Here is a 144,179-nt window from a genome sequence, read left to right as displayed (position 1 = left end):
GTGAGTTCTTGTCAAAATTTCCTTCCCGGGGGTTCCTTCTAATTCAAGATCTAAAAATTTAATTTTAACCGGGTTAGATTGTGGGTGAACTTTAGATTGAAGTCATTTATCTGAATATAGGTCATGAACTCTATTTAATTATTGAAAATTTTTAAAATGTGCTATTATTGTATTTTCCCAAAAGGGCAATAGAGAAAAACAACAATATCTCAGGAATGCCTGTGTTTATATATTTTGTGTGTTATGGGTATTAATTTTATACTATGCGAACTTGTACATATATACATTTATTGAGTTGTCTCTCTGTGACGATTAATGAAACAATATCTGCTATATGCCATTTAGGAATGTTTAAGTGTTCAAATTTCCTTCCATCTATGACAACATCAGGAGAAATAGCTATATGTGTATATATATATATATATAGATATATATATCACTTTCCTTTTTTAAAGATGGCCGATCCTCTACTTCCGGTCATTTGGACGAATTGAGAGATATAATCCATCATGGAAATAGGCGTTTATAAACTTGTAATGTATAATAATGGTCTATTAAACTAATATTGCCGATTAACAAAAAACCTCCAGTATAGAACATACTTTTTCCTTCTGAATGTAATTGCACACCGGTGGAACGCATCTAGAATCTATGTGTATTCCACTGATGCATTACTCTTCTGGAAGAACCATGCGCTATAGCATAGCGACATGAATTCAACCCGGCATCTATATTGTGGCCGCCCATCCGGATATGGTGTGCGTTCCATAGCCAGGAAGCACATCATATTCCGGAAGTAATATGCGCCTCACCGAATGCCAGAATTATTAAATCCGGTTCATCAATTAAACACTTATACATTTTTATGTCATTTATAATGCTCGTTTTTATGTTTGTTATCTATATTGTGAATTGCCTTCTCCTGCTCATACGCCTCTTATAAGCCTTAGGGGATTTTTTTTAATGCAATTTGCCTTAATTGTACACCAAATGGAGGAAGAAGAACACCATGCGTTGCTAAGTGGATAAGTGTAATTGCCTTGCTGAATAAAATGTACGCTGGACACACCGTAGGATTATAAATTTATAAAAGGTAACATGTAAAGATACAATTAAATAAAACAAAACAAATACATATATTGCACTTATAGCAAATGAGTAACAATTAAAATAAAGCACGTTGAATACTACTACATGGATTTAAATACATTTATCCAGTGTGTGATCACTGTTAAACGTGGGTATTGATATAGGAATTTGCCAAGCAGTTTGGGGGCACAAGTGTGCAGGGGTTATCAAACAGCTTTGTATTGCTGAAAAGCGGTTAGTTCAAATATCAAATGCTGTTACACCCGGCCAAATAAGCATGTAAAAAGTCAATGCAAATAGGTCCGTGGGCCCGTCAGTGCAGATGAATACAGCGCGATATAAGAGGTTTTTGGATTATCTCACCCTTTGGAGTTGGTTGTTGAGTTCTGGGTAACAGGATGTATGGGGGCTCAACCCCGTCCAATTGATGGTGCAGAGTCATGGTTTGGTGCACCCAGGATGGTGGAGCAGCGTTCAGCAGTCACTTTCTAGCTTCATCAATTCGGTGCTCATTATGCCCAACTAGCATGCATACCCTAGCGTAGGGAAATCCATCCCGTTTTAGTGCTGTGCAATGCGATCCGATGCAATATTTCATTGTATGTCCACCCATGCTATGAGATATGATGGGTGCTTCATTTTGAAAGCACCCATGGCATTTTTTCGTGTTTTTATTGCACACCCCCACTATCCACACCACCCCGAAGCGTGGCGAGCGGACGCGGAGCGCGTCCTCCTGACCTTTTCATACCCCCACTATCCATGTTGGCGTGGAGTTGAGTTTATATAGTGTAGCAAGTGCAGCGAGCCACCGAGCCCGAAACATGGCGAACGCAGCAGAATACATGTAAAGTAAACCGCGTCCCCTCACTGGGCTTGCCACACTTTATAAAATCAACTCCACGCCGACGTGGATAATGGGGGTAAGAAAAGGTTGGGAGGACGTTCCGTTGCACTCGCCACGCTTCGGGGTGGCGTGAATAGTGGGGGTGTGCAAAAAAAAAAGCAAAAAAATGGCACGGGTGTTTTCAAAATGAAGCACCCATCATATCTCATAGCATGGGTGGCCATACAATGAAATATTGCATTGCATCAGATCGCACGGTGTGTATGGTGCCGTGCGATCCCATGCGATATTTCATTGTATAAGCACCCTTGGGCACTTAATATTAACTAAAGGGACATCTCATCGCATCATAGCATGGGTGGCCATACAATGAAATATTGCATCGGATCGCACGCCGGGTATGGTGTAGTGCGATTCTATGCGATATTTCATTGTATTAGCACTCTTGTGCACTTAATATTAACTAAAGGGACATCGCATCGGATATCACGGCACCATACACGGCATGCGATCCTATGCAATGCGATTTCAGTATAGAGAATAGACCAGTACGCTAAGAGCGTACTGGACGCTGTGCTAGGACACAAGTACCCTATGTTTTTTTCAAACGGGGTGCCATATATATGTTGTTCCTCCTACGCTCTCATATGAAGATTTGCATATGCGGGGGCAAATTTGGTGCCCATGCCCGTTCCTTGTTGTTGGAGGAAAAATTCCCTGTTGAACTCGAAAAAATTGTGATCCAGTATATATTTAATGCTGTCAGGAAGGAAATCTCTGGCCCACTTTTCTCAGGGTCACTTCTCAGGGTGTTTTCAACTGGTTCAAGGCCTTTCTTATGAGGGATTGAAGAGTAGAGTCCTTGAACATCAGTAACTGGAGGACCAGAACAACAGTAACTGGAGGACCAGATTTTGCCTTTTAAACTCTGTAAGACTGATGTACTGTCTTTTAGATGAGACCGATTCTGCAGGACATATGGTTGTAATTTAAGGTCTAAGAATTGGGAAAGATTTGAAGTCAGGGAGTTTATTCCTGCTATTATGGGGAGTCCAGGGGGGTGTGATTGATCTTTATGCACTTTTGGTATATGGTAAAATATTGGTAAAACAGGAAATTTGACCATCATGTAACCTTGCAGATAACGCCTTTTTGTAGGCCATTGGTTAATAAATTTTCCAATTCAAATTGGAATTCTTCTGTGGGGTTGTTTTGTAGTTTAAAATAAGTTTTTTCCTCATTCAGAATTTTGTTTGGCTCTGTCAAATAACTTTCTTTGTCTTGCAAGACCACTGCTCCTACTTTATCTACAGTCCTTATTATGGTGGTTTCATCTTTTTTTTCGAGGTTTCTATTGCTTTGTTTTCTTGTGCATTAAGGTTTTTCAGAGTATGTTTGCTGGGTTTAATTTTTCTGAAATCCTCTCGGACTGCTTCATAAAAGATGTCCAGGTGGGTTCCCCTAGATTCCACTGGATAAAAGTGTAAAGGCAATGACACTGTTGGTTTATAATCATTGTCCTTACTGTTATTGGTCTGATTTTTCAAAAAATGTTGTTGAACTGTAAGATTTCTAATGTATTTGTTTAGATCAATAAACAAGTCAAAGTCACGCTTCCCCTGGATTATTGCACACCAATTAGAACTATGGTGATTTTCTTGTTGTTTTTTTTTCTCCTTCTCCTCCCTCTTTCTTGACCTGTGCAGATTCATGATGTATGCCCTTTTTTAAATTAACTGTGATGTTTTATTCAAAATTCAACTGTGATGCTTTATTTGTATGTATATGATGTAAGCTCTGTTCTTCTAAAGTAATTATGACTTATTTACAATATTGTATCATAATTTGCAGTTGAACCGTCATTTCTTTGCCCCTGATGAAGTCATGTGAATGATGAAACACGTTGGGCCTTCTGCTTTGTTCGAATGATGTGTGTCGTCAAATTGCTCAAAAGGACGCTACACTGACACATTATGAAGATGTATATGTGATTCTTGTATACTTCTGGTTTGCCCTAATGGTGATTTTTATGTGATTTTATAACAGTTTTATGTACTAAATATTTGTTTTGACTGTAATGACTTGACTCGTAGTGCCCTCTGAAACTTTATTTTATATATATATTCCACTTAGTGCTGTTATACATTACCCCTGAAGACTCTGACCAGGATGGAAATCCAAAGCTGGAGGATTTTACACACCCTGTTGGTAAGGGGCGACCGCTCTTACATAGTTACATAGTAGGTAAGGTTGAAAAAAGACGCGTCCATCTAGTTCAACCTATTTATGCTGTATATTATGTTACTATATTTTAAAGACAGATTATGTTACTTATTTATAACCCTGGATATTTTTAGCTAATAAGTGTTTGTCCAACCTTATTTTGAACGCATTTATTGAGGTGGCCGACACCACATCACTGGGAAGAGAGTTCCAGAGTTTGACTGCTCTAACCGTAAAGAAATTTTTTTCTGCCAGCTGAACTAAATCTTTTTTTCGGTACTGTTTACCTAGAACGGCGCCCACGATTTTGATCTTAGGCATCGCAAGGTAAAAAATCGCGTCGGTCGCATCGCATGCGTCCAAAAAATCGCATGCGATGCGACCGACGCGAGTACCGCGATTTTACATAGGGAACAATGTTAAATGGCCCAATTGACCCGATTTTACATAGGGAACAATGTTAAATGGCCCACAGACCCCAAATAGCCACCCTGAAGTGTGGAATGGCCCCCCAATTGTTAACGCCACCCCACAAACAATGTCAACCCGAAGCATGGCGAGCGCAGCGATCCCGGGAGGTGCGGCGGTACGCGTCCTCCGACCTTTTCATACCCTCACTATCCACGCGGCGTGGAGTTGAGAATAGAAAGTGTGGCGAGCGCAGCGAGCCACTGAGCCCGAAGCGTGGTGAGCGCAGCGAGCCCCGCGAGGGGACGCGGATACCTTCACAGGTATCCGCGTCCCCTCGCGGGCTTCACAGGTATCCGCGTCCCCTCGCGGGGCTCGCCACGCTTCGGGCTCGGTGGCTCGCTGCGCTCGCCACACTTTCTATTCTCAACTCCACGCCGACGTGGATAGTGGGGGTATGAAAAGGTCGGAGGACGCGTACCGCCGCCGCTCGCCACGCTTCGGGTTGACGTTGATCGTGGGGTGGCGTTAACAATTGGGGGGGCCATTTCACACTTCAGGGTGGCTATTTGGGGTCTGTGGGCCATTTAACATTGTTCCCTATGTAAAATCGTGGTAATCGCGTCGGTCGCATCGCATGCAATTTTTTGGGCCGCATGCGAAGCGACTGACGCGATTTACATTTTAACATGCATTTATATGTAAGATCACGGGCATCGCATCGGTCGCATCGCATGCCATTATAATGGCATGCGATGTGCAAGCGATGGGCGCCGTTCTAGGTAAACAGTACCCTTTTTTCTTCTAATCTATACTCGTGCCCGCGCGTCCTAGTATCCATTCTAGTAGAAAAAAGGGTGTTTGACAGTTCCTTATATTGGCCCCTGATATATTTGTACATGTTGAGCATGTCCCCCCTTAGGCGTCTCTTTTCTAATGTAAATAGTCCCAAATTGCTTAATCTCTCCTCATAGCTTAAATTCTCCATTCCCCTAATAAGCTTTGTGGCTCTTCTTTGTATATTTTTCTAATTCAATGATGCTCTAGAACAGTGGTTCTCAAACTGTGGGTCCTGACCCCAAAGTGGGTCCCGACCTGCTCAGCATGGGGTAGCGACTCCATGTTGCTGACCATCAGGCTGATGACTTTTCTGGAAAATCTGTTGAATTGTCTGTTATTTTAGACTCCTCCAATCGTTTTGAGCCTCTACAATGCTACTGCGCCATGTACGTCCTGTCTGCTGACTATACATGTGATGTGATAACCTTCTGCAGTAACTTGCTGGGGTCCTGTAATTATATTCATTGTCTGATGGGGTCCCAAAGCAAAATAGTTTGAGGTCCCCTGCTCTAGAAGGCAGGTTCATGTAGTCTGGTATAGGAGTAGTGGAGTGTGCAGAGTCCCAGATGTTTGGGGATCATAAGCAGGGGATCCAATTCCCAGAGGTGTAGAAGGTGCTATGAGCTGGGATGCAGATTAAATAGTGTCCTCAGATTGTGTCCATTAAGTGATCCTGCCGCATGTCATTATGCTGTACACGACTTTATCAACGGTTTTTGCTTTTTGACAATTGATATATTGGGAACTGACTATTTCTTAAATTAGCAGCTTTTTTGACAACACACCACTGATAAGCGCCTGATATGTTACCTTGGTATTTTGCTTCATGCTATATTGGGGTATGGATTATTAGGTCACCAGCTTTATGGTCAACAAGCATTATGTCGACATGCATTTAGGTCGACATGAGTTAAATTCAATATGCTGGAAGGTCAACAGGGTCATTAGGTCGACATGGGTAAGGTCGACAGGGTCATTTTTTCCCCTGGTATGTCAACAGAATCAACATAAAAATTCAATTGTAGCACCGCGTCCCCTCGCATTTGTCCTTGTGCATGGTTTTAAAGCATGTGCCCTAATTTGTGGCATACTGGGCTGACTATTTGGAACATGCACTGCACACAACCTAATTGAGGGTGTTGGGGTCTAAATAAGATATACAATTAAACATTGGGATTAATTCCTTTAATAGCAGAAAGTGCAATATTGTTATTGTAAGGATAATGCACATTGCATAGATACATGTGACAGGCCGGTCCTGCATTGCTTGGGTTTTACTTCATGGATAGAATGATATTTATTATCAATCACGTATGATTAATCGAGCTTCATTATTCATTGCGAATGCAGAATTATTGCTGGTTTTGTTCTAAGCTGCTACATTCCTAAAGTATTTCCTAACCACATGAAACGTAAAACTTGTAGGTTGTTTAAATCTTCTGTTATTTGACCACCCATTTGATTATGACAAGCATTGGATGATTAAAAGACAGTGAAACTCAGTCTTACATGTAGTAATAAACATTTACCATGTATGAACTGTGTATACAGTTCTCTCGGAAATATGTATATACTGTATATGGAAAATAGAACTACTTACACTGCTCTGTTTATTTCACTGTAATTACATTTTCACATTCAAGTTCTTTGCGTTTTAATCATTGTAAAACTCTTATTTTTTGCTGAAATGTAAGTACTGTAATTTTGCAGCATGAGTATAGGGGTTCTGCAAACCTTATCATATGGCTGGTATAACCAGCAGATGAACGGATTTCCTGGCGATGTTGCGGGAGCGTGCAGCAGCGCTAACCTCTCATCGCAGGGGGGTACACAGTGAGCGGCTTTGAGCTGAAACCTGCTGTTTTGAGCGACTTTCAGCTCAAAGTCGCCCAGTGTGTATGGGCCATTGTGTAGCAAGTTGGCCACCCCTCGGATTTAGATCTATATGATGCGGAGATGCAATCATCTATTCATTGGGCTCTAAAGGCCCACACACACTAGAAGATTTTCATTTCAAAAGACTTTGCCAAAATCTGTGATAGATATATCTATCACCAAAGTAGTGCGTACACACTGAGCTATTTTCCCCAAAGAGCAAGAGATTTTCAGGAGGCGAAAGACATTGCTGAAAATCTTTCAATATAAAACGCTATTTATATAATGGGCTGGGTTTGATTTCCAAGGGTCCCGTATATATATATTTCTGGCAGCGCCGGTGCAAGGCACCTAAGTGCCGCAGGCAGAAGACGCCCCACCGCCCTCCCGCTCCATAGGGGGGGTGCGGCCGCCAGCGAGTCGCTCTACGGGGTGGGGTGTGTGCGACAACGCCGCTCTGGCAGCGTGGCACGGCACATGGTCCACCGGTGGGGGGTTCGGGCGCTGGAGCAAGTCAGTGGTGGTGCGGTGTGGCTTAACTGGCATTAGGGGGAATGTGGTGCGGGTGCCACTCACCTTGCTCCACACCGCTGATCTGCTCCCAAGTACCACCCTCCATTGGCCTACGCCCATAGACAAATACCTAAAGCTGCCTATTGATGGAGCCGGCCCTGTTTGCTTATTATATTTATATGCCCACTGCCACCAATGTATATTTAAATGCAAACTGCCCCCATATATGATGACGTTGACAGCAGTGTCACTGGGCTTCAATGGCAGTACCACTGGACTGTAATGCCAGAACCAATGGACTTTAGTGGCAGAACCATAGGACTGGATTTATGCAGCAGTATCACTGGACTGGATTTTAGCTGCAGCACCACTGGACTGAACTTATGCAGCAGTATTGGACTGGACTTTAATGGCAGTACCACTGTACTGGACCTCTGCAGCAGTAAGACTGGACTGGACCATAACTGCAGCAGTATCATTCAGAATCAGCACAAATGGACACCAGCACACCAATGGACACAGGACACCAGCAGCAGTAGGCAGCACAGGACACCATCAGCAGCACTAGCACTAGGCAGCACAGGACTGGATCATATAGCATGTTGCCACCCCCACAGATCCCCACAGACCACCACAGAGCACCACAGACCGCCATAGCCCCGTCGACCCACTACCTTCTTCAATGCCAGAGTGAAGATGGTGGCACCAGTGTGGGATTTATATAGAGTCCGGATCTTGTAAGATCCGATGGCGGGATGAATATGTTTTGGTGTGGACAGCGCTCTGAGTCTGGTGGGAGTCCCCGGACAGTGTTCAGGTCTTTACTTGGATCGGGGGTGTTTGGCTGTGCTCAGATTCTCAAATCCAAACCCGCTCATCCCTAATAATAATGTGGTGTTTGTTTTTATTTTTTGAAGAACCTCTATGGGACAGAAACTGTCCACCAACTCCAACTGAGGACCCCATCTTGAACCAGGTGGGGTGTTATGGTAAACTTGTTAAATATTATAACCTTGAAATTATAAAGAAAAGGGCTGCAGGCCTCCATAACTTATTAAAAGAAAAAAAAAATATATATATATATGTGCAGACTATCATAAATCTATCTAGAAAACATACAAAATTAATGGAGAGGTATATGACTCCAACGCCTCTTATATAGGAATAGCCATCGACCATTGATGATTATAATTCATCGATAGTTTATGGCAGATGTTGACTAGTTATGACATCAATGGGGGAGAACCAGATGGTTTCCCATCATCGATGTCAAGCTTCAAAGAATAGTTTTGTTTTGCTTTTTTTCCCCAATGGGCCGGGACAAGGAGTGTAGCTCTGCCCCGACACTTATGAAGCCCCACCCCCGTATTTTGATTGGCCCACAGGCTAATCAAGCAAAGAAAATGGATGACCGACGATATGTAAAAACATTTATGGTCATCCATTGCATAGTTATACACAATTGATGGCCAGCTGCACTTTTAGCATCGATGGCAAAGGCAACGATTGCCATCTCTACTCTTATATGACCTTTGTCTAATTGAAGGGACATATTTAGGGTCACTAATACCAGCATTCCCTCTAAATTTTAACAATTCCCTCCAACAATCACCCATCAGGGTGAGTTTGGCCCCTCATTAAATAATCATTGGCTTGTTTAGGATCTGTAAAGAAAACAGGTCTCCGGGTCACTTTCGGTGGGGATAACGAGTATACCACACACATCAAGGCCATAGGGAGAAAATTAACCAATAGGTATCAGAGGTATGAAAGACTATATAGGCACAAGGGAGTTCTACATGGATTGGGAAGCCATGACATCTTTGTAAATCCTGGAGTCCCGGAAGACTAGCCAGCGAGTCCAAGTATCCCTGAACTGGGTGTGTCTATCGTCCACTGAAGACAGGATATCTTCCATATCCATATAGAAGGGTATTATGAGGGGGCACTGCCACCAAATATGGAGTGGGTTGCCAGGGGCCCCACATCGCCAACAAACATTGGGAACTCCTGTGCCCATCTTGGAGAGGGTAAATATGTTCTTAAATCCTTGTTTGGGCACCAGCATGCCCCAGCATTCCTGATACTTCTGGGTTCACTCTTTGCCTTGTGTCCTTTAGCATCTGCCAATAGAGTATGCACAATGGGATTTTAGAGTCTCAATGTACCCATCTACTCATGCACTGTCATTAGGTGCTAGAACCCGTTGTGTGCTCCTATGCTAAGGATTACTGTGTATAGTCTGGGCATGACCTTTTTTTTTTTGTAAAACAATTTTTATTGTATTTCCAGAAAAAATAGAAAATTTGTATATATACTGTTGTACATCATGCATTGTCAGATCTATAATAAACAGATATCTTCAGAAACCCGGAATTCGGGTGTGTGATTTCTTTAACTCTCGACCTGGTAATGTACATAAAAGGTTATGACACATGCCAGTTAACATAGCTAGTCACATAATAATACAAGTGTAACACAGTCCCTAATGTAAATCAATCACATTGAGTAAACAATGAATAGGGTAGTGGACATCGTTGCCGATATAATAGCGGGCGTCCCGAGCAACCGCAGTACAACTTATACATACAAAATGTAACGGGGATAGGAGAGAGGGGGAAGAAAGGAGAGGGTGGGGGGAGTTGTAGACAAAGACAACAACACACTACTACAAGGAGAACCAGACAGATCACTTGCATCCACACACCACCAGGATGGTGTGGCGAAGCAAATAATCCCATGCCGCCCTGGGCTATTTGACATCTGAGGAACCACGTAGTGTTCTCAAACACCTTATTAATCCTAGATTGCAGGTCCGTATCCAAACTGGTTATAAATGGGTGCCACTTCTTATAAAATCTAGCTGCATCTTTCTCAGCAGTAGGAAACAGGGCCTGCCTTTCATAAAAGAGAACATCCAATAAAGCAGATCTAAGTTCCTGGATCGACGGAGTCTGTCTATGTATCCAATGCAGCAATATACATTTTTTGGCCACTTTTTACACTGTGAGTATAGGGACAATAGATTTTTTATAAGGGCCGAGGTCCCTGTCCTTAAAATAAAGGAACAAGCATGCCACTGGGTTTCCCACCAGAGTCAATCGAAAAAGATTATTAATATAGGATACAACCTTATTCCAGTAAATTCTAATCTTAACACATTCCCAGAAGTTATGTATATATTTTGCATTCATCATCGAGCATTTATAGCAGACGCTCAGATCCTCAGGCACGAAGTGCGATCTTTGTGCGGGTGCGATAAATGATCTATTTAGGAACTTGAGGTGAGTCTCCTGTAGTGTCGCAGAGTGCAAATTTCAATGAGCTTTCCAGCTTTTTATACACCTGTGACAATGGTGAAAATTCAAGAAGATCATAAATCCATTTCAAATGTAAAACCGTATAGCAGGCTTCTAATTTGGACACTATCAATAAGCTGTACAGATAGCGGACACGATAACCTAACACACAAGAGGGTGATAGCAGTGACTGAATCGGATCTGGCTCATCTAGGTTGGACATTGGACAAGGAGCAGCCTGGGCAAAGTGACGTGCTTGTAAGAAAATGAAGAATTGTGAGTTTGGAAGTTGGAATTTCTGCGCTAGTTAGGAAAATATACATATTGTTCCACCAGGATCAAATACGTCCCGTATGCACGCAATACCTTTGTGTTTCCATTCAAGGAAGATAGCGTTATTTAAACCAGGTGTAAATTGGGGGTTACCCCATAGGGACTCATCGTATGTAATTTATGTAAAGTCTTATTAATGGCTTGCCAGGCTTTGTAGGTGTCATGAAATAAAATATTAGATTTAATGTGTGGGGGTAGTAAACGATTGGGCGTGTGGAGCAGGGCAGCTGGAGAATAAGGATGGAACAGGCCTATTTCCAAAGACAAATTAGTGTATACAGATTTCTGCAGGAACCAATCTGTCACATATCTGAAATGCGTTGCCTGGGCGAAGGCTATTAAGTCCGAAAGTCCAAAGCCTATAGGTATTCGGGGTTTCTTCCCATTCCAGATATAAATTTCAGAAACAATGTTGTGTAGTCAGCTACATCACGCCGAGTGAGCTGCAAAGGGAGCATTTGAAGTAGGTACCCTATTATTGGAAACAATATATTTTTAATAACAGCTATCCGACCAGAAAGGGATAAAGGGAGTGTCTGCCAATGTTCCAGGGATCTTGTTATTGATGCTTTAATCTGTCCAAAATTAGTATATAATCTGGACAATCGAGGGGGAATCATTATCCCAAGATATTTGATGGGTTTGCGACATATTGTAAATCTGGACAGGGCAGGAGTGTCAGTGATCAATTGGCTATCAGTATATAGTGGGAATAATCTGGATTTGTCAAAATTAACTTTAAATCCCGAGAAGGATCCAAATTGGTCAATAAGGTTAATCATTTCTGGGATAAAGGTGTTGGGTTTAGAAAAAAAAGAGTAGCATGTCATCAGCGAACATACTCAGTTTAAGTTCTATGGAGCTGAGACGTATGCCTGTGTATAAATTAGAGATGTGGAGGGCTATCTCCAGAGGTTCAAGTGCAAGCGTGAATAATAAGGGGGACAGGGGCAACCCTGCCTAGTACCCCTCTCAATGTTAACCGGTTTTCACATGTTAGACAATATTTGAGAAGAAGAAGCTGAGTAAAGCTGGCGCAATGTTTGAATGAATGCCTCCGGAATCCCAAATCTTTCTATAGTATGGAATAAATGCTCCCATGTCACCAAATCAAAGGCCTTTTCAGCATCAAGCGACAGGATCAAATGAGAATCTGAGGAGCCGGTGGACTCCATCCACTGCATCACTGCCAAAACCTTTCTTAGATTAGTAGTAGAGTGTTTCCCCATGATAAACCCCGTCTTGTCTTTATTAATCAATGACGATAGCAATAGCTTTAAACGATCTGCCAGGATCTTTGTAAATAATCTATAGTCTGTGTTTAACAGAGATATAGGGCGATAAGATCCTGACAAAGTAGGTTCTCTATCAGGCTTAGCGATGGCCCCGGTGATTTCCCTGTCTTTAAATGGCCAAAATTAATTAAAATGTCTTCCTCTGTAATGGGAGAAAGTAGAGTCTGGGCCGATTCAGAAGGGAGGGTCGGAAGGGATATTCGACTCCAAAAGAAGGACATATTCTGTGCATCTATCGGCGCAGAACTGTAGAGTCCTGCATAGAAAGAGTGCAAGGTCTCAGAGATCTGTGCACCTGATGATGTATCATCAGGTTTTTCAATTGTTTAATCACTGTTGGGGAAAATTGTCTTCGTAGTAGATTCGAAAGAAGCTTACTGGAAAGATTACCAAAGCGATGAAACCTAGCTTTTTGAGCAAAGGTCAATCTAGCCTCAAGTTTGGTATGGAGGCTATCAATATTGTCTTTTGTTGTTTATATCTAAGGTAATTTGTCGGAGTTGGGGATTGTTTAAAAGCTTTGTAAGATGCTGTTAGCTGTACTCCAGCATATTTCTAAACGAGACCGAGGACAGCTTATAGTAAGGGAATCTCCACTGTTGAACCAGGCCCCTGTCAGAGGCCGAGATCAAGATATAGTCAATCCGTGACAGCATGTCATGTGCCGCAGACAGGCAAGTAAAATTGCGCTCTATTGGATGGCAACATCTCCATACATCAACTAGCTGTAATTGATCCATTATGTAGGGAATACCAAGACGGAGTGGTCTGCGCCGAATTCCTGGGCCAGGACTGCGGTCCAATACATTTGACACTGTGGCATTGAAATCGCCTGCCAGTACGAGGCGTTCATGCATATGAGGATATAATTTAGTGATAATGTCACAAAAAAAGGGTTGGGGGGTCCGTATTAGGGGCGTATACATTGCAAAGTACTAAAGGAGAGTTTCTAATAGTCGCCTTCACTATTACAAATCTGCCCTCAGGGTCTGACTGAATATGATGTACCTGTGTCTCAACGTTCCGCCTCACTAGTATTACAACTCCACAGGCTCTGGAATTAAAAGGGGATGAGGCCAAAACAGACCAACCTAGTGTATTTAGTTTTAAGATTTCAGAATGCACTAGATGTGACTCCTGTATAAAAAGAATATCCATGTGCAGCCTAGATAAGTAAATAAGGATTTTCTTACGCTTTGCGGGGGAGTGGAATCCACCGACATTCAGTGTACCAATCCGTAGTCTATCCATAATTGTCCTCCCAGGGTTGGGTCAGTGCTGAGATTATATACACAAAGGCTTCACCTGTGATTGCAGTAGTAGAGGGTCGAGAGTCAAACATAACATAGCATAAAAGGGGAGACAAGACAAGAAAGATATAGGGGAAAAATTGAGGGAAAAAGAGAACAATAACCAGAACACTAACCAGTAGTGTTCCCGTACATGTAATAAAACTAGGCATAACTTCCAGTATATAGCAGGTGAAAAAAGGATCACCCCATAACTGTCCTGGCTAGATTAAGCATAAACATAGAACAAGCAGTCTAATCAGAAAGACTGAGCTAAACTATTTAAGGATCAATATCATCATAAGGACCAGCGATGTTTCAATGTAGTCCAGGATTTTGTGAAAATAGGGGCGGCGAAGAGGCCTCAGCCGTCTCCTCCTTTTATAAATTGTTCTGCGTCGGCCACAGTGCTAAAATCTTTCAACGAAGTGCCAGTGAATAACCACAGCCTTGCCGGGAACAACAAAGCAAATTTCCTGTTCTGTTCTGCCAAGGTAGAACACAGCGGTGTAAACTCCTTCCGGGCACGGACCATTTCTGCGGAGTAGTCCTGGAAAATGAATAGTTTGGCCTCATTCCAGCAGATGTCACGGTGGTGTCTAGATGCCGACCAAAGTACGTCTTTGTGAACAAAGTTCAGACAGCGGAAGATAACGGCCCGGGGCCTAGCAGATGATGAGTCACGCAGGGGCCCAATCCTATGGGCACATTTCACTACAAGGCCAGCACATTGGTCCTGCACACTTAAAATATCTGGGAGTGTGTCCTGCAAGAAAGCAGAAAGGGCAGGACCAGAGGCGTAACTAGAACGTTATGGGCCCCATAGCAAAAATTTTGAAAGGGCCCCCCACACACACACACACAAAAAATTGTCACTAGAGAGAGACAGTGTGAGGGTGCAAAGGAGAGACAGAGAGTGAGAGACAAAGTAAGGGAGAGGCAGGGAGTCAGAGAGGGTGTGAGGGAGAGACAGGGAGTGAGAGCGGGCGTGATGGAGAGGCAGTGAGGGAGAGGCAGGGTGTGAGGGAGAGGCAGGAGGGAGTGAGGAGTGAGGAAAAAACAGAGAAAGTATGTGAGGAAGAGGCAGAGTGTGAGAGAGGATGTGAGGGAGAGACAGGTGGCGAGAGAGGGTGTGAGTAGTAAGAGACAGGGAGTGAGAGAGGGTATGAGAGTGAGGATGGTGGGGAGATGAAAGGGACGGGATGAGATAAAAAGATGCAAAACATGGGGGGGGGAATAGATGAAAGAGACAAGAGGGGGGATGAGAAATGGGGTTGGGAGGCAACGAGGGGGTTAGTCTGGGGAGGTGGGGTGGAGAACAGAAGCTTAAAAAGGCTCACTTTTCTCATCATAAAATCCCTCCTTTACCCCCCCCTCCCCCCGCCCCAGTACAAGCAGCCTGGGTACATCTGGCAGGAGCAGATCTCCCACTCACCAGCAGTCAAGGCTGCGTTTCTGTCTCCAGGGCAGAGGTTGCGCCGGGCTCTGCATTGTAGTGGCAACGTCGCTGGGGTCTCCAGGGAAGAGGCCGCGCTGGGCTCTTCATGGCAGTGGCGCCGTGGTCTCCAGGGCAGAGGCCACGCCGTGCTCTTCATGGCAGTGGCGCCGGGATCTCCAGGGCAGCAGTGGGCTCTCCAGGGCAGCGGCGGGCTCTGCGGAGCAGCGGCAGAGACGGCGCTGGGGCACTCCAGGGCAGAGGCTGCACAGGGTATTTTACCATATGCTAGGTCTCCTAGGCGGTGCTGAATCTTATATGCACTGGCTCTCCAATGCACGGCACAGGCAGTTGTATGTCTTGCGTGATGCCTGGTTTCCTGCTCCCATCACCACTGAATGCATTGGAGACACAAGACACCGGTGCAGCCACTGCTGGCAGCCTGCGCTGTACTATTTAAAAAAAGAAAATGGAAAAAAAATCAAGAAGGTGCAGGGGATAGCCTGCTGGTCCTTCAAGCCCCCCCAGCCCCCGGGCTCCCGGGCCCCATAGCAGTTGCATCCCCTGCACCTTCTGTAGTTACGCCACTGGGCAGGACCCTTCAAGGTTTCAGGTAATCCTATCACTCTCAAGTTATTACGACGAGAGCGGTTCTCGAGGTCGTCAAGCTTGTTAATAGTGTAATGATCTTTCTGTAATAGTGCTGTTTGTGCTTTAAGATCAGAAACACCCTGGAATAATTCACCATCACGTGTCTCATTAGTCTGAACACATTTAGACATTTGCTTAAGCTATGATTTTACATCATTTAAGGCCTGTGTAACTTTATTGGTATGTGCATCCATTATAGGACCCAAAGTGTCCTGTATAGCCTTAACCATGCTGGAATAAGTAATAGGAATTTATTGTGGAGGCATTTCATCTAACATGTCCGGCACAGAGTGTGTGGGGTCATCATCCTCTGTACATAACATCTGATCACCCTGGTGTGTCTGTGGGGCTTAAAGTGCTGTGCAGAGGCAGCGGCTGCCATCTGGAGACCCTCCTTGGTTTTACCTGATTTATTGCGTTGTGGCTTAGCAGAGGTCACATCTGCCAGAAATGTATCCATATTTTATGTCAGGTATATGTAAACAGGTAATATGAGTATATGGGACAAGGTCCCCGAGACTGAGCAAAGGGAGGCAGCAGGGCACTGTCTTACCACAGCCATGGTCATTCCAGGATACAATGAGGTGAGAGTCACCAGTACCTCAGCTGTGCGGGGGGGGGGGTAGTCTCCCGTGATCCCTGGTGTAGAGCCAGGCAGTCGGGGTCTGGCTTGGTCATACAGGAGGGTGTCCAGCCGCTGGGGAGGGGGCACAGGGCAGCTGGGGCCTTATTGCAGAATGCTGCAGCTCGTGGCGCCGTAACCGCAGCGTCACCGGGTGAATGCCTGTATCCTCTGGAGGTGCTCCGGGGAAGAGGGGGCCAGTCAGACAGTGCGGGAGGACGTGTAGCCATCGGGTAAGATGCCACTGGCCGGGCTGCCACGGAGCTCACCAGGACGTGTCCTCCTGCATCCACGGCGGAACCGGAAGTCCCTGGGCATGACCTTTAATAAGAACTTAGCTGTAAATTGTGAATGTCTCCTCCATGGCAGTGGTCATTTTGGGAGAGACATCTGTTAACTACTGAGTTGCATTGCTGTATCTAGTCTCTGACAAGCTCAGCACATCCTCAGATCCTGCAAATGACCCCCAGAGGCTCCCCCCTAGTTGCGGGCCTGATCAACAAATGCACACACATCATTTACAATGTTAGACAATACTATGGTATGGAAAAAGTTAATTAGATCCTTCAAGTTAAGAAAGGTTTGCCTTTTCGTTTTATAATCCCACTTTAGGCACCGTGGGGGTTATTCTAGTCCATTCTTTCTGACAAAATCCTTCTTAGATGGACAAAACCATGTGCACTGCGGGTGGGGCAGATGTAACTTGTGCAGAGAGAATTAGATTTGGGTGGGGTTTTTCTTCAAAGTGAGATCTATATTGAAGTGTAAAATCATGCAGTCAGTATTTTCCCTGCACAGAAACAAAATAACTCACCCAAATCTAATTCTCTCTGCACATGTTACATCTGCCCCCCTGCAGTGCACATGGTTTTGTCCATCTAAGAAGGATTTTGTCAGAAAGAATGAACTAGAATAAACCCCCGTGTTATTTTGTACTGGCAAAATTAATTTTATGTTGCTTTTTTCTTCTTTTTTAACGTTAGTTATTCTTTTTATTCGTGTGTATTATATTACTTATGCTAACACCCCAATGTGTATTAGACAGCAGTTTGATTTTCTTTCAAGTAGCAGTACTAGATATAGATATGTATTAATTACAAATTTTCTGGAAATTCATAAGGCTATTTAAACATAATGGTACAGGATATTCAAACTATATTTGAATGTTTAAGTGATCTTCAGCTTTTATTATAAATACAAAGTTGGTTCATGGGCTGCCTAAACTGTATGAACAAATACATTCTCTGTCTTGTGGTTCTGAAGACTTAACTGTAATTATAGGTTTAAAAAAATACAATAGTCCATTAATTTCAACTGCTTGGACTAGAGGAAGGTAGATAATCTATCTAAAATTATATGCCATTTGGCCATTATTGACGTTGGAAAATATATGTTGATTTTACAGATACTTATTTCCTTTCTGCTGGTTCAGTTCATATGTCTTCTACCTTACAGTAAAAAAATAATTGTTCAGTGTCTATTGAGAGTTTTTTTCCACCTGAAATTTAATGCTGATCAGTATTGTCTATTGCCGTTAGTTACCTCTGGTGCACACTTTATTGCCAAGTTTAGGCTTCTGTGTGCATGCAGCACATGTTTGGGATCATCCATTCTTATAGGAAGAGAGAAGTTCTCAGCCATTGGCTTGCGCAGTCTCCCGGCCCTGTTTTGTTCCAATTAAGAACTACTATAGCATAGATGAGGCTATGGCCTACCTACTGCTCTAGAACCAGAGTGATTTCTCCATCTGCCTTTTGTATTTTAGTTTGTCACTGCTGTTATGTTACATTAATTACCACAAGTTACTTTGATTTTACGCAAATTGAAGTGCATTTAAAGTTTTATGCCATCTAAGCAAGTATCTTCAGAAGCTTAGAAAGTGACAGGAGTAGAAAGATGGAATGTTTTTTTTAGGAGAGAGTTAAACCAGAATTTATTATTAAGTAGTGCCAGTGAGCAGTGGGGTAACAATAAATATTGCGCCCCCCCCCGGAAAAATTTTGCACCTAAATTGTGTATCTAAAAGTGACAAAGTCCCCGGTGCCAGTCACAGACCCTTAGCACAGGGTCATAGATATGTACTCACACTGCCCTGAAGCAGAGATGGCAGCACTCAGGAATAAAACGAATCCAGCAGGGCAGTTACTGCAACGTTTCGATTTTTATTAAATCGTCATCAGGCATAAAAAAAACAACTAAAACACTGACCTTAAATCCCCAATCCACCGTGCACGCCATCGACGCTTCCTGCAGCTAAGCACCCACATCATCAGCGCGCGCCCCAACCACATCATCCCCAACCACGACCATCAATGGGCGATTGGCTATGATGCAGCCGCCACAGATGGGAAAGCCGCCCCAGAGAGCGAACAGATTGTGCAAATTAAAAAATGGAGGAAGAAGGAAAAGTAATCGAAAAAGTACAGCATGCGTACAAAACCTATTTATGACGCATACATACTGCATCTATTTATATCATACCTCCTATATTACATCTATAGATCTGTCTAATATCTACCAATCCTGATTATATATTATATACAGGACCGGATTAAGGGCCTCATGGGCTTGAAGCTAAAAATGTTCAAGCGCCTATTATGAGAAGTGGAGGAGATGAGGCCAATGTCATGTAGGCATGTAGACCCCATACACTATAAACACAAATGTCACCCTAAAGGCCCCCTTACATTATGCCAACTTGTGCTTATGACAAGTCGGACCCAATTCTCCTGTGAGCCGCCCGGCAGCTCCCTGGGAGGCTCACATACAATTTGGCACTTGATGGGCCATTTTTTACATGTGACAAATCGCTTGCGATTTATCACATGTAATGGGGAGCTGCAGTGGGCAGTGAGGAGCAGGGGGCGGGCATCATCTGCAGGACGCCGGGGCGTGCAGCTTGTGCTGAGTGCTTTCACTTTCGCAGCGGGCGGCGAGTGCTGACCTGGCCGAGCGGTGATCGCAGATATCATCAGCTCTCTCAGCCAATCAAAAAACGGCATGAACACAAAGAGAAAAAGTATGTCCTTATGTGGTGCACCTATGAAAATTAACACGAATAAAAAGTAACCTTTATTCTTTATTGATTAAAAGAGCGAAATATAAGAACACACAAACATAACATGCAGTGTATTAAAATAACGGCGGCTCACTGTTTCCACACACAATATTGTTTATTGTAATTTCAATTTACAGGTATAGATAGCCAACACTTAATTATTTATATATTCAATTTATATTAGAGTGTTTGTATGGCTCATTCCTCATATGCACATAAAGTTGTTACAGATACATATTCTCCTGTATCTGCAATTATGACACAATCTAGAATAGTTTTCACAAATAGTTCATTGAGTTCACAGAGATATGTCTGAGGTCCACCTATACTGTGTATCTTGGTAAGGACCCACTTTAAAGAGGATTCCGAAGCAATCTGTGTTCATACCATATCTCCCCACATATGAAGCTGGAATTGCTGTGCTTGGGGAGTGTGGTTTAGCAGACTTAATGGGAATCACAGGTTGGTATTTGTGGGGAATCAACAGTATCGTGTCGACTTCAGATATCAATTATATCCATGCAATATCTCCCTGCATATAAAGCTAGAATTGCTATGTTTAGGGAGTGTGGTGTATAACCACTAGATGGATATAAGTAAGTTTTATCAAATAGTGAACATGGATGAACATATATGAGAAATCAAAAATGTGGTGTCGACTTCCAGTGTCAGTAGTTCTGATATCGGCATACAAGTAGTAGGTAAGTATTTAGCAGCGATTTTCTAGAGTGATCACCCCACAACAAGGTTATTGTGGTGATGCTAATCAAAAGTAGCAGAAGATGCCCTCAATATTGATACGCTGTGTAACCTTGTACACAGATAATTAGCGCAGGTCTTAGGGCTGAGTGATAAATCTTTCAGCACTCTCCTGTGTACTGCTATTGTAAATTAGTGAAAAGGTCACTGGTGTAGCCGATGAACAAATTGACAATATGGTGTCGGCTTCAAGTGCCAATTATATTTGTACCGTGTCTCCCTTCATACAAAGAGCTAATTTGCTCTGTTTAGCGGAGTATGGTTAGTAATCACTGTGTAGATACAGGCAGATTTTATTATATAGTGAAAACATGAATAGAATGAGGAGTCAACAGTATAGTGTCGACTTTTAAGTGTCACTGGTTCTACTGTCGGCATACATATAGCAGCGCTTTGTGGTAATGACCATTAAATAGAATTACTGTGGTATTACTATTTAGGTAGCAGAAATTGCCCTCAGTAGTTAGCAGGCATTGTAACCCAACACCACTGTATTCAGCGCAGGTGTAGGAGCAGGATGATAGTACAATTCTTCACCACTCTCCTATATGCTGCTATTACGGATCACTGATATAGCCGGTCAGCACCACTATATTCAGCGCGGGTGTAGGAGCAGGATGATAGTACAATTCTTCACCACTCTCCTATATGCTGCTATTACGGATCACTGATATAGCCGGTCAGCACCACTGTATTCAGCGCGGGTGTAGGAGCAGGATGATAGTACAAATCCTTCACCACTCTCCTATACACTGCTATTAAGGGTCACTGATATAGCCGGTGAACCAGACACAGGAGAACCTCATACTGTTAGTCAGTGCAAAGTTTATGAGGAGTATCCTGTATTAATAAAGCAGATCAAAATACATCCTAGTAAATGTGTGGAACAAGAGCGTCACCGCTAGCCGGCGCGCGCTTCGCAAGACAGCTTTTTCAAGGCCTTGAAAAAGCTGTCTTGCGAAGCGCGCGCCGGCTAGCGGTGACGCTCTTGTTCCACACATTTACTAGGATGTATTTTGATCTGCTTTATTAATACAGGATACTCCTCATAAACTTTGCACTGACTAACAGTATGAGGTTCTCCTGTGTCTGGTTCACCGGCTATATCAGTGACCCTTAATAGCAGTGTATAGGAGAGTGGTGAAGGATTTGTACTATCATCCTGCTCCTACACCCGCGCTGAATACAGTGGTGCTGACCGGCTATATCAGTGATCCGTAATAGCAGCATATAGGAGAGTGGTGAAGAATTGTACTATCATCCTGCTCCTACACCCGCGCTGAATATAGTGGTGCTGACCGGCTATATCAGTGATCCGTAATAGCAGCATATAGGAGAGTGGTGAAGAATTGTACTATCATCCTGCTCCTACACCTGCGCTGAATACAGTGGTGTTGGGTTACAATGCCTGCTAACTACTGAGGGCAATTTCTGCTACCTAAATAGTAATACCACAGTAATTCTATTTAATGGTCATTACCACAAAGCGCTGCTATATGTATGCCGACAGTAGAACCAGTGACACTTAAAAGTCGACACTATACTGTTGACTCCTCATTCTATTCATGTTTTCACTATATAATAAAATCTGCCTGTATCTACACAGTGATTACTAACCATACTCCGCTAAACAGAGCAAATTAGCTCTTTGTATGAAGGGAGACACGGTACAAATATAATTGGCACTTGAAGCCGACACCATATTGTCAATTTGTTCATCGGCTACACCAGTGACCTTTTCACTAATTTACAATAGCAGTACACAGGAGAGTGCTGAAAGATTTATCACTCAGCCCTAAGACCTGCGCTAATTATCTGTGTACAAGGTTACACAGCGTATCAATATTGAGGGCATCTTCTGCTACTTTTGATTAGCATCACCACAATAACCTTGTTGTGGGGTGATCACTCTAGAAAATCGCTGCTAAATACTTACCTACTACTTGTATGCCGATATCAGAACTACTGACACTGGAAGTCGACACCACATTTTTGATTTCTCATATATGTTCATCCATGTTCACTATTTGATAAAACTTACTTATATCCATCTAGTGGTTATACACCACACTCCCTAAACATAGCAATTCTAGCTTTATATGCAGGGAGATATTGCATGGATATAATTGATATCTGAAGTCGACACGATACTGTTGATTCCCCACAAATACCAACCTGTGATTCCCATTAAGTCTGCTAAACCACACTCCCCAAGCACAGCAATTCCAGCTTCATATGTGGGGAGATATGGTATGAACACAGATTGCTTCGGAATCCTCTTTAAAGTGGGTCCTTACCAAGATACACAGTATAGGTGGACCTCAGACATATCTCTGTGAACTCAATGAACTATTTGTGAAAACTATTCTAGATTGTGTCATAATTGCAGATACAGGAGAATATGTATCTGTAACAACTTTATGTGCATATGAGGAATGAGCCATACAAACACTCTAATATAAATTGAATATATAAATAATTAAGTGTTGGCTATCTATACCTGTAAATTGAAATTACAATAAACAATATTGTGTGTGGAAACAGTGAGCCGCCGTTATTTTAATACACTGCATGTTATGTTTGTGTGTTCTTATATTTCGCTCTTTTAATCAATAAAGAATAAAGGTTACTTTTTATTCGTGTTAATTTTCATAGGTGCACCACATAAGGACATACTTTTTCTCTTTGTGTTCATGTCAATCTTTTGTGTCCAGTGGTAGCACACCTCTGACAATATCCATATATATCAGACTATGTGATAAATGGGGGTCCACCCTTGTTAAACCTCCAATAGACGAGGGTCCTGTGCGGATAGCAACCCCTGTTGTGTTTCCAATCAAAGAACGGCCAGTCATTTGACAGATTATTTTAAAAATCTAATACCTGTCACTGCACTGCCTGTCCCGCGGATGACATCTGCGATCACCACCCGGCCAGGTCAGCACTCACCGCCCGCTAGTGAAAGCACTTGCCACCCGCTGCATGCCCCGGCGTCCCACTGATGACGATCGCCGCCCGCCCCACTTCTCCCCTGGTCAGGCATATACACAGGACATGATCTTATGTGCTGACCGTCCGACCGCCCTGATCCGGTCCGATGTGCACGGGACCGCGCATCGGCTCAGATGTCACACACCTGCGATTTTGGGATGATTTTATCCGGTTATCGGCCCAAAGTGCCGAAATCGCATAGTGTATGGGGGCCTTAAAAGTGCATAATTATGGCCCTTATTCTGGTTGGTGCGGTCAGAGCCGCACACGGGGCTCCGACCGCACAAACCAAGGGCCGCCCACCAGACGGATCGCCACGGCCGTCCATACACGGACGGCTGGCGATCCGCTCAAAAATGGTGGAGGCTACGCCTCCACCATGGTGGGAGCTGCCCCCTGCCTTCGATGGTCGACGACCATCGAAGGCAGGCCCGCACGCCGCGGCAGCTCCCGCAAGCTCAGACCACACGGACAATCGTCCGTGTGGGAGCTTGTAAGGGGGCTGAAAGCTGACATCCGGCGACGTCAGCTTTCCGCCCCCATGTCATGGTAATGAGGGCGTCATGCCCTCATTACCATGCATACGCCCCGCGTTTGCATGGGAACGCCCATGAAACGCGGGGCGTACACATAGGGAAATGAGGGGCTGAAGCCCCTCACGCCCCTATCCGCCCCCTTTGCGGCGGACGAAATCCGTCTGCGGCGAAGGGGGCTGCACATGCGCAGAATGACCTCTGCGCATGTGCAGACAAAAAACATCGGCGGTACGGCCGCACGCGGGCCGTACCGCACGATTCTGAATAAGGGCCTCTGTGTGTAAGTTGTACAGAGACTGCTGCTATTGTTGCATGTGACAAAATACATACATCATACAGTAGATTATGGTCGTCTTAGTTGTCTTTGTTCCACTACAAGAATACTTTATAAAACAGTTGTCTCTCAATTAGGTGGCACTATAAATAGTATCCAGACATTATAACACCCTAGTTTAAATCTAATAAACTCAAGTGTTTTAAATTTAATATACACAATCCAAAGTGCAGTGTGCTTATGGGGCTTTCCTACCACAATCCAAAATGTTTCTAGTAGGTTAAATGGCTCCCAACAAAAATGAACCCTAGAATGTTTGTGCGTGTAGATGTGGTAGGGAAGTTAGGGGCTGATTCAGTCCGAATTTGACCCCTTTTTCCATGGTGAAGGGTCTGTGCATGCACGTATATTATGGCCCTTATTTAGATCTGATCGCATTTAAAATTTGTTCTCAAACTGGGCAAAACCATGTGCAGTTGGGGCAGATGTAACATGTATAGAGAGAGTTAGATTTGTGTGAGTTATTTTGTTTCTGTGCAGGGTTCTGGCTGCATTTCAGTTTCAACACACCTCACCCAAATGTAACTCTCTCTGCACATGTAACATCTGCCCCACTGCAGTGGTTTTGCCCATTTCGCCCATTTCGAGAACAAATTTGTACTGCGATCAGATCTGAATAAGGGCCTTTATCCGGGGTGGCATTGACCTGTTCACTAGGCTGCGAGGATACATCGCTATACACATCCATGGGTCTATTTAGAACTAAATAATTATTTTACTTGGAGAAAGCCTAAAACATTGTTTCTCTATATTTAGTATGGAGAAAGTCGGGATAAATCACTGATTTCATTTCCACACATTCCTAGAGCCCCCATAAGTATCAATGTGGGCTGCATGCAAAGCAGTTTATCTGAAAAACACTACGACGTCTCTGGTTGGCACTGGGGGAGTAAAGGAGGAAGAGACAGTCCTCCATCTGCTTTCTCCCAGAGGGCAAGACATTCACTTGTCCCACTGACTGGTATCGTATATTTGTGAGTAGGTGCATGTGCGCTGTGCTAAATGTATATTTTGTCAAAAGACAGCAACCTTAGAGTAGAATTAGCTTTGCTGGGACAGGTGCAAATGGACTGTACTTCTATTTAAATACTAGTCTTAAGGCCCATCCGATGGACGTGTGAAAGTTTATGCTTATGCAAGTCTCAAAAGTTTTGTAAAGTGAAAATGTTTTTCATTTAATGGACCCTTATAGGCCTTTAACCCCTTCGGTGGTATGGGCGCAAATTTCATGGGCTGAGCTGTGCTTGCGGACCGGCTCTCCCGAGAATTGTGCGTGCATGTCACAGTAAAGAAAGGATGCGCCAGTGGTGCCTCCAGCGGTGAACCACTGGCACACTAACCCTGTTAACACTGTCCCTGATTCCCCCCATCACTGGATCCTCTCCATCACCACTCTGGGAGGATCGGTGACGCTTGGGGAGGATCAGGGCTATACACAGGAATGCCTGAACAGACGAACGGCTGAGCTGAGTGCCTGAACACCCGAGTGCTACCGAGCCCCCCAAGCGAACTTCTCCTAGAGGCCGCAAACAGCCAGCAGCAGCTGCGTCTTCTGTGGTGAGGATTTCTGGGGCAGGACATACATGTCCTAGTAGGTTTGTCCTGTCCCAGGAAAACCCAACACTGAAGGGGTTAAGGGTTTGTTTATTGTACTGTATTTAGTGCCATCGAGAGTGGGGTACTTTTTACCCGGGCCCAGGTCTGTTGGAGGGGCCCGGGTCCCGCACCCCCTGCCCCTGCTGCACAGACAATGCAGTCGGAATAGAGAGCTGAGGCTGCTGCAGCAGCACAGCTTCTCTTCCCCGCTCAGCACATGCTGCTCGGTGCCACGCACTTTTTTACAGGGCCCCAGTGGTGCTTTCAGTGGCCCTGGTTGTATTCCTAAAATCCATAGGCGTGCGCACGGGGGGTGCCAGGGGTGCACAGGCACCTCCTAATGACTGGGCACCCCCACGCACGATTGCAGCCAGGCAGACGCCACCAGCGGGGTCTGCGGTGGGCGCCGACGCCTGCCAGGGACAGGTTGTGTGTTTAGTTCAGTTATCGCGCTGCGCTCACTTCGGTCCCGGGACCTAGTTCACGCTGATTGACAGCACCATAGAGGAGGGTGCCGGCGCCGTATAGGACAGGACAGCTGAGCGATGGCTCAGCTGTCCAATCATATCTGACACAGCAGCCTGCGGCTCAGTGACTGGCTGAGCATGCAGGCTGCAGAGAGAAGGAAGGAAGGAGATGTGGAGGACTGTGCTGTAGGAGTCACGTTGTGCACAGCCTGTCTGCCCCACCAGGCATCTACATTAGTGAAAGTAAGGCAGCACTTCCACATTTACAAGAACAGTATGGGTTTTTGTGTATATATATATATATATATATATATATGTGTGTGTATATGTATACACACACACACACACTATATATATATATATATTATACACACAGTATGTATGTATGTATATATATATATATATATATATATATATATATACACACACACACACACATACTGTAATTAAATATGTATAATCCCCCCCCTTGCTCTTCCCAGCCTTTCTTTCCTTACACTCCCCTCTCCCCCGCCCACCCCTGTCACGTCCCTCCCCCCCATAATGTGTAATGGGCATCACATGTGTCAAATAATGTGTAATAATGTGTAATGGGCAACACGGTGTGTGGCTTAATGTGTAATGGTGTGAGGCACAACGTCTAATGGGAATCATGGTGTGAGGCGCAATTGTAATGGGTATCACGGTGTGAGGCGCACTTGTAATGGGTATCACGGTGTGAGGCGCACTTGTAATGGGTATCACGGTGTGAGGCGCAACATGTAATGGGCCTTATGGTGTATGGCATTATGTTGGAAGGCATTATGTGGAATGGGCATTACTGTGCAATGCATTATATGTAATGGGCATTACTGTGTGTGGCATTATGTGTAATGGGCATTACAGTGTAAATTTTTGCAGCGCACCTTTGGCGCGCACTATCCCTGTTTTTAGTATTCTGAAGTGCATATACATAACTAAGTCACCTATTTAGTTTGCAATGATACCCATAGGCGGTGATGGACACGCCCAATAGATGGTGATGACACGCCCCCCCCCCCATGGTGCACCCCCTAAGAAAATGGGCTGCGCACGCCTATGCTAAAATCATAAGCTTTCTAATAACATATCACAATGCATGAAAACAACAAAAATAGCATGGACCCTTATATTTGAACTTAGATCGTCCCTTAAGGATGATAAGGTAGTGTGAAGGCGATTAGTTAAAGCATTTGTAACATATCATGAAACATCCGTACACACACACACACACACACACACATCATTCAATTATACTTATGTAGACTAGCTGTAGTAACTGTCTCAGCTCGGGTTGAAGTTAGGAATCACAGAAGCTGGTTACCTTGGGATTTCATCTTTTGGTAAAATATAGGATGGGGTGTAGGGTGTTGCAATAATGGTACACAATACGGTGTTGCAATGTTCTGATTGGTCTCTATTTAGGCCTGCGCACTTGTTGCTGCAGACCTGCTGATAACAGAGCAGGCGACACCTTCTCATGAAGCCGCACCCCACTGATGACTGATCATGATGATATTTAGCCTAAAATCTGCCTAGAAACATTATTTTAACAATGGTGAATCCGCATTGCAATCAGTTTAGTGGTTTCATACTGTAGTTTATCTGAATCAGACTTCTCATCATCTATATATATGTCTAGTGTCCGTGAGTCACCAAAACACTGCCATCTGCTGGCAGAGAGTGAAACTACATCTCTTTCTCACACATGCACAATCACAGAAGGTAGCAGGCTAGCTTTCAAAGCTTTACTAGTTCATAAGATGTATACAAAATAAATATTGGCAAAACTGATCACCCGGGAGTGTTTTTTTTTCTCTAGCAAATAGTATACTTGTATACTTTACTTATGTGTATTTGTATATTTACTTATGCCTTACATGCGTGTGTGTGTAATGTCTTTTATATATCTAGTGCACAATGATGTGTCCGGCAGTGTTTTGTGACAAGTGCATCTAATAGTATAATATGTTGTGGCCAATAATGTAGCCCAGAGACTTACTAGACTTACGAGAGATCCCTATCCTTAGGATGATTGACTTCTCGGCAGACCATCCCTTTCACCTCAGTGGTCTCTCCAGCCCTTCTCCCACACACAGAAGCTAAATAAATCATCACATGAAAATTACATTTCAACAGTTTTCTGTCTTTATACATCAAACAACTGACCAAATTCCCTAGTGTGCCGCTGGTAGTGAGCAGTGATGAATTGCAGTCAGATAACAGAGCATGACTGCCATTTCCTCAAAACACTGATAACTAAATATTTTTTGTTCACATGAGGGATATTTTCATTCTGTACTAACACATTAATCTCTTTTATGCAAAACCAATCTCCACGACTGTATGAGTGTGTACACACGGTTCGATGTTCTGTGCGATCCGATGTACGATTCGATGTTTTGTCCGATTTTTACTTTTCCCTTTTTTTTTTTTTTTTCTCTACTCCTTAAGATATGCCTTAAGATATGCTTAAGATTTTGACTTTTTACCATACAATTTGCTATGCGATTTCCTATTTGATTTACTATGCGATTTCCTATGTGCCTTAAGATTTGCTTAAGATTTTGACTAAGCGATTTTGACTTAACAACAGGATGACTGACAGGGCCCTGGAAATCGTATAGCACATCGCATCTTAAGCATATCGCAAGGCACATACGATGCATGCGATATGCTTGCGATTTGTGCTAGATAGAGTGTGCTGCCCACTCTATCTCCCCTCCGATCTCTCCTTAAACGGGAGCGCGCATCGGGCTAGGAAGCCCTTACAATGCATACAATCAGTATGCGATATGTATGCGATATGGCTTCCGATGTTGACGATATCGTCAACATCGGAAGCCATATCGAACCATGTGTACACACTAGTCCTTAATGTCCTGAGATGTTTCACAACAGGTAGCTTCAAAAACAATCAATCAATATGTAATGAAGCCACCGTCCTGTAATGAAAATATATAGCATGGCTATGGGTCATAGCATCGACAGCACTAAGATTGACATACATTGGGTCGACCACTGAAGGTCAACATAAGCCAAGGTCGACACATGCTAGGTCGACAGTCAAAAGGTTGACACCGGATTTTTCACTTTTTTAATCCCGAATGTTGAGACAGTCGCATAGATTGCTGTGCTCACCATGCACACTATTTTATTCTCCCACCACACCCTAGTGGATGGTAGGGCATGAAATGCCACCTGTCGGCATATGCCAGCTCAAAAAAAAAAACACCATGTTGACCTTTTGACTGTCAACCTAGTCCATGTTGACCTAATTAATGCTTGTGTCGACCTAATTACATGTCAACCTAAGCCCATGTTAATCTTCCCATGTGTTAACTTTGGCTCATGTCAACCTTCAGTGGTCAACCCAATACATGTCAACCTTAGGACCGTATAGCCTCCAGATATATAACATTTATGTCCAGGTGAATTAACATAATTCCAGTGTTCATCTTAAAATGTTACTTTAGCAGAATTTTTTTTTATTATAAATTATAGAACAGCGCTCACAGGTTTGTGATTCTTAGAGTGTATGGCATATCTTGCCGAAATTCATAATGTCAACATTCATTATGTAGACATCAAAATGTTGACACTACAAAACTTTCAAAATATTCAGAATATTGACAACCACAATATTAACATAAAAAATGTAGACAAAATGGCCATGTCAGAAATTCGGACAGATACAGTACATGTCATCACACAATTTTCAAACTAACATTGAACCCTAAAATTTCTATTGTTGACGTTTTGACTGTCAACATTCTGAAGGTGGCACCTGTTTGGGTGGGATGCATCATAGATACATCACATTTTGCATACAGTGCATGGTACCACTCATCAGGTCCGGCAACAGAACTCTTGGGGCCCCACACTGATATCTCTAGGGGCCCCCACCCCCTTAAACGCTATCACCTCCCCACCTCTATGCTGGAACATAAACTGGGCCCACTGCAGTCTATATTCTATCATACTGATACACTCCCTCACCCTGTAGCCTACAATCTATCACACTGACGCGCACCCTCAACATCAGTCTGATGCACTCCCTCACCCCGCAGCCTATGTTATATAACACTGACATGCTCCCTCACCCTGCGACGCACTCCCTCACCCTGCAGCCTACGTTCTATCACACTGACGCACTCCCTCAACCTGCGACCTGTGCTATGTCACACTGATGCACTCGCTCATCCTGCGGCCTGTGCCCTATCAGTCTGATACACTCCCTCACCCTGCAGCCTACATTCTATCACACTGACACGCACCCTCAACATCAGTCTGATGCACTCCCTCACCCGCAGCCTATGTTATATAACACTGACATGCTCCCTCACCCTGCGACCTACGACGCACTCCCTCACCCTGCAGCCTACGTTCTATCACACTGGGGCACTCCCTCAACCTGCGACCTGTGCTCTGTCACACTGATGCACTCGCTCATCCTGCGGCCTGTGCCCTATCAGTCTGATACACTCCCTCACCCTGCAGCCTACATTCTATCACACTGACACGCACCCTCAACATCAGTCTGATGCACTCCCTCAGCCCGCAGCCTATGTCCTATAACACTGACATGTTCCCTCGCCCAGCGACCTGCGACGCACTCCCTCACCCTGTAGCCTACGTTCTATCACACTGATGCGCTCCCTCAACCTGCGACTTGTGCCCTGTCACACTGACGCACTCGCTCATCCTGCGGCCTGTGCCCTATCAGTCTGATGCACTCCCTCACCCTGCGCTCTATCACACTGACATGCTCCCTAACCCTGCGACCTGCGCCCTATCAGTCTGACGCACTCCCCCACCTCGCAGCCTACGTTCTATCACACTGACATGCTCCCTCACCCTGCGACCTGTGCTCTGTCACACTGACGCACTCGCTGATCCTCCGGCCTGCGCTCTATCAGACTGACATACTCCCTCACCTCGAGGCCTGCAGTCTATTACCCTGTGGCCTAGGCTCTATCACACTGACACACTCCCTCACCCTATGGTCTCCCTTCTATCACACTGATGCTCTTCCGCACCCTGCGACCTGCGCTCTATCAGTCTCACTCACTTCCTTACACTGTGGCCTGTGCTCTAATACACTGACATGCTCCTTTGCCCTGTGGCCTAGGCTCTATCCCACTGATGCACACCCTCACCCTGCGGTCTAACACACTGATGCCCTCCCATACCCCGTGGCTATAGTACCATGATGTGATCCCTATCCCCGTGGCCTGCCCTCTATCACAGTAATGTCCTTCATCACCCTGCAGCCCACAGTAATGCCTCTTACTAACGTTACCCACAGTATACTGTCCATAGTAATGCCTTACCCATATTGAGCCTCACCACAATAGTTACCCACCTCCCATTAGTATACACGTACCCACCCTCACCTGAGATGCCATTACCCCCCTTCACATAGTACACAGTTAAATCTCCTTCCACATATTCCACAGTTCCCTCCCTCCCCATGGTACAGTTACATGGCGACTCACAGTTCTGATGGCATGAACCTCTGCTGTACACTGCTCAGAGCTCCAGGGGAAGCTCGGGTCTCAGGGGGCAGTATACACAGCATACTCCAGCACCTGCTGTCTGTACCAGTACCGCAGCTCCCCCTGCTTCCTCCAGCTGCCCAGTTCTGTGTAAACGGCGGATGGGAACTTCTATTCGTGGCTTGGAGGAGACTTTTTCCAGCCACTGCATACCCAGACAGCACCCAGCTCCCACCACGGACCTCCCCTCCTCCGAGCCGCAACTGCGGAGGCCGATACTCCAAGGAAAGTGGTGCTGCGGCTGCAACCAATCATAAAGTGCTTATGGGGGCAGACTTTGAGGGACTATATTTGACCCCCTGTAATTCTGCGCCTGGTTCCCGGGGGCCCCTCTGACCCTCAAGGCCAGTCACGGGTGTCCCCCTTAACCCCCCTGTCGCTGGGCCTGTCAATCATTGCAAGCATTGCAAGTCCAACTGTAAAGTGCAACGGAATATGCTGCGCTATCTAGGAACTGTGCATAATAAATGTAAATGAGGACAGGTATGGGTCATAGGGTGGACAGAACTTAGTGGTCAACCTAATGGCTATCGACCACTATAGGTCGACAGTCACTAGGTTGGCACATGAAATAGGTCCATGTGCATTAGGTTGACATGGTCATTAGGTCGACACTGAAAAGATCGACATGAGGTTTCCAGTTTTTGGGGTGTCTATGTTGACTTAAGTCGACATGGACACTGTATAAGTGTACGGCGTTCCCCCTGCATAGCTCGCTTTGCCCGCCATGCTCCGGGCACACTATTATATTCTCACTCTATGCCCATTTGGGTAGAAAGCAAAAACACAATTTAAAAAAAATATATGAAAAACTGGTGTCAACCTTTTCCATGTCGACCTATTCATGTGTTGACCTAATGAATCTCAACCTAATGCTTGTAGGCCTAATGACCGCCTCCCATAAGCACTACAGCACTAAACACCCTAACATGCACCTTTACTGCCTGAGTAACCTGGGTCACAGCTTGGTATGTATGAATGCCTTTATTGACAATACCTGCAAGCAGAACATCTTTATTTGCTTTATCATTAGAAAATTAATGGCAAGGGGATAAAGGGTGTGTGTGTGTGTGTGGGGGGGGGGGGGGGGGGGGGGGGGGGGGGAACACAGCAAAGTCACTGTAAAAGCCATTGGCCGTAGTAACCCTGCATGGCAAGGCTAGTGCAGATAACATGTTAGAGGAGTTTGCTTTCTCTTGTAGAGTTTATTGTATTAAAAAGGTCAATGTGTTTCTTTTTCTTTCTTTTTTTCCCCTTTAGGAACCACGTGATGCTGACAGGTCCTGCCTATTGAGGCCAGACCACCCACATGGAAGACGATGGAGCTGCTTAATAGAAACAGTCGTGTAATTGTGAGACCTTCCAGCACTCTGCAGAATGCCTGCAAACCAGGAGGATTACTACACTCTCAGTTCCTGATGGCAAGGAACTGATGTGATTTCAAAGGGCGGTGTAGCACCAAGTCCCCCCCTTAAGGATAGAGGGGAAAAAATAATATCATCTTCCCTTCAAATTTCACCGGGGCTTAGCACATGAGAGAAGGGGCCCGATGGTAAGTAAATTGATGCTGCACTGCACTCAGATACGGAGAAGATTATATGCTAGGTTAGTAAAACAAAATGACTCTCTGGAGTGGGATCTTGGCAAATGGCACTGACTGAGTTGTGATCTTGCTACTGCTGCTGGGCTTAGATCTGGGAGCAAAGAGAGGGCAGCACAAGGTTGGCAGGGGAGCACACAGGACGTGTTGGACTATATGTTTGTGTGCATGGATACAGGATCTGGGAAATGGGGATTAGCTGGTGTAATAAAGACATTTTTCAAAGGGCATGGTATAATAACAGTTTAGCAATTTGCCAATGACTTTATACCAATCAGTGCATGTGTGTATGGTCATGTATGTATATGCAAACACATCTCTATACACACGTGTGTGTTTATATATATATATATATATATATACATATATACATATACAATACACACACACATCATATAAATATAAACACATAAACAACAACTTGTGTACATTGGTAAGGATCTGAAAGGTGTTATCATTACTGATAATGAGATGGTGACACACACACACACACACACATATATATACTGTACTTTGTAGGTAGCTGTCAGGTTTGTATACGAGTGTAGTTTCTGTTTTGCACTGGTAAAGCAGAAGTGTAGATGTATATAATCTGATCATTTATTAGACAGCCCAAATTATTGCGAGACACAGCCCTGCAATCCAATCCCCTTCCATGTCCCCTACGGGCGGCTGATAGAAAAGTGACAGCAGATCACTGGGACTCACAGTGGAAAATGTCCTGTTCTCGGGGGCTTTATTAATCTTTATTTCACCCACACACACATTATACCTTTTATACTCTCTTGCCACTGCCCCAGTCTGTAAAGTCCTATTGAACTATGTAGGCGTGATGTGTAAACCGGATTAGTTTGTATGAAAGAAAGGCATACAATGAGGCTGAATTGTTTTACTTCCTATTCACTTCTCACGCTTATATCTCTAATAAATGTGTTACTCCAGCAGGGTCATTGCCTGGGCTAGATACTGTGCTCCAGCCTCCTGGATAGTCTTCTCCTGACATGCAGAACCTTGTATAGATTGTCTATTTTACTTTAACGTCATAGCCTTAAGGGGAAACTTACTAAGATGAAAGTTCTATATTAGATGGGATGTTGCTAAGGGCAACCAATCAGCTTCAATCTATTATCTTCTAGATGGTGCTAAATAAATAAGAAGTTGATTCTGATTGGTTGCCCCATCCCATCTGAAATAGAACAACCATTTTAGTGAATTTCCCCCATAGGCAACAGTACAGGGGAATTACAGATGTGTGGTTATTCACATAGTACAATAAATATGACAATGGAGTCTGTATTGAACAAATTCCAGTGCTGGATATTTCATTGCTATATGTACAAGTCAAATATGTGGCCTATACATGTCAATAAGTATGTAGAGCAGGCAACCTGCTACTTCATGGATAATCTGACATGCAATCATTGGAAGTACAGTACCATAACAGCTAGATAGATATGTATATACTCGGATACTACTCTCATAGGTACACAATGTAACATTATAAATGGTGAGCTGAGTAGCATCTTCTGTACTCCTGTAATCCATAATGCATGACGCTGGCCAATAGCCACTTGTCACCTGTAATCACTATCTTCTACATGAGGAATGTGCAGATACCCATGCACATATGTTGTCTGATAATTAGAATGTAATGCTGCTGTATGATACATGAGAAAGCAGGGACAGGAGGAAAGGGGCCTACAAGGGATATATGGAAGAGAGACAGACTATATATATATATATATATATATATATATATATATATATATATATATATATATATATATACATACACACACTAGGCTGCTGTGCCATAGGCTGAAAGTCCTGACAGTCACTGTAACATAGTAATGGTACTGTTGTTATTTCTTCCATAAACAAGTAACTTTAGGGCTAATTTACCAAAGCTTCTAAAAATCAATAGCAACCAATCAGATTATGTCTATAATTTCCTAGAATGCAACAGAGACATGATAGACAGAATCTGATTGGTTGCTATGGGCAACAGCACCTATTTCCATTTTTAGAGGTTTTAGTAAATGCTCCCCCATGGTGTCGGGCTCACTTACAAGACCAGGCCAAGCAATTTAAAGCCACAAGGCTAACACATGTAAATAAGGACAGATTGGTTAGGAAGGGCATCATTGCCAGGAATGAGACACACATCAGTCAGGCAAATTAGGCGGAAGGCATGCCTCTGACCACCCAAGACGAAAGGGTCTATTACAATGACACCTTTTCCTTTCTTTGGGCATTACAGAAACAAGGCCAATTATAGCCCAACAGTAATTCATCTGTGCTGTATTAGAGAAAGTAGACCACAGGGGGAGACACGACTAAAATGGTGCTTGTTTAGACCTAGATTACAGCTTAAATAAAAAAAAAATGCTGTCACTACTGGTTTTTTTTTTAGGGGGGGGGGGGGGGGGTACTGGAAACGTTAACCACAGAACCACATGTCGGTGCCCTCCAGCAAACACCACTCCCAGTACCCAGTATCGTCAGTGGAACGTGTTTCTTGCCAGGGCAATTGGATGTGTTATGACGAAGGACAGCGGGTTTCATTCATTCTGTGCCCAGACTGTACTTCTACCGTGCTGTCCAGCATCCAGCATGTGTTGGCCAAGCCCAACAGTGCTTACAGTATGAGGTCAGCTCGTCATAAACAGGACCTGACTGCGGGTTACAGCACACATCACTCAGCGCTGCTAAATAGGTGTCACTCATTCATTCAGAAGGAACGGATTTGTCCAGGGTACAATCCTTATGCTGCCTACAGGGCTTGTGGTTCCACAGCTGCCTGCTGGGATCCTAGGTTGCCTAATTCTGGATGGCTGCATACAAACACCTCCATAGGGAAACAAGCCACAGCCTGGACGGCTAATGTAGGATTTGCAACATTGTTGCAAGCCAGTGGATGCAAGTAAATATTAATTCCGAGTCGTGCTGATTTATTTGTTGTGTATTGTGATCTGAACTGGAGAATGTTATTTCCAAAGCGTTTTTCTGGTTCCCAAAGCTGTATTCTGTGCCATGGCCGTTCATTCTCTATACTCTGTGCTTTTCTGCAGCACCCACATGTTACTGACATGTCAGTGAAGTTACTGACCGTTTCTAATGGTGCCTGAAAGTTTCTGAAATGTAGTTTATTGGATAAATTGTAACCAAAGCTGGTCCTTCTGCAAACAAGGCAGCTCTGCCATTATACCCACCCTGCATGGCAGTGGCTAGAACTGTAAAGCCCGTACGCTGCAAGAGCCAGATAGGCGGCCAGTGAGTGGGGGCATCTCCCTTCTCGCCGGTAGCCGGGGAGGCTCTGTGCCCATGATGGGAGGCATATGCTGTACATAGCAGGCTCCTTCTTCCCGCTATTGGCCGCCAGCTATCGGCCCCTAACGGCATTGGGCAGCGTAAAGGGGGACGGGTGCCGGGCTGGAATGTACTATGGCTTGCTTGGTATTTCCCTGCTCGGCAGCCCGAGCATGTGCTATAGTAAGAGCCGGGCACACACAGCGTCCACAGGAGGACCAGGGGGAAGGCCCCGGCCCAGCAAGCAGCTGGATTACAGACTGGCCCTGCAGGAGAGCGGGCTAGTAACAGCCAGCTATTGGTAGCACTGTTGCGGGCTCACATCAGTGTAGCCCACCCACCACCAGTGCGCCCCTGACACTGCTTTGTCTACTGCCCGGCGGTATAAGTGTAAGCGGCTGTGCAGCTGCAGGAGCTGCGCCGCGCACACTGCTGGAGGGGCGGCTGGCTGCAGGGGGAGTCACTCTCTCTGAGCCCCTTCTGCAAAGCAGAGGCCCGTCAGTCACGTGACGCAGTCCCGGCCCCGCTCCCTGTGCCCTCCCCGCTCCTTTCCCCCTCCCCAACCTGAGACGCTTCATTTTTTTTTTCAATGGACACACACAGTGCTCGCCTTAACCCCCTCGTGTCTGGATCATCCGGGCAGCGCTCAGGGGCTCTGAGGGCTGTCAGTATGCGTCCTCCTTGCTGTGGACGGCTTATTATTAGTAAGGTTTATTGTCATTTCTTTAGACATCAGCTGTAATGTATCAGTAAGGAGACCCAATACACACATGGCTCTTTGGGACTGGCCTTTTGTATTCTTTCAGAATGTTAAATGTCTGTATAGAAGTTAATTTATGAAATGGCCCATGATAACCTATGCACGGATAAACTGACATGACCCATCTATATAGAAGCATGGGTCACCCTGCTCACCCTCTTAAATATGTTAAGTTAAAAATCGTTAAAACACCAAAGTAGCAGTATTACTATACGCCCAATGTATCATTCCCAAAATACATATATGATTTATTACAGGAGGAATGTCTGCTGTGGAGTGTACAACATCCATGCCACAAATCTGTATCATGTGTTACCCTGGAATCCTGGAACATGGCGTGAGGCAGGTCGTTAACCCCTGCCACGCTGTAGCCAGACCGTGCATTATGTTGGGGGCAATGAGGGGCTAGGTTTGCTACATACAGGATCTGCGCAGACAATGTACAATGGGGAGATGCAGTGGGGTGGATCGTAGCTGATCTGGTAAATGTAATAAGTAAGGAGCGTGTAAGGTCGGTGCCCTTTAATGTCCCCGCACATGGAATGTCAGAGGAGAAGAAAGAGATCTGGCACTTCCCAGCCCCGCTCCCACCAGCGCTCTGTCATTATTTCTGCAAGCCTGGGAATCCTACCCGGACCTCCCAGTATCTGTTTCAGCTTGGGGCCAAGGCGCCTCTGTAAAGGATCCCTCCTTCCTAGCGGGTTCTGCAGAGAGGTCCCACAAGATTTACACAGGGCACCACAGAGAGCACTACACCCCAGCATTACACACGGCTAAGCGCCGAAGGATGCTCCCCCGATTAGTCGCAAGAGCACAGGGAGAGGGGAGAGCGGGTGGCTAATGGCCGGATTGCATGCGAGAGGGCTGGGTCTCTTTAAGGCTCCCCCTGAAGCTGGGAGATACACTCACACACACACAGGGCTGGCTGCCTGGGTGGTCCCTCTACTTTGGTGAGCTGTTGCTAAGCAGCTAATAATAGTCATGTTTGTTGAGTATTTTTTTCTCCACCTCAGCCAATGAGATCCCAGAAGCCGCAGCCATCTGACAGCCCCGGGGGCGGCCCTGTGCGACTTCTCCCCTCCCATCCTCTTTCTCCAAATGGAGAGAGCGAGTTTTTCTTTCCCTCCCCCCTTCTGCATCTCATCTATTGAAGCAAGGAAAGAGCCAGGGAGAAAGAGAGCGCACGGGCAGCTGAGCCAGTCTCCCAGGGCCCCACATACGGATCGGGTTGCCTTTCTGCCGCAAAGCCTCGGTCACTGCCTGCTCCAAAGCGAGGACTCCCCGACACTGCTCCATCGCCTCCGCTGTGCATTGAAGCGCAGCAAGGACAGCAGAAGCAGCAGCGCCGCGCACACAGGCAGCCGCCGCACACTGGATGTGCATTTGGAGGAGAGATACAGGCAGCGCCGCGGGAGATCAGTGCCGGCAGCCGGAGGGGACCCTGCAGGATCAGCGCTGTGGAATTGCTGCATTGCCCGGGCTCGGGATTCCTTTCTCCGGGGACCGATGTGTAGTAGTGCGGGGGGCACGGTGCGCGCTGTGCTGTGACTGAGCGCGGCTCCCCCTCCCCAGCTCTCACACATAAACAAACACTTTCTGAATGTGGGAAGCGGCTCAGACCTCCGGATCGCGAAATGTGGGGATGGAAGGCGCAAAGTCTGACTCGCCGCCCTCTGCCACCTCGCCCGGAGAAGCATGAGGACAGTGCCCCGGAGAGCTGTGCCAGCCAAGGAAGAAGCAGCCTTTGCCGTTCTGCCTCCCCCAGCGCCACCCTCCCCTCACTGCACCAGCTAAGCCCCAGGGGGAACGCGGAGTACAAGCCCCGGGCTGCTCCCCACCACTGCCAGGAAAGCTACAGAACATGGCTTCAGCTGCCTATGCCACCGAGCTGCAGGGCGGCGGGGTGCCAGATGCCCGGCCGAGGGTAGCCAGGAGGAGGGGACGGGGCAGGGAGCCGCATATCACGGCCCCAGGGCCGCCTGACCCGGACTATCTGCAGCGGCCGAGCTATTGCGATGCGACTTTCGCCCTCCAGCAGATCTCAGAGGTGAAATGTGCTGCACTGTTGTATCATCATGTGTGTGACCAGTCAGTGCAGGGGTTAATGTAGTGTTACAGAAGGTCAGGATGCTGGGGGTGCCCTATGATACAATATATATCTCACACACACACACATAGTATACGGACCTGCTACATGCAGCACTTCTGGCTGAGTGATTACAATGCAGCGTGTAACGGTGCTGCAGGCATTCCCAGTACTTCATTCACTGATGGTGTGTGTGTTCACATCAGTGACCCCGGTCATATATATATTCTGTTCCTAATCCCACATTGCTTTCTGAAATGTGATGAGTTGATGGTTGGTTAGTTTATTGTTGTGCCAGTTCTACATTGTCACCTTATTGGATCTAAGCATTTCTATATGAACAGTTGAATTGAAAAGTAATAAACCATGTTGTGGGGACAAAGTGATATCTGCCACTTATAGCAGTGTAGGAGCCTCTATTGTAGATCTGGGGAGTTATTGCGGGACGTGTATCCTACTATTCCTAGCGCACATGTTCCATTCTAGACCGCCTGCAAGCCGTCCTGTTTGTTTTCACAGTGTATATGCCACAGGGAACAGACCTCCTTTTTCCTCCCAATCTGTGCAGTGGGGGAGAGAGAAACAAGAGCAGAGAGACCATGTGGCTGCCCTCTTCCGTTCACAAATATTGTCGTGAGGTTCAGCTGGTTGATCTGCTTCATAATTCACATCCCCAGAGTATAGTCTGTAGTATACTCTATGGGGATGGATGAGAAAAGCCAGCATTCTAACCATGTGTATAGTCCCAGTCTTCTTACTATTGCACACACACACCCTGGAAACATCACTCCTCTAACATGTATGTGCTGGGAGTCTGAGGCCATCACTTATGTTCTATGCGGTGGTATTTAAATTAAAAACAGACGTATTCTATACATATATGGTGGTGTTATATAAGTTTTAATTATTCGCAACCATTTTGTTGATGTTGTTACACTAGGTATATTCTATAGAAAAAAAAGCAACCTGTACTCCAAGTTTGGGTGACAGTATATAATACCCCAAACAGATAATGACTAACAAAGTACAGATGTGAGGTGACCCAGTGAAACCATAACTCCAGTATAGTGCAAGGCAAACAATGAAAACATTTGATTGAATGTCCATTTGTTATTAAAGTTTGCCTATTTGAACCACTGTCACCATGCATGGCGGCCTTCGCACCTTTTTGTGTCCAATGGCTCACAAGCATTTGCATCTCTCAATTTAATTTCGTGGTGTGACATTATTCTGTAGTGGTGGTTAATGTGCAATAAGTAAACCAGGGATGGGAACCTTCGGTTGAACTACACATCCCAGCATGCCCTGCAACAGTTCTAGTATGGCCAAATAGCAAAACTGTAGCAGAGCATGCTGGGATGTGTAGTTCACCAACAGCTGTAGGGCCAAAGGTTCCCCATCCTTGAAGTATTTGTAACCTGCCTAGGAAGATATCACTGGCGCCAATATTTGCTACTTTTAATATTTTGTACCTCCACGTTGCGCACAAGTCAGACTCTGGTATTTATGTCACATCTCTGACAACAGATTTTTATTATGTTGCTTTATTAGAACAAACTATTTCTGACAGAGTCTATAATGCGTCATTTTAAATATATGTTGTCTTTTTCCAGGGGAATGCTACAGGCAGAAAAGCTCCATTGTGGCTCAGATCAATGTTTCAAAGACTATTATTTAAACTTGGTTGCTATATACAAAAAAACTGTGGCAAGTTTTTGGTTGTGGGCCTCTTGATATTTGGTGCTTTTGCTGTAGGATTACGAGCAGCAAATTTGGAGACCAATGTGGAAGAGCTTTGGGTTGAAGGTAAGAGAACATTCTTTTTGTTTTGTTTTTGCCTTGTTAGGATTTATTGCTTTTGTGTTGAAAATAATGCAAACCACATAACCTTAATGTGAATTTCAATCCAGTTTATTTTTTCAATGGGCAATTTGATTAGTTTTATAGAATACTTCAGGACGCCCATGATCCATTGGTGTATTGTGTTGATGGATGAGTTTGTCTACTATCTATGTTTGCGGAAATTGTAGGAATAGCTGCTAGTTGGTATTTGCGTCAGTGTGCAGTGCCTTGTTTGTTGTCTCTGATCTGCTGTATATTTCCAGCTGCACTAGTCTATCTGTCTGAGCTGAGTCCTCTAGCAAGAAGAAGTGCACATTGCAACCTGCAAGGCCTTGTGTGTGGTCCTATTTTGGACAGCTTTCAAGTTTTTGTTCTAGGGGGAAGGGAGTGTTCACCATATGTCTCCGAGGTAAAGGAAGAGAGAGTGGTATTTAGTGAAAAATGAAGTATGGTGCAGACCAGAATGTATGAGTGTAGATGAATGATTCATATAGACATGTGTAATCAATTTATGCATAGAATGATTGCTTTGTAAAGACAACAAAGGTTTTTGATTAATCTAGTATTGCAATAATAAGGGAAGAGTCCCTTTCCCTTTTCTAGGTATATACAGTATGTAAACTCTGGCATTTACTATTGCTTTTTCTGGTGGTTGCTTAGTTTAAAAGTCAGCACTTGTAAATAGACTGTATTCTCCATTCAGAATAAAGGAGAGGTCACAGAAATCTCCTGTACAAGGCTGAAAATTTCAATTTTCTTATTATTTAAGCAGAAGTCTATGCATATGTCCATTAGGGGCTGATATATAACCATTTGCATCCCCTGATGCAATGATAATTGATTACATTGCATGGGTGTACCAATAATTATGAGAGCTCTGTCTCTGTGATGCCACTCTGCAGCCTATATATTTTCCCCAAAAATACCCTGATCATGTGCTGTGCCGCCTATACTCCATTCACCACCCCCCCTGCTGCTCATAGTTCAATACTTGGGGATTGCTGATCGGTGCTCTTGTAGAGCTGCCAGCCATCAGGGCTTCTTGCTTCTGTGCCCTCCGGTGCTGTAAAGTGAGCTGCTAGTTTGCAGCATCACTTCATTGCTCCGGAGGTCACAGGAGCAGCGGAGCCTCGATGACTGGCAGCCCTCACCGGACTCTGGATAGGCGAGTATCATTTTTTCAGTCATCAGTCATACAGTCATCAGCTTGGACACACACAGCTGATCATACTAGCCAGGTCCCCACACTCCTTTCTCTGAGCCAGGATTCGCAGTGAGCACTGTGAATTCGCCAGCTGGCAGGTTTTTATTTTTTCACTTCTTTTTTTTTATTTTTATTTTTTATAAAATTGGCCCGATCGCATTTCCCATTATAAGTTACCTTTCAAGTGTGAATTAAAGTGTTTGGAGCTGTTTTTCGTGGAGGAAAAGTTTTACCATGTGCAAGACAGATTTTAACCGGTAGTCTGACAATTTTTGTGCACTTTTGAGCATAAATGTAATGGTGCTATACATACAAAATGTACACCACAGTGCAAAACAAGGTGCAATGTCCAGTTGTACACAGTATTCAGGGAAATTAAAATGGATATTCAACTGATTTTTGCTACCATTGCAGGTTTTGGAAACGAGTATATGTTTAAACCATAATGGTAACTACAACTGCACGGCCTTCTGTTTCTGCGTTGTGAAACAGCTGGAGCTGTGAAGCTGTCACATTTCTGAGCATATCCAGCTAAGAAGTGCTGCTTTGCAGGCTTATAAACCATGCTTAGTGTTCACGCTAAGATTTTTTTTTTAGGGCAGGGCACTATTTTCAACTGGTAGGGCACATTTTATATTAGAAATTTACATTAGGGAATAAAAAAATCTATAAAAAATTGCACTGCACTAGGATTACGCCCATTAAACATAGTCATACTCTGCTTTGCCCATTACATTGTCATAATGAAAATTACACATTATGGCACACTGTAATGCCTATTACACAGTATACCACACACCGTAATCCCAATTACACATGATGGCACACACCGAGCATTCTCAGCGGCATATCAGTGTGGTGGGGGGCAGCGTAAGGACGCACAGTGCCACACACAAAAAGGGCAGCGTGCATTTTGAGGTTTTAAAAACAGGCAGGATGCGGCACCCTGCAAAAGAAGTTTAGAGAGAACACTAATGCTATAATGCTAGCGCTTCAAATTCATTTTTGGACCTGCGAAGGGGAAATCCTATATGAATTTCTATGTATACACACACTGGCCATTTTTTATCTCAGGTGGAGTTCAGCCAGAAGTTCCTCTCAACTATGGACCTAATTACAGCATGTTTGTAAACCAGTGGCTCCCTGGGGTGCCTCGGAGCACTTGCAGGGGTGCCTCGGTTTGGTTGTCCAGAACTGATTCAAATTATTTATGGTCAATGTAATAGGCAAAATCATTGCTTGTGGCTTCCAGTTTTTAAATGTTTGGATAAACAGAAGTGAGTTCTGTCCCTCACCACATAACTGGACCTACGGATGACATATAAGCACAACTTATTTAATATTGTTTTCTGAAATTCTCGGTAGCAAACTTTGCACCTAGGGGTTCTTTGCCAAATATTCTGATAATCTAGCGTGCCGTGATGCAAAAAAGTTTGGGAATCACTGGTGTAAACCCAATATTTATGCACATATCCAAAGCCTTTAGGTCTGCCACACTGCAGACGTTTGGGGGTGGTGATAGGAAATGTCCCAGAAAATGATGTTGTCGGACCTATATTCTCGGCATGCTGAAGCCAGTGGCTATGTCCTTGGATGAATCTTCACTGGCCCTGGGTGCGGAATTTGAGCAGACATTGAGTAACACTCAGATGTCCAATGGTCACACAGTTAAACCAATGTGGTGTTCTCAGGCACAGTGACGGATCACACAAGCATGCAGGAGACGTCTTTTATTGCAAGACACGGTACTTATGTATTATCTGGGCTCCCATGTTAAAAGCACCCCATTTTTTCATACCCCTACTATCCAACTACGCATGGAGTTGATTTTATATAGTGTGGCGAGCGCAGCGAGCCACCGTGCCCGATGCGTGGCGAGCGCAGCGAGCCCCGCGAGGGGATGCGGTCTCATAAGAAAAACGGGAGCCCAGATATTACATAAGTACCCAAGACACCTCCTACGGCTATTGCATATTTTAGCATACCACTGCATGCATCCCTGAATGCGCCTTTTAGCTGAGTTTACTCCATACTGGAAATGAAACCCTGTTTGAACATGCTGGTACCCACTTTTGAGAATTTATGCCTATTTGTGACAGTTGGTTGGCAATGGTAATTATTAGATATTTGTATCTCTGCAAATTGCAGAAATGGAAAAGAAATGCATTACCATGGACATTTAAACTAGCTAGCGCCCTTTGGTTAATATTTGTGCATATACAAAGTGATTTTAACCAAAGGAATCTGGTGAAGTTTCCGAACAGTGCTGGAGATATAGCTATACAATTGTTGCACTATTCAGGCGTTATTAGCTGCATGGAGACACATTTCAGCTTGCAGCCCTCTGTGCGAAAGGTGACCCGTTTTAGTGCCCAAATAATGTACACCTGATCTGATTCACTCCTTACTTCTGTCCTTCTATTCTGTACTTATCACCTTTCCTTGCACAGGATGTGGTCTTGATAAGCCTCCAAACGATGATTTATCTCGCAACATGAAATTTTGCTTTTGTGAATTATTATTTTTATCAAATCATTGTTTTTAATTTTTATTATTTTACTTGAAAACAGATGGTTGGCATGCTCTGTGTTTAAACATGCATGTACATTGACACAGTGACTGTTAGGTGGCATCTGATTGAATAGCTACATGGATCACCAGTTGCCAGTTACATAGGACAACTCCAAGCAATGTACACAAGGAAAGCTTTGATTGAACTTGTGATAACGATCATAGAAAATAATCAAGAATTTTCATGTAAAAATATCCTATTGATAACGACACTGGCATCTAGAAATCTTAAAAGGTTGTTTCAACAATATAAACATTAGAAATGGCAATTCCACTGTGACCTGGGTTTTTTTTTTTCCAAGGATTTTCTTGAGTTTTGCCAGTTTAAATTGGAACCAAACAGAAATGTGACATGTTGGCCAGGGACAGCACACACAGGCAGAATGCAGTTAACTGACAGAATATGTTACAAATGATGAAAAACTGATGCCATTGGCTCACCAAGGGCGGGATGCACTAACTCGTATGCTCCAAACCCCTTCCATTGGGCAGCGCTGCAGAGTGAAACGACAGTGAAAGCTGGCATCACCCTGTAGAAGAGTATAGGCTTCTCTCTGCAGCGTTGTTTGAGGGATATGTCACGGATCCCTCCCAGCATGCCCTGCAGCCGGGCCGTCACTATGCACACCTGACAGACTCACTGCCACCCATACTTCTTGCCTCAGCTTCGCACATTCCCACTAGATTGTAAGTGCTCTAATGAGCAGTGTCCTCCCTGACATTTTGTTTTAAAGTGTGTGTGTGATTTATTATTATTATTATTATTATTATTATTACTATTATTATTATTTAATTTTTTTTTTCTTTGTATGCCCTGCTTTCCAGAAGTAAATAAAACAAACTGTGGCTCTTTACAGATTCACAACCATAATATAAATAGGTCAGCTGGCTCCTTACCGCTGGGGCATGACATATGTGTGGAGGATTGTAGTTGAAAGTGACCAAATGTCAAGTGTGGGCGGCATAAACCATAGGCAGATCAATTTGCTTACTTTTGAATGACAAGCAGCTGGAACTGTGTATTTATCACAGTCCAGTTCTGATGAGGACTGCGGGTCATATGATCCTTGACAAGCAGAAGTTTGTCTTGATTGGCTTCTCACATACAATACCAAATTATATTTAGTTCTGTTAAGGTATGATAATGATAGCCTACACAGCATTCCTATAGCTGGCAAGGTTGCTAAGGCTTCATATCAATATCCAGGCAGTCAGAATGCTAATAGTTGCATCTGGACATTAGAATTCCCAAAAGGTTTTTGTAAGTATTTTAACCCTATCCTCCCTCTAGTGCTGAACCCTGACCCCAGTACTTACTGTTGGGACTCTGTGTGCCATGATGTTATCTACATCTCGCTTGTGAGTAAGGGCCTCTTAAATTAATTTGTGAAGGTTACAAAAGGCATATAATAATTGGGTTCACATGTTAGCCTTAATACTATAATGTGAAAAGTTTATTAACCCTTTTGTTGCTGAGGACATTCTTACCCTTGATTGGGCAATTTTTTTTTCCACGACGTTAGCGTTTTCACATTTTTTTTTTTTTTTCCTTTTTGTTGTTGCAGTATATGTTTGCATTATCAGAATTTTTTTATATATTTTTACTCCTTTTACCACAGTTTTGTTTAATGCCATCAGGGAAATCAACAGGTCATCCATGTACACATGATTTTGATATGGTGTATTTTGACACTGTCAACCTGATGCATGACTGTTGAGCTAGCATACCACACACCCCTCTCTTATACACATATTCATACATTTCTCCCAAACAAGCACATATACATACATACATACATACATACATACATACATACATACATACATACATACATACATACAGTTGGGCAAAAAAGTATTTAGTCAGCCACCAATTGTGCAAGTTCTCCCACTTAAAAAGATGAGAGAGGCCTGTAATTGTCATCATAGGTATACCTCAACTATGAGAGACAAAATGAGGAAAAAAAATCCAGAAAATGACATTGTCTGATTTTTAAAGAATTTATTTGCAAATTATGGTGGAAAATAAGTATTTGGTCAAAAACAAACAAGCAAGATTTCTTGCTCTCACAGACCTGTAACTTCTTCTGTAAGAGGCTCCTCTGTCCTCCACTCGTTACCTGTATTAATGACACCTGTTTGAACTCTTTATCTATATAAAAGACACCTGTCCAACACTTCAAACAGTCACACTCCAAACTCCACTATGGCCAAGAGCAAAGAGCTGTCAAAGGACACCAGAAACAAAATTGTAGACCTGCACCAGGCTGGGAAGACTGAATCTGCAATAGGTAAGCAGCTTGGTGTGAAGAAATCAACTGTGGGAGCAATTATTAGGAAATGGAAGGCATACAAGACCACTGATAGTCTCCCTCGATCTGGGGCTCCCCGCAAGATCTCACCCCGTGGGGTCAAAATGATCACAAGAACGGTGATCAAAAATCCCAGAACCACACGGGGGGACCTAGTGAATGACCTGCTGAGAGCTGGGACCAAAGTAACAAAGGCTACCATCAGTAACACACTACGCCGCCAGGGACTCAAATCCTGCAGTGCCAGACGTGTCCCCCTGCTAAAGGCAGTACATGTGCAGGCCCGTCTGAAGTTTGCTAGAGAGCATTTGGATGATCCAGAAGAGGATTGGGAGAATGTCATATGGTCAGATGACACCAAAATAGAACTTTTTGGTAACAACTCTACTCGTCGTGTTTGGAGGAGAAAGAATGCTGAGTTGCATCCAAAGAACACCATACCTACTGTAAAGCATGGGGGTGGAAACATCATGCTTTGGGGCTGTTTTTCTGCAAAGGGACCAGGACGACTGCTCCGTGTAAAGGAAAGAATGAATGGGGCCATGTATCGTCAGATTTTGAGTGAAAACCTCCTTCCATCAGCAAGGGCATTGAAGATGAAACGTGGCTGGGTCTTTCAGCATGACAACGATCCCAAACACACTGCCCAGGTAACAAAGGAGTGGCTTCGTAAGAAGCATTTCAAGGTCCTGGAGTGGCCGAGCCAGTCTCCAGATCTCAACCCCATAGAAAATCTTTGGAGGGAGTTGAAAGTCCGTGTTGCCCAGCGACAGCCCCAAAACATCACTGCTCTAGAGGAGATCTGCATGGAGGAATGGGCCAAAATACCAGCAACAGTTTGTGAAAACCTTGTGAAGACTTACAGAAAACGTTTGACCTCTGTCATTGCCAACAAAGGGTATATAACAAAGTACTGAGATGAACTTTTGTTATTGACCAAATACTTATTTTCCACCATAATTTGCAAATAAATTCTTTAAAAATCAGACAATGTCATTTTCTGGATTTTTCTTCCTCATTTTGTCTCTCATAGTTGAGGTATACCTATGATGAAAATTACAGGCCTCTCTCATCTTTTTAAGTGGGAGAACTTGCACAATTGGTGGCTGACTAAATACTTTTTTGCCCCACTGTACATGCACTGTGCCGCATATCTCTGAATGCAGAGTCCAGCTTCCTCTGTGGTGGCAGTGTAGGTGGGGGCAGGCCTCTACTCCAGTTGGAGGAGTGTGCATGATTCGGCCAATTTGAGCACAGCAGAGACTGCTGAGGATTTCCTGGACACTCCTCTGGATAAGAAACTGGGAAGGGAACGGCTACCACCTACAAAAGGGATGTGTCTGGCTTACTATGTGCGTATGCCTATGATAATATCTACTAATTTTCATAATTGCCATGAACTGAAGATAAAAACATTTTGTAATGGGTTTTGGTTTATGTTGACGTGGTTGTAATGTAGATATGCTGATGAAATATTATCATGATTGCAATGTAAATAAAACGGTTTGCAGGAACAGCAGCTCCACTTGCCGGTGTTGTCTTGTGGTACGGTAGGAAGCTGGAAATGCCTTCTGCAGGAGTAATCTCTTATTGTTATCGTTTATATGGTACCACAAGGGTTTCACCAAGGTGCAGAGCCAGATTAAGGTGTAAATGGGCCTGGAGCTGAAAATTATCAAGGGCCTATTATGCGCAATAATAAGGATTGTGACCAGCACCTAATAATGTGGGGGGCGTGACCAGTGTTCTGGTTGGGTGGTCTGCTCATGAGTGTGTCTCTATTTGTGTAAATACTTTCAACTAATTATATATGTCTGGAAAAGGCAAGGAGCTGGCATAGGAAAAATGCAGGGAGATATATTGGCGGTTGCCCTCAAAAGGTGCACCCTTAGGGTGCCGATGTCCTAAGATACTTGTGGGGTGAGGCGGCATTCCAGTCATAAAAAAATTACTGAATGCCGAAACTTGGTAGACAACATTTCAGCACCTTTTATGTGGTCACCTAAGTTTACCATACCATATACCCCTTATACAAATCATGCAACACAATAATAACCCCCTTATACTGTACTTGCCTCTTACACATTGTGCCACATGGAATGAGCCAAAATTCACACTATGGCGCACGGATTGAGTGAAAATTCACGTTATGCCACACAGATTAAGGCAAAATTCACATTATACCAAACAGATTGAGCAATAGTGCAAAATATGCTCCATAAATAGGGATTTACACCATAATGCCCATTACATGTTAAGCCACACACCATAATCTCCATTACATATTATGCCAAACACCATAATGCCTATTAAAAATTATGCTACATAAGTGTTGCTTACCAACATGTTCATTGCCAGGGGTTCCATGCTCATTGCCATGTGGTATTACATGCTCATTGCCAAGGGGGAATACATGCTTACGGGGACTGGGGGACAGCCGCCGCCGGGCAGAAATGGCAGCCAGGCAGAGAGCAGCCTGGCTGTATTCAGAGCACTGCATGCCCCGGCTATTTGAAATAATACCCCTTTCACATCAGAAAATGCAGGGATTTACCCGGGAATATGGTCCCAGGATCATGCAGGGACATTCCCGGACTGGCCCGTTTTACACCAGCCTAGTCCTTGCATTTTCTGGTGTGAGGAGGAGAGAAAACCACCCCCGCCCCCCTTTAAACAACCAACTATATCTTCGGAACCAACTGACCCATTTACATGTAGGCTTCAAATGATTTTGGTCCCGTGAAACTGGGCCGTTTGGTTCCAGAGAAATCTGTCAAACAACATGAACAGCCATGAAATTACATTTCAGAAATTAAAAATAAAATTGGTTTACGCGCAATATCTCTTTAACCAATGAACCCATATGGACCAGGTATCAGATTGAAGGCCCAGCGATTTGGGAAACCTCAAGCTTCTGTGATGCCGGAGGGGGAACTGGCAGCTGTTGGAACCGGGTGGAGGTCGGAATTAGCGGGTTCCATGTTATCCTATGGGGAAAACGTTCTACGTTTGCCTGGCGATCTCTCCGGTTCCCGGGGGGCTAGCGATGCAGGGCTAGGCTCGTTGGAAAGCCCTGGCCCTCAGCTACAAAATGGGCCTATTTGGAGAATGGGCCTGGAGCTGTAGCTCCATCAGGTCCATTGTTAATCCGTCCCTGCCAAGGTGTCACATTTATGATTGTCAATATGGTGACTGCATCCTCTCATAATGTACAAGGTTACAAGTTGATAACTGGGTTGCGTGGTTAAATTGCTAAATCATGTGACACCTCACTATATAATATCACTCCAACACCCGAGAACCGGATATTACAAGATCTTTTATCTGAAAGACCATCCTTTCCCTACCAGACTTAAATATGCACTACAGACTCTTTGTCTTTCCAATCCTCATATTACCTGCCCACACCCCTTTCACATCACAAATCTAACCGCTGCCGGGTCCACTCAGGTCTCTGTGCGATGTGAAAGGGCCTTTTCAAATTTCTCATGTCCAGCAACCCGGCATTCTGACCCAAGTTAAAAGAAGGGTTAATCCCAGGTCGAACTGTGTTGCTGTGCAGTTTGAACGGGTAACCCCTGTCAAACTACCCCAAGCCATGGAGGAAGCAGCACTTGGAGATAGCGCCAGCTACAAGCACTGCCTCCTCCCTCTCTGTCCCTCGCTTTAAGCTCTGCCCGCCCAGTCTGACATCAGCAAACCAGTATCTGGTCGCTGTGGGGAGCTGAACCTTGCAAATGCCAGGTTGCTTCCGGGACAGACTGATATCCAAATCCCAGGTGCGACCTGGCATTTGCAATGTGAAAAGGGTATTTGGGAACAAGTAAGCTCACCAAACACTTTGTTTATATATATTTTGGATTATATTTACTCTTTTACCAATATTGCCCTCCACTACTGTCAAACATGACGTTCATTGCATTTTTCGGTACTCTTTACTTAGAACGGCGCCCACGATTTTGATCGTGGGCATCGTTAGTAAAAAATCTCGGGCATTGAATGCACTAAAAAATCGGGTGCGATCAACCGACGAGATGCCCGCGATTTCCCATAGGGAACAATGTTAAATGTCTCAATTGACCCAATTTTCCTGTTCAATGCCTCAATTGACCCGATTTTTCCATAGGAAACAATGTTAAATGGGCCACAGAGGCCAAATAGGCACCCTGAAGTGTATAATAATGGCCACCCGAATTGTTAACGCCACCCCACGATCAACGTCAACCCGAAGCGTGGCGAGCACAGCGAGCCCGCGAGGGGCGGCGGTACGCGTCCTACGACCTTTTCATACCCCACCGATTTTTTTTTAGTGCATTCAATGTCCGAGATGGCCATGATGGGCGCCCTTCTAAGTAAAGAGTACCCATTTTTCCAATATTAGATGAATGTAACGAATGATGTGTGTCCTGCCGCTACTGTTTCAACACAGCCCAAGGAGTAGGGCTCACTCTTTCAAATGGATCTTGAAAACGAGTGGGAGATGATAGCTTAACAATCCATAGGTTGACAGCACAAAAGGTTGACCGATACTGAAGCTTGACATGGAACTGGTCGACACAAAAAAGTTTAACCACAAGTTGTATTGTTAAGTCTTACCCTGTTAGAGACAGTGGCAGGGGGATACTACTAGTGAGAGGGGCATATTGGAAAAATCTTACAATAGATGGTAGTGCGACTTCAAACTTTTATCTACTCCCTCAAAGTCTAACTTTTAAATACACTGGTCAGCTCCAGTCCTCCAGTGTTGGAATCTTCAATAGTCCGGTTGGTGTTACTAGGTGATGGTGAAGGCCCATCAAACTGCTAGTTTCTATAAAGCTCAGTTAATGCATGTTTTATTTGAGATCAGAGCTGAGATGAGGGAGCTTCCCAAAAGTTCTGAGAGAGTATGCAGTTCATTGTTTGAATTTCTTAAGCATTGACCTGCCTCTAAACTATAGTTTGCTTATCGCTCGATTATACAGTATGTCCCATACAGTTATCACATGGGTTCACACATTCGATCCTCAGGTGTAGCTTTTCTTTAGCTGCTGCTTTATCATTCTTGGTTGCTTGTTATTGTCTCGAGCATAATTTCTCCAACAGTTTATTTCCTTACGCCAGTCTGTAGCAGCTACCCCTATTACTAATACTACTTCTCCAAACATCTTGTATCCAGTGAACTCCAGAACTTACTAGACCTTTCTCCTGATTACAACACTGGTTGTCGTGGCAACATCCTCTCTTCTCATAGTGGGATACCTCATAATGATGACGGCAATATAAATGTTTGGAGTCATAATGGAAAGATGAATTGAAGACAGGATGTTGTTGATATAATTAAGTGGCGAGTGGGAGAGACCAAAGTAAATATTAAAGGGTCCTTCTGCATTGCTTTTCACTTCTTCACTTAGATGTCTGAGATTTATAAGATGCATGTACATAGGAGGAATATAGATGCAACTATTCTACCAGTTCTAATATCACAATACACTGCAGTGCAGTCCAGACTCTACAATGCAGTTAAGTATTTGGCAAACTGGGTGTCGGATGACTGACAGACAGTCGGGATTCCGACATTCATTACCCGACTGTTAACTCCTACACTCGGGATCCCGACTGCCACTGGCTATTCTCCCTCGTGCCCGCAAGGGGCTTTGTTGCGCTGCCACCACTGTCTGAGTCAGGGCAGTCGGGATTCCTGGCGACAACATTTTTTGCAGGGAGGTAGGAGGCAGAATCTGGTCGAAAGCTTGACCACCCATCTCCTTTTCAGGCTAGCGGTAGCACGGTCCCTGACACCCCCCCGGCCAGCCTGGTATAAGAAAATGCGCTCTTCCCACTGCCCGTGTCTAACCGTTTAAGTGTGGCCGCAGGCCCCATCAGGGAGAGACTGCGTACTACCAGCAGCTCCGTCACTGCCTCTGCCAGGCCATCGGAGTTGCGTCCCCCTTCCACCCAGCTGCTGGTAGCTCTGTGACCGCAACCCCCCCCCCCTCGGCGCTGTAGCTCTGCCCCCCTTCCTCTTTGTTGCAGGAGCTCCGTGACGGCCCCCCCCCGCCCGGCCATGTGAGCTCCGTTACAGCCCCTCCGCCCGGCCATGTGAGCTCCATGACATCCCTCCCCTCTGCTTAGCCACCGGTGCTCCGTCCCCCTTGTTCTGACCACCACAGAGGTCATTATGGATGGGGGGCAGGCAATGGGGATGTGGTACTATGGAGGAGCATTACCTGGGGCATGTGTGTGGCCAGTGGAGGTAGAGGTGCTGGGTGTCTTATTAGGAGGAGGGAGAGTTTGGCTGTAACTGAATTTTCACCAGCTGTACCTGCCTGCTATCCCTGGCAAAGGGCATTTTGACCCCTGGCATCAAGCATGCAACCCCTGGCAATGAGCATGTTGGTAAGCGGCACTTATGTGACATAATATGTACTAAGCATTACAGCGTGTGGTATTATATGTAATGGGCATTAGTGTGGCTTAATGTGTAATGGGCATGCCATTATTTTGTAAAATGTGTAATGGGCATTATGGTGTGTGGAATAACATGCAATGGGTGTGTGACGTGTAATAGGCATTGTGTTGTCAAAAAATTTCCATGCCTTTGGCGCGCACTGCCCTTATTTTTAGTTTAGTCTGGCTCCTACACTCTCTCATCCTGGCTCCTAGATTTTTAAAAGATTTGTCAAGCCCTGGGCTAATGACTGAGTTATCTGAGTCCGGGCAGTCGGGATCCTGACTGTCGGTACCCTATACCACACCCGTAACAAGTACATCTGACATTATCACAGAAAGGAACTAGTGACTTCATGTACCATTTCTGGTCTACATCCTCCTATTAAACTCATAGAAGTTCTGTTAAAATAGGTGTGGTAGCATATGTCCACAGTCATAATGCTGACATGTCCGCATTCCTTGTGTAAGCAGTAATGAAATGTCAACTTGACATAAGTGGTGACGTTATTTGCTTCTCCAGTTGTAGTGGCGCTCTTTTTCAGGTCCCAGCGATCATGTGACCATGAGTTCGAGGTCAGCCCTTCGATCCTCCTGAATTTCTATAAAAGAGTTATTCCTCTAACACTAATACCCCTTTTATACCAAAAATTACGGGTCGCACCAGGGTTTTTGATCCCCGCATCAAGCCGGTGCTACCTGGCGTTTGCTCCCTTTAACACCGCCGCATCCCCCAGCCGCTGCTTGGAGATGATGTCATCTCCAAGCGCCGATTGCCGTCGGGTCCCGGACTGCTGTGCTGGGTGCAAGCCCAGCACTAAGGCAATCTGATGGGCTGCCCCCAACCCCCATGCACCCCCCCCCAGCCCTCGTCTGGGAGGTGAATAGATGCCGCACACAGGGCTGTATGCGCCCCTGTCCAACCTGCAGACGCTGCGGTCCGCAGGTTGCACGTCCCCCCATTGATGTAAATGGGAGCTGGGTCGGACGACCCGGCGTACCTGGTGTTTGTATTGCGTGTGTCTCTTTCCCCCCCCCCCCCCCAATAAAAAAAAAAAAAATATATATATAGGGCCCTCCGACCTCTGTCTGTTTGATTTTACCCAGTTGGTTTAATAATTGTTTCCAATTGTGAGCGCAATGGAATATGCTGCACTATATAAGAAACTGTAAATAAATATGGAATCAGAGAATGATGTGTATGGCCAAATCTTCTCTAAATATAGTTTGTAAAGGTTATAGTTGGTCACTGTTAGGATGTGATCATGTTCAGCTAAACTGTTGTATTAATGTGTATATTATAAGGCTATGTTTTTACATTTGGAGTCACAAAAAATGACGGTTTCCAGATGTATGAATGAACTGATCCATTTGTTTAGATTATGCTGTACGGTTGATGCCTATATTAGTGCTGGCTGGACAAAGAAGAGGGAGATTTGTATGGTTTCCACAAAGCAGTGTTTACATTTAATTTGGGCTTCTCCTTCAAAGCTGACCTTTCTCTGACCCGCTCAATTTACTTACACAAAAGATGCAAACTTCGGCTAATTTCAGTTTAGTTTATTACTTGTGGAGTTGTCATTTAAGCCTAAATACAGTTCTTGCAAACTAAAGGCCCATACACGCTGGGCGACTTTGAGCTGAAAGTCACTCAAAACAGGAGGTTTGAGCGGCTTTCAGCTTAAAGCCGCCCAGTGTGTATGGCCCGGCGATGAGCGGTGAACGCTGCTGCGTGCTCCCGCAACATCGCGGGGAATGCTGTTTTGGTTATACCAGCAGATGAGCGGCTTTCAGGGCGGCGTTGCATGCATCGACGCGCCCCCCCCCCCCCCTCCGTCGGGGCAGGGCAGGGGGAAAGCCGCTCAGTGTGTATGCTGTCACACTGTATGGTGTATGGACCTTAAGAAATTTGTTATTTATTTATTTACAGTTTCTTATAATAGCTCAGCAGATTTCGTTGCGCTTTTACAATATTTAAGTCTCAAAATTCATGAGACTTAAAAGAATTCTGACCACTATCAAATCAAAAGCTGAGAGTAGACCTAATTTTAAATGTAATGTGTTGCCAGATATGTATAAATTTAATATGCCCGGCAGCATTAAAATGTACAGAAAGTACTTAAAAACAAGAAAATTGTGTCCATGTAATAGTTGCGAACTTCAAACTACTGTAACCGGTTTTCCAAAGATCTTTATTAAAAATGTTTAATTGAATAATTATAAGCTGTGGACTCATGGTGCAATTCTGGGTATCTGTTTCGACCATAGAGTCAAAATTGAGTAGAATGTTAAGGTCCATATACACTGGGCGATTTATGGCCAGCGTGTATGGACCGCTGTCATTGCTGGGGGGAAAGCCGCTTAGTGCCTACACACTAAGCGGCTTCCCCCTGCCCGGCGCTTTCGGGGGGGGGGGGGGGGGGGGGGCGGCTTTGTATAGCACAGTAATATACAAAGCCACTCATCTGCTTGTAATACAAGCAGATGAAGGGCTTTCCCCGGAGATGATGTGGGAGTGCTTGTGGTCGGGCTGTACACACTGGGCGGCTTTGAACTGAAAGCCTCTCCAAAACACCAAGTTTGACTGGCTTTCAGCTCAAAATCGCCCAGTGTGTATGGACCTTTAGTCTGAATCGCACAGTGCTCAGCCGCATTTGATGCTGATGCGCGCCCCTGTTTAGTCAGTATGAACAGAAAAATAGACTGTGTATTTTGACTCTCTCCTGTAGAGGATGTGTAGTTCAATGACAGCTGGAGTGTCAAGGTTAGCCATCACATATAGACAGTCATGCAGGACAGAGGAAATTTGTCATGACCGTCGGCAATATTAAGAGTTGAACCAGCCTGATACCCAGCTCTTTGTGACTGTAGTGGAATAATTATATTGTCTCACATGGCATTCTAACATAGGTATTTGTTCATTGAGGGTGTTGATGGAATTTGGGGCTATGCAGAGATGTAAGTATATCTGTTTCCCTGCATATCAAGGAAACTGGTTCAACTCTACAATAGATAGTGTACCAAAGACCAAGGGCGGGATGTATTAAAATACATCGCCGCCCTTCGCGCCCCCCCCGCCGCGATGCCGCCGCATATGTACTAACATATGCGGCTGGCATCGCGATGCGGTGACGGAGCCCCCCCGCGATACCTGTACTGTGGTCTGCGGGGGGGCTCCGTCACCTCCCAGCCGGCTTTTGCTGCTTTCACGCCGGGGACAGCTAAGCAAGCTGTCCCCGGCGCTTCCTCCTCCCCCTGCAGCCGGAAGGACGTCCGGCTGCGTTGCTAGGGGGAGGAAGGGCTTACCTTCCGGGGTCCAGGAGGACCTGCAAGAAGGTAAGCCCAAGGGAGGGGGGAGAGGGGGGGTCGGCGAGGCGGCGGGGTTGCGGCGACGCGGCGGGTGGCGAAAAGAAGCCCATAGGCTTCTATAGGGTATCGCCACCCAAAGGTGGCGATACCCTGCCCTGCGGTGACGTGGCGAACGGGTTTTAGTACATAGGAAAATGCGGTAAAACGGGGGTTTTACCGCATTTTCCCTTTAGTACATCTCGCCCCAAGTGTCTTGAATGCGAAGCAGAACTGTTGGATAGATCATTAAATGTATCCTGTCTGGTGGACATTTATTGTAGTACAGGAAACATTAGTATGGATTCAGAATGTTAGCCAACCTTCCCAGCAGTCTCGGGACATTCCAAACCACTATGGCGTACTTTTTAATGTAATATTTTTAAAGACTGCAAGTACTTTTTAAGGGAAAGAATGAGTTTTTTTTTCCTATGACAAAATATATGGTTTTCCACTGAAGTGCCTACCTAAAACTAGCCTCTGGTATATTGTCTCTATCAATGATCGTAAATGGCACTGATACCTACAATATGCTAACATCATTTAACATGACCTGTTAAGTTCAGCACGGTCTTCCTTCTCTGCGGCATCCTCTGCTCTGACTTGTTGGCAGCCTACTGCTGCCAGTTGCGGGTAGCTGACTAATGTGCAATGGTCATCTGCAGTGAAGGAAACTTCCAGAGCTTGTGCCCAATAGGCAATGGTGTCTATGGGCTCCTTTTTGTAACAAGTCCACATAGAGGGATGTGAAGGATAGCTCTCCATCCCCTGTAGCGTGTGTATCTTTTCAGAGACAGCTCTATGATGGTAAATTCATGATTCCGGTAAAAAAAAAACACATGAACAGGAGCAGGATGTGTCCCAATTAAATTGATACTTTAAGTCGTTTTTTAATTCTCAATCTTCGATATGACTTGTAGTGGGTTTCTTTCCTTCATTTTAATTTTTTCTATTTTATTGAACATAATTACTGTAGGACAGAATTAACATCTCTCCTCATTCTGGGTCCAAGAACTTGACTAGCTTTAACCAGTAGTCGCAAAGTTCCAAGAAGTGGAGTGCTGCTAAAATGACCGCATTCTGCTTACTACTCGCATCAATATTCAGTGCAGAAACCAAGGGACATTTTTTTTTTTTGAATTTTTCTTTTTTTTTTTTTTTTAGCGATTCGGCGGGGCTCCCCTCCGCCGCCGGAGGGGAGCCCCGCCACCCTCCACGGGCCCGGGCCAAGGGGTCGGTCCGGGTCCATGGAAGGGTCGGGTGCGCGGCGCGCGACCGGGACGCCCCGGCGCGCCGCCCCCGCTTTTTTTTAATTTTTAATGAAAGGCCAAAATATTTGTGGACACTGATGTACAATATGTTTGTACTGAACATATGTAAGCCATCAAGAACGGTCGCTGTGGGGCACTGTGACCATGTTCACAACTTGTCCTTTGAGGAGACCACACGTCCCTGATCCCTAAGATTACAAAGAGCTACATCATGGTGGATTACAAGAGATTGTGGTAGTAATATTTGTACCTCTTATGCATCCAAATATTATAACCTCAGAGTTTGGTGGCCATGCTGGATGCCGGACGAACTCTGAGAGATATATATATATATATATATATATATATATATATATATATATATATATATATATATATATATATATATATATATAATATAATTTTTTTTTTTTTTAAATGGACAGTCATCTACAAGGCAAAACCCTGCCTTGTAAAGTTAATGCCATACCTTCAATCCCAACACGCTCCCAAAATATCCTTGCATGTGAATAAAAGAAAGGCAGGTGACATATTAATTATTTTTGTCATAAGTTTTAAGATCCTTGCAGGTAAGCCGTGTTCCCATAGGACATTGCCTAGAATTTGGAACAGTTAAATAAGATGCAGATTACTACGGCCAGCTTTCACTATGCAGTCCTCTCCCGTTATTATCCACGTAAATGTTTGAGTTAGGACCTATGGTATAGTCTGTACTGTACGGAACAAAGAGGTTAGTGAGAAGTAAACTATAATGACAAGGGGCTTACTAATAAAGGTGAATGTCTGTCTCCTTTAAAACACACCTTACTTGAGGTTTGACGTATTATAACAATATAAAAAGGATGAGATTGAGGAATTTGCATGGCTATACCAGTTCTTTACCCCCACCCTGCAGTAAAATTTGAGACCACTCCTCTGGAAGCCACATCCGTATTTTGAGCCAAAGCAAACGGTCAAGGAGAAGGACTGGCTTCATCCATTTGATGAAGTCTGGAGGACTCTTTACTTTCCCATTCCATTTAATTATTATTTGTACTATTATTATTATTATACTTGCTCTACCTGTCATATCAGGTATCAGTGGTAGTAGAAGACAGGCTTTCAACGAATAAGGGGTAAGTGGCTAAGAGGCGCTAAGGATGTGATGGTCCTAAAGTGGACCTCTTCTTCAAAACTTTTTTTTATATAGAACGCCTTTCCCTACTGATCAGTGTATTGATCCAATGTATTTTGATATTTTGTCAGTAATGGATTGGTTTTCTGTACATTGCCATTATACTTTGATTCTAGTGGATTAGGTTTGCAGCTGACTGATCCTTTTTTAGTGTACAATAAAGACCATGCAAATAATGAGCCAGATACCGCATTTTATTGTAGAGAAATTGACTAACAAATTTAAGCATTGTGATACTTCATGGAGTCTCAAGGCATCTCCATCCACTGCCACCAAGATGATCACATACCCTAAAGCAGGCATGTCCAACCTGCGGCCCTCCAGATGTTGTGAAACTACACATCCCAGCATGCCTTGCCATAGTATTGCTATTAGGGAATGCTAAAACTATTGCAAGGCATGCTCGGATGTGTAGTTTCACAACATCTGGAGGGCCGCAGGTTGGACATGCCTGCCCTAAAGGTTCATACACACTGGGAGATTTTGAGCTGAAAGCCACTCAAACCTGTGTGTACAGCCGGACGCTGAGTGATGATGCGCTCTCCTGCATCATCGCCGGAAAAGCCGTTTATCTGCTGGTATTACCAGCAGATGAGCGGCTTTGTGGATGGCTTTGTATATCGCTGCGCTATGGAAAGCCCCTCGCTGACAGTGCTGGGCAGGGAGGAAAGCAGATCCAGTGTGTATGCACTTAGTGGATTTCCCCCCCAGCGATGACCGTAACCATAGCTGTCCATACATGCTAGTCATAATTACCTTTACTCTGCATCTATTAGTTCTATAACAAACTTATTGAATGGGTCCCTTCAGTAAGTCTTACCATATGCTCTAATTGCTCTAATCCATCCTTCTGGTTCATGTTTTAATTGACCAAGTAATAAATAAATAAAAAAAAATATATATAAATGTAAAGCGTAAATTCAGAATACAAAAGCCTGTATATTAATGGGGTTTCTTTCTTGTGTTACTTTTTTTTTTTTTTTCCTCTTTCTTTCTGAAATCTTTGCTTAAGGGTTTCTGGCCCCCAGCTCAGGAATCCTGACCAAAATGCCAGAAGTATTACACAGTCAAGGATTGCAATGTAAACAGTGCTCTCTGCCATAAGAGCAGGGTGGTCCTTTTTTTTTTTTTTTTAACTTTAGGAAGGGGGAGAGGAGGAAAAATGCCTCTGCACTCAGCACAGTAGTTGTAGTGTTATTTGTGTTTTGGCTGCACAGATGGGTTTTTCTTATGAGCTACAGTATGAGAGTACATATGAATTCATATTTGGATGAGAAGGACTATGCATCTGAGATGCTGTGCTATGAAATTCTGCTGGGATAGAATTGCTTGGTTTGGCATGATAACGCTTTACAATTGGAAGGGTGTGTGGAAATCTATGTGTGATAGTGAAGTAATTGCTATTTAGTACTCTGGCTATAGAGTGCAAGTGTATTGAAAATGTGGTATATGGGTGCCACACACACAGTGTTTGGACAGAAATCCATTCCAAAACGTGTAACCCTAACGGGATCGTTTAAAATCTAATACTATAGAACTGCAATTATTTCTTTAAAGTGCCTATAGTTTTGCCATTTCCATGAGATACGACAAAAAGTAACCTATCTAAATACATATACTAATATGAGCTGAAAGCAGATCTAAAGGGGGAATACAGATGGAGGAGAATTTGGGGTATGAGGGGCCAATGAAGAAAATATTAAAGCTATGGGGCAGATGTAACGCGCAGTTAGGAGTGGAGAAGTTTCCTGTAGCAACCAGTTGGCTTTTACCTATCTTTTTATAGAATATACTTTATAAATTCTAGGCAGGTTTTGTTTTCACTACTGGATACAAATCCTCTATGCGTAGCAAGGGACGTAAGCTACTTGACCTGGTGGGCAGGTAAGCTACAGTGGGGTCCATCTACTTACAAAGGCTTTTGAGAGTGATAAGTGGATGGTGATAAAGTACCAACCAATGAGCTCCTCACTGTCCTTTTACAGGTTGTTTGAAAAAGTGATAGTTAGGATCTGGCCAGTTGGTACGTTATCTACGGACACTTTATGTCTCTCGAAGGCTTAGAACATAGACCACAATACTCATAAAGGTGTCGATAGGTCACCACCTTATGGTTGACGTACACAATGTTAACATAGACAAAAGGTCGACACAATAAAAAACCTCGACATGGCAATGGTCGACGCACGAAAATGTCAATATGCATTTTTTTTTGTTGGTTTTTTTATTTGTCATACTCTATCAACCACGTGGACTCTGGTTGGGTACTGTAAAGTACCGAAAGCATGGCGAGCTTAGCCGTACCCTAATATGGAGTCCACGTGACAAAATCTACAATATGACACAAAAAAACATGAAACACTCATGTCAACCTTTTCATGTGTTGACCTTTTGCTTGTGTCCACCTTTTGTCGATGTTGACCTTTTTGGTATCCACCTATTGATTGTCGGTCCTTTATACCATAACCACCCAGTAATGTGTGTCGTCACCACAGTGTCCTTTGCAGCGAGTCCCTGTGGAAACGTTAGAAGGCTCTGTGCACACATGTGGATTCCTTTCCCAGACCTTATAATGTGTGTGTGACCCAATAGAAACACTGAGAAAGTTGTAGTGAGCAAGCATGGCATATGGGTTTTGTCTCTATACCACCTTTAGTGACTAGGTATATCAACCGCACAAGTGTATGTGTATATATGTGTAATGGGGGTTAGTTAGACCTGATATTGCTTCTCTGCTAACAATCAGCGCTCAGGTAGCCCCCCCCCCCCCCCTCAACAGAGTGAAATCTTGCCCTGTTCAAGACTGCGAATGGCTTAGGAAAATATCACAAACCAGCAATTTAGCTGCATATTCATTTGCAACCCACTCACTATCGAGGGATGTCTCCACTGTATGCAGTCTGTGCGTAACCTAGGACCTACTCCTGGTGTCTGAGATAGAAACCGGCTGATGGGGGCAGACATCCTCCCTGAAAACACATAGGCACGCCTGCTTTTTCTTTCCCGACACTCCCCGCAAAAGGCTGGGTTACACCCACAAACGCTGGCTTCCTGTCAATTAACTTGTGTGCGGCTAGCGACTAACTCTCTACCTCTTGTAATACATTGACCTGGTAACATAATAACATTGATGCCAACCTGTTATGATCGGGGTTCATTATTACAGCCAATTCTAGTGACAGCAGATTAATTAATTTTGCTTATTTACAAGCAAGACCTGTAAATATTTTGGTGGAAGATGCTGTATGGCTTGTGTAATGCACACTAAACACACAATGTCATGTGCAACAGTTTCACAGGGCTGGTGAAGAAATGCCCCTCTCTCCTTTTGTTTCCCACACCAATTGATTTATCATTTTGCTTGCAAGCAGACTTGAGTGTTAGAGCACGAACACACTCACTTTTCTATCGTAACTTTTGTTGCGGACTGAAACCAGTTGACTTGAATGCATTTTTCTGTGGCCTGAATGAAGCCAGCAACGTGGAAAAATCTTGCCATTCAAGGCCGCCTGAATGTACATTTCAGCCACACAGTAAGCTGCATTGGTAGGCAGTGGACTGCTAAATACAACCATTTTTCGCAGCAGAGAGTTAGACAGGTGATTAGCATAATTAGCACAGAGTAGGCTATACATATGGTAATGTTAAATGTGTAAATGCCAGCTGCGGTGTAAAATTTATGTCAGGGGTCGACAGGGTTGTGCGAAAGTATTGTGTTACCGCTGCAGGTCAAAGCCCCCTTTGCCTACACCCTTTTCTCTTGTTGGTGAATGCAACTACAGAATAGAAAAAGCAGAAACCCTGGCAGATAAGGCTCTGATTGAGCAAGCAACAGGGGGAATATTGTATTCTGTTCTACTGCACTGCACCATGGTTATAGCATGTATCCTATGTCTGGCATTAGCTGGGGAAGCCGGGTATAATGATTATAGTATGGGCCGCCTATGTGCGTGACCAGCAAGATGTAGCCAGTTAATGGGACAGAATAACATCATTCTGTCGCTGTCTAGCTAAATGTAAACTCTCCCTGTGGGGTTTGTGTATAAGTTGGTATACTTATTCCCTAGGTTCCGCTAAACACCAACACTCTACATTGAAAAGTACCATTTAGGTGTGTGTGCTCACATGTTTACACATCTATATTTAATAGAGGGCATGTTGGACGGTAGAGAAGTCACATTTCTTTGTTGGCCAGTAACTGTATATTCATGTCAGGGTCTCTCTTTTTGCAAGTAGTAGTGGCGTTGACAGACTATAGTTCACACCACGCTGACCTTGTGATGAAACTTCCTCAAGGCCGCAGGGGGTCCTTATGAATCAAGTCCTAATCCAGCTAATCCTGATCGCAACAAAAATCATGAAAGTGGCCCCCAGTGCTGTGTTTCTCTCTGCACAGATGCAGAGAGGGAGCAGGGTTGGGTATAAATCAGTGCATGTGATGCTGGGGAGCCAGTGTGAAGCTGGGGGCTTCTTTTGTGCTTTGCCCCATGTGGCCTCAAGTAGGAAGCCAATGAAAGGAAAACGTGGTGCACAATGAGAAGTGTTCAGAGCCATGACGTGATGTCAGCAGTACCCAAGGCAAGGCAAGAGACTTGGGGCTAACATTATGCAATGGCTTCAAGAAAGGGGGATATTGTTTTCACTGTAGAATTTAATACCTTTTTTTTTTTTTTTTTTTCTTCCATACAATAATACATTTGTAACACCTGTTCTAAAACTTTTCACCTTTTTTAATTATTATTTTGTAAACTGCACAACCATTTCTATATAAATAAACTGCAGTCTTGGTTTCATGTTACATTTGTATATGGCTAATCAATTTTTACCAAATTGCCACTAAGCATGATACAATTATTGTGTGTGTGTGTGTGGCTGCTAAGAGGAGATGACAGTGAGCTCCTTGTTTGCAGCGCTGTCTGTTGAGATTTCTGAATGAACCATTTAAGTATCCAGTGAAAAATAGGCCACATGACAGCTCCAGTGTTGTGTGTGGAACTGGTGGGCATGTAAAGAAATATGAAGTTGGGGAGGGCCATGACAGGCAGCAGTATCATGCTGGGGGAGTGCTGACCTGACCTGATTGTCTCTGACAGTGAGAGCAGTTCTGCTTCACTGCAAGGATTTTCAATAGGAAACCTTTTAGGTAGCAGATGGCATAACAAGCAGCTGGTGAGGAATCCCAAAGAATAGGGAGACCTGTATTTTCCCGCTCCTCTGCTTTTGTGGATCTGCTTGCTGTACTTTAAACACACAGACCACCCCCTCTGTTTGAAATGTGATTCATTTTGTTTACTTTTTTCTTAAAGGCACATTTTGTGCTCTATGAAAATGTAATTTTTGCTACAATCAGTAGGTGCTAATAAATTGTTGGATTTTTGTTAAGGGCATACCTTTTCTCCCTTAACTGTTTAAGAGCCAACATCTATGTGAGAGATGTGCAAAATATCCACAAAAATATGCCAGCGTCACTCACATTTGATATATAAATTCAAACCAAAAAATGTTGTGTAATAAAAGATATTTAGGATCCCCCCCCCTTGACAAATAGGCCCATTTATTCAGCACCGCGTATTGGAAGTGTGTGTGTGTGTGGTTTTATTTTCATCTGATCACTGGAAGCTCTGGCTCCCAGTGGTCCCAGGTAACCACTTATTTGTAGTGTTTTTTGTTGGTTTTATTACAATCCATACAGTGTTAATATCCTTACCTGCAAGAATGCCAGGTGGCGTTGCTGTGACATAGCACCTATAAAGCAAGCTATATAGAAGACCAGGGGTGGCCAAACCTGTCCCCCAGATCTACCAACAGTTCTTATTTTACAGGCAACCTGTGGATCTATAGTAGGAATGATGCAGCATGTTTGAAAATGTGACGGTAATGACTACAGCTGTGCACCAGCTAGGTGATATGGGTGATGTGACAGTTAGTAATGACTACAGCTGTGCACCAGCTAGGTGACTTGCAAAACGTGGACTGTTGGTAGATCTTTAAAGACCGGATTGGCTAGCCATAAAGGAGACTCGTACCCCTTTTCCATCTGAAACCCGTGTTAAACACTGGTTTTTGAACACTGATCATACCCGTGTAAGACACGGGTTAAAACACTGTTTACACAGCACATAGAATCGTGTTATACCCGTGTCGGAGCCATTTACAATAAACCCGGGTAAGCTTTGAGAAAAACCAAGAATGGACACAAGACATAGCTTTTTTTCCAGTCCAAACCAGATTGAAGTCACAAAGGGGAGTGGTGGGTGGGGACTTCTTACAGCATTGCAGCAATGGAGTCTGATGGAGTAGCTGTGTCTATGCGGGAGTTGCAGACATTTTGCAGTTTTTTGCTGTACTATTCTGCCATGGACAGCTTGATGCAGCTTATAACACTCTGCTACCTACCAACTGAAGAACCAATAAACAGCCTCAGAGCGTTACCCGGATATAAAACCTTACACTGCGCACAGACACGTGTCATTGCCGTGTTTTACCCTGGTAGATACCAGGGTAGAATTCCCTGGTCTCTCTACACGTGTTTTGGAAGAAGGACCCGTTCACATTAACAAAAAAACCTGTGTCGGTGCGTGTCCCCGAGCAAAAACACGGGTAGAATTTCCTAGTGGAAAAGGGGGTATTACCTAGTCTTGCAAAGCAGAGTTTCCTTAATCACAACAAACCTATTGAAATGAATCGACTGGGTGGAGATGGGGCATTAGTAAGGCCATTCCTCACTGTTTGACAAGGGAGCACAGCAATTTTCTACTTGACAAAAATATTTTATGAGTGGTATCCTTTTTGCACTTCCAAGGTTGTACTTTGGAATAGAAGCTCATTTCTAGGAGCACTTTGCGTAACGTAGTGACAACGATGATGCACCTGCATTACAGCCATGTAATACAGGCAAGTTTGTCTCATCACTCTCATGGTGTATTTAATGAAAGGGGCACTACTAAAGTTGCAAAATGGTCATTTTGATATCCATCTTCTTAACTGTAGTGTTTATTCTAGCACCTGCCATCTTTGAAAAACCATGCAGTTGGTCTTCCCTGCCTGGGGTGTCACTGTCTGCTGTGGTGTTTCTAGCACATGTCTGCTTTGCATATCAGTGCTGATATACAGACCATACTATGCTAGAAGCACTACAGCAGACAGCGGCACCCTAGACAGGGAAAAGGAACTGCATGGGTTTTCAAAGGTGGCGGGTTCTAGAATGAACACTGTGAACTGTGTCTGGAGTGAGGACTTGAATGTGACTTTGGTTATTATTAATAATTTATCCTCATGGAGCTGCAGTCTATGTAACAAATATATAAACTGATTGCTTACTCCCCGCCTGAGTCAGGTATGTGGGCACTGGCTTTTTTCAGTTTTGTTTCGCGTTAAAGGTATACTTTTTTTTTTGGCCTGCATTGGTAATGCTGGGTGTTGTCACTATTATGTCACCGACATTAATCCCAGGATCATAGCCACATGCTGTCTGGACACCAGATAAGAGTTGCAAGCTAAACTTACATGAGACTAATCTTGTGCAGAAATGTTGAGGGTTGCATTGCTTGTGAGCAGAGTGCGCACATGATTGTTGGTGTAATGGTTCCTCACAGCATTACCACCATGATCCAAACAGTGTGGCGATCTCTGTAAAGCAATGTGCAATATGTTTGCTCTATATTAAATTAAATATTGACCTTTATAGCAGGAGGTCCTTGACTTCAGCCTTGTCTTGCCACTGGTTATAATAGTAAAAATGGGTGTATTCTCACAGCCTAGTCTGCTATATAATATGACTCCATAGTTATGATATGGATATTCATCCTAATTGATTCTCTTATGCCAAGAATTTATGAACATTTTGGGGGTAATTCAATTGTTTTCCTTAGGCTACCACTAGGGGGCACAAAATGGTCACTCAGTTTGGAAGCCCATTAGCCGCAGTAGGGACATTTCGGTATCATTGCCTTCTCAGCTGGAGAGAAGAAATGTGAAAAAAATCTGGTTTAGGCACCCATACAAGAGTTTTTGTGCAATAACCAGGACTTTAGATGGGATTAGTCTGCTATTTGGCTGCTTAAAAAGTAATTTTGCTCAATAAGCAGAGCAACAATTGAATTGCTCTGGGCGCCCCAAGGCTTTTCTAATTGTTAGGTTTTTATCACTTTCTTGTATGTGGTTTTGAGTATTCTATATACTAAAACGTGCATATTTTCTGCAAAACATTTTAGGAATTCATTACATATCTTCTGAAAATGTCCCAATTAACTATGATTATAGCATATTGACTAAGAACTGATTTTTCTGCATGTCCTATGAAATGGTTTCAGCAGGTATATCCCTGTACCCTGGAAAATGAATCATTACAGTTCTATATTTCTGGGTTTGGACTAGATGATGCAAATGCCTTTTGAGGACAACGAACATAGTGAAAACTGTTCATCAACCTTGGATGATTCCAAACTATCTGTGGTTGACATGGAATACTTTTACCATTGATGGCAGAGACCCAGATAGCTTCCTTGCCATCTATGGTTGCCATGGGCCCGAAAACTTATTCATTTTTTATTTTTTTATTCTTCTGATTTTGCTTTCTACCGAGTGCTGCTAGGCCAGTGGTTCCCAAATTTTCCTGAATTATGGCACCTTGGGGTATCAGCATTTATTTGAAGTTGTCACAAGTAGGGCCCTCTTCCTGAATGTGCTTATTTAAACCATCTTTGATGGCACTAAATGCTATGGTTTTCTGCCACACTGATACTTATTGCAGTGTCGTGTCTCTATATTTATGTACCCTGTACTTGTCCTCTACTGTATTCAACTGTACGTCACTTTTTGGCTTACTCATTTATATACTCTATTTATATGGCACCACAAGGGATCTGCAGCGTCCAATTACAAAGGATAATAACAATGGTATAGATGGAGCCGGGCTCATTTGAGCGGGGGTCTGTTGGACGGATCGCCAACCGCTAAGGGGACGCGTGCGCAGAGCTCCCTGCCGGTCGCTGCCACCCCTCCTTCCCCCCCAAAAAAAACCCCTGCCGGTCTCCCTCGCTACTATACCATGAGTATAAAGTGGATGATACCTTCTAAGCATAGTTTAAACCAAATGGGACTGGGTGTGGTTATATGGTCCTGACAGTCGGGATCCTGACAGTCATTAGCCCGACGTCGGGATCCAGACTGGCCAGACTCAGACAGCGGAGCGAGCGCAGCAAAGCCCCTTGCGGGCTCGCTCGCTATACTGCCGGCATGTTGGCTCGATAAGCTCGCCACCTATTCTATTCTCCTTCTATGGGGGTCATGGTGACCCCACATGGGAGAATAGCTGGTGGCCGCCGGGACCCCGAGTGTCGGGAAACTGTCCGGCACCCATGGGACCATAGGGGTCAAACTGTAGTCCTCATGGATGATCGTGTGGACTCCAGTCTGCAGCGCTAATGAGCCTCTGCACGAAAGCCTGTTAAATCTTCAGCAATAAGCTATTTGTGCATAGTGTGAATACATAAACTTATGTAGAACCTGGACTTGATCAATCTTTTCAAATGTATTAGGTCACCACCTTTTAAGTGTGAAGGCAATGTTTCCTACTATATAGAGACCAGAACCAAGAGTTAGGTTTACAATTTCCTGTTTTACCAAAACCGCATGTTTAGAAAGGTTGTTTCCAGTTAGTCAGTTATACCATGTTCTCACTGCCACCCCTGCAAAATCCTGGATTGTTGCCGGGGCACAGATCATCTCCGCTCACAGACCCCCTTCACACTGTACCTTGGACCCAGGTCTGCCCCATTCACACTGGTTCTCTGGTCTGCCCTGCCAACAAGTGTGAGGAATCTAAGAGCAGCTTTGATTGTCCATACGGGCACAATCACTCTTCCTCCGGTTGAGATCATGCACCTTGCAGTACTGCTTTAAGTTCATTCACAACCTGTTGATGGGTTTTATGGATGCCAGGGGCAGACAGTATATTTGACATAGTGCCAGTCCCTTGCTTCTTTATTTCTCCCCTCTCACAGCCAGCACCTCCTCATCCCTCCAGTGTGCCATGTCTCCTCTTCTCTCTGAAGTATTAAATGGATGTCACATGTCACCTGATCTCATTCCCCAATCAGCTTGCTTTTTCAAGTCCTGTGGAAAAACACGGGTCGCGCCTGTACACACTGATGGACACCCGTGTTATTCCCAGGAATAACCCTGCAAAAAACCTGTGTGCAATACCCAGGGCATTACAATGGGAGCTCCCAGCCGTTCACACTGAGACATGATACAGGAAATTGCTGCTTGCCCTGGCAAAATCCCAGGGTTTTGCAGCAGTGAGAACGGGGTATTGTATGGTGAGGGACAGTATTTGCTTCTGTTTGTCCATATAGTTTGTGATTGACAGCCACCAGCACTGTTTTTGTCTATTACATAGACCAGAAATATTTGAAATTGGTCCTAGACCACCAAGCCGAGGCACACCGCTTGGGAACCACTAATATTAATGGTGTACTGATCTTATACAGTATCTCTGTACATTATAGGAAGAAAAACATACTGTTTAAATACATGATGAATAGTCCAGTAACCCCCTATAGTGGTAATGCCAGTACATTTTTCGGGATGCACTGCTGGTGCTACCCTGGAAAATTTCTGTGCATGCCTCTGACTCCTAGATGTGCGCCAGTGGTGCACCACCGGTATGGCCGCAACTTTCCCACCCCGCTCATCGTTCTCGTTCTCCCTTCCACCGAGCACCCTTTCCTCAGCCCTTCACCTCACAGTTGGAGCCAGGAGCAGGAGAATGAGAACATCAACAGAGCAGCAACAGCAGTGATGAGTATTTATGGGGCAAAAAAAAAATACCCTGGGAGGTGTGCTATAGTATGTCCCAGAAAACAAACATCACTGAAGGGGTTAACCCTTACTTTTAACTGTTCTAGAATATGTGTTTATTACAAAGCTTTTAAAAGGATGACCTATCAATGACATGCCTTTTACTATAACCTATTGTTAATGTACCTATTGTAATGTACATCTACAAATACTGCTGTAATCAAAGTATCTGCAAGCTATCACTGTTTAAAAGTATACATTTAAACAATTTATTAGGAGGGACTGCTACTTTTGAAACATTGGTGTAAAGGAAAATTGCTTTAGCTTTGCCAATTTTTTTCCCCGTGCGGATGTATGTACATTAAAGCCATTGATCGTGAAATGTGCTATAGGGCCAGACTGTTTATACAAGTGCAAGAAATTGTACAAAAAATGTTCAGTCTGCTCTGCAAGGAAAGCCTCCTTGATTTAGTTTCTCCATATGGAAGCCCTGTATTGGAACAGGGGTAAAAGTAAACTTCAAGCAAAATGAAGGTTATTTGTGATTTGATTATTTCCCTGATCTGGTTTCTTGCCAAAATTTTCCTGTGAATTCGAGAACAAGAGTAGGTGGCTTTGGCTTTTGACTCATTCTTGGCTGGCATAGCATTTTGAAAATAGTAGATTACCAATAAATTGAGGGGTGTATTCAATCTCCCGCCGCTATTTCCGACGGGAGAAATAGCGGCAGGGCCCTATTCAATGCTGTCTTCCCCGACCGCATTGAACAGGGATCTAGGCAGAATGTGCCCGACTCTACAAGCCGTTGGAGCCAGTTCTGCTGGGAACAGCTGGTAATTGTTGAGCTTCCGCCCGCATCTCGCAGTCACGCCCCATTTTCGGCGCTCGACAGTCAGGACATGGATTCCTGTCTGCCGAGCTGACATCGAGCCGGCCGAGAATGGGACCGGGTCACGGCTGTCAGCCCGAAAGTCGTGACACCGGATTGACTACCCCCCCCCCCCCCCCCCCCCCCCGAAATCTAGCACTGTTGTATATCACCAGCTTATCTTTGATGTGCAGAAAATTATTTGTAATTTCACTTTGCTTGCAGTTGGTGGACGAGTAAGCCGTGAATTAAATTACACCCGCCAGAAGATCGGGGAGGAAGCCATGTTCAATCCACAGCTCATGATCCAGACTCCACTAGAGAATGGTGCTAATGTCTTAACAACTAAAGCTCTAAAACAACACCTTCACTCAGCACTTGAAGCCACCAAGGTGCAAGTCCACATGTACAACAAGTAAATGTCAAATTTTCAGATGTTCTCTATACAATGTACTGCAATGTTTCTGAAATGATTTATTGTGTTAACAACATAAATTATCTTTAACGTGTTTACATTTTCCTGGGTACTCAAATTTCCTACTCACAACTGGAGAATAAAATGGGAGGGTAGAATTTCATGTGGAGTTTAGTTAAATGCCAAATGTCAAAGTGATGACGCAACTGAATGTTCTAGAACCTTTCACCTATGTAAATTTGATTTTACTTGCAATGCTTGTACAATTTGTGTCCAGAGTGGAGAGGAGATTGTTAAAGGCCTGGGCAGAATATGTACAAGTTTTAAAGTTTTAGTGAAGATTAGTGTACAAGTGGTGAGGTGAACCATCAGCACGCAATTTATTCCTACAATATTGGAAGTGAGGTACAGATGTAGAGTATGTAAGGCTGGGAGATCTGGGGCTATGGTATAACTTGTAAGTAAGAACATATACTGAAGGCTATGTTGGGCATTAGAGAGTGGATAAGAGGAGTTAAGCTTTATTTACTAAGACCACCATGTGCTATATTTATGGAGGGACAACTTTTGTAAGTACCGTCTTCTAAATGAATGGAGGTGAATCGGTACTCGCAGTCAGTAAAAAGCATGTTGAACTTTCCAGTGACTGTAAGTGCCATGACAGAGAACGGCACATACATAGTATAGATCCCACAGATGCACCGACCTATAAACATCAGCGTTGTACATAAACCATCAGGGGTACCTACAAATACGAATCGGGCTCAATGACAGCAGGTGCTTGAAGACTATGGCTTGTGCATGTGCCAAAAGTCTAGCAAACCTTTATTGTGCTTGCACAACCAATGTTTGCAGTAGCGTATGCACCTGCAAGAAAATTCGCTTGTGATCCTGGGGGTTTCTGGGTCATGTTGCACTCTGCTGATGATGGGGAGGTTAGATCCACCAGCACACCTAAGCAATGCTCAGCTAACCAAAGTGGGCATCACAGAGTTTGCATTATAGCAATGTTTACATTGGCATTTGCATATAGTAGTTTTGAACTTGGGAATCCATGAGTATTTACAGCCACACAGAAACTGCATGCTCCTCTGCTCTCTGATACCCCTTTCACATCGCACTTTTAAAACGGTATATTGCCGTTTTTTCCCCATTTAAAAACGTTTAAGGCTGCAATGTGAAAGTGCCAGAGTTGATTTACCGGTTAAAGTCAACAGGTATTTCAACACGGTTAAAAAGCAGAGTCCTACACGTTTTAAAGCCGTTTTTTAGGCAGTGTGAATGGCTCTATTTCAATGGCTTGAAACGTGTCCCTTGGGGGTTAAATGGGTTGAATGTTTGAATGGTATTAAATGATTTTTAAAACGGTTTTCACCTGCAATGTGAAAGGTCTCAAGGCTCAGACCCGTTTTAAAGTCCCATTTAAGAATACCGTGTCATTACCCATTTCTGTGAAAGCAGTATAATTCTACGTAATGTATTGAACACTAATCTGTCTTTATGACAAAGCTATGTGTTAATTAGCTGTAATACCGATTAGTTAGGAGCCCCACATTGCTTATGCAAATTATTTTATTTCACATTTTTTCATATAAATCTATTGCAACTACAGGTTGAGTATCCCGTATCCAAAATGCTCGGGACCAGGAGAATTTTGGATAACGGATTATTCCGTATTTCGGAATATTTTAATATTTCAATGATGTATTTTGAAGTATCTTGCATTTATGCTGTATAAACACATAATATACACACAAATATATTTTATTACCACATAAAATACACACAAACATATTTTAATTGTTCAAAAAACAAGGTTTCAAAACGTGAAACAAAATGTGTGTACTATCTCAGCACTGAATTTGAATGCCAAGCAATCATTGTCTTGCACATATATAGTGCCAGTTACATATCATGTCCCCAGTGATGCTGTTACATATGTCCCCAGTGAGTTTTTAGCAAAAAAAATTTTTTTTTTCACTTTCTAGAATGTCCGTATTTCGGAATAATTCGGATAACGGATATTCGGATACGGGATACTCGACCTGTATTTGTTTTATTATAAGTCAGTAGATCCAGAACACTGATGATTAAAGTTATAGTAGTGTACAGTTTTTGTGGCATTAAAGGGATGCATACTAGATTGACTTCAGTTGTGAGAAAACAGAGCTTTGTTTTATTAAGGATTAAATTGTCCTTTTTTTATATTTGTTTTAATAGGCCTTGGAAACTAGAAAATTTATGCTTTAAATCCGGAGAACTTATTACTGAAGCTGGGTATATGAACCAGGTAAATGTATGAAAATAAGATATTTTAAGTAAACTTACTCTTCTTTGAATATGTGTGACTAGATAGTGGTTAACAGGAACATCTGAATAGGGATATATCTGTCCTAACTCCATTTAGTTTTCTTGTCTGGGTAATATAGTACCATGGAAGGTTTAGGTACCGCTGTGTACTGTATCTTGTTATGCTGCCCATACATATGTGCGATTACATTAGATTCGATCTTGGGTTAGATTTCCCTTGAAGCTCACCATTCGATAAATCACATGAAAAAAACATTTCAGTGCATTAGATTTTGCATTCGATCATGCGATTTATCGAATGTACTGTGTGATAAAAAGTTTGGCGGGATCGCATGGTCGAATGCGATCGCGTTGAATGCTTTAAAAAACACACCAGATTATCGAACAGATCTTGAGAAATTTTTAAATAGAGGGCTGGCCTATTTGGGGGATATATAAACAAGCAGCCACTTTAACTCTGTGCACTCCTATTTGCTTTGTGACTAGAGAGGTTTGATTTATACCTGCTGCTCCTTACACATTGCTAACTACCGTGCACTGCTTTGTTCTGCCTGGCATCGCACGTCGCCATTTAGAAAAATCGCATGTGCACAATACGGCATTCGACCGCACGTACAATTCGAGAAATATTATGTGCAGTACATAACACCGTGAGACGCGACATTTGAGCGGCGTGGCCGCGCATCGCTTCGAATGGTACACATTTTGTGCATACAATCGTTAGATTTCTCTGCCAGATGTGGTCGAAATCGAAGGATTGCATGCGATATCTCACATATGTATGGGCAGCATTAGCCTTACCCTGTTGTACTTCCACTAATTACCATATCGGAAGACAGTTTAGACATTTTCAGGAATAAGATATAGAGTTATCATTTGGACCACGTTGAAAATTGATGCTCCTAATGATGGTTTCATTTTATTGCACAGATCATAGAATCGCTATATCCTTGTTTAATTATCACACCGTTGGACTGCTTTTGGGAAGGAGCAAAACTTCAGTCTGGACTGGCCTATTTACCGTAAGCTTACTACTCTTGTCATAAATATGTAGAGGAGCAATGTGTCTTATTTTTTTAATCTTTTTCTTTTTATAAATTTTACTAGAAAAGAAATATAAAAGCTAGCGTGGGTGTTGGGTGCAGGACTTCTTTTTTTTTTTTTAAGTTGTCTTTTCATGGGAACGTCTCAAACTGTGTGCTTGGAAACGTGCTTGTAAAGCCGAAAGCATTCAGGGCACGCACAACAGAGTTACTCTTTATTTCATTTGTTTACTGAAACAAACAAACTGCATTTAAGTTCTCATCTTGGAATTTTTACAGTTGAGCAACTTTTATATTTCATAGTCTCCGTGCAACAAAGAGTTAATTGTTTTGTGTATTTGGCATGTGTAGGCATTTTTGGGTAATTATGCAAGAGTTCGTGTCTGAGTAATTGTTCATGTCCTGGTTTGCTTGTCTCTGGAAATAAGCAATTTGCAATGGCCATCCTCTAACCTACAATGTACAGTTCTGGATGGAGCATTTTTTTTTGGTTTTCTACTTGGAAGATTTAAAATAATGACTTAAGCTTGGTTGGGCAAATACAGTTTGGCATAGACGAGAAAATGAGGCTGCCACAAAGCTTTTGTTATCTGCCTGGCTGAAGCCTGAAATGTGCCAATTCTGGAGCAGCAACATCGGCCACTGTCCAGGAAGAGATTGCCAAGCCATGAGGCTCCCTAGTTTGTTCAGCTCTACGTACAAAGTGTACTCTAGACCTCTGTGTCCTTTTTCTGTATCACTTTCTCATAGATATTGACCACTATTTGTGATCTTTACCACCCACTCTGTCTTGTTTGAGCAGCTAAACTAGAGCACAGACGTTGTTGTCATCTTTGGCTCATACTGATCTCTTTCTAGAGGGAAACCCCCTTTGCAATGGAAAAACTTTGACCCCATGGAATTGTTGGAAGAGCTGAAGAGAGACCATTTCCACGTTGAAAGTTGGGAGGAAATGTTAACTAAAGCTGCAGTTGGCCATGGGTATATGGACCGCCCTTGCCTCAACCCATTAGATTCCGATTGTCCGCCTACAGCACCTAATAAAAATGCAACCAATGTAAGTTCTTATATTGTCTACTATCCAAATTGTGGTTAATATGGTTATTTTATCTTTTCTGATAGGAAAACTGCTTTATAGTTGTTTCTATGCCATATTCTTCTGAAAAAAGTTTGAGGGCCATCTCCCTACAAAACTTACTATAAATGAAAAGGAGACTTTTGCTGTATCTAATCCCAGTGGGTTAATGTGTTTTCCAATAGATGGCATGGGTTTTTCTCAGTTGCGCATGTGTAGTAAGTGGCTTTGCCTCAGTTTCTTCAATTCTGGAAAGTTGTTTTGCATGGTCGGATGCGTGATGGATTACTCCAGATCAGCGCAAAGAGCTGTTATCCAATTTCTTTGCGCAAAAGGGGAGTATGCTTTAGAAATTGGTCGCAGGATGAAGGCGGTGTACGGAGAGCAATGTCTTGCGCAGTGCACCATTCCAGTGCTGTCAGCATTGAGATGCAGGACGCAAAAGAATCAAGGACCGCGGCCCAGACAGGTGTATGTTGTCACCAACCCTGCCACGACTTTGGCTGTGGAGGATCTCATTCTCAAATGGTGCACCATGCGAGACACTGCTCTCCGTACACTGCTGTCATCCTGGGATAAATGCGCTGATATGGAGGAATCCATCATGCATCCGATTGTGCAAAACCGCTTCCAGAAATGAAGGAAATGAGGTGAAGCCATTCATTTCAGATGTATAACTTGGAAAAACTCCACGCTATCGATCGGTAAACACATTAACCTACTGGGATTAGATACAACACGGCTAATTCAAAAATGGTCTACATTGAATGTTGAATGATGTTAATGTTCTTATTTTAAAGTGGCTCACCATTGGATCTGCTATTAGTGCTAGGACTGTTGAGCCTGACTAGATGTTGGACCTGAAAGGGTTAAACCACAAAGCGGCTCTTTGCAATATGCTAGGCCAATGGTTCCCAACCCTGGTCCTCAAGTACCCCCAACAGTGCACGTTTTCCAGGTCACCCGGCAGGTGCACTCATTATTCAGGCACATTTGAAAAGATCCACATGTGGAGCTAATTATAGCACTTGTGATTCTGTGTGGAGACCTGCAAAACATGCACTGTTGGGGGTACTTGAGGACCAGGGTTGGGAACCACTGTGCTAGGCCATAGCAGAAACTACTTTTTTTTTTTTTTTAATGTTACTAGTACTGAATGAATAACAGTTGAAAAATAATCCTATTAGCAACTGTGGCGTAATAGCTAAGCAAATGTTTTACTGCAGGTTGAGTTTCCCATGTCCAAAATTCTGAAATACTACAAATTTTTTTTTTTTACACGACTGAGATAGGGACATCATATTTGATGGTTCAGTGTAAGTAATTCTTGTTTCATACACAACATTATAAAAAATGTATAAAATGACCTTCAGGCTATGTATAAGGTCTATATTAAACATAAATGCTTTTGTACTTTTGAATCATCACGGCACCGGGCGCACTTTACGGCAGACTGAATTTGCATAAAAGTGCTCGCACCTCCATAGGGGGTTGATTAGATGGTCATCTACCCAAATGATCTCATGATGGTATGGAAATATTCTTAAATATGTAAAAATCAGATATACAAAATGATTATGGTCCCAAGCATTTCAGATAAGGTAAACTCATTCTAAATAATAATTAACATTTTAAAATCCTGTATATATCAACCGATATTGTTTAATACAAATTTTGCTTTTAGCCTCTAGATGTTGCTCTTGTGTTAAGTGGAGGATGCTATGGTCTTTCAAGGAAGTATATGCACTGGCAGGAGGAGCTTATCATTGGTGGCACTGTTAAGAATACTAGTGGAAAACTTGTCAGGTGAGTGTGTGTGTGTGTGTGTGTGTGTGTGTGTGTGTGTTTGTGTGTGTGTATACAATTTTGAATGTTATTGATTTTTCCTTGAATTAGGTCACTGGCTACATATCTTACCTTACCTTACCTTAAAGAACACAAATGGGCATAACTGTTGGAACGTTTGCCCAGATTCAGACAATTTATAGAACACCAGCATATTATTTTGTGCTCTCTATATCTATATGAATGTATATTCAAAACTATAACACGATTGTTCCTCAGACTCACCGACTAGCTAGATTTTATTGCAAAGTGAAAAGTAAAATTTTATTATTAACTTTTAAAACCACTCAGCAGTCTGATCTAACCACATTTTGAAAGCTCTTTGTAATGGTTCTGGCACGTTTCTTATAACCTGCTGCAGTCCCCCACTCTTGATTGCTCTAAAAGTCTTTAATGAACATGCCAAAGCGCAGAGCCTTTGTATTTGCTCAGTTGAGCTTATTTGTTCATCTAGCCCCAACCCACCTTCCCGTTTTCAATCTTTCCATGGAAGATCCAATATGCTGTTACTGCTGTATTGTAGGTTCTACTGTAAATGCGCATGGTGTTAATCACCACTGCCTTTATTTAACATTATTTGGTGTATCCTAAAGGTTCTTTTCATATTGTAGCAAGTACAGTATGCTTGGAAATGTGGAACTGCAATGATGTAGTGTGCCCAATGGTAGCTGTCTGGCAAATGTGTCTGACAACGAGCGTGATAGCATGGTTCTTAGGTTGCAAACATAAATCAACATAAAGACCATGTTTTGGGTACTCAAGCTGCTGTTTGGCCTCACTAACCAAGTCTTTACATGCAAAGGGGGGGTATGCAATCCTGGGTCACGACTGTCGATCCGTCCTGCTAGCACACCGCCGCAGGATTCAATGTCCCGCTTGGCGATCAGCGAAAATGGGCCGTGTCCGCGTAAACTGCCATGGGTTGTCGAGATGAAGCTGTGATTGTGACACGGTGGTAACATCAAAACAGCCCGACAGCTTTTAGATTCTGTCGATCTGCCTCTTCAATGCTGTTGGCCAAGACAGCATTGAATAGGTGCCCGCCGCTATTTCCCCCGTCGGAGTGCATACCCCCCAAAGTGTCTAAACCCAATCTACTTAGAAGTATAGTGTGCGGGGAAAAACCCATATATATATATCTCTTCTTCAGTGTAGCTGGAGAAGTGATCGGGCACGCAAAAACAATTAAATCACTCTCACTAATTATTCTGAATTCCCAGCCCCTTTGAGTACCATAAAAAAATCCTATTATTTAGCTATTTGGTAGAACAGGAAACACTGCTCCTAATTAAGTCTTCTACACTTCATGATCTAATTGAAATGTACTTTTCAAATGCACCTATCATTTGAGCACCCCCATCTAACTAGTTTCTCCTACATGAGGTTCAAACCTTTGCTCTTGCTTAATGTCCTAAATGTTTTTTATAGATCAGTGCACCTGCACATGGTCTCCACTCCAGGGGTATTCAAAATGTGGTCTTCAAGCTGCTGTGGAACTACATATACCAGCATGCCCAGACACCTTTTTAGCATGCCTTAATAGCAAAACTGCGGCTGTTATCAGCCATTATTCATTTTGCAATGAAACCATTTTATATTTTTAAAAACCATAAACTTCACTGAGGGGAATTTTGCTTCAGCTGCTTAATCACTGTCTTCTGTTTACTTAGTGATTTTATTGGTTATTTACTAGAGCTTCTAAAAATGAAAAGTGGTGATGTTGCCCATAGCAACCAATCAGATTTGGTCTATGATTTCTCTATTGCATCCTAGAAAATAATAGACCGAATCTGATTGGTTGCTTTGGGCAACATCACCACTTAGACGATATTTGCATGATTTGCTGCATTGGACTAATAAATCACACTGATCGGCTAATGTGTACCCATATTTACTCAGTCCCACAGGTTGCATGCAACATCTTTCAGTTGGCGGTGCCGCATGTGTTATAAATTATAGAATGCGATTTAATTCCCTCATTGCTTAAGGCCCCCATACACACTGGGTGACTTTGAGCTCAAAGTCGCTCAAAACAGCAGGTTTGAGCGACTTTCAGCTCAAAGCCGCCCCATGTGTATGGCCCAGCGATGAGCGGTGAGCGCTGCTGCGCGCTCCAGCATCATCGCCGGGAAAGTCGTTCATCTGCTGGTTATACCAGCAGATGAGCGCCTTTCAGGACGGCTTTGCATAGCGATGCGCTATGCAACGCCGTCCTCCCTCCATCGGCGCCGGGCAGGGGGAAGCCGCTCAGTGTGTATGCACTGAGCGGCTTTCCCCACAGCGATGATTGTCATCATCGGTGTCCATACACGCTGGGCATAGTCGCCCAGTATGTATGGAACTTTATGGTGCCCACACATGGGGCAAGATGCACTAAGTTTTACAAAGTGATAAAATGGAGAGTGATAAACCACCAGCCAATCAGTTCATAACTACCATGTCACAGGCTATGAGCTGATTGGCTGGTGGTTTATCACTCTCCATTTTTTCACTTTTCAAGATTAGTACATCTGCCCCCTGGTGAGATGTGTTCTAGGTGTGATTTGAGCTATACAATGTGTGCTATGCAAATGTTACTTTATAAACTGTATATAAGTTTTGTACTAGACTACAATATGTAAAGTACATATCGCATGTGATTCCCTACACGGGGTGCAATTTAAACTAGATCCAATGTGATTTTAAAGTAATACAAACGGGCATGGTGTGGCGACCTATAAAACAAGCCATTTAGTGATTGTCTGCCAGGCGGCCACTGCACAATGATTGGGTCCTGGCGGTAGCTTCAGTGATTGGCTCACGGGTGGCTCATCACATGCTCAGCTGCAGCACAGCACGTCCTCGGGGATCCCTTCAGTTTGTGAAACTGAGCTATATCGCGTTTTTGTGAACCCTGGTGTGTACCCAACAATTGCAATCCTAATGAGCTGCCACTGTATTTTTGTGATGGTTTTCATGAACAATCCATTTACTGGATAGATTGTGATTGATAGTAGGAGAGATAAGTGTTCTCCCCAGACTTCTTTCAGTGTCCCCAGTTTAGGCAGGTACTGTACATCTCTCAAATCACACCAAATCAAACAATAATGTAGTAGTCATTGTACGCTAGATCCTATACATTCGTTTTTAATATGTGATCGCTGACCTTTTTTATTTTTCCTAAAAAGGGGGAAAGGCATGACTTAAGGCTCCATAAAATATCATTATATATTTCTGTAAAAAGCATTTACTCTAGAGGAATGCCCCAGTGCCTGAGATTTATTGGATTTGCTAATAAAGTATATTTCTGCCTTTTTGAAGTCGCACAAATTACATAATTTCTTTTATGCATTTGTGTTACAGTGCCCAGGCCTTGCAGACTATGTTTCAGTTAATGACTCCCAAACAAATGTATGAGCACTTCAAGGGTTATGAAGAGGTTTCCAAAATAAACTGGAATGAAGACAAAGCAGCAGCCATCTTGGAGGCCTGGCAGCGGGACTATGTTAAGGTATGGCTATGAAAAGGGGAACTGTACACTTACAGGGAAGCAGAAGCTCCTTTCCATATGTAAACCAAATTATATAAATAAGACACTATGATCAACAAGCATTTGCCACCCCATGGAACCTATAGCACTGATAAAGTACTGGGGCAGATGCCCGAATTACAGTGATTGTTGTCCGAGCTCACATGCATCACGTGCAGCTTCAGATTTGCATGTTTTCTAGTACACAGTCTTTTCAGGGAAACTGCATCAGATATAGTGGTGTTTTTTTTACTTTTTTTAGATTCTGCAACAATTGGTTGTGCCGTTTTGCTTTTATATATTTCTTTTTAAGCAAATATCACAATCTTTTCATTTCACCTGTTACATACACACATTAAAGACAGCTAAACATTAAATTAAACAACTATTTAATGGCCCACAAGGTTATTTTCTTAGAGTTGTTGTACCTTGCCAGGGCGATATTTCCTAATATAGGATGCAGGCATGGGATAAGAGACCTGAAATAAAAAGTAAGTGTGACTTGTAAGGAAAGGTGTCTGGAACACATTAGTGAGCCAAAGAATCTGTTCACAGCTGCAGTCCCATTGGTGAGGTCATGTGACATTTTTTTGGCCTTTGTTTCCCAGGCACTGACCTCTGCTAAGCTGCATGTGACCTTTTGTGAATCAGCCAACCAATTAAAAACAAAGACACCTTCCCAGCAATGTCTAGAAGACCACTGCAGAGCAGTATATAGAGGCTATATAACCAGTCTGAATTTTTCTACCATTCTGCAGCCCTGTAAAGTTTGAATACTATTTTCTTTAGGTGAACTGTTTTGTAAAAAAAATGCTTTTAAATCTGGAATGAGTAGTTGCTGATACAGATCACCATATTCTGTACCTCTGTCCTACCTCAGCACAATGCAAGTTTTTTTTTTTTTTATATAGGTTGTACATCAAAGTGTTGCTCAAAACTCAACCCAGAAAGTTCTCCCCTTTACCACCACTACTCTGGATGACATCCTCAAGTCTTTCTCGGATGTGAGTGTCATAAGGGTTGCCAGTGGATACTTGCTAATGGTGAGTTGAACACAGAATAGACAGAAACAAAGGCATGCTCATCACTTTGTATGTTAACATGCATGTTAAAGATTGATTATGTAATGGCTAAGCGATTGGGGTGACCTGGTGCGATCTAATGTGCTTTTGTTTCCAAATGTTCTGTTTGCAGCTTGCCTATGCCTGTTTAACCATGCTGAGGTGGGACTGTGCCAAGTCTCAGGGAGCAGTGGGGCTGGCTGGAGTTTTGCTGGTTGCGCTTTCAGTGGCTGCAGGATTGGGCCTGTGCTCATTGATTGGAATTTCCTTTAATGCCGCAACAACTCAGGTATTAATTAACTTACGTGCAGCCTATGTTTGAAGAAGCACTATTGGGTGCATGAGGAGTTATCCTCCATTAATTGTAATTAAGTAAATCATATATTTTTTTTTTTTTTGGGTTGGTTTGGACTTTTTGTTTCCAATTATGTACTAATTAATGTAAAACTGCTGTATAAAAAAATATTTTTGTGCTCTCTAAACAGCATATTGGTATTATTGGACCAGCTTAAAAAGTGATAAAATGGAGAGTGATAAACCACCAACCAAACAGCTACTAACTGTTCTCTTACAGGCTGTGTTTGAAAATGGCAGTTTCGAGCGGATTGGTGGCTTCACTCTACATTTTATTATTTATTTATTTAAGGCTTAATACATCTCCACCCCCCCCCCCCCCCCATTGTAGTTTGATTTTCTGTGTGTATGTAAGTATCTATTATATTACATACATACACACACACACACACACACACACAATTTTTTCGTGGTGCGTCTTAAGTCTGAGAGATAATTTTTTTTTTAAATATATACTATCATGTGTGGCATTAAGCTGAAGGGATGGGTTACCTAGGGTGCACAGTTGACTGTCAAGGCTTGCGTGTGAGATTGAGGTTGTTTGTTAAATGTTGACTGTCTGCATTGTTCCCCACAGGTTTTGCCTTTTCTTGCTCTTGGGGTTGGTGTAGACGATGTCTTTCTCTTGGCACATGCATTTAGTGAAACTGGGCAAAATAAAAGGATTCCATTTGAGGTAATTAGAAATATTTGAAATGAAAGACGTGTCTTTGTTCACAGGAATTTTATCCAGGAGGTATATTTTGCTTTTTTAAAAAGAGTATTTGTACTTTAAACTCTTTGTTGCAGATGACACAGTACTATCCCATCTCCTCCTGGGCATAGCGGTGGTGTAGAGATCCCCATATGGTGAATTTTCTTTAATAAATAAAAATATAATTTATCTACTAGTGGTGTCAACAGATTAGAATCGCATAATCCTGACCATCGGCATTTAATACACAACCTGTTGCGCATTATCTGCTGCTAAATGAATAAATGTGTTTATTTAATTTTTGTGTGATACCACGATCCTGTGATGGCGGCAACATAAGGAGGTTCGTGGCACTAAATGTACCACAGCAACCCTTGTGGAAGAATCTTAAGCTGTGTACACATGGGGGCGATAGGGGCTGAAATCGCTGGAAATATGGTCGCTGGCGACCATATTGCCAGTGATTGGAGTGTGCCCCGGTGATAAATCGCCAGGTGCGCGCTCCCGTTTTCAGCCCAGTTCTAATCGCTGGTCGCAGGAGCTTGCTCCTGCGACCAGCTGATTACCTCTGCGGCTCCCCCGGCAGAGGTTCCCTTTCATCAGCGACCATCTCTGGTGGTCTGATTTTTTAGATATTTTAGTGATCATTATTTGTTTTTGATATGCTTTGGTATGATTTAACATTAGTGTATGATTTTGTCCACAGGATAGAACCGGTGAATGCTTAAAAAGGACAGGGGCGAGTGTTGCCCTGACCTCTATCAGCAATGTGACCGCCTTCTTTATGGCCGCTCTGATTCCTATCCCTGCACTCAGAGCTTTCTCCCTCCAGGTAAGAAATGTTAACCTAAAAAGAGTTCAAAATGATTTCTGTGAACATATTCATAGTTTTTAGAAATTTTTCTTTTGCCATGTAGTCTAAAGCTGGCCATACATTAGATTTATTGTCAGACATGGCCGGTTGGAACAAAAATCTGGTACTATCTGAATGACTGTTTTTGGCAGTTTTTCAGCATTTCAAAGCCAATGGTGAACCGTCATTTGCTCCCATAAATCACGAGATTTTTGTTCCAACCAGCCAGATCGGACAATTAGGGGGATATTCAATCCAGGGTCACAACTGTCTTGCTGGCCCGACAGCCGTAACCCTGTCCCGTTCTCGGGCGGCTTGACGTAAAATCGTCAGACGGGAGTCAATGGCTCACTTGCTGAACACCGAAAAAGGGGTGTGATCGTGAGATACGGCGGTGGATCGTCGAGCTGCGGCCGGGAACATCACTAATCCATGGCCATTCTCAGCAGAACGGGCCTGACTGCTTCTAAAGTCGGGCCTGTTTTGCTGAGATCCCTGTTCAATGCTGTCGGGGGGGGGGGGGGGCGCGCTGTCTGCAATAGCGGCGGGTGATTGACTACCCCCTTTAATCTTCAGATGTATATCCAGCTTTGTACTCTGAAACTTAACAGTTTTTTTTCTGGCCATATTTTAATAAACCCACCAATCAATAATGTAATCTTAATGGCATTCAGTATTGAATTTCATAAGGGAATCTGCATAGTATATCTAAATATTAAGAAATCCCATTTAGAATTAACACTTTATTTTTAATTTGTATCCTCTGTTGATGACTTAAATCTAAGAAACAATTTTGTAAATTTTGCATTCAAAAACTTTTCTATATCACTAATTGACCTGACTGTAGTGCTTATGTATTTTATTTACTGTATAAGCACTTAATTTCGCGAGCAGTAATTTTCGCGATAATGACAAAATCGGCGATTTCGCGAGTTGAAAATTTTGTGACTATCAACTGTACCTGCTGTAAATAGAACCGAGGGTGTGTGTGTGTGTGTGTGTGTGTGTGTGTGTGTGTGTTATTTTGCGCGGCGCAAAAACGAGAAAATTAAAGCCGCGTGAAAATAAGTGCTTTTACAGTAGTTTTTGGTGCTTTTTTTATTTTATTTTTATTCTGTAGAATGTTTTTATTTAAACCCTTTCAGGGCCAACGTTGCTGTGACAGCTGTGCAAAATAGCTGCTAAAAATTCCAGCATCGCTCACAGCAACTTAACAAAACTTCAATTAGACCTTAAGATCATTTGCTGACAATAACTAAAGTGATTCATGCTCCTTGACTTCAACCCTGGCATTTTTAGCGTATATTTTGCACATCACTCATAGCAACGTTGGTACTCAAAGGGTTAAAAAAAATATTTTCAGAAAGAGAAATTGGCAGCTTATTTTTATTTCTTTTTTATTCTTTTTGGTCTCTTCCTTAGTGCTTCTTGTCACCTTTCCCAACCCCTGCCTTGAATAGATAATAGGTAATGTTGGAGTCATATGTTGGATAAAAAGAGGCTTTGCACAATAGCTGGATAAAGTAGGGAGTTGCTGAGGAGCAGCTGTAATGTGGAGCTCTAGCTGACAGGCGTCCTCATTTGCTCATCACTTCAAGCTATGCAGTACACCCACTCTCCCTGTGTGGTCTGCCAGGAATGGCAAAGAAAACACACATACCTTGGGCAGGGCCCCATCTGTGAAGGCATACTAGCTTTTCCCTGGGTAGTTCTAGCACAGACCTCCCATTCTTCTCAGTTACAGGCAGAAAGCTCCAGATTTTCAAACCCTGCAACAGTGAAACCTTGCAAAGACTTTACATGTGAGCAAATAGGAAAGTCTTGTATAGTCTGGCAGATCACATCTGATCTCTTGCTGCAACAATCGTGGTGGGCTTCTCGTTTCATGCCGGTTTCCCTAGTAATTGCAGAAAAAAATAACATTGTGTTTGCGTTATGATTCTCCTTTTTCTTTTTTTGGTTTGTTATTTACATAAGAAATAAATTTGTGTAGTCATACAGAACATTTAGAGGAGAAATGCATTGGATGTTCAACAATTATGGTGCAAAATAAGTGTATCTAAACTGGATTGTTATATTTTGTTTGGCTAGCTTCTCTTTTATTATGCTCTGCCATGTTGTACCTCAGTGTATGAGTATTTAGCTTGTATAGTAGGCCGTATAAATTAGTAGTAGGTGTTAATACTGTCCTGTGTCCTTCAGGCTGCTGTTGTGGTGGTGTTCAACTTTGCCATGGTTCTACTGATCTTTCCTGCCATCTTAAGCATGGATTTGTATCGCAGAAGAGACCGCAGGCTTGATATCTTCTGCTGTTTTAGCAGGTAAGCCTCCTTCCTCAACATCTGATGCACAGACTGAACTATGAGAAAGATAAATTTGTTGTGCCTCACAGAACTGGGTTGTTCTTGTTTTAATAAAGTTTTACGGTACTTCCTAGCACGGCGCCCACTAAGCAAATAGCTTAGTGGGCTATTCTGCATAGGAAAATCGCATCGCATACCGTGTATAGTGCTGTACGATGCGATGTCCATATTAAGTGCACAGGAGTGCTTATACAATGAAATATCGCATAGGATCGCATGGCACCAAATGCGATGCAATGCGAAATTTCATTGTATAAGCACCCATGGCATGTGATGTGATGGGTGCTTACTATGCCATTGCGTCACCCCCAGTATCCACGCCACCCCAAAGCGTGGCGATCGGCGGCGGAACGCGTCCTCCGACCTTTTCATACCCCCACTATCCACGTCGGCGTGGAGTTGATTTTATACAGAGTGGCGAGCCATCGTGCCCGAAGTGTGGCGAGCCCCGCGAGGGGACGCGGAATACATGTAAAGTAATGCTCGCCACGCTTCGGGCTCGGTGGCTCGCGACGCTCGCCACACTATGATATCAACTCCACTCCGACGTGGATAGTGGGGGTATGAAAAAGTCGGAGGACTCGTTCTGCCGCCGCACGCCATGCTTCGGGGTGACGTGGATAGTGGGGGTGTTTTAGGAACACATTTACACCAGCCATATCATACATCTGAAAATATGGAAAATCGCATGTCCTGCAAAAAGCGCATGCGATGCAATGCGATTTCACTACGTTAGCATACGTAGAAAATCTGGGCGCCGTGCCAGGAAACAAGTACCAGTTTTACATATTTGGGAAAATGGGAGCGCAATGACTCCCATTTTGTTCTGCTATATGGAACATATATTGTCACATCCCAGAAATGTCCTATTTCATGTTAGATGCAAGAACATAAAATGGTAAATTGACGGAATGTTATATACTTAACAAGCAGCACATAGAAAAAATATTGTCCACAATGTACAGTAATAGGTATTTAAGGATGTGCTGGAACTTCTAAAGGGACACCACCATTAATGCTAATGTCATTATTATTTCTTTCAGTCCCTGTGCTAGCAGAGTGATTCAGATTGAACCTCAAGCATACATGGACAACAATGACAATACCCACTATAGACCTCCTCCATCCTACAGCAGTCACAGCTTCGCTCATGAGACACAAATCACCATGCAGTCTACAGTCCAGCTGCGGACAGAGTATGACCCACGAACCCAGTCCTACTACACCACAGCAGAGCCTCTGTCTGAGATTTCTGTGCAGCCAGCAGTCTCCCTGCCCCATGATACCGGCAGTCCGAGTCCAGATGGCACAAGTTCCACAGGGGACCTACTTTCCCAGTTCAATGCGTCAGGCCTTCACTGCCTCGAGCCTCACTGTGCAAAATGGACACTTTCCTCATTTGCTGAAAAGCATTATGCCCCTTTTCTCTTGAAGCCAAAAACAAAGGTATTTACCTCAACTAATACAGTGCAATATTATATGTATAAAGCCAGCTTTCTACTTTTCCCATGTGTTACTTTACAAATGAATACTAATAGAGGAGTTAGTGATTCAGTAATCACACATTGGCTGGTAACACTGGTTTAAAGTAAAACCTACTGAACCTAAGTTTCATAAAAGATGATATGAAATGCCAAAGCTGATTATTTTCCCTCATAATACAAATTGTTGTGTTGGAATGTAAAAATATAAATAAAACCCAAAGGTATCAATTTAATGCAATTATGACCATACAAAGTTTTAGCAGTTGTCACATTATTGCATAGTGGACTTGCCCAATAGGAGACTCTAGAAATGTCCCACCCTCATCTTTCCTATCTGAAGTGTGAGTGGATCATTATTGCCCTGACTATCTCTGAGCAATGATATGATAGGTAGCGTTGAACTTTGAGGGCAGTGTGGTAATGAGGTCACTGCACCTGCACTTGTCCCTTGGAGGTCCATAAAGCAGTCTAAATATAAGTTATATTTTGTCACTAAATGCATGGAAAAAAAAATATAAGAGATGTATATGTGTGTATGGAAAATATGAGAATGGGTGAAAGTTGGTTTCTTTACATCTTTATGAAGTGGCCTAAATTCTGGTGATTTGGCACTAATTGCATTTTTCTCTCCTTTACAGGTTGTGGTTATATTTTTTTTCTTGGCCTTGCTTGGTGTCAGCCTGTATGGCACTACGTGCATTCGAGATGGTTTGGATCTCACGGATATTGTTCCTCGTGACACCCAGGAATATGATTTCTTTGCAACACAGTTTAAATACTTCTCTTTCTACCACATGTATGTGGTGACCCAGAAAGCGGATTATCCTCGCTCCCAGCGCTTGCTGTATGACCTGCATAAGAGTTTTGTCAGCGTCAAGTATGTTCTGCTAGAGGATGACCAACAGCTACCAAAAATGTGGCTGCATTATTTTAGAGACTGGCTGCAAGGTAAGGCAATACAGCAATATCTGGAAGATATGCAATTACGCTGCCAAATGTGTCTGGGATGTCAGTATTTCTTAGTGAATTGGCAAACCTCATTTTCATGCTTATTTTATGCTTAGTTTATTCACCAAATGGCGATTTACTTGCTATTTTAAAATCATAACATCTGGTTTAGTAAAATCATTATCTGATAAATAATTGCAAATGACTTTGGGGGGTATTCAATCACCGGCAAGTGAATCAGCCCACTTTTGCCCCTTCAAGTGAAGCTAGGACTCGGCAGCACCCATACTTGTGTCTATTTCATTAAAGTGTGAAAACTGCAAGGCCCGGCCAATAGACTTATGGGGCCTACACAATGGGCGACACTACTGAACGATATGAGTAATGTAGATCGCTCAGTACACAGCACTGCACAGCGATGTAAGGGCCAGGTCTGGTAAGGGCCAGTTTTTTCTGGTGAAACCACTGGCCCTAACCGGCGATCTCACTAGATTTATCCTGCAAGCAGAATATTAATCACCATGTGATAGCGACACGTGGTGCCACCCATCACTATGGCCCCTACACACAGAGCGATGTAGGGGCATTTTCTAAGCATAAGCAATCCAGCCAGATCACTTAGAAAATACCCTAAAATCACCCATTGTGTAGGCCCCATTGACCAACCTTGTAAATGTTTACCCCTTTAAAAAACCTTTGTGTTAGGGAAGTATCCTACACGGCTGCTGGACTCCTATTGCATTACACCAACATTTTAGCCAACAAGATCTCCCAGTTGGGATTGCTGTTTATCTAGAGTTTTAGAAGCGTTCTTTTTGGTAAGGACAGAGCAACAATGGATTGCACTCCTTACTAACAAAGCAGGTCGACTAGCATTTATAAACCAATTTGATGGTGTTCGTATTAATGTATTAGTCTGCCAGTATGATATTGAAAATAAGCCAGGTTGTTTGGAGAATTCTCTCCTGTTTTTTTTATAAGGATGAGTTTGCTGAATTTAAGTGACTTTTTTGTGATTTTTCTTTTTCTTAAAACCCTAAATTATTGTAAATATCAGAAACAATTGCTATTTAATCAAATGAAGTGGCGTTCTAAACAGCAGAATGTGAAAGAGGAAAGTGAGGATTTCTGGGATGTGTAATTACTGTGGATTGATGCATATTTTGGTTGGTGTCTAGGTCTTTGTTGGGTAATTTATGGGGAGTGCTGTACGTGTCAGTTGTGGTTTTGTGGCTAGCTAGACCTGGGTGGTATTAGATTTCTGGTCACATTCTCCGGTGGGTAGATCTCTGTGTGTAATCTCTTTAAGACATGCCTCATTGTTCTCAGAGTTGCACAAGTTTTTACTAGTCTTATTGTTTTAGGCCTTTCACTGCCAGGGAAGATTTACAATGTGTAGAGGCATCAGCTCTGGGTTAAAGAAAACACTACGTACTTTTTTTTCCCTCCTTCTTTTTATAAAAGGCCATATCAAACTAAACTATGTTTAAGCAACTGTAGCAGTGTAATTGCATTCCATAAAAATGATAACATCTCCCTTCCATCTGATTTCTTTTTTTGTGCTCTGATTGTAATTTTATATTTATTTTCAATCTGGTATCTTTTCATCTCCTGAGCTCCCCTGCTTTCCATCTGGGAAACAGTATACTGATTATTTCTGCAGCTGTTAGGTAGTAACTGGAAGTTCTTAGAAAGTGGCTCGCTAGATTGGTGCTGAGCAAGTCGTTGTTTTATGAATGCAAACCTAGTTCATCTTTGTATAAAGAATGTGTAACATGGTGTGTAGCTTGTGTTTTGTTCATGTAATAATTCAGAGCAGGTTTTCATGTTTATAATGCAGTAATGCCTGATAGAAGGTATTTCCTGTGAGTCCAATATGGCTGACAGTGTCGTGGCATAGTTAGTATAGATATGTCACTTTTCTTGATATTCCACTCTTTTAAGGTCCGGAAGTGGAGAGTAATAAACTACCAGCCAATGCGCTCCTATATGTCATGTTATAGGTTGTATTTGAAAAAATGAAGGGAGCTGGATTGCTGATAGTTTATCACTCTCCACTTTATCACTTTTTGGCCGGGATGTATCAAACGAAAAATGCTGTAAAAACCCAGTTTTCTAATTTTTTTTTTTATTTTATCAAATGTTCATATATATCAACGAGGGATCGCCACATTTCCAACACAGAGGGTAACGCCAGCTTTTTCTGGCGTTACACTTTAGAATCCTATGGGCATCCCCCCTCACCTGCTGTCAGTGCAGCCTCCTGCTCTTCTGCCTGGACCCAGTGACCTCCTCCTCCCTAGCAGCAGTACTTCCCCCTTCTGGGTGCAGGGAGGAGGAGGAGCCCGGGAATCCCTGCACCCAGTATAGCAGGTGAGAGGGACCCGCGGGCACCCTCTCACTCGGCGCTCACGGCTTTGCAAAGGGCAACTCTTTTGACAGGAGTCGTCCTTTGAAGCTTAGTACATCTGACTCCGTGTGCATGGTTATGGTATAGATGATAGACCATGTCTAGGTCAACCACTAATGGTCGACAGTGACTAGGTGAACACCTATGAATGGTCAACATACCGACATTGGATTTGTTTGTGGAAGCACTGCGCTAACTAGTATAATTATTATACCATGCACTGAATCACAAGCTTCAATAAAAAATTGTTTATTCAAAATTACACAATATAAAAATCACCATTTATATACTTGATGCGGTGGCCACCGAATATCAATTAAGTATAGTACATAGTGTAATGTACAATAAAATAAATCTTAAAAGTTTCAATTAATTGTAAATCGCTAAAAATATATAGCACACCTATGAAATGCTGACCAACTTCAATACTATAGTATTTCAGTTTTTACTTGCCGTGTGAGCAATGTATTTAGTTTGAATTGCTGCTGTTTTCCGCTGCGTTGCCGGGACTTGGAAATCACAGCAGGGGTCCCAAATGCTGTAATGGGTCTGGTTTAGTTCTACGATGTGGTGCTGACTTGATGTAATTTATTACACCGCAGATGAGCGTCTCACACCCGCCACACTTTCACTGCGATGCGGTGTGGTCTGATCGGTTGTCCTACACTGCCGGGTGTGCGCCTCAGACGCTCATCTGCGGTGTAATAAATTAGATTAAGTCTGCACCACATCGTAGAACTAAACCAGGTCGACATGATGTTATCACGGTTTTTTATTTCTTTGTCGACATGGGCACTGTATAAGTGTACCGCGTCCCTTCACATGGCTCGCTGCTAGGTTATCTCTACCATTCTTAGGTGTAGACCTAGTCACTGTTCACCATTAGTGGTTGATATAGGGAGTGCCAACCTAGACATTGTCGACCCAGCGACCACATACTGTGTGCATACATGTCTTTTTATTTTGCATGCAACCTACCTGTGCTGTTTTATACCCATGCCTCCCTCCCTCCAATGCTTTTCAGTTGTGCTGTAATTTCTGTCTGTACAGCTGCTCCCATAAGCTTTACCTGTATACACGCCTGTCTGCACACATCTGGTGATGATTGATTGATTGATTAGTTCTTAATGATTTTTTTGAATAGCGCATTTCTAGTAAGTGGCCTACAGGTGTTGGGTGTTTTCTGTGTCCTCCTCCCATTCTCCCTTCTCTCTTGGACTGTGGATTGTGATATTTACTTTCGCAGTGGCAAACTATGGCTTCCTGTGTGAAACGTGCTCCAAATTACCTGCCTGCCTTTGCCTGGTGGTTGAGAGGAATTCCCTCTCTCACCGTGCTCTCCCTTCTCTCTTCCCTCTCCCCCTTACAGGATGGCAGAGCGGAAAGGAGCAGTTGAGAGTGAATAGATGTTGGCTGTGATCTTTACACATGCTGGCAACAGATCCCACATCTTGTATTTGCTGCACAAGTTGAACAGATGGAACAAATTGACAAAATTGTGTTCACTCACACTGTGCTCACGAAGCAGCTGAGATGCTATTTGAAGCCCCAAAATTGAAGCATTTTTATTAGTTCTTGCTTTTCGCCTCACAAACCTTATATTTTAACCTGCTGGACAGTAGCTCAGTACAGTTAATGCGTATTCGATAAATCCTCCCAGTTTTCCCATTCCTGCCGACCAGTGTTGTTGTCTAGCTTTGGCCGTACATCTTGTATGAGTGGACTTTCCAGCTGTACTCCTTTCACACCACAACTAGGACCCGGCTAGCTGAAATTTCAACCCGAGTTGCGGTGTGGAAGTACCAAAGCGGCAAGTCGACCAACCCAGCAGTTCAAACCGGGTTATAAGACCGTTAAACCCAGACCGTGCTCTGTATAATGGGCAACCCAGGTTTAATATGAAGGCACCTGACCCAAGATCTAGATCCCGTGTCCGACTCGACATATCGATGTGATAGGGATTAGGGTGGCCAATCCCGGGATCGGCGGGATCACAGGTTTTGGCCCCAAAAAGTCTGGTATTTCACTCCAATCCCAGGATTTTGGATTAGATCAGTCTAATGCCGGGCAGCGTCTGAGCACTGGCTCAGATGCTGCCAAACTATTCCTGACCCCGGGGTGTGGCCTGTGCAGCGTGACAGTAAATGGTCACGCTGCACAGTCCAAACTGCCCACTCTGCTGTCACCCCTTCTGCCTGCCCGCACGCCCCTACTCCTTCACCGCCCCCTCCCCCCCCACCAGCACCCGCCCGCTCTCCTCCGGCTACTGAGGAGGTGGTGCACGTGCCTGGAGGCACCTCCGGACCCACTCAACTTCCGGCCACCCACCAATTTAAGTAAATGTGGGGGTGGGTACAGGGAAACACCTGCAAACTAGGGATGCCAATCCTGGGAATACTAGTGATTTCCATTAGAACAAATGACAGCTTTTTTGCTACAATTTAAGCTTGTGCAGCACATCCATCCTTTTTTTTTTTTTTTGCATAAATTTGAATTTATAAATAAATGCAATAGCTAACTGTTAGCAGATGTCACTACTCTGGGCGCGCAGGAATTTTATTGAAAATGAGGATGATTAACAGAAGTAGCAGTGATCACTTACTCACAGGGGAAATACACTAAGAATTTTCAAATGTTTTAACACAGGAGAAGCCCCAGCACCTTTCCTAGTAAAGGCATTCACACTTCTGGAATGTTGCATTTATTGCATTCCTGGTGCACAGCTGTCATCCTCCCATCAGTCTGTAAGGCACCGCTAACAGATGCAGATGGAAAGATGTCCCATTCTAAACAAAGGTGTCAGAGGCTAAGTGATTTAGACCAAGGATCTACAAGCCCCCCAGTGTCCGTGATGCTATCTTATGAAATAATACAATGCTATATTATGTGATTTTAAGCTCTTGAGATTAATCACCAATAGCAAAAAAGAAAATCCTAGGTTTTCTGTTTCAGCGAGTGTCCAGAACGACCCAAAATATGTCATCAGTGAGGGGCTGGTCACTTACCGCTGTAACCTCTATGAAGGAGATTATTGGTTTGAAACATGAACAGTTGAGGAAGATCATCATGCTGAAAAACAGTGATTACGTCTATAGCAAAAGCACTTGGGGAACAGTGAGTAAAGGTGTCCATACACCGTGCGATGCGCGCTCCCGCCGGCATCTAATCGCACAGTCCAAAAAGTATGTGCTGCACATTTTGTACGGTCTTCTAATTGCATTGCACACAAATTGCATGCAATCCGATGCGATATAGTTCAAAACGCATGAGAAAAATCTCGCTGTGTATGGGCACCTTTTTATAAAATCAGAATGTCTGTTAGAAAATTCTGTTCTAGAAGTCAGTTTGCCAGAGTAACCTTGGCCTCTTGTATCTGCGCTGAATTTCTTTTGTGAATGCTACGGGCGTACCGCAAATAAATTGTCAGCCCTGCCTGATTCTGTTGGCTGCCCGAACCAGCCTTGTGTGCAGAGAGGAACATTTGTTTTGTGTTCACTTGCATCTTTTAGGCGTAATATCAGTTGGCGCAGAATACCCTCGCATTTCCATGACGCTACAAAAAATAATGCAGCTGTGTATCTTTTTTGAGTTTTCAGCATAGGTCTACAACAGGGGTTCCCAAACTTTTTTTGAATCACGGCACCCTAGCGTATCAGAATTTTTTCGCGGCACCCCTAGGCCCAAAAACAATGAATTAGATTGGGTTTATATGCGATTCTTAGGGTCAGTTATGTGGTAAAGGACAGGATTTGCTTCTGTTTGTACACATTTTATGATTGGCAGCCTCCAGCACTGGTTTTGCCCATAAATAATTAACCATAAATAAATTGGATTTGGACCACCAACCTGGGGCACCCCTGCAAGTGTCCCAAGGCACCCCAGGGAGCCACGGCACACAGTTTGGGAACCACTGGTCTACAAGTTAAATTTAGAGCTTGTTCTCATTTTCAAAATAAATAAATAAATAAATAATGCAGGCTGTTAATACATAAATCACCCCACTTTTTGGGGGAGAGAAAAAGGATCGGTTCCAGAGTCTCAAGTCTCAAGTATTGGTTTCCTTTATGTCCTATATGTGACAGGGATTGGCTCAAAATACCTTTTAAGTTATTTGTTAGTGTGTCGGTCTCTTAAACATTATAAGAGAGTATGAGATCGTTGGATGAATCATTAATATACTGTATGTTTTATTGAACTCTTAATAATCTGAATCAAAAATGTTAGGTTTTTTTTGGTTGCTGACTCCTCATTTTCCCTCCTTATTAGGATTACAAGACACCTTTGACAGAGAATGGGAAGCTGGGAAAATTACTTATAACAATTACAAAAATGGCTCTGATGATGCTGTTCTTGCCTACAAATTATTAATACAGACCGGCAACTCTGATAAACCTATTGACTTCAGTCAGGTAAGACACCGCAAACATTATCCATGTTTCATTTCAGAAATTATATCTGTGAACTTTTGCTTGACGTGTAGACACAGATACAGTTATAACTTGTTGTTCATTGTGTTAATTCTTTAAATGATGAATGCCTTCAGCACATGAGTTATATTTTCTATATTATTGTACAATGTGGCGATTCAGCAGGGGTCGCATATGCGCTTGCATTATTATAATGCGATCATCACTGACCGTCAGAGGAATTTGCAGGGCGGTGCGATGGTGGCTGGCATTCTGGAAACCGGGGCATGACTCCCATGTTTTCCGGGAGTAGCCAGGCCAGGGACTGTGCACATTTTCCTTAGCCTTGTAAGCCTCCCTGTGATAGGCAGCCTGAGTATTTTTAAGGTGTCCATACACTTATCCGATTTGGACCCATTTCACCCGATCGATGAGAAATCGGCCCAAATCTGATGCGTGTGATGTCCTCCTCGGGTCCAATGAGCGGTCCTGTGCGCATCAAACCTGAGGCAGAGGTCCGACCTGCTGCCCTGACCGGCATGCGATTCTGGACTTTCCCAGACGTTTCAAGGGAGTCGGATGGTAGTGTATGTGCACCACTCAGGCTGCAGTCGCAGAGGAAAATCATGACCAATGGTAGTGATGTTTCTCTTAAACTGCGATTACAGTGCAGTTTGATGGTATTATATCCAAATTGTAGTGCATACCAGAGTGCTGTAGTGGCTGAGGGTCTGCCGGCAGACTTCCCAAGTAGGTGGTGTGCGGTGTCCTGCACAGTCCTGTATGGGATCCAACCTTCTTCAGCCACTACAGCACTTTGGTAAGCACTACAATTTGGATATAATACCTACCATCTCAGTGCACAGATACTGAAGCGCAAACTGACTTTTTGAAACCTAAGCAAAAAAAAAGCTAACTGCAAGAGACATTGCTTATCATCCAAGGAGGATTTATATATCCATTCATTTTGCATGTTAAATGTAAGTTTGTCTTGTTTTGTCACACCACCCCCAGTGTGTACCCAGATCCCAGGCTGGGATCTGCAGTAAGTAGGGCTTTCTGCTTATATTGCGGCTGTTGCAAACATAACACATAGCCCCGTAAACCTGTCCCGGCATCTGCGTTAAAGCACATTACATTCTGGTTTACCATGGAAGGAAAAGGACCGGTAATTGGATAGCTCTAGCCGAAATAGTGCGTGGCTGCAAAACCTCTTTCCAGTGTGGCTAGTTCAGCCCATAGGGAGTGTGGCACCCAATGCAGCACTGCGAACCTTGTTGCTATTTTTTCTTTGCTCTGAATCCGCTCCATTTATGAGATATGTACAGACGCCCGCCTCTACTTTCTGACACGGATATCTCTTACTTAAGGTGAATGGATGAATAATATTTTGAAAGAGTACTGCTGCAGTCCTGTAATTATTGCTGCTAGAATAATTACGTAAACGTCCAATGTGGGATTGTATGCAAAGGATTGTGATGAAATCTCTCCTAGGAGTGGTCCTCCAGTAGAGATGTACTGTACTCTGCCAGACACATCTTGAAGACACGCTGTTATTCCATCTCCAGACGATTAATTAACTCCAGATACTTCAATTCATTGGGGGCAAGAATAAGAGAACTGTGCTGCTGTCACTGTTTCTCATTTCATTCAAAAGACCTTAGCGTGGATTTTTGCCAGGTTTTTTTTTTTTTTTTTTTTTATGCTGTAGACTTGCTTTAAACATAGTGGATGAATGATCATGCCTCTCTCTCTTTGACCACACTGGTGGTGGTAATGTTGGCAATGGACAGTAGTTCAAGGGTTATAGGAAAGCAGACGGTCTAATAAGTAATGGGCAATTTGGTAAATAACCATGTCATGTAAAAAAAAAAAAAAAGATAAATTTATATACAGATGTATGATTTTTTTATTTTTTTATTGCTCCCCTTCATTTACTGGGTGGCATTTCCTTCACTGTTAACAGCATAGGTTAACTGCACCAAGACGTGCAGGGAGATGTTTTCCAGGTCTTCTTTTTTTTTTTTTTTTGCATTTCTTTGTTTTTGGAAACCGTTTCTGTAGCCTGGCTATCCCTCCCTGAGCCACCATCACCCCCACAGCTGTAGACATTTGTTGAACACGCTGGTCCATCAGGAGGGGCTAGGATTTAAGAATGGAACAGGCTTGCTAGTGTAATTACCAGAGGAAGAGGGAAAGAAAAGAGAAATGTTTTTGTTAGATGGGGAGTCATATTTCTTTGGAATGCAGTTACTGTTTATCCATTGCCATTCGGTTCACTTCAAGTGTAATTAAAAAGCAGAGATGTTTATCATTTTTGTTTAAGAAAACAAATCAACATCATATGGCTCTACCCCTTACTTTCAGAAGTATTCACTTAAAGTGGACATTCAGGAATAAAGCATATCTGTCACTGTGTGTGTATGTATAAATGCATATACAATTAAGTAATCTAAAGCAAGGAGCCTGGTTTATAGTCCTCTCCGAGCCAGAGGCCCTGTCTCAGACATGTTGATGTTCATACTGAATTTGAGAACATTAAGTACCGGTGATGGCTGCCTTTTTTTTTTTTTTTTTGAGTTTTTTTCTAATTGATATCTTTTCTATAGCATATAACAGTGTGTTGTTCCAGGGGTGACTAAAGGGAGGAATAGACCCTTGTTCATGCTCCTCTTGGTAGCCCCCCTTTTCTCTGCGGCAGTGTGAGCTCTGCGCAGGTCTCCGGTGACATGGCGTCCATCCTGTTTCCAGAGACTCCTCTCTAGTGCGCATATGCAAATCACCAGGAACATTTTTTGCCACACCATTTTCCAAGTAATTTCTCTAGCATCAGCAGCGCTGGCACAGGACTCTATAGATCTACATAATTAAATATGGGTGTGGTGTTGGCCTTCCTGGACTCTGGGTCCCATGAGCACAGCACACACTGCACCATACTTGCCTACCTGAACCTCTCCATGCGGGAGAAAATGCTCTGTTCCTGGACTTCCCTGGTAATGTATGATTGCCATCACCTGTGGTGAAACGCCTTTCTTATCAATTACCTATCTCCCCACAGGTGATGGCAATCCTACATTACCAGGGAAGTCCACGAACAGAGCATGGTACTTCTGTAATAGCCAGGCTATTTGATTAGTGGGCAATTCTGTGTAAAAAAAAAAAATCGCATCGCATGCCATTTTCCTATGTAATTTATTCATGTGTTAACCCCGCTCGCCACGATTCGCGGTGGCGTGGATAGTGGGGGGTGCCTAAATCCCATTATAGTACATTAAATGGCATCGCACCCTATAAAATTGCATGCGATTTTGTGGGAGGTGCGATGCGATTTCATCGCACCGCCCAAGGCCAGAGAGCAATGAATAAATTGCATAGGAAAATCGCATTACATGAGATGCGATTTCACTACGGTGCTGTATGTATGTAAATTGGGCGTCTGGCTATTACATAAGTAACCAGAGCATTTTCTCCCTCATGGAGAGGGTCATTTAGGCAAGGATGCACTGCATCCATTATAGATACACCTGTGTGCTGTACCCAAGATATGTTCAAGCACATTGTGGTTGTCTTTAATTGTGTTTGCAAGTACTTGGTTCCATGCACATAATGCGGAGTTGTGTGCAACTAAAAGCCCCCATACATTAGTCTGACTTGTCCTAAGGACAAGTCTGACCTGATTGTCCAGGCAGCTCCCTGGGAGGGATCACGTGCGATTAGGCACTTTATGTGCCAGCGGGAACATACAAATGAATGGGCAGCCACTGATTGGCTGAGACCAATCAATGGCTTCCTATTCATTTGTGTGGCTTTTTTTTTTTTTTAAAGGGCTCCATTTCTCCTGCCGCTGGTGCTGCCTGGCAGCATCTTCCCCTGCCCGGCTCCGGGCTGCACATAAGATTTAGCAAATCTTTTATGTGCAGCCCGTCTGACCTCCTGACTCCGATCCGATGCGCATGGGACCGCGAATCGAGTCGGAGGGGATGTCTACATGTACAATTGTACTGATTATACCCCTTTCACATTCGCAGACCCGGGAATGCGTTCCCGGATGCACCCCGGGACACTACACTGGCCACCCGACCCGGAATGAAGTCGGGCTGGTGGCGTCATCTGGAGGCTTGGCCGGGGCCGCGCTGGGAGGTGTCAGCACCTCCCAGCGGCGCATTTTCACTGCAGTGAACGGGATCTGGGTCACGCTGACCCGGAATACCCGTTTACAATGACCTCATCCCGTGTCGATTCCGTGTTCTACCCAGGTCAGGACCTGGGTAGAAATCCCGCAATGCTGAACACGGGATATTAGCCCAAGACCCTTTCACACTGAGCTATATCCCGGTTGATGCGCGTTCATGTGCAAAAACCCGGGATATTTTTGCAAGTGTGAAAGGGGTATTAGTGTGTTATCACCAGCCAATTTATCACTTAACCAGGCTTAATAAATCTGCCCCTAAGTACCAAGCAACCACCTGCTGTCCCTTTTTTAAACACAGCCTGTAATGGCAGTTAGGAGTGGATTGGCTGGTACTCTTTCTCTTTATCCATTTTTTATTTCCAGGGCTTAGTTCATAGGGTATGGATCATTCGGTCGACCCAAGGAAGGTCAACACTCTTTAGGTTAACACGCATCCCAGTACATAGACCCCTAAGTTGGATAAAACACTAAACTGTGCAATATTCCCATACTATCGTCTGTGCATTATTCCTATGCTATCAATAACCACTATTCTGGCATTCTAGAGTTTTGTGCGCTTTGTCCAAATTAACTCCAGTTTACTTATGTAGCGACTTTCCACTTATGTCTGTTCTGCAGTTGACTAAACAGCGTTTGGTGGATGCAGATGGGATCATTCATCCAAGTGCCTTCTACATCTACTTAACGGCCTGGGTGAGTAATGACCCTGTAGCCTATGCTGCTTCTCAGGCCAATATCCGCCCCCATCCTCCAGAGTGGGTACACGACAGAGCAGACTACATGCCTGAAACCAGTACAAGTAAGTAGGACTTTGCCTCTAGCCTTAAACTGTTTATGATCAGCTTCCTCCATCCTGGCTCTGTTTTAGCATGACATTGTGCAGATCTATCGCTCTTTCAGAGACTGGTCTATTTTAATTTGACAGCCATTTTACGGTTACATGTTCTGTTAAAGGAAAACATCATGCCTTTTTCCACTTTGCCAAAAATAAATAACATGCATACTAAGTGTTGAACGATTAGTCTTTTTAATCATAATATTATTTTTAAAAGGTTCAGAGGTTTAAAATGTTTATACATTTCATCTTAATCACACCTGAAAGAAAAGTATTCATTTACCCAAAAAGCTCTGTTTAAAAATGTAAGAATCCCTGTATAGTCTATAAGTTTGTAGTTTGTTGGCTAATTAAAATAGTTTTGCGTGCATAAATAAGAGTTATGGAGTTCTTGTTTTTAATACGGTACTGAATGAGGTTTCCTATGTCTATGCCTGTCCATATTATTACTAATTGTAAGCGTATCTTCTGTATTGCCACACCTGTGTTCTTGCTCTTGTGATTTGGCTAAGGGACATTGAAGGTTTTTGGTTTTCCAGTCTTAGAAATGCAATTGGCTCAAAAAGTAGACAAAAAAAGTATTTTACTGTATCCGAACCCTAGAGCCGTGTGGCAGCCAGCCAAGTCTTGTCTTAATGAAAATTTATAGTTGAGATTATAATAGGGCAAATCATGTTTAGCAAGTCAGCTGAATGACCCTGCAGGGTCTGGAACACACAGCGACTGCAACTGAACGCAAGCAATATGACTGACTGTAATTTATATATCGTGTATTTTCCCCCTTATTGTGGTAGATCTAGGGTTACCATTACATGATAAAAGAAGCATGGAAAATCAACGTTCCCAGACTATTAAATGATCATATGTTCTAAATTTCCTAAAACAAAGACCTTTTCATCTTCTTAGATATTTCTCTGGCTCAGTCACTGTCAACAGCTTTACATAGTCCTTCTGTGTTTGTGTTTTCACCAGCAGCACAAAAGTTTATTTTACTGATATATGTTTAACATTATTGATCTCCATATTTATTTTTTCATCAGTTCATGCAGCTGAGCCAATAGAATATGCCCAGTTTCCGTTCTACCTCAATGGCCTACGAGAAACTTCAGATTTTGTGGAAGCTATAGAGAAAGTGAGAGACATTTGCAACAATTATACCAGCCTGGGAGTGTCAAATTATCCTAATGGCTACCCGTTCCTCTTCTGGGAGCAATACATCGGGCTCCGCCACTGGCTGCTCTTGTCCATCAGCGTGCTTCTGGCTTGCACATTCCTGGTGTGTGCCCTTTTTCTGCTGAACCCCTGGACTGCTGGAATCATTGTAAGTTAATAAGGTTCTTTGTTGCAGTCAAATTCCTTTCGGCATAGCTCTTGCTACAGCCAGCAAGGTTTGTTTATGTCTGGATCTCTGGTGGAATAAAGTATGTTACATCATTCATGATATGTTTATTCGACTTGGACGGGTAAGGGAAGGGAGGGCTCACAGCTACAGAGTAACCTTAAAAACGTAATCCGAATTTTCAATTCAATACTACAATTTTTTTTATTTACTTACAGAATTTTATCATTAATTTAATCAAAATACATACATTTCTTAAAAGAAGTCACCTATGGTGCATGAAAATGGTGTTTTTATGCACATAGGTTAGTTTCCTATTAATATGTTACAAGTATTACAAATATCTGGATGATTTGGAAATTAAAGTTCCTCATGCTGTGCGTAAGCTTTAAAAAAAATTCATCTTCCTAATGTAACTTTTTGAAAAATTTAAATGATGTTTTAAAAAATATATATATATAATTCTTTTGCCATTTTGATCTGTATAGAAGTTGTAAAATTCTGCATAACACGTTTTAGGCGATGCGTTTAGCCTTTATCTATCTTGTAGAAAGAGGATGGAAGTTACAGAGCACCTTGATTTTGCAGGAGTACGCTATTACACACTTACTGTACTCATGATCTTTGAAAAAATGTCTCAAGCATTGTGAGGTGAAGCAGAAAACCATAAAAGGACCACTGTGCAAACATTCATATGTCCCATCTATCACTTAGTAAAAGCACATCAATAAAAAATAAGATTCTATCTTTGATCTGAAATGGTGCGTCATTTACTAGGGGGGGGGTGTGCGCACATAACATATTCTGCACCGTGAAATGCACAAATTTGCCAAGTGCTAAACCGGTCCCATTGAAAGTATGATTAGACCCAAAGACCCCAGATATGAACTGATGCAGAACTGGGTTCCTGCTGTGAGTCACAGCATGCAACTCTACACCTTTGACATTATTACTTCATTCTGCATCAGAATGTTTTGCTTCTGTACACAGGAAGGTACTGACGCCACTAAATTGCCCCATAAGCCTGGGGTGTGGTATGATTCACCGACAGTCGGGATCCCGACAGTCATTATCCCGATGTCGGGATCCCGACTGCCTGGTCTCAGACAGCGTGGCCAGCGCAACAAAGCCCCTTGCGGGCTCGCTGCACTCGCCACCTATTCTATTCTCCCTCTATGGGGGTCGTGGACCCCCACGAGGGAAAATAGCCGACGGCCGTCGGGAACCCGGCCATCAGTGTTTTAACAGTCGGGATCCCGACTGTCGGGACCCCGTCCGGCAGCCTAAGCCTGGCGGCCATTTCCTCGATCTGCCGATTTATGAAATGTAGATTGACCGCTATCAATGATACATCAGGGAAATTCTTTGTTGCAACTGTGATTTGCTGCTCTCAACCATTTTAGGGAATTAGGATGTTTCCACATGTTGCATCATCACAGTACCTAGACCCAAGATTGGGAATCAGAGTATCACCATACATGTGGATGTATGGGGGCCCTAAGAACCTTTCCCATCTGCTTGTAAAAAACCTTGCTATGTTCCTTCCAAAACGAATAATCTTGCTCAGTAAACCTATGAACTTTGAAAATGTTTGTGCAAATTCAGAACCAAGCAACTGCCTGGTGGAGTAGGACTTTGTGGTTTGTAAATGATGGAGTCTTGACCCGAAGAGGTCGATTTACGAATCCTTGGAGAGCGATAAAGTACCAGTCAGTCATCTCCTAACTGCCATGTTACAGGCTGTTTTTAAAAATATCAAGCAAATTGGTTAATACTTTATTTATCTCCACTTTACCACTCTCCAAAGCTTAATAAATAGACCCTTAAATGAATTTTCGATCCACTTTTGTACTCTTTCTACAGCAAATGTAGTGTGACATTGTAAACCCAAAACTAAACACTTTTCCACTCTCTATCTTCGCTCCCTTGATGATTTCCACAGTGAAACCTTCACTGCTTGCTTTGTCCACAACACTCCATCCAGGCTCCTTACAAAAGCTGAGGCCTCTCTGTAATATGACACCGATTTTAGTTTTCTTCTTCTTTAGCAACACTAATCTTAAGGGCCCCGTACACTACAATGATATGTCCCACCCTGAAGTCCATTGTAATTTCCTTTCCGGGAGTGATTCAATCTGATTTTGTACTTTGGGGTCATTTTTGCATTAGCTTTATCTCATGCGCTTAATCAAGCCAAGATAAATCGCATGAAATATATATTATGGTATACAATTGTATCATAAGATATTTCTGATGGTCTGGATTATTGGACTAGAGCGACTGGAAATGCCAGGCAAAACTCACTCACATATGCAATAAAACATTCCTTTTTCCATCTGATTCCGATAAATCATTGGTGCAGTACAAGTGACCTAGGGTCTACTATCCGACACTCACGGGACCGCAGATTGGATGGAAAACACATATGATTTGACACTTTACAAATGATATGTCCAAAAGGTCGGAAACGCTTGAAGTCATGCAAAATTGTTGTAGTGTATGGGGGCCTCAAGCCTTTAACCTGAAAATGTCAATTGTCCTATTCCCAATACATTGTTTTCACCCCCAAAATTTTGAATATGTTATACTAGATGTGAGGGCGAACAAGGTCATACGTTATATTTACAGTCCCTCTTGTGGATGAATGTAGAACTGTTAGTAATATCTATAAAACTTAAAAAACTATGGACTCAAGGTTTAAAGTTGCTAGAACCTGCAAGTAGTAGGTTAATAGTATTGTAATTGCATCATATTTCATATTTCTTTTTGTATTTTTCAGGTTCTGGTACTGGCCCTTATGACAGTGGAGCTGTTTGGAATGATGGGACTCATTGGAATTAAGCTGAGTGCTGTGCCTGTGGTGATCCTAATTGCCTCTGTGGGCATTGGCGTGGAGTTTACAGTACATGTGGCTTTGGTACGTGCACAGGAGATTTCTGCTTATTTTTGTTTATTTGCATTTATTTCTATCTGTATTTTATTTATATCTACTTGTATTAAGCGGGCTAGTGTGATTTGGCCACTTTTCGTCCCTGTTCCAATGGATTGGGCTGAGAAATCGCATGTGTTTGACATCCGATCCGATGCACAGTCCTGTGCGTATCGGATTGGAGATCAGATGCTGGACGTCCGACCTCCGACGTGGCAGTGTGTTTTCATTGTTTGCTCTTTCTGTTGTTCGCATGTTTCAGTTCTTCTTGGCTCGTTTATTATCTTGTATTATTCATTTATTGAGGCTAATGCAGTACTTGGTTAATCTACAGGCATTTCTCACAGCTATTGGTGACAAAAACAGAAGAGCAGTCCTAGCATTGGAACATATGTTTGCCCCCGTATTGGACGGAGCTGTTTCTACCCTTCTGGGGGTCCTTATGCTAGCTGGATCAGAGTTTGACTTCATTGTCAGGTAATACATAGTGTTGTCATACCTTCTGTTTCAAATGGAACAAAATGGAGGTAAACATTTGTTTTACTTTCTCAAGTCTGTCCTAAAGTTTTTGTTTTTTTTTGCCACTAAGCAATTGTCCCTATTCTTAATTATCTTCCTTCTTATTTTTTATTTCTTAATTGATATTTTGTTTTTAAGTTGGCTTAACATAATAAACCTAACCCCACAGAACAATGCTGTAATGGCTGAGCAGCAGATTGATTATTCACATTTGTGAGATGCCATTAACAACTTGGGGTTTCTGTAAGGAATTAAAAGGAAGGCTGTTTCCTTGTGGATTTAATTAAGAATGTAAGTTTGTCAGCTCTGAGGAGGGTTTCTTTGAAGGGAATTTGATAAGTGCAGTGAAATGGATCCCTCTCTATTACAAACAACCTGCGGAGCACAGTAAAATGCCTAATCTTATGTATAACACTACTTCATTGTGGTGGACTGCTGTGGCAAGAGAAGAGAAATAAGCTTGGAAATAAGACTAAAGCTGGGGGGATGGGTATCTGAAACTATTTCTTTTGAAATTGACACATCTCTAAAACATGGACATGGCTTTGTTAAATGTGACAACCATGGCCTCCTGTATATATTTTGTGTAAGCATCATGGCTGAACCTTGATGGGGGGAAAAAGATAGAAGTTTATGGTATATCTGTTTTAAATCTCTGGTGATTTGACACACTTAAGTGAAGTGTGATACTTCAATAAACTCTAGTCACATTTAGACATGGGGCATGCTCTCTATAGGGGAGATGTATGAAACCTCGGATAGAGATAATATGGAAAGAGATAAAGTACAAATCAGTTTCTAAGTGTCATAAGTGTTTTCAAATACATCTTGTAAACTGGCAGAAGGGGATTGGTTGGTACTTCATCTCTCTCCATTACATTATTTCTGTACCCACAGAAATTGGTGTGTGACCAGCAACTTGAAAGTTACACATCATCTGTTTGTGCAACACAATAAGGGCGTATCAAAGTACATTTTGTGGTCAAACCTCCAGAAATAATTTTCAGAGGTTTGATACACTACTTATATACCCCAAGCCTTGGAATTTGATACATTCTGGAGCTTGAACCATGCAGGCAACACCATCTACAGAATTGTTAGTATATTTTATTTCAAGCATACGCAGTTACTAAACATCACTATGCTTGCAAGGGGAGTAAGTATGCATGGTTGGTTGGATGCTGGTACAGCATAACTGGCCTAAGCCCAATTCACTCCTTAGTGCATCACAACCCTCCAAGACAGCCTAACCTTTACCCCTCCTAATCATAAGTACTCCCCCCTAGTGCCCTAAACCTGCAACCTACCACTCCCACACACCAGCCTAATGCCACCCTGGCATACTTATATTGGGGATGCCTGCTATTCGGATACTGGCATCTGCATCTCCATTGATGTCTGAATTCCAGTGCCCGTTACTTCGACCACTGGCATCATCCTTTGCGAGGAGTAGCATGCAAAATGTGATGGTTATTAAAGCATTCCACCCTCAATAAGGAAACTGCCTATAGAGGGCGACACTGTTTGTAGTCCCCAGTGTTGCCAGGATGCAGGGAGACATGGGAGTCACTCGCTTCTCAACATACAAGTGAAATCTTTAAATAAATCTGTCTCTTTTTCTGGGATGAATGTAGATCTTTGTCCAGGAGATTATCAGAGTTTCAAAACTTCTGCAAAGACAGAAATTAGTTCAACAATGTGCTCCACTAAAATGGAGTAAATTAACAGATATTGTATATGCAAAATAGTCAGAATGGACTGTATTGTTTATTCAATCGCTAGATGGATGACATGCAAATGTTTCTGGGGCCTATTGTTGATACAAATCCCAGTTTAAAGTCTAGCTTGGTTTACATATGAAGAGGACATTGGCTCGTTGATTGTGCTAATGGAGCGAAGATTTTCCAAGATGTTTACAGAACCAGGTTATTTGTGTGTTGTGATTTTATTGCAAAACACAGAGTTGAAAACATGAGCTGTAGCTGAGCCAAGACTTGGTTAACTCCATTTGTTAATGTTAAGGATGCATCTGACCTGAAAGATTTAAAAAATAACTAATTCAGGCCACATGATTGTTTTGATTTTCATTAAATGAATCTACATTTTATCAACCTTCATGCATCTCATTTTATTGCAAGAGAAGGAAAATCCATGCCTCAGTGACTCTTTTTGTTTTTTTGGAACAGTCCACTAGGGTATTTCTGAATAATCCCTGACCATAAGCCTTAGTGGTGGGAAACATCATCCACTTGTGCATTTCCCTCCTTTTCCCCATTACTCTGGCCTTTATGTTTGAATTGGCTGACTCAAAACAAGATTATTCAGAGATGCTAAATTGATCAACAAAAGATTAGCCTGCAATGCAGCTCAGCCATTGTGGAGCTTCTTACCCCGTACAATGCTCAGGCATACCATAGAATGGAAAGCATTTTCTTTTACAAAAAGCTTATTCCTCTGCTCAAAACGTTTTTCATTTAAGCTATGATGAAACTTGCTGGATTCCAGGAGGAATATAGTCATTAAAGCTCACAAAAAGGAAACTTTACCTGATGTACTAGAGGTTTAATTGGATATTGCTATAGTAATACAAACACTTCACAGTGAATTAGCACTGGGAGACGTAACTTTTTTCCCTCATTTTTGTGAGTTCTCCCCTTTCCTCCATTTGTTACCATTTTCTGGGTCCTGGGTAATGGAGAGAGCGGAGGAGGCTGGTAGTGTGTCTGTGTGTTCCTTCTGTTCACTTCACATTCCATATTTTGTAGTCTTATGTTACTCTTTCATGAATAGAACCATGCTACCAAGACTCCTGTTTCCTTAACAATATACCATTTTCTTTCCTTCTAACACTGAAACGTGGAATGTAGAATTCAAGGTAAACTAAACTACGTTACTAATACTTGTTTTGTGTTGCGGTTTACGTTTTTTTGCCTATTGGGCCTTTATACAGTAGATGCATGTTTTATACATTTCCACTCTATTGTTACTTGGTTTGATAAAATTACTATTGTGACCCTTATCTTGCTGTTCTTTCCTTCCAGGTACTTCTTTGCAGTGCTGGCAATATTGACGCTCCTTGGGGTATTAAATGGATTGGTGCTTCTTCCAGTTCTCCTATCTTACTTTGGACCTTACCCTGAGGTGGGCACATTACCCCTTGGCATTGTATTGTAGACTTTGAACAAGGTTATTTTCTTAGTGGTTTTGTTTATATGCATTGGCCCTTATTAAGAGTGGCACTGAAACTGGCCACATTGCATAAACACAAATAAATACAGAAATGTATCTGATTCGATGGTTGGCCACATACATCCGCCCTATCCCTACCAACCCTATTGTAAATGTTGCTGTCATCACTATCTTGCACATAAAATCAGAGGATTTGCTACATGCACTCAAGTGTGAATAGCCCGCGGTTTCATCTACACACTCACGACACAGTAGAAGAACTTTTGCGATCTAGGACAGCCCATTTACACCCATTCAGGAATAATAAAAATGTAGCTAATCTGCATAGGACTGTAAATCACCCAATGTTTTATAAGCTAAAGCGCACAAGATCTATTTGGAAATTAGACTTGCGTACAACTCTGAATCAGTCACCTTGTTTTAAAAATAAGGACTTTTATTTAATTAAAAAAGGGGCGAAAAAGATATAGTGTATATCAGGGTTGCCGACTTTACCATTCTCCTCTCCGGGAGAAGCCCGGAGAGGAGAGTTTCAGCAGCCGCTCAGGGGGCGGGGCTTACGTGTGACATCACTAAGCCCCGCCCCCATGCTGTTAAAGCAGCGAATTCACGGATCTCCATGGAGGGGGCGGGGCTAAAATGACGCGATTTTGCCGTTTTAGCTCCGCCCCCTCCTCTGAGACCCGAGGATTGCGGCATTTTAATGCCGCGATCCGGGGGTCAGCGGGGGTCCCCCCCTGAATCCGGGAGGGTTGCCCACCCTTCCGGGGGCCGGGAGGGGGTACCCGATTTTCGGGAGACTCCCGGAAATTCCGGGAGGGTCGGCAACCCTGGTGTATATAGTATCAAATTATTTTTGTCAGGTTGCAAATAATATAGGTAACAAAAACATTGTATTCTTAGGTGTCACCAATTAATGGAGGAGACCGGTTGCCAACACCATCCTTAGTTCCTCCACCAAATGTTGTGAGATTTCCAGTGTTTACTCAACAAACGCATACTGGATCAGACTCATCAGATTCTGAATCAAGCTCACAGACCACTGTATCTGGATTCAGTGAGGAATTCCACCAGTATGAAGCCCAACGTTCTGGAATGGCACCACATCAAGTCATTGTTGAAGCTACAAGAAATCCAGTCTTCCCTAGATGTTCTGTAAGTTGTTATACTTTATTTATAAATGGCAACTTATAGATTGAAATAAATATTATACAATGACATGAAAAAGAAGATCCTTGTCAGCTTACAAGCTAATAATATAATCAGCCAATATGGCAGATTCAGTTAAGCTCTGAGCAATTCACTGTTACCCCAGGCAATAATCTCCTGAGGGTACACTTAACATGGATAACTTCTGGGCACTTAAGATGGAATACATAGTATGGCAGGGACAACCAGATTTCCCTAGTTATCATGTAACAGCGGTCAAAAATATATCGAGTTTAATTTTTGAGTGAGGTCAGGAGTAAATTGCACCCAAGCTAATTAGTAGAACCTGTTAGCTGCTTTTTGAGAATCGTGTCTGTATACAGGGAAGGGGCTCCTGATGCTAGATAAGCTGTCCAGGTTTATTTCTTCTCCAGCAGAGTGACTTAACTGCTGGAGAAGAAATATACCTGCTTTTTGAATTTAACCAGGTCTATGTGATCATTGTCACATTACATTATACATATTAGGTGCATAATTATTGAATGGCTTTGGGTGTAACCCAGAAGCTCTAGCTGCGTTGTAGACCCTGCAGCTTGTTGAATCTGCCCCACAGTTTCTGATTTTATAATTTATTTTTAAACCATAATACAAAGGGGGTTGGAATTTTGGAAGCCTGAACTGAAAGCATGAATAGCGGTTAATGTTCTACATGGTGAATTCAATTAGCCACAGTAATTAACTGTGGTTAATTGCTCCTCAGGGGCTATTCAGTTAGACAAGACACCACTACTTATCGGGGATTTTTTATTTAATCAGTCGGAGGCAGTTGTCTGGTACCGCAACCCTGTTAATGATTTAATCTGTGAACTTTCATGGATCCCCTATTAAAGTCTGTTAACAATCGAAGCTAATGCGCATTAACCAGCATTCACCCTCCATTTGGGAGGCTAAATGAATAGCCTCCCCCATTAAAACCTGAGGCTGGGTTTCTAATGTTGAGTCTATTTTTTTATAATCTTCAGGTTGTCATGCCAGATACCAGGCATAATCAGTCATGTCAGAGGACACAACCTGATGAAGATCCCAGACCTCAACAACAGTGGTGCCCTAACAGGAATCAAAGGTTGGAATCGAAGGAAGGATCACGGCCACCTCCATACCGACCACGCAAGGACGCATTTGAATCCTCTGAGAAGCCAGCAGATTCTAGTAACCGAGAACGTTTAGGACACAGACCCCACTTACAGAACAATAGGAAAGCTGCATTTTCTCCTGTAGGTGCTTCGGGACCTGCATACTGCCAGCCTATTACTACTGTGACTGCTTCAGCTTCAGTTACTGTTGCTGTACACCCTTCTTTGTGTAGCCACAATACTCGTGGTAGCTACCCATTCTACAGTGGGTATCACGAAGATGACAATGGACCTTATGAGGACCCTCACGTGCCTTTTAATGTGCGCTATGAGAGAAGGGACTCTAAAGTAGAAGTAATAGAGCTGCAAGATGTTGAAAACGAAGAAAGGACACAAGGAAAAGTCTCAAAATAAGGTAAAATGTGGTTTGTCATTAACCAGGTAACAGTTGTGTCAAGTCTACATAAAAAGTAAAAAAATATGGTGGAGAGTGACTGTTACAGGGCTTCAGTTTTTAATTTACTGTCATAAGACTTTAAAATTGCTATGATGGTAACGTCACACATGTCTCATGTAGCGTTCACTGGTAGTAATGTAAGGGGTGTTAAGATGCCCATACACTGCTCTGGTTTGGCCTGCTTTCATCCGATTCTGATGGATCGGTCTGACATATCGAATTAAAACTAGCCAAATTGGAAGTGTTTGATATCAGAACCAATGCGTGGTCCTGGGTGCATCCCGGAGATTTTTAGCAGCTGCCATGTATGACATCCAATCAGGGCCGTAACTAGGTTAGAATGCAGAGCGGTCAAGTGCGGGGCAGGAGTGGCTCTGCATCCTCTGCTGCGGTAGTGGCAGCCGGGCAGATTTGAAAACTCCAATACAAATAATGGGGCGGCTGCAGATTGGCTGAGAGAGCTCTCTCAGCTAATCAGAGGCCACCCATGCATTTGTATGGGAGTTTTCCCATCTCCTGCCCGCCCACCCTTCACTACCAAAGCTCCCCGGGATAATAAATCATATGTAAAAAATAGCACATTGAGGGACAAATTATCCAAAGCATTGGGATGATATTTTGTCATACTACACTTTCTGCTAGACAAAGAAGCTCCATATTCACACGCGCACACACACACATTCTATGTATCTGTTTCAGACAGAATAATAAAGCCATGCTGTGGTGGGGCTGATAATTGTGTATGCCGGAGCATTCACCGAAACATGGTATAAAACGCTCCTGCAATGGTCAGATCGGGAGGTTATGTTCTGTTTAATATTTCAGATGCCTGACCTCCCATGTTCCCATAGGAGAACATTACAGTACTTGCTGAACCAAATGTAGCTTAGTGTGTACAGGGATCACAGCGGGTAAGGCTGGGGAACACAGTACTTGGCTGATTGGAAGCAGTCACTTGGGTTATGCTGATGCAATGCATACATCGCCTGAGAAAGGTTCCGAGTTGGGCTGACCGATCTGTTCTTTTGTTTTACAGAGTCAACATATTCTGAAACATTGATGGCCAAAGATGGGACAGAATTTCCAGACTAGTTATTGAAAGCTGCTGGAGGTTTTATATAATGGACATGCTGCATCAGGACAAACAGTTCATATTTACTGTAATCTATTGTACAAATGTGTTAAATATTGTTATAAATATTTAAAAGGTGTAAACATATGTAATATACGAAAAATCATTGTAAAATTAGTATAACGGCAGAGTTCCCCAACTCTCTAACAGAAGTGGCAAAGCTTGTTTGCCCTCTCTACTTAATGTACAGGATTTGTGCCACACTTTAATCTAGATCTAAGATTCAGCATATTTTTCTGCTGCTTTAATATTGTATAATGTACTTGTATAATTTCTATGCAAATATTGCTTATTTGATAGGTGTATTTTTATATGTGTAAAGGATTCCCGTTTTGATGTTTAATGTTCATATCACAACCCTGTGGTAGTATGTTACTGAGAATTTCAAACACGCTATGCGTGAGTATTTCTTTTTTTGTTCGAATGGGCAGATATGAAGAATTTGTCTTAGGTGATGTTTTGTGTCTGTCCTTGTGTTTTGGGTGTGTGCACCTGTCTCATGTGATACTGTACAGTCTGTTCCACTGTGTTGCCTATTCTTGGTGTGCTTATGTAATCCTGCCATGTCGGGAAGCTTCTTCTCTCCATCCTAAGCACTTACTAGCATCCTCATTAGCAAACAAGTGATTTGCAGACGTCCTAGCAAACTCCTTTATTTATGTCCCTTTATGTGTAGTTATATGGGGTGGTGGTTGGCAATATTTGGCTTTCTCCCATGGTGCCCCTCCGCTGCGGTGGCTGGTTGCCCATGGTAGGAATTGTCATTGCTTAGCGACTGAAGTGCCAAAGTTGTCTTTTTGTATTAGAAAGCACTTCAAGTGATAAATGGGACCGAAGAACATTTGTGTTACTCAATGTTTATATAATGGTTGTATTACATTCTATTATGTTGGTGCTAATATTCTTTTTATGTTTTGTTTGGCCCCACTTTTTTTTTTTCGTGTTTTTGTTTCTGAAAGTGTAAATGGTTTCCCTATCTACCTCCCTTCCTCTTCTACATACATAGGTATGTTGTTCGCTCAGAGTTTACCTTTATACTATTAATTTAATTCAAATGTTGCGTTTTTATATATATGTATATATCTATACCTTGATATACTGTATACATTCTTACTGTGCCATTGTGGTGTTGCAGTGCGTCACATTGCACGCTGCTTTGTAATAGAAGAAATACTTAAAACTTTAAGGCACTTGTTAAAATGAAAAACACAAAAAGAAACCTAACAAGGAATACATAGCTGCCTTTCCTTATTATTATAAGCTATTGTTACATAAGCACACTGAGACCTCCACAACTGTCAGGTCACTGCCTGGATATAGAGCGCAAATGCCGAATTACTATAAAAACAAAAAATCAATGGACCCAGTTTGCTTGCAGTGTAGTAACCACACATTATTAATATGTTTTATTTAAACCCTCACAAATGAACATCTATAGCACAGTGATCCTCAAGCTTCCTGTGGTTACTGTCCATTTATCCAAATGTTTTGTAGAGTACAACTGACAAATCATTGTTCTTTTAAAACAATGAATTCCCCCCTCCTTCCCAAGCAACCGAACATCTGGCTGTGGCTTTACAGTTCAGATGCAGGACCCAAGTTGTAGTCACTGAGATTTACCCTTACTGTAAAGGGTGTGATATGCGGCTCCGACAGTGGGGATCCTGACTGCTGGTGCTTCGACAGGGGTGCGAGCGCAAAGAAGCCGCTCGGTGGCTCGCTACAGGTTCTATTCTCCCTTGTAGGGGTTGTTGACCCCCACAAGGGAGAATAGCCCCTGTGAGTCGGTATCACCCCTGTCGGAGCACTGGCAGTCGGGATCTCGATGTTGGGATACTGACTGTCGGGATCCCCACTGTCGGAGCGTCATCCGGCACCCACTGATGAAAGCGAAGAGTACAATTGATTGAACCAAATTGTGGTTATGACCTAAAATGGTTTCATTACATTTTATTGATGTGATTTTATTATCCAATATCCTAACATTTCCCCCTTTTATTATTGGTTTGCTTTGCTGAGCAGTGTATAACTATATCGGCTGCTTTTCTGGTATTGGAGATTTACTTCTGGTCTGCCTGCTTCAGTAGCAGCTGCTACATGGAAAGAGATAAGAAATCTGCCTATGAACAATTCTTAACCCTTTGAATGCCAACAGCTCTTCAAGAGATGTGCAAAATATCTGGTAAAAATGCCAGCGTCCCTCACATTTGTTATAGAATTTAAAAAAAAGTGTAAAAATATATATATATTTACATAGGAAAAATCTATTTCCTATGTAATGTAAACATTACAGGTCATTATGATGAATAAAAAATGTTTGCTTGCCAATTTTCACACCTATTTTGAAAAATTCACTTGGCACTCAAGGGGTTAAGCTGGAAAAACAGTATTGCATACTGTTATTTTACAGTGAAATAATTGTGACCATGAAATCCTCTGATCTGTCTACTCTTCACTAGTTTATTGTCCCATTAAAATGTGTACCCAGCTCTAGTGTGCCGAGTGGGTACAGCACTCTTTGCCCTGTCACATTATCAGAGGGTGAATCACACTGAATAAGGACACTTTGTGCTTCTAACTCTTCAGTCACTAATGCACACTTTCAGCAGCACTGTGTTGTCATGTAATGTTGGCATTGCCATATCCTTAATACCCCTTGTCTAAAGTCCCATACTACACAGTTACACTGCCAAATCTTCCCTTTCCCTAGTTAGTGTGTCTGCTGCCTTCTGCACAGTATAGACATTATATATATCTCCTATAGTCACATTGGCAAGGGGAGAACAGTAGCTGGCAAAGTTTTTTTGTTTTTAATATTTATATTTTTGTATAATAAGAATGTGTTCCTACAGTATTTGTCATGCCAGTTTATAACAAAACAATGCAGGGATATTTTTTATTACTATTGGAAAACACTATTACAGCTATGGGCTACTTTAAATGGAATTTTTATTTGTATAGAATGCTTACTAATGTTAAATAGGAGAGAGTATATAACAGTTACATTAAAGACTCATAGCTTTTTTTTTTTTTTTTTTTTTTTTAGATTAAGGAGATAAAAGGAAAAATATTCAAACTGGGTCTCATCGTCTGCCTCCTTTTTTATGGCAGAAATGAGTTTTGCGTCATTTCATTTACAAAGATAAACATATGCCATATAATTTATTTATATGAAAATTTATTTTTGTAGTGTACATAGTAGTCATCAAGTCTTTTGACAGAAGTATATTTTTAAAGAGTTTATATGTGTTAATACCATTGTGAGACCTGAAACTTGGGTACAGTGCACACTTAACTACGCCAGACAAAATATTGCTTAAACCCTTCATAGTTTTGGGATGGCCAGCAAAATATGATCCGGTAGGTGTTGTTAAACCGTTCCAGCAGAGAATGGGTTGGCTACATTATAATTCTTACCATATGTGTTTGTTAAGTTTTGTGATCTAGTGGGGTTTACATTTCAAAAATGAAAATTGTACAAACTCTCTAAATATTAATGTTCAAACACTGATAGAATTTCTAACATGAATAAAAATTATTATAACTTATTGGTTACGTATATTTTGTTTTTGAAGTGTTTTTTTTTTTTTTTTTACATGCAGAATAATCAATTGTTATGTTAAAAATGATACTGGTTGTATTGTGAAATCTGGTGGCATACAGATCGTTCTGAAATGTTACATGAAGAGTGAATAAAAACATTGGTCATCAAACAATTAAAAACACTTATTTAGTTACCTATGCATGAAAATATTATTTATCAAATCTACAGATAAAGGGGTCTATGTATGAATCTTGGAGAGATCGAGAAAATGGATGGGAATAACACTGTCATTTTTTAAACATGGCCTGTAACATGCTGGTTAGGAGCTGATTGGCTGGTACTTTACTGCTGTTCACTTTATCTCCATCTAAGGATAAAGAAACAAACCCCTATGCCTCTGACACACCAATAATAAAAAAGACTAATATTGTGTTTTAAACCGCTTTTGTCAAAAGCTTGCTCTTAGTAAGCAAAGAAAACCTGAGTTTTAGAATAGGCACATTTAGTAAACTTCAGAAAACTTCCACCTCAGAGCTCTAGAATATGAGAGAGAAAAATGTGGTCATGCACAGTTTCTTTTTTATTTTTTTTTATGTTTTCATTTGCAATACAATACAGTCAGGTCGATTTTTGTTATAGAATCATAAGGTGTATACTTTTCGTCTGTAGACAGTACATTACATCTTATTCGTAAAAATTTAGAAATAGAAACTATACTCAAAAGATTATAGCTTTAACATTTTTGGTCTGCAATATTCCAATCCTGTTATAATGGGCATTAATAAGAAAGTCCTACTTTGCCCTATGTCTCCAAGTAAAGAAATTGGATCAATATCGACAATCAACCTTTCCGATTTAAACCATACTAAATAGTATCTAGAATAAAGGCTCAACGACTAAGAATCGACAAAAGACAGAATAATAGGGGTAAAAGGAGAGAAAAAAGGGGAGGTGCTTCAATGGAGATACGCATATACTTTTGGACTTATTTTATATTCGAAACTAGTCAAGATTATATCAAATCTCAAATAGTGCCCTACTATCTCTTCTAAGGTTTTCAGTAAAACAAGTCCTGCTTATATTTCTCACAGCTGGAAGAAATCAAAGTTCAAGTTCAGGCATGAATCCAGTGGTCAAATCAGCTCAAAGTCTGACAAGACATGGTCTTTATTTCTGGACACCTTGGACTCTGATACAAAACAACATTTTTGAATGAACTTTTGGGTCCCTTGGGACATGTCTGTTTGGTCATGCACAGTTACTGTGCATCTAATCATCTGCTTATAGTGCATATATGTTGGAAGCCATTGGCAATACAAATGACACATAAGATACAATCTTATCAAAGGTGGAGTCAACCTTGGTGCCTCTGTGTGCATAGGATTTTCTCATTGTATTAGCCTATCAGATCAGCAGAATTCTTACACTAGCACAGAATATTTCAAAAGCAAGTGTGTAGATCCTTCAATAGGCAGTATCTTAGGGGTCTATGTAGTAAGCCTAATGCCAGCCACACATTCGTCCAACTTTCAGCCAACCATCACACGTTGCTTGGATGGAATAAAAATATGGTACTGGATGGGAGCAATTTTAAGATTTACTTCAGAAACGGCAAAAACGGTCGCTCAGACACGGTACTGTATTTGAACCTGTTTGATTTAAACAATTTGACTGAATGTTTTTGTCCATTTTCCTGGGTTTGTGAGCACATTTCTGATTGTCCTTTGCTCCCATACAGTATCATATTTTCTATTCCATCCAAGCCACTAGTCGGATGGTTGGAGGAAAGTTGGTCTGATGTGTGGCCAGCTGGTGGAAAACTCACTCGACCATTCTTTAGTACCATTTCACTTTTTTGTGGATTTGTGGCAATTTTGGATATCCGCACGATTTTCCAGGTAAAAAATCAGCACTGGGATTGAGGTTGAGCGAATTGAATTCACCCAACTGTCAAATTGCCAATTTTTCACCTTGTGAAAACTTCACCCAGGATTGAATACACCTCCATAGTGGAAGATAAAGTACCAGGCAACCAAGCCTCTGACATGGCAGTTAGGAGCAGATTGGTTGGTAACTTATCTCTATCCAAAGCTTAGTAATTCAACTGCTAAATGGGGGATGCTTTATGTGACAGGTGCAGTGTTCTAATGTAAGAACTAGAATAAAGGAAGTGAGAATCACATGATGAGAGAGAAAATGGAGCAGGGTCCCAAATAACAGTGTTGTGAGGCTCCAGTAAAACTAATGTAGGCTAATTGTGCTGTAAAGCAGATCTATACGAAACAAATTACTTATCTTTACATTCTTTATTCATTTCTCTACATTTTTAGGTGAACTGTTTTGTCTATGCAGAGAAAAAAAAGCTATGAAATATGGGCAGATTGGCTGTCATTCAGCATAAGTGCGTTTACACACACCATTTTATATTAATATTATATATCAACTGATTAATTCGCAGACAATGACGTTTTGCCACTATTAAATATCACCCTGAATGCCAAAGCTAAATAAAAATTAATTGACATTCCCATTGCTGGGAGTAATACTATAACCAAATGTGTGGGAATCCCATTAATGACTACAGTACAAATAATATTCGTACTGAGAAGGTGGAAACACTGTACACGATTCCTGTAACCAGGTTGCTGCAAACTGGTCACATCTAGAATTTTCCAGAAAACAATGTTGTGGACTGACAAGGGCAGTGGACATCATAGTGAGTAGTCAGATCCTCTCTACAGTAGGCCGCAGCCATAACTGGTGCAGCAGAGCTACAGCTAACCGTAGAACACTCCTGCAAGTTCTACTTGTGGTTTGCCTCCTTTCTCATATTTTTGAGTTAAGCTACACACACACACACACACACGATATATCCCAATCCCTCTTCTCCTACAAGAATGACTGATAGAGAAAAAATGGCATTCTTCAAACTATAGAATCCCCAGAGTTTATCAGAGGGAATATTCCAAGTCAAGAGACAATGATCTGGGTTCAAGGCCCAAAGAAAAGCAGAGTACCTCTTGAGATAAAAGAGGACCCAGTGACCATCAGGAAGATTTTTTTTTTTTTTTTTTGAGAGGTCCATGCAAATTTCTGGAAAGAGAAAGAAATTGACACAGATAATATTAATAAGGAGGCAATTAGAAACCTCTTTAATTTATCCAATAGAGAACTGAATAGTGCTGAACTGTCATTACTCAGCCATGGTTTGAAATTTGCCCCCACTTCCATACAGAACATCTTTGGACTCTTCATAGAGTTAAACAGATATGCCAGAACATTATGTCGTCAACGATTCTTTGCAAAAAATTCCTTTTGATAAACGAGCTGACTCTTCCCAACACATTCTTCTAGACACAGGGAACAAGCCATTTATTGATGTTATCTGAATTACAAAATGAAAACGAACTAATGATTCACCAGTTTCCCTGAAAAAGTATTCGACATCTCTAGAAGAAGCTCTAAAACATGGGTCTTCAACCTGTGGCCCTCCAGATGTTGTGAAACTACATGTTCCAACATGCATTGCCACATTTTTTCCTATAAGAGCATGCCAAAAAACCTGAGGGCATGCTGGGACATGTAGTTCCACAACATCTGGAGGGCCACAGGATGAAGACCTGTGTTCCAAAACAAGGTCCGAGTTTTTTCCAATTAAAACGAAGGGGTCAAATGAAAATTTCTATAAAACCACCATGTCTGACTTATAGGCTCGCCCTTATACTTGCCCCTTACTTTAGTAATTCCACACACCAGCTCCCCCTTAGATATTACACACACCTGCCCCCATTAGTAATGCCACACTCCTGCCCCTCTTTAGATATTCCAAACTCCTGTGCGCCAGCCTTGAAAAATGGCACCAGTTGCAGCCTCATGCGGTCACAAAGTGTCGTTGGATGGGACCTGTCAACCGTAGGATCTAGAACCAAATTAAACTCACCCAACATCATTATAGCACCTTTTGCAAATTGCTGAACAATCGCACATAATTTCCTACAAAATGATAGTTGTCTAGAGTTGGGGGCATAGCATGATACAAGTGTAAGGATATAAGATATTGTCCTTCTGGATCAGCATGTTAGGATTCTAATATAAAGGGGCAATTGAGTAAAAAAACCATGGCCACGCCCGTTTTTTTAGTTGGGCCATTTGCCATATAACTGGGGTAGCCAACCCTAGTCCTCGAGAGCTACCAACAGTGCATGTTTTGCAGGTCTCCTCACATAATCACAAGTGAGCTAATTAGCTCCATCTGTGTATCTTTTAAAATGTGTCAGTGATTAATGAGTGCAGCTGTGCAGCAGCTAGGTTGTCTGGAAAATGTGAACTGTTGGTAGCTCTCGAGGGCTAGGGTTAGCTACCACTGCCATATAACATTGGGGGAAATGGCCATCAGAGAAGCGTGGAGGGTCAGGGCGTCTAAAGTGGGTTTCCTGAATAGCAACTGCATTTTCCCTCATTTTGTAAAAAGAAGAGAGGGCTAGCTTCCGCTTTTGTGGGAAACTTAAACCCTTGGCATTCAGTGATATAACCTTAACCATAGTAGAAAACAAAGAGGTGTGATGTTATGTACAGACATGGCAGCAATAATATTAGCAACATATGACCTAGGTGCGAAAGAGACAAACAAGGGAAGACAAAAGACGGTGTCACTCACCGTCGCGGCTTAGCATGTCGGGTACAGTACTCACCTGTCAGTGCCGCCGACAGCTGGCGTGTGTTCGCTGGGGTCCTGGTCGGATGGGCAGTGATGGTGTTGTGCAGCTGTGAGCGGCACGCAGGGATTCAAACGGAGGCGCGGCAGTCTGGCTGTCAGGAGGCTGGCGCTGAGTGCGGTGCCGCCATCTTGGTTGAGGGCATAAGCAGTATTGGCCATGTCAGGGCTTCTCCTCCCATTCTGACCAGTTGGCCTATGGCAGTCCTTCCATTGGTATAAAGGGGAGCTGCCTAGGTCTATCTGTGTCAGTACAACTTGTTTCCTTAGCCTGCACCAAGGGAGAGTTCCTGGCCATCCTAGTGCCTATGCACTGCACTACTAGTATGGTGAGCCACACACTTCAGTTGCCTTTCCTTCTGGGAATTCCTCGGCTCATCCTCATACCCTGTTGGGTAATCTGCAACCATCCAATCTCCAATAATCCAATCTTCACTTCTTTCAGTCAGGTATTCTTCGTCATTTAACTCAAGTGTCTGAATAATTGTTTATACAAAGGACTGCAATCCTGATTATCTTCCTTTACAAAGACTACCATCTTGTTTACTTCTTTCAATTGTGTTTATTACCATATACCAGAGACTCTTTGCTATTATTATTATTATTCATCTATTCAAGAAGTATTGATGATAATAATAATATTGATGCCAGTCATAGTATTCTTTGTATGAGTTCATTTATTAAACCTACTTGTTTTAACCCAACTCCTGCTGGTCCCGCCTCTCTTCTTGAAGACCGCACAACACCATAATCGTTACAGACGGACAACACACAGAAGAGAAACACAGTGGAAACAAAACACAGAAAGAAACAGAAAAATCAAACAGACTCCATGTGGAGTCCTAGTAAGGCTCCAAAGAAGCAATGCTTCACCCATCAGGGAGAGCCTGCAGCCAGAAGAACCCATACAGGTGGCCAAGCCCATGCAGCCTGGATAGAATATTCAGCCAGCCAAGACCCAAAAGGCATCCAAAACGTATCCAGCCGATGAGCCCATGTAGCTGGTCGACCCTCAGCTTCCGGTAGAGACCATCCAGTGGCCTAGTTTCAGCTGCAGTAAAGGATGAAGTTATAAGATTATCAATAAAAAAACATTCATAATGTTCACAGCTGTGATTTCCACATCATTAAAATGTAGACAGGCAACATGTCGATATTCTCAACATTGAATATTGAGGTTAGGCTGCAGATGGGAGGGTTAGGCTATGTGGAGAGAGATTAAGTTGAAACCCTCTAGCAGCAGTTCCCAAACTGTGTGCCTAGGCACCCTGGGGTGCCTCAGGACACTTGCAGGGGTGCCCTGGGTTGGTGGACCAGGATCAATTCATAATATTTATGGTCAATGTACCAGGCAAAACCAGTGCTTGTGGCTGCCAATCATAATATATGTGGACAAACAGAAACAAATCCAGTCCCTCACCAGATAACTGTGACATATAAACACAATGCACTTAATTTAATATTTTTCTTTCTGAATTTCTCGATAAGAAGCATTTGGCCTAGGGGTGCCTTGAAAATATTTTGATGCTCTAGAGTGCTGTGATTCAAAAAAGTTTGGGAGCCCCTGCCCTAGAGGTAGGTGGAGATTCCTGCAAGCTACTCTAATATTAAAACATAGACTACTGTACATGATGGATAAGAACCACCAGTCTACTCTTTTTCAACCAAATTTTATCCTTCATTCTTTGCATCACTAAAAAATCATCCCCAACAATCTTCTTTGTTCTGCTTGATAAATTGTTGGGAGGTACTGAGAATTACTCAGCAGTTTACATTGGTACCAATGTTAAGGTTAGAAGTAGATGATGCAAGGACTTCAAGTGATAAGGCCAATGTTTCCCAACCTTGATCCTCAAGGCACACTCACAGTCCTGATTTTAAAGATATCCATTTTTGAGCAGATGTGACATTAGTACCTCCATTATTTTTAAGGTAATCATCTGTGCACAAATATGGATATTTTTAAACCCAGGACTGTTATACCCCTTTTACACCAAACCTGGGTTAGTGGCGTTGTAAATGGGTCAACCCTTGTTCTTTTACATGAGACTTCTACCCAGGGTTGAACACGGACAAGACCTGGGTAGAGGGCAGTATAAACGGGTACGCCGGGTCATCTAACCCAGCTCCTGTTTACATCAATGGGGTAAACCCAACCTCTGGACCACAGCGTCAACAGGTTGGACGGGGGGGCGCACACAGCCTCCCCTGCTGTCTGCTGAACTCTGCAGACTTTACCAGAGAGGAGGTGAATGGATGCCTGTGTGCGACATCCACTTGCCGATGGAAGCTGGGGGGAGGGTGCACGGGGGAACCACAGTAGCTTACCTTGGTGCTGGGCTTGCCACAGCACAGCGGTCTGGGGCCCGGCGATCCCGGGGCTTGGAGATGATGTCGTCTCCAAGCGCCGGCTCAGGAACGTGCAGGAGAAATTTGCTGGGGCAGCCACCGGTGTAAAAGGTACCAAACTCTGGGTCGCACCCGGGTAGAAGCTGGGTCCAAACCCGGGTGCAACCCGGCATTAAGGTGTAAAAGGAGTATTAGTGTGCTTTGGGGACTGAGGGTGGGGTTCCCTGTATTAGGCTGCAAAACAAAGGCAAAATCCCCCCTCCCCCAATCTAAAACTCCTTGTGCCATGTGCTGTACCTGAAAGCAAGTAAGAGTTATGAATGGTGAGAAGTTGGTGCAAGAAGTATTTATTTGGGTTCTTGGATAACCAATGGTTGAAGAACCAGCTTACAAAAAGTCCACTATTGGACTAGTTATTACCTAATAGTAATAATAATATATTTAATGTACAAGTAAGGATGCATGTACATGTATGTAGTAATCATATTATAACACCTCCAACATTTTGTTGAAGGATTGCAAAAAACGATGCATTTTTGCAATGGCTATTTAAAAAGCTTAGAGAATGAAGTTAAATACAGTACAGTATAAAGCAGGTACAGTTTAGAACAAGTACTGTTTTAATGTATTTTGGCAACAAAAGCTTTCGGAAACAAAAATAAACTAGAGTGGCCAAGTAAAAAAAGTATTAGAAGTGATGGCTAAAATTAAAAGCTTTTGTAGTTTTATGACCTACAGTGGACTTCTGAGATTACAATTACTACAGACTTTCCTATACACAATTATCCCCCATTGACGCCATTTTGTTGAAACTATTGAAAGTCTACACTAGTCTTTTCTGCAATTGTGAAGACCTGTATGGGCAACACTGATGGTTTGAAACATCAAGGAGGGGGCAGGCAGCAGGCGAACAGTCAGCGTTTTATGGGTGTCCCCAAAAGAACGCTGTTTGAGGCGGGCAGTTGACTTCACATGACATCAGTGCCCGCCCCTGATTCGGCGATCTGCGGGCATTATAAAAGTCAGTCTACACTGACTTTTATTAGCAAACAGCTGAAAAATAATTCGATGGTAAGTGACCATTAAATGATTTTTCCCCCTGAGCGGCCATATGCGAGAGGATGTGTTACATGTACACATCCTCTCACATGTTAGAGAGGGGATACGAGCGGCTGGGGAGGGGGGACAATTGACCAGGTGGCGTTTTCCTGTTTGCTAGGCTCCGAGCATACATTCTGAATCAGGCCCAGGATTGTGTGGAAAGCTTTGATATACAGTGTCCCCTAGATTTTTTCTCCATATGACATCACAATTTCCAATTCATATTAAGCTGTGCTGGGAAATCTTGCACAGCAGGCAGCACAGAGTGGGGAAGGAGGAAAGAATATTGAATATTGAGCATATATAAGCCACCTCTTGTGAAAAACCAGCCATTGAGATCTGTGGTTCTACAATCATACATTTATGTATCACAAACAAAATAAAATATATCAGAATGCCCAAATGTAATATGCTCTTATATAACATGGTTTTAAAAATGTCCAATATATAATATACCATGAATAATACCCAATAGGATGGCCAGTAGTAAATATGGCCAGCTATGAGTGGGTACCCAAAAGAAACCAGAATCATGTTCTAGAGGACGGGGAGCTTGTAGTACAGGCTTCCACTGCTAAGTTAATGTTTGCGGAATGTAGTGTTTGACGTTCGATGAGTTCTTCAATTTTTGGCTATTTTTGTGATGGCTGATTTATACGAACAACACGCTGCTGTGAAGTTTTCTTTCCTTTTGAGGAAAAATGCAACGGACACGGTTGTTATGCTACAAATAACTTGCAATGGTTCTCCCATTTCAAACAAGGGGAATAGTTCATTGACGATCAACCTCATTCCGGATGTTGAAAAAAAAAAAGGGGGGGGGGGGGTTTGAGCAGCGCTGGGAGAACCACTAATACTCAGATAAATTCAACACTTTATTGTATACACAAATATTAATAACATATAAAATAAAAATGGACATGAATATTAAAATCTATATATATATAAATGGATGTGTGTATGTGTATATGTTCCCTATGGACTCCAAAACGGCGTGACCGATTTTGATAAAATTTTCAGAAAATCTTCAGATTACCCCATCGGCTGATCCTGTGAAGTTTGGTAGCGATTGACTAAACAGAATTTTTTTTTTTTTGCCAATTGTTCGCGCCACAAATGAGATTTCGTTCACGCCAAACTTCTGTAAAATGCAACTGAATATTCAAGCCGACGTGGGGGTTTTTGGAAAAAATTCCAAAGAACGATATTGCGCTAGTATGTTTGAGCAGCCCTGTAGTAGTGGATAGTTACTGCGGCGGTGTTTGCTGTGAGGCAAGAAGTTACTGGGCGCTTGAAGGGAGGGGAGAGGGTAGGTAAAGGAGTTAATGGACTGAGAGTAAAGGGAATAAAGTTTGAGAACAGAAGATTGAATAATAGAAAATGAATAAATAAAAGAAAAAAAAAGAAAAATATAAAAGTAAAATAAAAATAAAATGAAATAAAAAATAATAAATAAAATAAGATTGTGCGCTAATGTTTACACTCTCTTGAGTGGTTATTTTGTAGGAGGCAGCAGTCCAGAGTATGTCGCTAACTGTGCTAGTCTAGCCCAGGCATCTAACCTGGTAACAGGGGAAGGCAGCGGCGTATCGCCGGTCTGTGTCTTCCGTGTGCAGCGGGCGGCTTCCGGTGATGTCACCTTCGTACGGGACTTGCGGCATGTAGCTGGGGGTGAGCGGTAAGGCACCCCTTGATAGCTGTCCTGCTCCTCTTCCAATCCAACGCGTTTTACATCCAACAGGATGTGAAACGCGTTGAATTGGAAGAGGAGCAGGACAGCTATCAAGGGGTGCCTTACCGCTCACCCCCAGCTACACGCCGCAAGTCCTGTACGAAGGTGACGTTACCGGAAGCCGCCCGCCGCACACGGAAGACACAGACCGGCGATACGCCGCTGCCTTCCCCTGTTACCAGGTTAGATGCCAGGGCTAGACTAGCACAGTTAGCGACATACTCTGGACTGCTGCCTCCTACAAAATAACCACTCAAGAGAGTGTAAACATTAGCGCACAATCTTATTTTATTTATTTTTATTTATTATTTTTTATTTCATTTTATTTTTATTGATTCTCAATAAAACTGACTATCATAAGGAGATAGCCAAACAATTGGCAGATAAGAACACCTATAAAAAATTGAGAAGCGACCCCACCACCCAAATCCAGAAAAAAATGGATGTATTCATCAATTTGTATTTAACCTAGGGTAACATCACAGAAGAAGAGGCAAATTATTTGAAACTTGATAACCCCTCTATCCCTGTGATATATGTGCTACCCAAAGTGCATAAAAGCACCATAAATCCTCCAGGGTGCCCCATAGTGGCCGGGGTGGGGTCCATTACCTCCAATATTTCCCACTTTTTGGATCATAAGATACAACCCCTAGTGAAATTGACTCAATCTTATACAAAAGACACGGCACCAGTAATTGAGAAACTTGCTGATTTAAAGTTGGAAGAGGGAGATCTACTAGTCACAGCAGACGTCAGGGCCCTCTATACCATTATCCAACATCAGCATGGAATTGCGGCCACTGAGTACCATCTTATTAAAGATCAAATGGAGGAAAGAGAGAGGGAATTTGTGCTGGAAGGCATAGCTATGATCCTTAATAACAATTTATTTTGGTACGAGGGGGACTTTTACTTCCAGACAGCAGGAACTGCTATGGGCACGAGGCTGGCACCCAGTTATGCCAACCTATTTATGGCAAGGTGGGAGGACCAACATGGTTGGTCCGAACACCTCTGGAGTGCCAGCCTGGTGCTATGGGTCAGGTTTATAGATGACCTCCTGTTCGTCTGGAGGGGAGGTAGAGAAGCTCTTGAAGAATTCTGCCTATACCTCAATAATAACGATCAAAACATCGAATTAACATATACTGTAAATCCCACCTCTGTAAACTTCCTTGATGTTACTATTTCTTTGAAAATCACAAAGTGTGTACAAAAAACTACTCAAAGCCAACTGACTGTTGCTCCTACATTAGTAGGGAGAGCAATCACCATATAAACTGGATCAAAAGCATACCGTCTAGCAGAGGCGGGCTGTCCCGGGGGGCAGAGTGCCACATGTCCCCCAGGCCGGTATGACTATCTACTGACTGGGCCGCTGTGTGCATCTTGCACACTCTGCCGCAGCCCAGCCATCCCCGCATCCGCAGCCGCTGGCCACCTCCGTGTTGTTAAAGTCAAATTGCACACACGCCATTTTAGGATAGTATTGCCGCCATCTTGGTTCGCAGAGTTGTGCAAAAAAAGTATTATACCCAAGTCTGTGTAGCAAAGTGGACCATCAGCGTAGCCATACTAATACACATAAATTCATAATACCAAACTTACACCAAATAAAATATAGTTTATTAAAGGTTTAGTGCACCACACATAGGTTAATCTGCAATACACAATTATGTCTGTATAATGTTTAGTATCGTTATGTTCCGTTTCTCATGCGCAGCACTCCGGTCGTAGCGAAAACTTCGCAACCCATAAGGTCTGACAATTACGGACAAAATCCATATTCTATGTACTATTTCTGTTAGAGCTGTGTGAGACAAAGGAATCAAGTTATAACCGGTTCTTGTTGCTTTTTACGACCCCGACGACGATGCCAACACACAAAGGACACTGGAGTACACTCCCCCCGCACCAATCCTATTCAAGTGTAATTCTTTGCCCCAGTCACTGAGGACTGGACATTCAAACCCTTGACCAATTACAACGGCCTTTGACCCCCCTTCTTGGACCCTATAAAATAGCTATCCCTGAGCTGGCTCGGTCACTTCGGCACTGCATCTATCCCCCACCATTGACCAGGCTAAAGTTCTATTTGAACATAGCGAGCTCCGACCGGACTGTGCTGCGCATATCTGATGAGACGGTAAACGGTTGCATTCCTTGTGCTTTCTTATATTGTTTATTGGCTGATTGTATTCTGTACTTGTTTTCTTTCCCCTAGTAGTATTTGACTTGTATTAGTATTGTTAAGGGAATTGTATCACGTGTTATCCTGTATTTCTTCTTTCTGTAACCCCCTTTTGTCCGCTAGGGACTAAATACACTATTTGGAGAATCTATCTCCTCCCTTTGTTATATCCTTGTCTCGAGTCTCATTCGCATCTTGCGATAAAGGTTTATTACGGACATTGTCCTTAAAAGGTATTCGCAGATAAGGGATTAAGTACTGCGAAGGGATATTCTATTACTGGCACTGATCCAGTGTGTACAACACACGGAAAAGGTCCGCTACGCTGCGCTACGCTTTGTTCGCACGTAGCTAGGGATAAAGGGTACGCAGGTTACGGAAAGAGTACGTAAACTGCGCATTTCAGTTATTGTCCTTCTGGTTATATTAATATCAGCATTAACAGTGTGTTCAGCACAAGCTTCCTGGCCGCACGAATGTAAGGTGACGGCCTCTCCCAATATGGCCGCCACCTTATAGGAGACAGACACTAGAGGTACTGCTATACAGAAGAGAACAGTGCGGCCAGCGCTACCCGGAAGTGCGGATTCGGGTAGCGCTGGCGCGCTATTTAAATAAGGCATGCCTACGCTCCCGATTTTTACAGGTGCGCGTCCGGAAATGGTGGTGGGCGGGGCTAGCAGAGAGCTCAGCACATCGCAGCAGGCCACCGTGGAGTTGGGTAGCCGAGCTGCAGACAGTGGAGGATGTCACTCTGAGCTGAGGCTCAGGCTTTGCATCGGGAGCGGGACTCTCGGGAGGAGCAGACAGCGGTGTAGCTAGGTGCCATGGTGCCCGGAGCAAGGGCATATTTCGCGCCCCCCCCCCCCTCGGTAATGAATTGGGGGCGTGGCTAACATGTGTTGGCATGTTACATTTGAAAAGAAAAAACTTTAAAAAATCTAAATGGATAAAAGGGTCCATTCTTTACTGTAACGGAATCTGCTGCGTTATATAAGACACTGTAACGGAATCTGCTGTGCTATATAAGACGCTGTAACGGAATCTGCTGCGCTATATAAGACATTGTAACGGAATCTGCTGCGCTATATAAGACGCTGTAACGGAATCTGCTGCGCTATATAAGACACTGTAACGGAATCTGCTGCGCTATATAAGACACTGTAACGGAATCTGCTGCGCTATATAAGACGCTGTAACGGAATCTGCTGCGCTATATAAGACTCTGTAACGGAATCTGCTGCGCTATATAAGGCACTGTAACGGAATCTGCTGCGCTATATAAGACAATGTAACGGAATCGGCTGCGCTATATAAGACAATGTAATGCAATCTGTTGCGCTATATAAGATGCTGTAACTGAATCTGCTATGATCCGGCCCAGGGGGGGGGGGGTTACATTGGGCACTGAGCAGGGCTTACAGCGGGCACTGAGCAGGGGTTACATCGGGTACTGAGCAGGGGTTACAGCGGGTACTGAGCAGGGCTTACAGCGGGCACTGAGCAGGGCTTACAGCGGGCACTGAGCAGGGCTTACAGCGGGCACTGAGCAGATGTTACAGCGGGCACTGAGCAGGGCTTACAGGGGGCACTGAGCAGGGCTTACAGCGGACACTGAGCAGATGTTACAGCGGGCACTGAGCAGGGCTTACAGGGGGCACTGAGCAGGGCTTACAGGGGGCACTGAGCAGGGCTTACAGGGGGCACTGAGCAGGCTTTACAGGGGGCACTGAGCAGGGCTTACAGGGGGCACTGAGCAGGGCTTACAGGGGGCACTGAGCAGGGGTTACAGTGGGCACTGAGCAGGTGTTACAGGAGGGGGGGGGGTATTGTGCTGCCGGTGACACTCACCAGCTGGAGCTCCGTGCAGATCTCTCAGCGCTTTGCGCTGTTCCAGCCCCGGACCCAGAAGCACATGAAAACTCCCCAGACGCTGCCTTCTCCCTCCTGATCAGTGCTGCGGTGTCCGTCTGAGCTCACTGAAGGGGTCTTTAGGTGACGGCGCCGCTGTTCTCCTCGGGAGCTTCCTCCAGCACTGTCGGTGGCGTGCGGAAGCTGTTGGAGGGCGCAGCGTGTATCCATGGCGTGCCGCAGGCCGCCGTGTCATTCCGCGGGCGGGCGGACGGGCGTTGGGGGGGCTGCAAACCGGGTGAGCTGAGCAGGGCAGGAGGCACGCGCCGGCTAATGCTTTGCGGAGGGGGGGGCGGGCCAGCGGCGCCATTCGGCCAATCGGAGCCCGGAGCGTGAGCTCCAGTGGCTCCGCCCTCCCTACGCCTCTGGGAGCAGAGAGCTGACAGCCAGGGCTTGCCTCTGCTGCTTCCCGGAGGCTGGCCCCACCCACCAAAAACACTGAGCACGGCAGGAGGCTCAGGCTCCATCCATCAGGCCAGCCCTGCTCTCTGTCCCTGCTCCTATGCTGCCTCCCTCAGACCTTCACCAGGAAGTCCCTGATCCTGCCAGGAAGGAGCAACACAGACATGTGAGTGTTTCCTGGGGGAGAGGGAGGCTGTGTATAATGTGTGTGTGTATAATTTAATGCAGAGGGGGGAGGGGAAGGGTGTATAATGTATAACAGTGTGTGTGTGTGTGGGGGGTTGTATATTGCATCGCAGTGTGTGTGTGTGTGTGTGGGGGGTTGTATAATGTATCACAGTGTGTGTGTGTGAGGGGGGAGTTGTATAATGTATCGCAGTGTTTGGGGGGGGGATGTATAATGTATCACAGTGTTGGGGGGGGGGGGTGTATGATGCATCACAGTGTGGGGGGGAGGGTGTATAATATATCAGTGTGTGTGGGGGGAGGGTGTATAATATATCAGTGTGTGGGGGGGCTACATAATGTAATATAATGTTATGGTTATGTGGACAGGCTGTAATATGGGGGGGCTGGTGTACATAATGTATTGGCTGTAATATGGGGGATGTGTGTAATACAATGGTACTGTATATGTTCTGCACGTTTTTTTTATTTTTTTTAAGAGGCCTGTGATTGATATTTATAAGTGAATGAGGTATATGTATGTTTTTTTAAAGTGACAGAGATGCTGTGGGCAAGCGGCGACAGTGAGCAGGGCTTCCTGCTCGCTGTCACCACTCACCCTGTCAGTATTAAACTTACCCCCCTCATACGCCAATTCCCCCTGCTCCGTTTTTTGAGTGAGGGGGAATTGGCGTATGAGGGGGGTGAGTTTAATACTGACAGGGTGGCGTATGCGGCTGCAGAAGCAGCGAGACTCGCGGCTATAAGGCTGAGCGACCATATTGCCAGTGATTTCATGTGCTATGGGCGATAAATTGCCGGGAGCGTGCTCCCGTGGCCAGCCCTGCAATGGTCGCTTGTCGCAGGAGCATGCTCCTGCCACCAGCGCTTTCCGCGGCAGTCAGCTGTTTCCCCCAGTTTCTCCTTCTCATCAGCGATCATCTCTGGTCACTGATGAAAAGGAGACATTGAGCAATATATTGCTTGAAAACAGGACACTGAGCAATATATTGCTAAGCGATAAATTGCTCCATGTGTACACAGCATTACACATGCATTCTCGGTCTCTCTTTACTTCTCTCTTTGGGCCTTATTTTGGTTCATTCTTTCTGACAAAATCCTTCTTAGATGGACAAAACCATGTGCACTGCAGGGGGGGCAGATGTAACATGTGCAGAGAGAATTAGATTTGGGTGAGTAATTTTGTTTCTGTGCAGGGAAAATACTGACTGCTTTATTTTTACACTGCAATATAGATCTCACTTTGAAGTAAAACCCCACCCAAATCTAATTCTCTCTGCACAAGTAACACCTGCCCCACCTGCAGTGCACATGGTTTTGCCCATCTAAGAAGGATTTTGTCAGAAAGAATGAACCAAAATAAGGCCCTTTGTCTCAGGATAGGCAGCAAGAGAGGCAGAAATATTTTCTTTCAAACATATAATGGTGTTGCATACAGCAGCATCGACATCTGAATCAGGCCCAGAGTTTTCTTCTGCTACTGTAGGGCACACCCCCTAGTGGCAATAGGTACCTCTATAGGTGGAGTTAGACACACCCCCTGGGCGGATCATGACTCACGCTCTCAGCGGCATGGAGCATTCCACTAGCAGCTAAAATCTCCCTGAAACTAGTTTTCAAAAGTAGGCAAGTATGATTTAAATGTATCCCCTTGGCGACGAGCATGTACCCTGGCTCTCCCCTGCAAAAAATCCATATGGCAAGAATGAAACACCTGGCAAGAAGCATGTAACCCCTGGCAACAAGCGATATAGGTAAGCAGCATTTATATGGTATAGTTATTTAGTTTAATGGGCATTACGGTATTGGCATTACGTTGCTGGTATTATCTGTAATGGGTATTATGGTGATGGCATTATGTGTAATGGGCATTACAGTGTTGGCATTATGTGTAATGGGCATTTTGGTGTGTGGCATTATATGTAATTGGCATTAAGGTGTGGCATTATGTGTAATGGGCATTACGGTGTGGCATTATGTGCAATGGGCATTACAGTGTGGCATTATGTGTAATGGGCATTACGGTGTGGCATTATGTTTAATGGGCATTACGGTGATGGCTTTATGCGTAATGAGCATTACGGTGTTGGCATTATGTGTAATGGGCATTACGGTGTTGGCATTATGTGTAATGGGCATTTCGGTGTGTGGCATTATATGTAATTGGCATTAAGGTGTGGCATTATGTGTAATGGGCATTACGGTGTGGCATTATGTTTGATGGGCATTACGGTGTGTGGCATTATGTTTAATTGGCATTACGGTGATGGCTTTATGTGTAATGGGCATTACGGTGTTGGCTTTATGTGTAATGGGCATTACGGTGTTGGCATTATGTGTAATGGGCATTACGGTGTGTGGCATTATGTTTGGGCATTACGGTGTGGCATTATCTTTAATTGGCATTACGTCTGTGATGGCTTTATGTGTAATGGGCATTACGGTGTGTGGCATGATGTGTAATTAGCATTGCAGTGATGGCTTTAGGTGTAATGGGCATCACAGTGTAAATTTTTGTAACGGCATTCGGCGCGCACTTTCCCCGTTTCTGTTGTATGTGTGTGTGGGGGGAAGGATTGTTTAATCCTTGCTGCATACTAGACGGGAGAGGATAGGGTGGTGAAACAATGGCGATGGTGATGGGCCACTTGCTTGTGTTGCCCCCCAGGCTGAAAGTTGCCATCCAGCCCCTGCCGTCTAGCTCCTACATTAGTAGGGAGAGCAATCACCATATAAACTGGATCAAAAGCATACCGTCAAGGAATTGTGCTAAAATTGAAGATTACAAAATTCAGGCAGAAGAAATGAAAGACAATTTTGATCAGAAAGATTACAATCAGGAGTGGGTAAAAGAGGCCCACACAAGAAGTCTCTGTGAGACTATTCCAAATAGAGGTGACACTAATAATAAAAAAAAGATGGAGGAAGTTCTCTTCATCACTAAATACACCTCACAACATAAACAGTTGAAAAGCCTCATTAGTAGGCATTGGGGGATACTTGTGAAAGATCCTCTTTTAAAGGAATTTGTGGGCCAATGTCCTAAATTTGTTTATCGGAAGACGGATAACCTTAGCAACATTCTTGTAAGGAGTGCCCAGGTGGTCCTTAAAAGAACCACAAGAATATTGTCTAAGGGGTTGTACCGCTGTGGAGTGTGTCCCAGTGCATGTAAAACTGTACCTAAAATAACAGAATACAAATCTAATGTTAATCAGGAAAGTTTTCCCATTAGAGAATTTATGACATGCAATTCAAAAAACATTATTTCTTCCTCACCCTCCATGACAGCCATTACTCTGGGTTATTTCCTCTTCTCCTATGTTTAGACAGGTAGATTTGACTCCGCCCACCTTGGGTATATATAGTCCCCTTCCTCCACACCCTGCAGTCTTTTTCCTGTCTCAAAGTTTAGGATAGGTAGATAGGTTTTTTTGTTTTGTGCCTGGGCTACCTCATTTTTACAGCTATTGTCCCTGCGTGGCCAGGCTGTGGGGTGGCTCCCCGGGGGAAGAGGCACTCATCAGGCTGAGTCCTGCGCTGTGTGCCTGGAACTGCTGCCAGATATCAGGCCATGTCCTGTGGCATCCACTCTATTGCCCCTCCATGCTGAGTCCATGCTGGCAGCGGTGCGGCGCTGGGAACAGGTGGCTTAGCGCCAGGCTGGAGGTTGGCGGAAGCAGTAAACTAGGACGCCCATGCTAAGGGCAGATGTGACGCTTGGGCGTCTGGAACTCTGAGGCGGATGTGATGCGGCGGCGTCCGGAAGGCGCTTCTGCGCATGTGCGAATGCCCGGCGCTGGATTTTAAAACGCTGGATCTGACACACTGTCACAGCTTGTATGCTGATCTGAGTGTGAAGTCTGCAGATGGATCCTGTAAGCGTTTCTACCCCCCCTGAAGCTGAAACTGCCATAGAGAGGTAAGCCCTCAGTGAGGCACTTTTATTGCTACATGCTATGCAAAGTTTAGGGCAGTTAAGTGATAGGCTTTTATCTATCTGCTTCTGGTGTGTTTAAAGCTTCTGGAAAAAAGGAATTCTAAGTCCAGGAATGTGTCCAGTACATGTATGTTATGTGACAAGGATTTCCCTCCTGGTAGGGATGTCCATATATGCAAGGGCTGCAGGCAGCCAGCAGAGGCACAGTCTATAACCCTGCTCCAATTAATGGACTGGATAAAAAAATCCTTTGTTACTAAGGATGAGTTAAAGGATATGCAGGGGACTAAGAGAACAAGGTCCCAAGTCAGTTTAGACTGTGATGGTGACGACACAGATTCTCTGTTGCTGGTACAGGATACAGGTGATACTGGTGACGAATCTGGGGAGGTCCCTGAGAAGGAGAGGTCATACAATCCAGATTTGGTTGATAATCTCCTGAAGTAAATTTACAAAGTTATGAACATTAAAGATAAGGAGGAGGTCCGTGATGCCCTGTTTGAAGACAGGGTTGTGAGAACTAGAAACTTCCCGGTGCATAAAGTACTTATGGAACTAATGATTGGTCAGTTTCAGAAAGTGGACAGGAAGTCTAGTAACTTTAAAAGATTGGAACGAATGTTCCCAATCAAGGATGAAGCATTTGAGAAATACTGTACTGTCCCTAAAGTTGATGCGGCGGTGTCGAAGTTGTGTCAAAAACTACAATCCTTCTTGAAGATGGTGCTAGTCTCAAGGACAGTATGGACAAGAAAGCAGAGGGTGCACTGAAGAAAGTGCATGGTGCCTCAGCAGTATCCTTACAAGCTGGGGTTGCTATGGCATCAACCTCCAGGGCCTTAAGAGCATGGGGCTCATCCTTGGCCACTGATATTGAGGAAAATGTGTCAATGCAATATTTGCAGAAAAGCATGGGTATTATGATGAAAGCCATTGATTTTTTGTGTGAGGCATCTTTGGATGTAGTGGAGTTCGCTGCTAAGACCATGGTGGCAGGTGTGGCAGCAAGGCGGGCAGTATGGCTGCGCAGCTGGTCAGCAGATGCAAGTTCCAAGAATAGACTAGCCTCACTACCCTATGAAGGGTCGTTATTATTTGGAAATAAATTGGAGTCAATTATCCAAAGAATGTCCTGTGGTAAGTCGGCTAGATTGCCGCAAGATAAAAAGCAGAAATATCGTGGACAGTCACCTAGAGAACAGTCCAAGGAAGCCAGGGCCTATAGGCCTGGTAGGCAGTATGGTAGATTTTCTGGGTCTACAAGACAGTCCTTTCGTCAGGCCTCCAGAAGGGGGTTCAAGAAGTTCTGATAACGAATACACAAGAGAGTCTATCCCAGTGGGAGGAAGACTATTGAAGTTCGTCCACCAGTGGGAAATGTCAATATAGGACAAATGGGTCCTTTCAGTACTAAAATATGGATACAGGCTGGAGTTTAAGCAGGTTCCAATAAGCAAAAGTTTTCTGAAGTCAAGAAACCCTACAGATTCAGAAGAGATACAGGCCTTGAGACAAATAATCAGGGATCTGTTAAAATCCAGAGCAGTAGAACCAGTTCCTTCCGGAGAGAAAGGGGACGGCTTTTACTCAAAAATGTTTTTGGTTCGGAAGCCATCAGGGGCATTTCGGACAATATTAGACCTCAGAGACTTAAACAAATACATTGTGGACAAAAAGTTTCATATGGAAACTCTGAAATCCATAGTACAAGGGATAAGGCAGGCAGATTTAAGGCATCAGTGGATCTGAATGATGCCTACTTTCATGTACCCATTCACCCAAAGCACAGAAAGTTTCTCAGGCTTCATGTGTTAAATCAACATCTGCAGTTCCCATGCCTCCCGTTTGGGAGATCAAGGATCTTCACAAAGGTCATAGTGAGTCTTGTAGCCTACATAAGAGTACAGGGGATAGCCATGTGGTCCTATCCGGTCGATCTCCTAATCTGCGGAAGATCAGAGCTGGAGGTAGAACTAGCAGTACAAAGTGCATTAGAAATTCTACAGACGCATGGCTGGCTGGTCAATCGAGACAAAAGCCATCTCAAACCATGTCAGAATCTGCAGTTCTTGGGCACGATGATAAATACTACCCAGTACGTGATTTCTCTGTCCCAAGAGAGGGGCGTCAAGATCCACAGGAACCTTGGCTCTCAGGAGAGTGCATTTAGACCTGAATACCAAGGTAGAATGAACTCAAAGTGCAAGAGATTCTCTGGTATGTTGGCAAATTCCACTCCTGAAACACAGAAACACTCCGCTATCTCAGCCTCATTACGTGACAGTAACCACAGACGCAAGTTCCTCTGGTTGGGGAGCACATATGCAGGAAGCAAGCTGTCAGGGCCTGTGGTCCAAAACAGAATGCGCAATGTCTTCCAACCAAAGGGAAATGCGAGTGGTAGTAAATGCAGTGCGTCACTTTCAGGATCAAGTAAAGCACAAGCATCTAAGAATATTGTCAGACAATACCTCCGTAGTGGGGTATGTCAACAAGCAAGGCAGCACTAAAAGTCAAGCCTTGTTGGAAGAAATCGCAAAAATATTGCTGTGGCAGAATCAAATCTGCTATCACTGTCAGCTCTGCATGTCTCCGGAGAAAACAATACTCTGGCAGACTTCCTCAGCAGGGAACAAGTATGGCCAGGGGAATGGGAGTTAAATCATCAGGTGTTCAGGGAAGTAACCCAAAGATTCGGGGGTCCCTCAAATAGACCTCATGGCAACACACATAAACAGGAAGGTTCAACGCTCCTTCTCAAGGTACCATCTTCCAGGTTCAGAAGGAGTCGATGTGTTCTCCCTAAAGTAGGATTTCAAACTCGCTTATGTGTTTTCCCCATTCCCGATGATTTCTCGCATTCTGAAGAAAATACGACAGGAACAAGCCACAGTGGTGATTATTCTCCCTTACTGGCCCAGGCGGAGCTGGTTCCCAACTGTCCTCAGGATGGCGGTGCAGGAGCCTTGGACTTTGCAGATGATCCCCGATCTACTGCATTAGGGTCCACTACTCCATCCAGGTATCAAAACCTTGAAATTGACTGCCTGGATTTTGAGCGGGCGATTCTGACAGAGAAAGAGGTGTCAGAGCAGGTGGCAGGCTTTCTGTTGAAGGCAAGGAAGGCAGTTTCTTCAAAGATATATCACAAGATCTGGAAGAGATTCCTGTCCTGGACTCAGGCGTATCCTGAGAACATAAGGTTTGGAACGCCTTGTGTCCTACAATTTCTCTATGATGGCTTTGTGCTGGCAGCTTCAACCTTAAGAGTTCAGATTTCTACTCTATCTGTCCTCCTGGATAGGAAATTGTCAGATGATCCACTCATCAAAAGGTTCACACAGGCATTAAAGAGAGGACGTCCAAGAGTTAAAGAGCCATTGGCTCCATGGGACTTAAATCTGGTTCTGAACGTCCTTATGTCCGCTCCCTTTGAGCCATTGGACCAAGTAGCTTTGAAGTATGTGACCCGGAAGGTCATCTTTCTAACAGCCATCACTTCTGCAAGGAGAGTGAGCGAACTTCAGGCGCTGTGGTCAGAACAGCCGCACTTAAATATCTATCCTGATAAGATAGTACTAAGAACAAACCCTGGATTCTTACCAAAGGTAGTCTCAGGGTTTCACCTGAATCAGGAGGTAGTCTTGCCAACTTTCTTTCTAAATTCAAAGGATGCGGAAGAGGAAAGATTGCATAAATTGGATGTTCACAGAGCAATCTCAGTCTATCTTCTGAGAGTAAGTGAGTTTCGGAAGGTGAAACAGCTCTTCATTCTCCACTCGGGACCGAGGAAAGGAGAAGCAGCCTCTAAAGGAACGATAGCCCGATGGATCAAGGAAGCTATCTCGTTCGCCTATAGAGAGAACAACTTGGAAGTTCCAGAGAAGCTAAAGGCACACTCCACTAGGGCAGTCTCAACATCGTGGACCAACAGAGCGCTGCTCTCAGCGAAGGAAATATGTGCAGCAACTACATGGTCTTCCATCCATACTTTTTCCAATTATTATAATTTGGATTTATCTCCCGCCCACTTTGGGAAGGTGGTGCTCCAACAAGCTGTACTGTGATTATGTTTAATATATCCTTTTTGAGCATCATCTAGTTGTGTGGTTTTCTTTTCATTGTCCCTCCCTTATTATAGCAAACACAATGGGTGATCTTTTAGGCGCTGTATCTTCCTCTTCCTTTCCTCGCAGTATATTCAATCCCTGCGTCTTGATGTTCAAAATAGGACACTGTCAACTGACCTGTAATCAGTGCCCTATGTGCACATCAAGGTTTCTTTTTGCTTTCGCACGGTATCAGCTGGACATCAAATTCACACTCCCACACTTCTGATTACTAATAGGATAGAACTCACCAAGGGTCAGAGCCCTATGTTCATCAAAAGGTTTCTTTTGGGGATAGGGTCCGTGTCGCACAGGAATCACCGATATCCACTCCAGTTGGTAAGGTAATGCACTTTATTCCATACACCAACACTCCAAAAGATATGATAAAAACGATAAAAATCCACACATAAGGATCCCAGAGTAATGGCTGCCATGGAGGGTGAGGAAGAAAGGATCTAATTATAGTTACGATAATTCAGTTTCTTCCGATCCACTCCATGGCAGCCTAGATTTCCCTCCCTGTAATTATCCTTTTATATAGGAGACACTCAAAAGACTGCAGGGTGTGGAGGAAGGGGAGGGTATATACCCAAGGTGGCGGAGTCAAATCTACCTGTCTAAACATAGGAGAAGTGGAAATAACCCAGAGTAATGGCTGCCATGGAGTGGATCGGAAGAAACTGAATTATCGTAAGTATAATTAGATCCTATATTTGCTAGAGTGCCAGTGTGGGGAACAATATGTAGGCCGCACAAGTAGACACCTGAAAGATCGTCTAGCAGAACATGCCTGAAATATAAGAAAAGGGTATGAAATGCACAATGTTTCCCTACACTTTAAGACCAAGCTCCCTTGTGATTTAAAAGGACTAAAATCCTTTTGTGGTATTATGACATGTAAACCCGACTGGAGGAAACAACACTAAAGAAAGGTTAGCAACAATGGAAATAAAGATGATTTTTACCCTTAATACATTGATCCCTAAGGGGTTAAATGCTGACTATGAATATAAATGGTTAATTTAAGTGTATACTCCTACTCATGTCTAACATTTCCCCTTTCTTTCTTTTTTGCCCGGCTTCATATGAGTTATTGTAGCCTTTTAATTGATATGAATTGTACCCAGTTGTATACAATGTATCTGATGTTATTTTAATTTAAACGTGTACTGTATATATATGCTTGTTACATTCTTTTTAATGTAGACACCATTCTTTTTAATGTAGACACTATTTTAATGTGAGAATTGTATATATTAATTGTGGCAAAGTGCAATAGATGGTTAATTAAGTGCTGTTTAATTGGAAGCCGGGCATAGGTGAAAATCTATAGGCCAACAGAACCCCACGTGACCTTCCCAGCCACCCCTTAAATATCCTGCAAGTGAACAGGCGGAACATCTTGAAAAAGGATACAGACGTTATCCGAAACGCGTTGATGTACCAGGACTGCCGCACTTTGTCAGTGACGGAGAGACCAGCACCCCGTCTATACTTCCATCTGACGGATACGAGCACTCACGCTCCCCGCTTGACTTCACGTGTCTGCAGCACAGAGAATCAAGGCTGCTGGAACCCGCTCACCCTTTAGGTTTTTATGTTTGGATTTTAAAGTTGTCTTCACGTGCTGTCTTTTGTAATAAATCCAGTTTTATCTGATTGCTGGCTTCTGACTAGTGGACAAAGATACCCTTATGAGAACGCATGAATGAATTAGCAAGTAAGTTGAGTTCATGCTGTCATATGTCATAAGCTGATTAAAGATACCATTACGTGAACTCCTGCCAGAATTATATTGTAAATTAAGCTCCATCTGTTTGAATACAGTGGAATCATGGTTTATAATGGACTATAAAGGAGAGTCCCATCGAGAAGCCTTTTATTAGAACTCTCTAAGCGCAAGGCTCCTTACACCTTTTGTTTGTATCTATGTTCACCTGGGTTGGGCGTTAACCCTAATTAAGGAGACCTGCTGCATTAAATCAGCGCAAGGTTCAGAACTTTCTGTTTACTCCACTATGGATCTGGTCTCTAATGAGGCCTTTGGAATCTCCAATCTCTATTGGTGTAATTGGGTCATCTTGGAAGTTTGGTTTGGAAATAGATATTGTTCCGGAATATTACCAAGCTTGGAATATTGTTACCCTGATCTGGACGATGAATAGTTCGTCTTGAGTGGTCCACAATGGGCGAATGGCAAAGGTGGAGACGGCAGGGTCCTGTGATGTCTTTTGGAATGCTGGTCAATGACTCAAAGCATTTCGTTGCCAGATGGCACCTTCCTCAAGAGCAGTGTGTTTTTACCTTTGCCTAACCTACTGTATTTTTTTTCCTCAGATGAAAAGAAACCTTATAGGAAAACATTTAGCTGATATTGAAGAGGTAAAACAAAAATGTCAAAAGTACTAAAAGGCATCAACGACGATAAGTTTAAAACTGTTTTGGAAAAAAATTGGGGCGGGATGTAATAAAATGTTTTTACTCACTTCTAAAAATTGCACTAAATCGCATGTGTAACAATTCACAAATATAATGAAATGTGATTTTGGGGGTAGAAAATACGACATGCAATTTAGTGCAATTTTTGTCATGAAAAAGTGCTATTTTTGGTCATAAAACAGATTTGTAAAAAATGCGATTTTTAGACTAACCACATTGCGACTTAAATCACCAACTAAACACTCTACAAGAAAACCCCACCTATTGGCTCACCTAAGTCCCCTAAAATATGAATCACACACCCTATTATAAAGGCTCCTAGTACCATTTTGTCCTTTAGAGGTCAAAAGAGGCAGCAGGAGAGTGAGGATGCAGAGAGGGAGCATGGTGGTGAGGAGGGCAGTGGCTCGGAGGAGACAGGAGGATCAGGCTCAGCATTAAGATCAGGAGGAGGCTGGTGCTGGAAGCAGCCACACAGGAGGAGGATGTTTTTGGTATGGAGCAGGGGGGACACATGGAGGAGCCACACATCTCAGATGTAGACTGGATGGATGAGTAGGTTGATGGGGAGAGTAAGAGGAGTAGGGTGAGGCTGGAGAGGAGAATGAGGAGGAGGGTGATGGGGAACCTATGCCAGGGCACACTCCTAGTGGCCACAATACTAGGGTTTCATATGAGGAAATGTATGCCCTAGTGAGGGAAATGGTTCCTGTTCTTTGAGCAACTATTAGAGCGACCTAACCACCGCACTAATATGCAACTGAAAAAAAACAAATGTGGCTAGATATCACAGCGGCAGTAAATGCCGTCAGTAGTCATAAGCGTAAAGTTATAAATGTAAAAAAGTGCTTCCATGACATTAAAAGACTGCTTAAGTCCAAAATAGCACAGAAAAGGAAGGAGGCCATATGGACAGGGGAATGTGTGGCTGTGCCAATCCAGTTTAACTCATATGAGCATCAGCTATGGCGCATTATCCCGTCTGAGGTATTGCCTGCCCTGCACATTGCAGACACCGATCGGCCTGCTACACACCCATGACCTGTTAAGCCACCACATATTTTACTATCAAAATCAAACTTAATTTTTTCACTATGATATGTAGTTTGGCAATGTTTGTCACATGTACATGGTGCTGCGGCAATATGAAAACCAGCAACCTGCATTAATGTTAGCCTATGAGGGGTATTCAATCCAGGGCCGCCAAGAGAAATCCTGGGCCCCCTCGGACGGAGCTCCCCGCACACTCTGTTGACCCTTGTAAGTTCCATTTACCTAAATGCTCATTGCTATGGGCTTCATGCTTGATGCCAGGGGTTAACATGCTCTACATGCTCTGCCTGGGATTAACATTCTCTACGAGGGGTTAACATGCTCTTTCCCATGGGATTAACCTGCTCTGCCAGGGGTTACATGCTCTGCCCGGAGTTACATGCTCTTCCCGGAGTTACATGCTCCGCCAGGGGTTAACATGCTCTGCCCGGAGTTTCATGCACTGCCAGGGGTTAACATGCTCTGCCAGGGGTTAACATAGTCTTTGCCATGGGAATAACCTGCTCTGCCAGGGGTTACATGCTCTGCCAGGGGTTACATGCTCTGCCAGGGGTAAACATGCTCTGCCCAGAGTTACATGCTCTGCCAGGGGTTAACATACTCTTTACCATGGGATTAACCTGCTCTGCCAGGGGTTACATGCTCTGCCAGGGGTTAACATGCTCTTTGCCATGGGATTAACCTGCTCTGCCAGGGGTTACATGTTCTGCCATGCGTTACATACTCTGCCCAGAGTTACATGCTCTGCCTGGGGTTACATGCTCTGTCCGGAGTTACATGCTCTGCTAGGGGTTAACATGCTCTGCCAGGGGTTACATGCTCTTTGCCATGGGATTATCCTGCTCTGCCAGGGGTTACATGCTCTGCCATGGGTTACATGCTCTGCCAGGGGTAAACATGCTCTGCCCAGAGGTCCATGCTCTGCCGGGGGTTAACATACTCTTTACCATGGGATTAACCTGCTCTGCCAGGGGTTACATGCTCTGCCCAGAGTTACATGCTCTGCCAGGGGTTAACATGCTCTTTGCCATGGGATTAACCTGCTCTGCCAGGGGTTACATGTTCTGCCATGTGTTACATGCTCTGCCCGGGGTTATATGCTCTGTCCGGAGTTACATGCTCTGCTAGGGGTTAACATGCTCTGCCAGGGGTTACATGCTCTTTGCCATGGGATTATCCTGCTCTGCCATGGGTTACATGCTGTGCCCGGAGTTACATGCTCTGCCTGGGTTACATGCTCTGCCCAGAG

General features: G+C 43.3%; 1 protein-coding gene across 3 annotated transcripts; it reads left to right on the top strand.

The window, feature by feature from the left end:
• Positions 1–33,384: 33,384 nt before the first annotated feature.
• PTCH1 (patched 1) lies at positions 33,385–116,990 on the top strand. Of its 3 annotated transcripts, none has more exons than XM_083186868.1 (24): positions 33,385–33,588; positions 41,405–41,597; positions 71,836–72,025; positions 74,246–74,315; positions 75,266–75,357; positions 76,237–76,435; positions 78,138–78,259; positions 81,641–81,788; positions 82,718–82,849; positions 83,001–83,156; positions 83,799–83,897; positions 84,622–84,747; positions 86,971–87,089; positions 88,175–88,577; positions 89,254–89,563; positions 96,240–96,382; positions 101,190–101,370; positions 102,447–102,727; positions 105,525–105,662; positions 106,009–106,151; positions 109,235–109,334; positions 110,286–110,537; positions 111,554–112,079; positions 113,158–116,990. In XM_083186868.1, the coding sequence occupies exons 1-23, from the start codon at positions 33,586–33,588 to the stop codon at positions 112,076–112,078; spliced, it is 4,125 nt and encodes a 1,374-aa protein (XP_083042994.1). In that variant the 5' UTR covers positions 33,385–33,585; the 3' UTR covers position 112,079; positions 113,158–116,990. The 3 variants fall into 3 exon arrangements, with proteins under 3 accessions (XP_083042994.1, XP_083042985.1, XP_083043003.1); XM_083186859.1 differs by lacking the exon at positions 33,385–33,588 and adding an exon at positions 38,809–39,752; XM_083186877.1 differs by lacking the exons at positions 33,385–33,588; positions 41,405–41,597 and having other exon boundaries at positions 71,881–72,002.
• The last annotated feature ends 27,189 nt before the right edge of the window (positions 116,991–144,179 follow it).

This window comes from Crinia signifera, chromosome 1, assembly GCF_055691185.1.
Source record: "Crinia signifera chromosome 1, ASM5569118v1, whole genome shotgun sequence".
Classification (NCBI taxonomy): domain Eukaryota; kingdom Metazoa; phylum Chordata; class Amphibia; order Anura; family Myobatrachidae; genus Crinia; species Crinia signifera.
This window is presented reverse-complemented; position numbering and strand designations above follow the sequence as displayed.

Coding starts and splice junctions, on each gene's coding strand:
- PTCH1 (XM_083186859.1), top strand. CDS start 39,567: ATGGCTTCAGCTGCCTATGCCACCGAGCTGCAGGGCGGCGGGGTGCCA. Junction 102,728..105,524: donor CCTGGACTGCTGGAATCATT/GTAAGTTAATAA, acceptor TGTATTTTTCAG/GTTCTGGTACTGGCCCTTAT. Junction 106,152..109,234: donor GAGTTTGACTTCATTGTCAG/GTAATACATAGT, acceptor CTTTCCTTCCAG/GTACTTCTTTGCAGTGCTGG.